This window comes from Gossypium raimondii, chromosome 8 (assembly GCF_025698545.1).
Source record: "Gossypium raimondii isolate GPD5lz chromosome 8, ASM2569854v1, whole genome shotgun sequence".
NCBI lineage: Eukaryota > Viridiplantae > Streptophyta > Magnoliopsida > Malvales > Malvaceae > Gossypium > Gossypium raimondii.
Genome location: NC_068572.1, coordinates 45,798,017 through 45,942,195, shown reverse-complemented (window position 1 = coordinate 45,942,195; position 144,179 = coordinate 45,798,017). Strand labels below are relative to the sequence as shown.

The 144,179-nt window shown below is 33.1% G+C and overlaps 9 protein-coding genes and 3 long non-coding RNA genes across 18 annotated transcripts; 7 read left to right on the top strand and 5 right to left on the bottom strand.

Annotated features, from left to right (window-relative positions):
* Positions 1 to 29,033: 29,033 nt before the first annotated feature.
* LOC105791672 (protein transport protein Sec61 subunit beta) lies at positions 29,034 to 30,618 on the bottom strand. The gene is made up of 2 exons (XM_012619860.2): positions 30,463 to 30,618; positions 29,034 to 29,384 (listed from the first exon to the last, which is right to left on the bottom strand). Exon 2 carries the CDS (start codon positions 29,380 to 29,382, stop codon positions 29,137 to 29,139), a length of 246 nt encoding a protein of 81 aa, XP_012475314.1. The 5' UTR covers positions 29,383 to 29,384; positions 30,463 to 30,618; the 3' UTR covers positions 29,034 to 29,136.
* A 1,288-nt stretch (positions 30,619 to 31,906) lies between these two features.
* LOC105793361 (F-box protein At5g07670-like) lies at positions 31,907 to 34,626 on the bottom strand. Its single transcript, XM_052635314.1, has 2 exons — positions 33,207 to 34,626; positions 31,907 to 32,584 (listed from the first exon to the last, which is right to left on the bottom strand). The coding sequence occupies exons 1-2, from the start codon at positions 34,301 to 34,303 to the stop codon at positions 32,311 to 32,313; spliced, it is 1,371 nt and encodes a 456-aa protein (XP_052491274.1). The 5' UTR covers positions 34,304 to 34,626; the 3' UTR covers positions 31,907 to 32,310.
* A 13,244-nt stretch (positions 34,627 to 47,870) lies between these two features.
* Positions 47,871 to 48,895, top strand: LOC105791670 (cyclin-U2-2). Its single transcript, XM_012619856.2, has 2 exons — positions 47,871 to 48,357; positions 48,449 to 48,895. The coding sequence occupies exons 1-2, from the start codon at positions 47,951 to 47,953 to the stop codon at positions 48,714 to 48,716; spliced, it is 675 nt and encodes a 224-aa protein (XP_012475310.1). The 5' UTR covers positions 47,871 to 47,950; the 3' UTR covers positions 48,717 to 48,895.
* Positions 48,896 to 51,712: 2,817 nt separating this feature from the next.
* LOC105791669 (uncharacterized) lies at positions 51,713 to 53,130 on the bottom strand. 2 transcript variants are annotated; one of them, XR_008198880.1, is made up of 3 exons: positions 52,931 to 53,130; positions 52,489 to 52,842; positions 51,713 to 52,253 (listed from the first exon to the last, which is right to left on the bottom strand). It is a non-coding gene; the product is annotated as an uncharacterized LOC105791669 (long non-coding RNA). The 2 variants fall into 2 exon arrangements; XR_001133055.2 differs by having other exon boundaries at positions 51,713 to 52,842.
* An 11,372-nt stretch (positions 53,131 to 64,502) lies between these two features.
* LOC105791668 (putative expansin-B2) lies at positions 64,503 to 65,912 on the top strand. The gene is made up of 4 exons (XM_012619855.2): positions 64,503 to 64,748; positions 64,846 to 64,958; positions 65,044 to 65,231; positions 65,386 to 65,912. The coding sequence occupies exons 1-4, from the start codon at positions 64,562 to 64,564 to the stop codon at positions 65,717 to 65,719; spliced, it is 822 nt and encodes a 273-aa protein (XP_012475309.1). The 5' UTR covers positions 64,503 to 64,561; the 3' UTR covers positions 65,720 to 65,912.
* Positions 65,913 to 67,921: 2,009 nt separating this feature from the next.
* LOC105793660 (tetraspanin-8) lies at positions 67,922 to 68,869 on the top strand. The gene is made up of 2 exons (XM_012622518.2): positions 67,922 to 68,446; positions 68,579 to 68,869. The coding sequence occupies exons 1-2, from the start codon at positions 67,922 to 67,924 to the stop codon at positions 68,867 to 68,869; spliced, it is 816 nt and encodes a 271-aa protein (XP_012477972.1).
* Positions 68,870 to 94,927: 26,058 nt separating this feature from the next.
* Positions 94,928 to 98,977, top strand: LOC105791667 (zinc finger protein ZAT9). Of its 4 annotated transcripts, XR_008198503.1 has the most exons (3): positions 95,150 to 96,507; positions 97,299 to 97,406; positions 97,779 to 98,149. XR_008198503.1 is itself a non-coding variant. In XM_052634346.1 (2 exons), the coding sequence occupies exon 2, from the start codon at positions 95,609 to 95,611 to the stop codon at positions 96,440 to 96,442; it is 834 nt and encodes a 277-aa protein (XP_052490306.1). In that variant the 5' UTR covers positions 94,928 to 95,121; positions 95,544 to 95,608; the 3' UTR covers positions 96,443 to 96,828. The 4 variants fall into 4 exon arrangements, 1 of the variants encoding a protein (XP_052490306.1); XM_052634346.1 differs by lacking the exons at positions 97,299 to 97,406; positions 97,779 to 98,149 and adding an exon at positions 94,928 to 95,121 and having other exon boundaries at positions 95,544 to 96,828; XR_008198505.1 differs by lacking the exons at positions 97,299 to 97,406; positions 97,779 to 98,149 and adding an exon at positions 98,801 to 98,977.
* Positions 98,978 to 108,106: 9,129 nt separating this feature from the next.
* LOC128032073 (protein MAINTENANCE OF MERISTEMS-like) lies at positions 108,107 to 110,170 on the bottom strand. Of its 2 annotated transcripts, none has more exons than XM_052620360.1 (3): positions 109,473 to 110,170; positions 109,311 to 109,395; positions 108,107 to 109,205 (listed from the first exon to the last, which is right to left on the bottom strand). In XM_052620360.1, the coding sequence occupies exon 3, from the start codon at positions 109,122 to 109,124 to the stop codon at positions 108,312 to 108,314; it is 813 nt and encodes a 270-aa protein (XP_052476320.1). In that variant the 5' UTR covers positions 109,125 to 109,205; positions 109,311 to 109,395; positions 109,473 to 110,170; the 3' UTR covers positions 108,107 to 108,311. Both variants share the same exon structure in this region, with proteins under 2 accessions (XP_052476320.1, XP_052476321.1).
* Positions 110,171 to 112,402: 2,232 nt separating this feature from the next.
* Positions 112,403 to 113,431, top strand: LOC105793659 (uncharacterized). Its single transcript, XM_012622517.2, has one exon. It carries the CDS (start codon positions 112,403 to 112,405, stop codon positions 113,429 to 113,431), a length of 1,029 nt encoding a protein of 342 aa, XP_012477971.2.
* Positions 113,432 to 115,845: 2,414 nt separating this feature from the next.
* Positions 115,846 to 117,748, bottom strand: LOC105791666 (uncharacterized). Its single transcript, XR_001133053.2, has 3 exons — positions 117,500 to 117,748; positions 116,086 to 116,157; positions 115,846 to 115,979 (listed from the first exon to the last, which is right to left on the bottom strand). It is a non-coding gene; the product is annotated as an uncharacterized LOC105791666 (long non-coding RNA).
* A 1,035-nt stretch (positions 117,749 to 118,783) lies between these two features.
* On the top strand, positions 118,784 to 121,511 carry LOC105791665 (vesicle-associated protein 1-2). Its single transcript, XM_012619852.2, has 8 exons — positions 118,784 to 119,057; positions 119,154 to 119,224; positions 119,401 to 119,482; positions 119,566 to 119,681; positions 119,765 to 119,929; positions 120,021 to 120,071; positions 120,727 to 120,804; positions 121,162 to 121,511. Exons 1-8 carry the CDS (start codon positions 119,006 to 119,008, stop codon positions 121,270 to 121,272), a joined length of 726 nt encoding a protein of 241 aa, XP_012475306.1. The 5' UTR covers positions 118,784 to 119,005; the 3' UTR covers positions 121,273 to 121,511.
* An 18,039-nt stretch (positions 121,512 to 139,550) lies between these two features.
* LOC105791664 (uncharacterized) lies at positions 139,551 to 140,851 on the top strand. 2 transcript variants are annotated; one of them, XR_008198924.1, is made up of 3 exons: positions 139,551 to 139,684; positions 139,879 to 139,978; positions 140,041 to 140,851. It is a non-coding gene; the product is annotated as an uncharacterized LOC105791664 (long non-coding RNA). The 2 variants fall into 2 exon arrangements; XR_008198923.1 differs by having other exon boundaries at positions 139,879 to 140,851.
* The last annotated feature ends 3,328 nt before the right edge of the window (positions 140,852 to 144,179 follow it).

Genomic DNA, 144,179 nt, shown 5'->3' with positions numbered 1-144,179 from the left:
TATTATTTAATATTTACAAGTCAAATATAGTATTATATTAAAATTTGATTTGATAATTTTATGTATTTGAATGAACAGTTAAGTTCAAGTGGTTTGTCCCTAAAGTCAAGTGGTTTTAGAAAACCAAGTATCGGGACCTCATTTCTATAAACTGAGATAAATATTTACGGAGTGGTTATATAGATGTATTGAAATTTGGTCCATAAATTTTAGCATTTGGATAGTTAATTAAATAAAAGGGATTAAATTGTAAAATTCATAAAACTTAATCATTATTAGTTTACTTAAGTCAAATAGCTATGAAACCATGGTTTGAGGGATTTAAATGGTATTTATCCCATAATTAAACATAGTGGACGGTTTGTGTTGCCTTTGTTATAATAATATGATAGTTTTATATTTAAATAATAAAACAAAAAAATGAAAAAAGTGTCATCATCTTCTCCTATTTTATTTTTCTTAACCGAATGTATCATTCAACAAGGGAAGCAATTTTTGTTTGATGGAAGCTTTCAGTCCTTGCATCTGTACACTCTCAAGGTCAGTTTTTGGTAATTTTTACGTTTTTGAGATAGTTGCAATTTAATCTAGCTAACCTAGGGACTAATTTGTAAAACTGTTAAATGTTTTGATTTATGAAATTGATGAATTTATGATGTTTTTGAAGTTTGATGGTAGATTCATAAGCTTGATAGTTAAATAGGACGATTTTGTAAAGTGGCTTTGGTTAATTTTAAAGTTTAAGGACTAATTTTTTAAAATAGTAAAGTTGCATTAAATTATTGTAAATAGGTGATAAATATGGTCTGTATAGGGATTATAGGAAATTTGGTTAGAATGAATTGTGATTAAATGTTGTTAATTTGAAAGTTTCGGGTTTAGGGGCTAAATTGCACAAAGGGTAAAATGTTGGGGTGTTCTAGACACCATTGCAACAAATCATTATTTGATTTCTCCCACCCACTATGCATCTTCTCCAACGCCTTCTCTTTTCAGTGGTGTCAGAAACAATAATTTCAGGATCCCGATTCCAACAAGAGAGTCCATAGATATATTTAATTAATATTTAGGAGTTAAATACAGTGTAATATTGAATTTTGATTTAATATATTTTCTTAATTGGTCAGTTAGTCGAGGTACAAGTGTTGCATACCGAAAGTCAAGTGGTTTTATAAAATAAGATTTTAGGACTCATTTTTTGTAAATCGAGCACGTGAATATTTTTAAAAATATTTACGGAGCTTCTATATAGGTGAATTGAAGTTTGGTCCAAAAATTTTGATGATTTGATAGTTAATTAAGAAAAAAGGACCAAATCGTAAAATTATAAAAATTTAATCGATATTGGTTTTTATTTGTTAAAAGGCTAAATTAATTAATGTTAAGGGTTTTAAGTTTGAAATTAATTTAAGTCATCACCATTTTTGCTCACCACTACCGAATATTAAGAACCAAAAATGCCATTGAAGGAGCTCAAGGTTCGGCCAAAGTGTTTCGTTGCATAGAGGTTTAATTGAGGCCCATTTTTTGTAATTTTTATGTTTTTGAGATCATTACAATTAGGTCCAACTAACCTGTATATCTAATTTTAAAACTATTAAAGATTTTTAAAGTTTCCATTGATGTTAATTGAAGATTTTGATTTTTTTTTATGGTAGACTTTGAAGCTTAGAAATGAAATAGGATTAATATGTTAAGTAAATTTTGTTAGTTTTGAGTTTAGGGACTAAATTATAAATATCTTGAAATTGGTATGAATTTTTCTAAAATGTGATAAATAGGAGGCTTTTATAGGCATAATTGAAGTGGTTTTTTGGAGTTCAAATTTGAAAGATGTGAAAAGTTTGGTTTTATGGACTAAATTGAATAAAATGCAAAATTTTAGAGGGCATTCGAATAATAAAATTAAAATGATATATGCTTATAATAGGATGAAATAAGATGTTTTGAATTGATGAATTGATAAATTTGATTGAATTATTGAATGGATCGAAAATTGGACCAAATTGAAGAAAAGCGGGAAAATGAAAAAAATTGTTGATCAGTCCTTAGAGAGTTGTTTTGTTGTTTTTTTATCAAGAAAGTTCTCATGGTATAATTATATTTAAATTTTTTATATTTTATTTGTGAAATTGTAATTGTTTGATAATAGTTAAATTGTGCACAAATTGGTACAACAGTAAGTTATGAATTAAAACATATAAAATGATAAGTTCATGGTTAAATCTTATAATGATGAATTGATATCTGAAATAAAAATGAACTGGTAATTGATTATAATTGATCGAATTGTGCTGGTATGGAATTGATTGATTGTTTATGGTAATGACTAAATTGAATTGATATGAGATTATTGTATATTGATTTAAATTCAAATTTTATTTTTTATTGAGGAGAATTATGTTGGTATATTTATATGTATTGATGAATTACTATTGCAAGCATATAATTGAACTGAGAAATTTGCTTATAATGGAAGTTGAAAATGGTTTCCCTATTAACTGTTCGAGCAGAGTCGAATATAGTTGGCATGTCATAGGATAGGAAGAGTTTAGGGTTACTTCGAATACAATTCAATGAGGCACTTACTGCCAAATTACTTTAGTTATACTGATGAGACACTAGGTGTCAAATTTATTAATGAGGGTTGAGCGCAAACTATTTACTTCGGGTTTATCCGATGAGGCCTTAGGTGTATTGGTTGGATCCGTGTATCTTTCCGAGTTCGAGTCAAGTTAATAGAGGAAATAAATGGTAAAAGCAGGATAAGTATAAATGAAACAATGATGATAGAGTCCTCGAAATCATGAGATTGAAAATCTGAAATGAAAAGTGTTATTTGATAATTGAGGTTGCAAATAGATATGAAATGGAAAGTAATGTGATATTTGACTTGTGAGATATAATCTGGATTGATAATTGTGATATGTTAATATAAAGTTGATTAACGAAATATATGTATGAATATTGATAGTATTGAATGATCAAACGTATCGGATATATGAGTCGGATGGCCCATATAGAAATGTGGCAAATCTATGAATTTGACGCAGAATTCGAGCAATAAAATGGAATAATAATTGTCATTATATTGAAATTGGATGTACTGTTGACAACAAAATGAAATGATACGATATAATCCTTAGATTGATTAATTAAAGCTTGTATACATTGATACATGTGTACTATTGAGACTTTTAATTGTATTTGTGAATTGAAATGTTGATGGGAATGTTGTGAATGGTATTGAGTTGTTGATTTCCATGCGATTGGTATTAAAATTATTTAAAATGTTAAATGTTCAGATTATTATACGAATTGGTTACGAAATGAACTCACCTTGTTGATATAGGGTTGCTGGATTTAGGCAAAATCATCAAGTTAAATAACTTGTTGTTTAAATTCATAAAATGAGGTAAGTTGTTATTTTGATACCTATGAACTTACTAAGCATTTAAGTTGTTATTTTGATAACTGTGAACTTACTAAGCATTTGTAATGCTTACTCCATCGATTTCCTTTTCCCTATAGATTGTCAACTAGCAAAACGTGTCAAGTGGATCGTTGAGAAGCTCGCACTATCATGATGTTGTTTTGGTAATCTTTTAATTATTTAAAGCTTGATTTTATGGCATGTATATAGGCGATCTGTTTTTGGTCTATCTTGAATGTTGGTACTTTAGTTCTTGATTGTGGTTTGAATTTTGAATGGTTATGTTTGTATAAAAGTTTATTTGGTAACTTGATATGTGTGGTATGGTTTATGTCAAGTTTGGTGTTTAAAAGGTTAATGATAATGGAAAGTTTGAATGATGTTATTCACATGATTTAGTTTGTGGTATGGAATGGCTAAGACATGATTTGTATATGACTTGAGTTAATGCTTTGTTGGTGCCAATGAAGGCATATTGTTTGTATGTTTAAATGGTTATATGAATGTATGTTTTGATTTTGAAATGTGCATATGATATGTATCTAATATTGATTTGAATGACTATGTTTGAATGTGAATGATTGAGCTATTGTGATGAGATTGCCATGGTGAATAATCATTATTTAGTAAGTTTTAACATAGGGAATAATGATGCATAATGGTTAAGTTGATTGAGAGATAAAAGGTACTTTAAGTGCATATAAAGTTTGGTATGAAATGTATGTAGCATAGTGTCATGTTTTGAATGTCAAATGAGATAATTTGAATGACATTTCAATGGTGATTTTGAGTATTAATGGCATGAAATTATGATGAAAGGAGATGGGGAATTATAAGAACTATAGTTGTGAATGCATATGATTAAGTGTTAAGTTGAATACTAACTTTGAAGTGACTGATAGGATCTGGATCTCCAACCCGAATGACCCCGACCTAGAAGAAGAATGTTCGCCCACAAGCATAGTCAGCTGAGGACCTTGCGAGAATGCTAGATGTTCGCAAAGATAGCTCGCGCGAAAAGCCCGCAAGGGAAGCTTGTGTAAGCCTCATAAGGACGAGGTCGTGAGCTATGACCGTGAAAGAGATTGTGAGCCCTACAAGGGATCCTTACTCGTGACTAGCAGGTGCGAGGTTTGTTGGGGGAGTCAGTCCCAAGATCATAAAGGACTACGTGCTCTACAGGTAAGCGTCTAATAAGCCAAATGAGGCCCCAGAGAATATTAGCACCAGGGACAAGGAATGTCTGTACCACCGGCCCAAAGGCTGAAACAAAATAGTGGGATCTATTGTGAGGTGTAATAGTAGCAGTAGGAACATATATAGATACCCCCTGTGTTTTCCTTAGTACAAGACAAGGAAATATTACTCAACAACTATATAAAGGTGTTTTTGTTTCCCCATAGTATATGTGATGAGCTGCAAAAGCTAATGAACCGATTCTGGTAGGGGTGGTGAGTGATAGGTTAAAAAGGAATTCAATAGGCTTCCTAGCATCGATTATGTGCATTGAAGAAATTTGAAGGGATGGGGTTCTGTGCTTTACACTGCTTCAATTTGGCTTTGTTGGGTAATTAAGCTGCCCGAGTTATATCATCTTGATGCTTTAGTTACTTGTTTTTATCCAAGCGTAATATCTCCACGACGGTAACTTTCTTAAAGCTAGTGAGTGTAGTAACCCATCCTTCGTGTGGCGTAGCATATTTTCGGCGAAGCAATTGATTACTAGGGGGCCAGGTGGCGTGTGGGCAATGGACAGGACATTCGCTGTGTTTCATGATCTGTAGCTTAACGATGACAATAACTTCTATGTTGACTCAATTCCATTAATGGGGATGGAGATTATGCAGGTAGTTGATTTATTCAAAGCCAATGTGCGCTCTTGGAATAGGGAGTATATTCATGATCTTTTTTCGCCTACTGATACAAAATGGGTCTTACAAAACCCAATCAACTATCATTCTCCAATCAATCAGTTGGTTTGGCACTATGACACGAGTGGCTGATACATGATTAAGTCCGACTATAGCTTGGCCTTATCTGTGTTTTCTAATGATGTGAGTGATGTTAGAATCGAAAATAATATCTTCTATAAAATTTAACAAAACATAAACTAGGATCTATCATGTCAAATTATCTAGAATAAATCAAGAATAAAACTAAATGAGGAAAAGTTCTTGAATTCATCGATTTCTTGAAATCTATGAATCTTGCGGTTTTGATCTTCCAAATTGGCACATAAGTAATCAAAAGAAGGTGGCTCTCTCTTTTCTAAAGATGGGATGTTAGAAAAGTTATCTTATATGTAATTTGGGGACCATAACCCTAATATATAACTTTTTTCAAATTAACCCTAATTTCTAATCAGCCCATCATTAATTAGAAATTAGTTACTAGAGTATCTATACATATTTGACTCATACTTTATTTAATAATTAATGCCCAATAAACCTTAACCAAATTAAATCACTTTTAATTTTGGCCCAATAAACCTTAACCAAATTAAATCACTTTTAATTTGGGCTAACCTATTATGATAGTAAATAATAACATGTAATTACCCTTATTATATATGTGATGCCCATATTTTCCAACAATCTCCCACTTGGACCACATATATTAATTACTCTATAATTACATGTCATTATATAACCTTATGAGCTCAAAACTTTACTATCATATCCAAAAAGGTATTTCAAACAATCTCGTCCATTAATTAGGTTAACATAGAACCAAGGAGACTTTCGTTGCATATACCGTAACTAAATCCATCCTTGATCACGTATATTAACACAACCAAATGATAGAGATCAAGTATGGATGTGTAGCATGGAAATTACATGCAATATGATCTAAACATGTCTATTTCCAACTGGTCCTCCTTAAACCTTACTAAGATCAAACATTACCAAAATTAGAGTGTGAATAAACCAAATAAACTTTATTTCTGCAGAAAATAAACTTAATATTTATAAACTGAAATAACTTAAAATGTGTCTATAACATAAAAGCATTAAAAATTACAAACTTCCACTAAAACCAAATATTCTCAAATGACATTACACCTATATGAGTAGTGTGCTCATGAAAAACCTTGAGTGGTAGTCCCTTAGTAAGCAAATTCGCAATCATGGAGTTTGTCCCAATATGCTTTATAATCACCTAACCACTCTGATCTTTTACTTTAACAACTAGGAACTTAAATTCTATGTGTTTTAACTTTGATGTGCTCCTGTTGTTATTGGATCAATATTCCATCAAAACTAGGAACTTAAAGTCTATCACAATTTGCACCTTAGTGACAAAATTTTGCATCAATATTCCATCAAAATCAAAGTGTGTATACTTGATGATTTCTAACTTATCAGACCTCCGATATGTAAGCATGTAATCTTTTTTCCTCTGAAGATACCTTACAACCCTCTTGGATGCTATCGAAGGGTCCAAACCAAGGTTGCTTAAATATCTGCCTAACATCCCAACAATGTTCAACCTATTCGAACGTGTACAAACCTAAACATATATTAGACTCCCCACTATTGAGACATAGAGAATCTTATGCATTTCCTTAATCTCAAAATCATTCTTAGGGTATTAGTCGAGACTTACCTTATTATTGACAGGCAGTATGTCATTAACATATAAAACCAAATACAGAACCTTACTCCCACTGAACTTGTGGTATATACAATTATCAACCAAATTCATCTCTAAACCGAATGAGATAATCATTTGGTAAAATTTGTTATACTATTGATGAGAAATCTGCTTAAGCCCATAGATGAAGTTTTTTAATTTGCAAATCATTAACTTCGCATCATCAAACACAAAGTTTTCTAGTTGCACCATATAAATGTATGATCAATGCTACCATTAAGAAACCATTAACTTAACATTCATCTAATGCAGTTTAAGGACAAAATATTCCACTAAAGCCATTATAACCCTTTCTCTAGTGGACCTTTTTAATGACATTCGTTCTTAAGATTGTTCTTCTGGAACAATTATCTCATCTTGAATAGGGAGTTGTTCAACATTGTCTTATTAAGGTTCTGATTCACTTCTTGATCAATGATAGGTATGAGAATCTAAACATCGTCAAAGTGATAGCAGGAATTGAGTTAGAATCCAATTCCTCCTTAAAAGCAATGTCTCTAACCTTATTTCTCCCTCTAAACTCAACATCCTTAAAAAAAATTGTAGTTCCCATCTCAAAAATATTTCTAATTGTGGGATCATAAAACTCATAGACCCTAGATCCCTTAAAATAACCAATAAAGTAGTTGCTTACTATTTTGGAGTCCAATTTATTTTCATGTGGCCTATAGGGTCTTACTTCAACTAGACATCCCCCAATGTGAACGTGCTTTAGACTAGGCTTTTGACTTGTCCAAAGCTCGTAAGTTGTTTTTGCAACTACTTTAGTGGGTATTCTATTTAAAATGTAAGCTACTATCTTCAGAAGCACTGGCCAAATGAGCACTTTCAGACTTACCATGTTTCAAACTTTCTTCATTTTACGCATAATAAAAAATGAGCTTATTTAGAGTCCATTTCTCCTATTAACAGATGCAACTAATTTTAAATTGGTTAAACTGTGCAGGATGCGATACCAAAACCATAAGAACAAACAGTTCCTTACAAAGCTCAATCTTAAGTGTCTTAAGTCTTAAGGCAACATGAAACACCTCCATAATGTACTCCCTCATGTTTCCCTGACCCTTATACTTCATAGACATCAAAGAAGTCAGAAGTGATGCCATCTCAACCTTATCGTTTTTAGTAAAAAAATTTCAATTTCGTCAAGGAAACACTTGGTTTAAGTAATCTTTTCAGATTCTATGCCCCTAAAGGTTTCTACAATGATATGCTTTATGATCATTAGACTCAAGCGATTTGAACGATCTCACCTCTCAAAATCCCTTTTAACATAAGGCGTACTTTCCGCAATGAGATGTGTGGGTTGCTCTTCCCTTAGTGTAAGGTCTATGTTCATACAGCCAAGCACTATAAGTAAGTGTCTTTTTCATTCACTAAAATTAGTCCCATTAAGCATGGGTATAAAATTTATAATAGCAGATATTATGGTAGCAGAAGATGAACTAGATGAATATAGAACAAAAAAAAACAAGCTCACATCAATATTCATAAGTAAACAATAAATTCAAGATAATGGGTAATCACATCTCAAGATACCAAGCACAACATTAATATCAAGTCTTTGGACAGTAATATTAACAGTAAGTGGTACTCTTGTTGTAGCAATCAAACATTGATAATAAATTATGTCCAACAATGAATTAATCTTTGGACTAACATATTGCTCACATAAAGTACCTTATAATTGTCACACATTTATCACCACAAATGTCGTTGAAATTCTACCACTATTAACTTACCTTTGGGTCAATTAATAAACACATTGGAATACCTAATTTTGCCCCGGGCCCATTAAAACCAAATGTCCAAATGCAATAGTCCATTAACAAGTTACAGTCGACCCAGAATACAAGGCCCAAAATACAAGGATAGTGGCCCAAATTACGATGGCCCAAAACAGATGAAAAACCCTAGGGTTTCTAAGCTTCAGCAGCCGCAACTCCAATCTTCCACGCTGGCTGAATCTCCACGCGATCTTTACCTGCACGACAAGGAAAGAAAACAAAATGGAAAGAAAATCAAAGATTGAGAATCAAATCCAACAGATTTACTTTCTATGCTGTTATTTTTATTATAAAAAAACCATTAAGAACATTGTAAAGGGGATCGGATTTTTTTGGAGAGATAAATAAAAAAGAACTATTATTCACAGCAAAAATCCCGAGAGTCTAATACGAAGAGCAAATCGATTTAAGGTTAATACTTGTAACTTTGATTTATTTTTCTGCTATTATATTTATTTTTTTTTAAGCGAATAAAATGAAATAAAAGGAAAGAAAAGGGAAATACCTGGTGAAGCCTACAGATCCGTGCGAAAAGGAACCAAAAAGCCCTTTAGGGGGAGGTTCCGACCACCGTTTGCGGAGGGATCACGGCGGAGGCGCGGCGATGTAGGAGCTAGGGCCGAAAACCTAGCAAAGGAATCAAGTTTTTTTCTCTTTTTTTTTCCTTTTACTAAATGTTTTTTTTGTGGAAAAGTTGGCTTAAATAGTGGTACTAAACGGTACCGTTTTGGAGAGCCCACCTGACGCCCAAAACGACGTCGTTTTGGGAGCTGACCCGAATCCGATCCATCCCGGACCCAGGGTTCGCGTTTTTTATGCGGTGGGGAAAATTGCACTTTTAGCTCCTTCGTCTTTTAATATATTTCCAATTAAGTTTTTTTTAATTTACCCTTTTAATTTATTTTAAATTACTATTTGGTCCAATTTGAACGACGCCGTTTTAAAGGAGAAGGGATAAATTTCCTTTCCAGCCCCTCTATGTAATTCGCGAGTTCAATTTAGTCCTTTGGGCTTTACTTATTTATGGATTTGCCCCAGATTTTTTTTTATTTGCAGTTCAATTTAGTCCTTTTTATGTTTTTCTTAAAATTAATTAATTTCAAATAATGCAATTTTTTTATTTATTAATTAATTATTAATATATGTACATTTATTGTTTTCTTATGTACATTTTTATTTCTTTTTCAACAAATATTTTTCACATATTTATGTATATACATATATTTATTTTTATTAATTTTGATAATGTGGGTATTATTTATTAAATTTAAATGTATATATATATTTTCAAATATTCTATTATATTTATACATATATATATGTACATATTTTTATATATTTTGAAAATACTTAAAACCTACTTATTTTAACATATATTTTATAATTTATATGTATGTATATATATGTTCATAGTTTTCTTTATTTTTCACAAATGCATTATATATTTTGTTTATATAAATTTTATAATCTAAATTTTATATATAAATTCATGTGTATTCTTCATAGTTTTAATGTATATGACATGTTCCTTTTATTTTTATGTGTTTTGTTCATTTCCTTCTTTTGTTTATCAATTTATATTTTCATTTATATTTTAAAAAATGTTTTTTGATGCTTTGCATGCTATTGATTTATTTTTTTATTTATTTGTTTGTTTTTTATATTATTTCTATGCCATTGTTGTATTTATTATTGATATTTGTTTAAGAGGCATCTATTCATACATTCAACATAACATTACGTCATCGTTTTACTCGATTTTAAAAATAGAACTTTTCAAAATAGGGATAATACTCGTATTTAGGATTTTCAAGAAAATTGAGCCCTAACGTATTGGGTTCCGATTTTTTTTGTAAAATCTAACAATTGAAGATTTCTCTTTAATCAAACAAAATAAACTTGTCATCGGGAATTCAATATGTTGTGTCCTAACGTATTGGATGTGACACGTTGATTTTCTCGAGATAAAGATTTTTTTAAAAATTAAGGAAATATTGAATGTTTGGGATTTTAAGAAATCGTGCCCTAACGTATTGGACTGCGATTTCTTCATAAATTTTAAACAATTAGATATTTTCTTAGATTTTATTACACGAGTTTTTTTTTGCTAACTCATCATGAAAAGAATAAAATGTTGTGCCCTAACGCATTGGGTGTGATATTTTTCTTTTTTTAAAATGAGAAGGTCTTAATAAATAATTTAATTTAGGATCGCATTTTTTTAAAACTCTCCACTTCAAGACATTAATTAATCAATTTGGTACCAATTTTTGGGCGTTACGAGGGTTCTAATCCTTCCTCGTACGTAACTAACTCCCGAATCTGTTTTTCTAAAACTCGTAGACCAAAGCTATTTTTTAGGTGATCCAATCACACCTTAATAAAAGATTGGTGGCGACTCCCTTTTTCATCGACACCTAATTTTTGTTTCTCAAAGTAAAAGTTGGTTTCGACAGCTTGGCGACTCCACTGGGGACTTTTTAAAAAATAAGAGAGTTGAGCCACAAAGTTGATTAATTTTTGTCTTATGGTCGAGAAAATATTTTTTTTTAGAAAATCATGAGATCCTTTTGCAGTCATTATTTTCTTACTTAATTGATCTTTGCATTATACATTACATGAGTTGAATGATTTTACACTTTTAAGTGCTAGTGAGAAACTATTCCTTCGTGAGGTTTTCACCTCCGTATAGGATAGTGGATCGCTTTCGGAATACATCGGTACCTATGCCTTCGTGAGATTATCATCTCCGTATAGTCATAGGGAAAATGTGTTCCCCTGAACCGAACTTGATCTATATGAGCCTATAATGGGTGAAGATCGATGAATCTGCTGGTTCAGGTACCTTTACTTTAGAGTCAAACCGCATATAATGAGCCTTAGGAGCTTGCCTTAGGTAGAACCACACTAAACCCTAGTAGATGTCCTAATAGACGTTTTACTCTTCCTTGATTATATGCATATATTTGATACTGACTTTTGTGTTTTATTTTGATTGCATGACATGACATGGCATTTCATTTCATCATAAAAGTCGTCAGTTCATATTCAGTTGCTAGATAGAAAGCTTGTCATTGAAAAAGGGTTTCTTGATAAAGTGGAGGACAATGCGGCTGTCCGAACTTGGTCTGAAACAATGCAGCGAGAAAAAGGCGATAGTTTGGCCGATGGATATGTATCGAAATTATGAGACTTTACGAGCATCAGTGTAACTCAAAACAATTTGCAAGAATTGAAGGAAATTTGGGACCAGTGGAACGACGAGGTTAGACAGCAATTTTATAATAATTATAGGGATTTGCCTTATTTGCTTGACGTGAAGGTAGACAAGCATTTGTTTCAAGCCCTCGCCCAGTTTTGGAATCCTGCTTACAGCTGCTTTACATTTGGGAAGGTCGATTTGGTGCGTACGATAGAGGAATATGTGGCTTTACTCCGATGTTCAAAGTTTCAAGTAGATAGGGTCTACTCGAGAGCGGTAAATATGCCAACCTTTTCAAAGAAGCTGATGAGTATAACAGGGATGAGTGAGCAGTGGGTTGCTGCACGGATTAAGCAAAATGGGGATAGTAAGTGCGTTCCTTGGAGAAGTTTGAAAGATGCAATTCTAACACACCCAAACGTGAGAAAGAGGTTAGATGTCTTTGCTTTAAGTATATACGGCTTGGTTGCCTTCCCTAAAGCATTGGGGCATGTGGATGAAGCAGTTACTGATTTATTCGACCGGCTTTATAAGAAGGTTACACCGATTCCAGCAATTTTGGCAGAAACTTTCAAGTCATTGAGTGCATGCCGAAAGACAGGTGAAGGTAGATTTATTGGATGTGAACAGCTTCTACTCGCATGGTTTCACAGTCACTTTTGGAAGGTGGATAAGGTTTCGTATCGGGTTTTCTTTGAAAATTATTCACCGCTAAAGGAGATAGTAGCTACGCCGAGGAGAGATGATATTTCGGAGGAGAAGTGGATGGCAATTCTTCAAAATCTTCAGGAGGAGGACTTTGAGTGGAGAGCTCATTGGTTGCTTCCAAATGAGATCCTGTTAGGTGTGGTAATTTTGATTGGGTTCCTTTGCTTGGTATTTGGGGAGCTGTTGGATATGCCCCATTACTGGTGCTAAGGCAATATAGGTCAAGGCAATTTATACCTGCGACCCAAGGGATAGCTGATTGTGAATTTTCGTATAAGGATTATGGTTATAGAAAGAAGATTCAAGAGATGTCTAGTGCGTGGAAACAGACTCGCCGAATGAAGAGGTTAGCTGTGGGTCCGACGACAACTCTTAAGTATCATGAATGGTGGGTTAGGAGGATTAACGATAATACACCTAAGTTAAATCAGGAAAATAGCCAGCCAATAGAGGAATCTTTACGAGTCGTCCCTTCTGAGTTGGAAATCATAAGACAAGATTTTGAGAGAAGAAATGCGGATTTAGAAAAGAAGATAGATCAAATGGAGGAGGAAAATACGAACTTGAGATTGGACATAGACGTTCAGAAGCTTGAAACTGAGAAATTAAAGAAGGAGAAAAACAAGGATGAGGAGGAGCTGGGTAGTCTGAAGACTGAATATAAGATGTTGCGTCTGTCAATGAGAACTGCCGGGCTAGGAAAAAATTCAGAACAGTGGCGAGTAGAAATTCGAGAAGAAAAGGACAAAGCCGATAGATGGGAACAGAAATTCCAAGAGATGCAGAGGCGAAACGAGGCTTTAGAAAAGAGTTTGTCAGAAAGCCAAAAGGAAAAGGGCCGTTGAAGGATAGGGTGATCTTGTTGGAAGCATGTCTTCGTCAGTATCGAAATAGAAATCTCGCAATAGAGTTGAAAGCAAGCTTGAGCAAGATTGAAGAAATGAAGAAAAGAATCGAAGAGCTGGAAACGGCGCTGCAAAATTGTGAGATCCAGATCAAGTACTTGAAACCAAATGAAAGTCGTAATAATAAACAACTCTACTACTTTCAGAGTCAAGTTAGGAGCAGATATCATCTTATGGAGGAAGCTGTGGTCCAGATTCGAGAGTTAGCTGATCATATACAGACTTTGGCAGCACAGGCTGACATGCTGAGTGTGAAGTATGAATTAGAATCGGATCGGGGGCAAGAATTAGCTTTGTTACTTAGAAAGATTAGAGTTCTGGGTACTAGGGCAAAGTCTTATTTGTAATTCACTTTATGTAAAGGAATTTAATTTCTAGTAAAGTTTTCTTAAATGGAATTGAATTAAAATTGACGCCTTTTTACATTCATTTCATGCATTGCATTGCTTCATATGCATTAAAAAATACTTCAAAAGATTCTAATTAATTTAAATCACTCTTCAGTTAATCTGGAAACCAATCAACCTACCAAACACTGCTACGGTACTCGTTCGAAAACTGAAAACATGGATCAAAGGCTAGAACAGTTCCAGAAGGAAATGTCAACAACCAATGAATGAGGAGCTTGAGAAGATTCAACAAAAAATGATTGATAAAATGATGGAATCTCAAGGGAATATTATGACTAAGTTGACTCAGTTGTTGACTGGAGGAGTTGATAAAGGAAAAAGCTCTGTGCTTAATGTTGAAGAAGGAGACAATGAGGGGCCTATCTATCCTCTAGACTTTACCCCCCAGCAAGTCGAGATATACCTGCGCAGGTCCTCTGTTACCATTAAGCCTCAGCAATTTCAGGACGACACTGCGATGCTAATGAATCTTCAGGCTGGATCAGGCTCTAACCCCAGAGCTAACCTTGTTAATCCTGCTATCCCTGACTTCGATGAGACAGCTGGGAAGGAGAAAATGAATGATGAATTGCCAAAACAGCTAGAGGAAAAGTACAAATGGCTAGAAGAGAAATTTAGAGCTATGGAATGTGCGGAGAGCTACTATGGGATAGATGCTAAAGAATTGAGCCTCGTTCCAGATTTAGTACTCCTTTACAAGTTCAAAATGCCAGAGTTTGAGAAGTACAACGGAACTAGTAGCCCCGAAGCTCATATTGTCATATTTTGCAGATGAATGACTGGTTATGTCAATAACGACCAACTCCTAATACATTACTTTCAAGATAGCCTCATAGGGGCAGCATCCAAGTGGTACAATCGATTGAACCGTACCCAGATTAATTCATGGAGAGATCTAGCACAGGCGTTTATAAAACAGTACAGCCATGTGACTGACATGGTACCTAATAGAATCACTCTGCAAAACATGGAAAAGAAACTCGGCGAAAGTTTTAGGCAATACGCACAGAGATGGAGGGAGGTTGCCGTCCAAGTTCAGTCATCTCTTCTAGAAAGAGAGATGACATTGCTTTTTGTTAACACATTGAAGGCCCCATTTATTACACATATGTTAGGAAGTGCTACTAAAAGCTTTTCTGACATAGTTATGAATGGTGAAATGATAGAAAATGCTATCGGAAGAGGGAAGATAGATGCTGGGGAAAATAGCAGAAGGTCAGCCTCGAAGAAGAAAGAAAATGAGGTCAACAACACAAGTTCATATTCAAAGACGATTACCGTGAATCAACCGGGAAAAGTGGTTGTTAACCAACAAGGATCAACAAAACGGGGATCTGACACAAGGAAAAATACGAAGAAGCTTCAATTTATGCCAATTCCAATGTCGTATAGGGAGCTATATCAAAATCTATTCAATGCACACGTGGTTTCCCCTTACCATTTGAAACCTCTGCAACCTCCATACCCCAAGTGGTACGATGCAAATGCACAATGCGATTATCACGCGGGAATCGTGGGGTATTCTATAGAACATTGTACGACGTTCAAGAAGCTGGTAGAAATACTCATAAGCATGGGTGCCGTTAAAGTAGATGATTCGCCCAATACAGAGAATCTGTTACCTAATCATAATGAAAATGGAGTGAACATGATAGGAGGGAACACGGGTAGAAAAATCAAGGAAAATATTGCAGAAGTGAAGATTCCTTTGAGATGGATCTGGAAGAAGATGGTAGAAAGAGGGCTGCTTGTTTTGGATTCAGAAAGAAGCTTTGAAGGGGTGGAAAACTACTGTGAGTTCCATCATGAGGAGGGACATGAGATTCAAGAATGCACTGAATTCAAAGCCTTGGTTCAAGGTCTGATGAATAACAAGGAAATGGAGTTTTATGAAGAAGTTAAGGAGGAGGAAAGTATCTGTACATCCGAATCCATAAAGGTTCCAAGAGTAGCGCAGCCTGTGGTCATCATCTCGCGACCAAGGAATGATGAAGTGAGAACGCCAGTAATGCCAAGGATCATAATAAAAAAACCTGCAACCTTTTCTTACCCAGATGTAGGAAGGTTCCATGGAACTACGAGTGCAATACAACTGTCCCTGAAAAGGAGACTACAAAGGACTAGAGTGTGAGTGTCGATCCAGAACCTATGAAAAGAAAGGCTGTAATAGTGGAACAAAATAGGAAAATAGCTGAGCCTATGCTATCTATCAATAAGCCGGTAGAGGAGGAAGAAGCGGTGGAATTCCTCAAATTTTTGAAGCATAGTAAGTATAATATCGTCGAACAGTTGCATAAACAACCGGCTCTCATATCTGTACTAGCCTTACTTTTGAATTCAGAAGTGCATCGAAGTGCGTTGATGAAGGTGCTGAACGAGACTTATGTGGCCAATGATATTTCAGTTGGCAAATTAGATCAGTTGGTCAATAATATCAGTGCTGATAATTTCATATTCTTCAATGATGATGAAATACCATCTGGGGGTATGGGGTCTATCAAGGCTTTGCATATCACTACACAATGCAAAGGGTATACTTTGCTAGGAGTCCTGATTGACAATGGATCAGCATTGAACGTGTTGCCATTGTCCACGCTTAACATGCTTCCCATAGACAGCTCGCACATGAAGACATGCCTAAATGTGGTGAGGGCATTTGACGGTACAGAAAGAAAGGTCATAGGAAGAATTGAGATACCCCTACTGATTGGCCCAACAGTTTACGAAGTAGATTTCATTGTGATGGACATCAAACCCTCCTACATTTTTTTATTGGGGAGGCCATGGATACATTCTGCGGGAGTTGTGCCATCATCATTACATCAGAAATTGAAGTTAGTATTAGAAGGTCGGCAAGTGACAATAAACGCCGAAGAGGATATCATATCAGCTGTATCCAATGAGGCGCCATATGTGGATACTAATGACAAGTCGGTGGAATGCTCTTTTCGATCTCTGGAGTTTGTGAATGCAACATTTGTTCCTAAGGGAAGCAAGATTCTGGTGCCTAAAATATCCAAGACTACAGAGATGGGTTTGCGATTGTTGGTAGGAAAGGGAGCTCTACCCAGAAGAGGATTAAGGAAATACCTGCAAGGGGGAATTGAGGTTCCAGTGCTGAAAGAAAAACAAGACAACTTTGGCTTAGGGTACAAGCCAGACAGAGGACAGAGAAAGAAGGAGTTGGAAAGAAGACAGGAAAGAAGAAGGGTGCGTTTAAATGAGGAGGAGATCAAATGGGAGCCAATGATAATTCCCCACATATCCAAAACCTTCGTATCTGGTGGGATCATTAATTCTGAGAGAAGGATGTCAATTGAGGAAAGCATCGAAGAGACGTTGGAAAACATGCACATCAATGCCATAAATGAGGATGCAAATGAAGGGGGAAGTTTGTTAGACATATGTTCTTATGAACCTGGGAGTGTTCTAGATAATTGGACTGCGGAAGAAATACCTGAAGTCTTTAGTCAGAGTAATATTCAAAACAAAATTGTTGTTTTAGCCTAGAAATAATAAGAACTCTTTTGTGGAAAAGGCTTATGTTCAAATATCATTATTTTAATGAAATACAACTTTTTTGAGCAAATATTCTTCTTCCCATACGAGTAAATACCCTAAATTATTCTTTCATTTATAATCATATTGCACAAATAATTGTACATAAATTCATACATTCTTTTGTAACCATATTAGGTCATTGTATATCAATAACATGAATGACACCGCTTCAAACTCAGAGTTTTCTTTTGAATGAAACATGTGTTTAGAGGGATCGTAGGACTTTGAAGGTGACATAGATGGTGGTTTATCTTTGGATTTGATGAGAATGGTAGAACAGGAAAAAAAACAAATTCTACCTCACAATGAAGCAATAGAAGTTGTGAGCTTGGAAGAAGGGAAAGAGGTGAAAATTGGAACTGAGATCTCTGCAAAGACAAGACGAGACCTCATGGAATTACTCTAAGAATTCAAAGATGTCTTTGCATGTTCATACCAGGATATACCCGGATTAAGCGCTAACATTGTGGTACTCCGCCTACCTATAAGGGAGGATTGTAGACTAGTTCAACAAAAGTTAAGAAGAATGAGGCCCGATATTGTGCTTAAAACAAAAGAGGAAGTCAAGAAGCAGTTTGATGCTGGGTTTTTACAGGAAGTCAAATATTCTGAATGGGTAGCCAACATCGTTCCTGTTCCTAAAAAATATGAAAAAGTGCGAATGTGCGTGGATTACAGAGATTTGAACAAAGAAAGCCCAAAAGATAATTTCCCATTACCACATATCGATACTTTAGTGGACAATACGGCGTGATATTCATTGTTTTCCTTCATGGATGGTTTCTCAGGATACAATCAGATAAAGATGCACCCTGAAGATATAGGAAAGACTACATTCATTACTTTGTGGGGAACATTTTGCTACAAAGTAATACCATTCGGATTAAAGAATGCGGGAGCAACATATCAGAGAACGATGGTAGCCTTGTTCCATGACATGATGCACAAAGAGATCGAGGTTTATGTTGACGATATGATTGCCAAATCCAGAACAGAGGATAAGCATGTGCAGGTCTTGAGAAAATTGTTCTTAAGACTAAGAAAGTTTCAGCTCAAACTCAATCCAACAAAATGCACTTTTGGAGCCAGGTCAGGAAAGCTGTTGGGCTTCGTAGTTAGTGAGAAAGGGATCGAGATTGACCCAGACAAGGTTAAGGCAATACGGGATTTACCGCCACCACGTACTCAGAAAGAAGTTCGAGGTTTCTTAGGAAGACTGAATTATATTGCTCGATTCATTTCACAGTTGACCGAGAAATGTGATCCCATATTTCACCTTTTGAAGAAACATAATCCCGATGTTTGGAATGAAGAATGCCAGGAAGCTTTTGAAAAGATAAAGCAATACCTATCCAATACTCCGGTGTTGTCACCACCTAGCCCAGATAGACCCTTGATTTTGTATTTAACGGTGTTCGACAATTCCATGGGATGTATGTTGGGTCAACATGATACGACTGGAAAGAAGGAAAAGGCGATATACTATCTCAGTAAGAAATTCACTGATTGTGAAATGAGATATTCGCCTATCGAAAAATTATGTTGCGCCTTGATTTGGACAACCAAGAGGTTGAGACAATACTTACTCTATCATACGACTTGGCTAATTTCAAAATTAGACCCTTTAAAGTATATGATGGATTCAACGGCATTGGATGGGAGAATGGCTAAATGGCAAATCTTGCTCTCTGAGTTTGATATCGTATATGTAAGTCAGAAGGCCATCAAGGGGAGTGCGATAGTAGATTTCTTGGCTAGCAGAGCTTTAGAAGATTATGAGCCTCTAGACTTTGATTTCCCGAATGAAGATTTGATGTATGTGGCAAATGCTGAAGAGGATCCCCAAGAAAATCATTCTTGGAGATTAAACTTTGACGGAGTATCGAATGCGTTAGGCAATAGGATTGGGGCAGTCCTGGTGTCTCCGTATGGAGATTATCATCCTTTCACCAGTAAATTGGACTTTGATTGCACTAATAATATGGCTGAGTATGAAGCTTGCATCATGGGTACCCGGGCAGCCATAAAGCGGAAAATTAAGACACTAGAAGTGTTCGAAGACTCAACATTGGTAATATACCAACTAAGAGGGGAATGGGAAACAAGAGACCCTAAGTTGATCCGTTATCGGAGATTGGTTCTAGAGTTGATTGAATAATTTGACAACATTACCTTTTATTATCTCCCACGGGAAGAAAATCAGATGGCTGATGCTCTCACTACTTTAGCCTCCATGATTAAAGTGAATAAGTTAGAAGACATGAAGCCCATTTAGATTAGTATTTATGAGATCCCAGCTCACTGCTACAGTATTGAAGAAGTGGAGAATGATAATCATCCCTGGTACCAATATATATTGCTATATGTGAAGAATCGTGAATATCTGGATCAGGCAATGGAGAATGATAAGAGGACATTGAGGAGACTAGCTATTGATTATGTCTTAGATAGAGAGATTCTATACAAAAGGGGAAAGGATCGAGTACTGTTGAGATGCGTGGATGTTGTAGAGGCTAAGGAAATTTTAGAAGAAGTCCATGAGGGTATTTGTAGAACACGCACCAATGGATTCACCATGGCTAGACAGATCATGAGATTTGGATATTACTGGTCCTCCATGGAAGGAGATTGCATCAATTATGCCAAGAAGTGCCATAAATGCCAAATTTACGGGGATAAAATGCACGCGCCTCCCTCACCTCTTTATGTTTTGACTTTTCCATGGCCTTTCTCCATGTGGGGAATGGATGTCATTGGGCCAATATCGCTAAAGGCTTCTAATGGACATCGTTTCATTTTTGTGCTTATTGACTACTTCACTAAGTGGGTAGAGGCAGCCACATATGCTAATGTCACGAAGTCATCAGTCAGTAAGTTTTTGAAGAAGGAGATCATATGTCGATATGGAATGCCTGAAAGAATCATATCTGACAATGCGCTGAATTTGAATAACAGCACAATAGCAGAAGTCTATAGCCAGTTCAAAATTAGACACCATAATTCATCACCGTATCGTCCAAAAATGAATGGTGCAGTGGAGGCGACCAACAAAAATATCAAGAAAATTGTGGCGAAAATGGCTAAAACTTACAAAGATTGGAATGAGAAGTTACCATTCGCTCTTCTTGCTTACCGAACATCTATCAAGACTTCTACTGGGGCAACACCTTTTTCTTTGGTTTATGGGATGGAAGCAGTCCTACCCATTGAAGTCAAAATTCCTTCTCTTCGGATATTAGCTGAATTAAAATTGAAGGAGGCCAAATGGATCCAATCTTGGTATGATCAGTTGAACCTGATAGAAGAAAAAAGACTAAAAGCTATTCGTCATTGTCAAATGTATCAGAAGCAAATGATGCGAGCTTATAATAAGAAGGTTCGTCCTAGAGAATTTCATGAGGGGGACTTGGTGTTGAAGAAAATTCTCCCTCTACAAAAGGATTTCAAAGGGAAATGGATGCCAAATTGGGAAGGACCTTATGTTGTAAAAAAGGGTTTTTTTGGAGGTGCTTTGATTCTGAGTGAGATGGATGGTAAAAATTTCCCGAATCCTGTAAATTTAGATTTAGTCAAGAAATATTTCACTTGAAAGAAAGGAGGAATCAAAGTGAAAACCCGTGAAGGACGCTCTGATTTTCAAAAAAAAAGGGAGAGGCCAAGGTGAAAACCCGAAAAGGGCGCCTTGATATCAAAGGGGATTTGAGTTGAAAACCCGAAAAGGGCGGCTCAAACACTGTCAGATTGGGGCATGTGGTGATCCTGCTACACCTAAGTCTACAAGAAAAGGATATACGACGTCTTAGGGCATCGACAAAGTACTGTAGGTCCCCTAAACACATGTTAAATTCAAAATGGTTCTTAGTTTGCATGGAGAAGTTCAAGCTGCGATATCCAATGCACCTAGTCTTCATATAACTTGTACCGAGTTTGTTTGTTCTTGTAAATACTTCATTCTTTGCTATTCTTGAATACTTTTTCTTTTCAAGACACTTGCTATCAATAAATTTCTTTTTTATTATTCAAGATATGACCTGAATTAATTCATCTCTTACTCGGGTTTTTTATCTTTGTGAAAGCATGTCGCATTAGAATAATGATTGATGGACTAATAAACTTTCACAAAAGAAGTTTTACATATTACTCTGGGAATTTCTAGATAATTTAGTAACCTGAAACAAGACTATTTTTTAGAATGCACCAAGTTTAAAAGTTTAAGAGCCTAAGAAGGAAAAAGTCTAAATTAAGACTACTTTTTCAGATTTGGTTGTCTAAATATCGAATGAGATGGCAAGAAGTCTTGATTGAGTAGGAAAAAGTCCCCTATGGAAAGAAAACCCTTCATTTGGGCATAAGCATTTGATAGGACACCCTGGGAATGGTGTAAAAGAGTTTCATGATCTGCATCCTTGAATTATGATAGGAGAGGATTGAGAAGAGTCATATTTCCTACCCTTGGGTCATGGTGGAAGGAAGATGGTACAAATTCTGCGTCCTAGTGGATTGAGCTTTGAAGTTCACAATAGGGGGCAATTTGATTAAGTGTTTCTTTGGAGATGTCAGCCAAGCAAAAGGCGTCAGTGATAAAACCTTAATAATTTTTTAAAAAAATGATAACTTTAGTGATAAAAATGACATTATGCATTCATTCAAATGTCATTCATACATGTCTAGTTAGGAGCATTGAATTCAATTTGATCATAACATCCTAATCACTAGGCATAATTAAGTTCATAGAATGGATTTTTACAGGTCATGTTCCCTAGAGAACAAATCGGTGGCCAATAATCCTATCTCCCTGAAGTTGCAGTGGAGCGGATTAAAACCTTGGATCTTATCTCTCTGAAGTTGCAGAGAGCAGATCGCATCTAATCTTATCTCCCTGAAGTTGCAGTGGAGCAGACTAAGTAAACAAGTCTTATCCTCCTGAAGTTGCAGTGAGGCAGACTGAAGATGGCAAATCTTATCTCCCTGAAGTTGCAATGAAGCAGATTAAAGCTGATAACCCTATTTCCCTGAAGTTGCAGTGGAGCGGATTAAAACCTTGGATCTTATCTCTCTGAAGTTGCAGAAAGCAAATCACATCCAGTCTTATCTTCCTGAAGTTGCAGTGGAGCAGACTAAGTAAACAAGTCTTATCCCCTGAAGTTGTAGTGAGGCAGACTGAAGATGACAAATCTTATCTCCCTGAAGTTGCAGTAGAGCAGATTAAAGCCGATAATTCTATCTCTCTGAAGTTGCAGTGGAGTGGATTAAAACCTTGGATCTTATCTCTCTGAAGTTGCAGAGAACAGATCGCATCTAGTCTTATCTCCCTGAAGTTGCAGTGGAGCAGACTAAGTAAACAAGTCTTATCCTCCTGAAGTTGCAGTGAGGTAGACTGGGGATGGCAGATCTTATCTCCCTGAAGTTGCAGTGGAGCAGATTAAAGCCGATAATCTTATCTCCCTGAAGTTGCAGTGGAGTAGACCCAAGAAATAGAGTAGATCGTATCAAATTCGTCTTTAAGTTGCAGCAGATCAAGTTGAAGCTATAAGTCTTATCTCTCTGAAGTTACAGTAGAGTAGATTGAAGCACTAATTCCTATACCTCTGAAGATACAATAGGAAGGAATAAGGCTACTTAAGGAAGAAGAGTACCAAAGCCCAGCACGACCGGGCAAAATTAGGCATTTTTTAAAGTCTTTGCTCCGTTCCTGTTACACGATAACGAGCAAAGAGAGGCAGCTGTAATACCTAATTTTGCCCCAGGCCTATTAAAACCAAATGTCCAAATGCAATAGTCCATTTATAAGTTTCAGTCAGCCCAGAATACAAGGCCCAAAATACAGGGATAATGGCCCAAATTACAATGGCCCAAAACAGATGAAAAACCCTAGGGTTTCTAAGCTTCAGCCGCCGCAACTCCAATCTTCCACGCAGGCCGAATCTCCACGCGATCTTCACCTGCACGACAAGGAAAGAAAACAAAATGGAAAGAAAATCAAAGATTGAGAATCAAATCCAACAGATTTACTTTCTATGCTGTTATTTTTATTATAAAAAAAACCATTAAGAATATTGTAAAGGGAATCAGATTTTTTTGGAGAGATAAATAAAAAAGAACTATTATTCACAGCAAAAATCTCGAGAGTCTAATACGAAGAGCAAATCGATTTAAGGTTAATACTTGTAACTTTGATTTATTTTTCTGCTGTTATATTTATTATTATTTTTTAAGCGAATAAAATGAAATAAAAGGAAAGAAAAGGGAAATACCTGGTGAAACCTACAGATCCGTGCAAAAAGGAACCTAAAAGCCCTTTAGGGTGAGGTTCCGACCATCGTTTGCGGAGGCGCGGTGATGTAGGAGCTAGGGCCGAAACCTTAGCAAAGGAATCAAGTTTTTTTTCTTTTTTTTTATTTTCCTTCTACTACAAATGTTTTTTTTTTTGGAAAAGTTGGCTTAAATAGTGGTACTAAACGGTACCGTTTTGGAGAGCCCACCTGACGCCCAAAACGGCGTCGTTTTGGGAGCCGACCCGAATCCGATCCGACCCGGACCCAGGGTCCGCGTGTTTTTATGCGGAAGTAAAAATTGCACTTTTAGCTCCTCCGCCTTTTAATATATTTCCAATTAAGTTTTTTTAATTTACCCTTTTAATTTATTTTAAATTACTATTTGGTCCAATTTGAACGGCGTCGTTTTAGAGGAGAAGGGATAAATTTCCTTTCCAGCCCTTCTATGTAATCGCGTGTTCAATTTAATCCTTTGGGCTTTACTTATTTATGGATTTGCCCTAGATTTTTTTTATTTACAGTTCAATTTAGTCCTTTTATGTTTTTCTTAAAATTAATTAATTTCAAATAATGTAATTTTTTATTTATTAATTAATTATTAATATATGTACATTTATTGTTTTCTTATGTACATGTTTATTTCTTTTCAACAAATATTTTTCTCATATTTATGTATATACATATATTTATTTTTATTAATTTTGATAATGTGGATATTATTTAATATATTTTACATGTATATATATTTTTTGAATATTCTATTATATTTATACATATATATATGTACATATTTTTTATATATTTTCGAAAATACTTAAATACCTACTTATTTTAACATATATTTTATAATTTATATGTATGTATATATATATGTTCATAGTTTTCTTTATTTTCACAAATGCATTATATATTTTGTTTATATAAATTTTATAATCTAAATTTTATATATAAATTCATGTGTATTCTTCATAGTTTTAATGTATATGACATGTTCCTTTTATTTTTATGTGTTTTGTTCATTTCCTTCTTTTGTTTATCAATTGATATTTTCATTTATATTTTAAAAGAATGTTTTTTAATGCTTTGCATGCTATTTATTTATTTTTATTTATTTGTTTGTTTGTTTGTTTATATTATTTCTATGCCATTGTTGTATTTATTATAGATATTTGTTTAAGAGGCATCTATTCATACATTCAACATAACATTACGTCATCTTTTTACTCGATTTTAAAAATAGAACTTTTCAAAATAAGGATAATACTCGTATTTAGGATTTTCAAGAAAATTGAGCCCTAACGTATTGGGTTCCGATTTTTTTTGTAAAATCTAACAATCGAGGATTGCTCTTTAATCAAACAAAATAAACTTGTCATCGGGAATTCAATATGTTGTGTCCTAACGTATTGGATGTGACACGTTGATTTCTCGAGATAAAGATTTTTTAAAAAAATTAAGAAAATATTGAATGTTTGGGATTTTAAGAAATCGTGCCCTAACATATTGGGCTGCGATTTCTTCATAAATTTTAAACAATTAGATATTTTCTTAGATTTTATTACACGAGTTTTTTTTTTTTGGCTAACTCGTCATGAAAAGAATAAAATGTTGTGCCCTAACGCATTGGGTGTGATATTTTTCTTTTTTCAAAATGAGAAGGTCTTAATAAATAATTTAATTTAGGATCGCATTTTTTTAAAACTCTCCACTTCAAGACATTAATTAATCAATTTGGTACCAATTTTTGGGCGTTACGAGGTTGCTAATCCTTCCTCGTACGTAACTGACTCCCGAATATGTTTTTCTAAAACTCGTAGACCAAAGCTATTTTTTAGGTGATCCAATCACACTTTAATAAAAGATTGGTGGCGACTCCCTTTTTTATCGACACCTAATTTTTGTTTCTCAAAGTAAAAGTTGGTTTCGACACACATAAATCACAAAAACATATAATCATCTTGATATTTTAAATAAACTAATATACGCAAAAGAGGTCACTTTGGCGGCATTTTGTTTCGACTAATCTATTTAAAATATTAGACATTCTTAATTAAATCCCAAAGCCAAAATCTGAATTTATTTGTTTCAAAAATTTCTCTTAATTCCATCTTTCAATCATATTTGAAGATAATAGTATATATATGTATATATATTTCCCAAAACAACATACAATATATGTTGGCAAATATAATAATAGTTGAATAAATCAAAAACAACTTCACATAAGACTTCCAATTTAAACTAAAATAATTTTTGAATAAAGGTAAGTCCTATCTCAAGATATCAGACACTCCATTAATATTTCATCTTTGGACAAAATATTAACTTGTAAGTGATATCTCAAACACTGACAATAAAAACATGTCGAACAATAAATCTTCCTTTGAGCCGATTTACTACTCACATGTAAAATCGAATAATCGTCACATATTTATTACCATAGTTGCAAATGTAATTTTGTTAATATTAACCTTCTTTTGCTCCAATCAACATTAACGTAGCTTAAGTTACATGTAAACAACCTTTTATATTTTAAAATAAAATAATTTCAATATCAAAAGTCACTTTAGCGACTTATTATTTCAATTAAGTTATTTTAAAATATGTATAAATATATCAATATTCAAACCTAAAATTTCCATAACAGTTAAAGGTCAGAACTTTTTATTGCTTTATAGTCTCTAAAATAAGGTTGTCTAGATAATGCAATAAAAGAATCGAAAACATTAATCTTTAAGTGATTTTTTTCAAAACCAAAATTTATAATCGTACCATTAAAATCAATCTCAATTCATGCAAAATAAAATCATACATTATTCCTTAAATCATTGATATGCATTACCGACTTACTTTCCAGAACTAAATATATCATTAAACTGATTAGCATGAAAACCATTTATTCCTAAATGATAAATACCAAAAGTTTTACAATAAAATCAAATGCTGCCAACGAAATTAAACACATTCAAAACTAAATAAAAAATAAAAATCTCCAACCATACTGTATATACTCAAATATATACAAGACTCACTGTGAAATAACAAAAGTAGTTTTTTTTTAGCTGTACTGAACCATGGGAAACCGCATGAGAGCAATCGAAACAGAGAAATAATGAATAATGAAAAGGCAAAAAGAGAAGAAGGCCAGGCCAAACAAAGCCAAAGCAACTTTTATGGATTGCATTCTTTTTTTCGTAAATATATATTGAATTCTACCCCAAAAATTAAAATTAAAACCCTACAATTTCAACATGAATCTTAAAACATTCGTTTATTAAACCCATAAAATTTAAATAACGAATCAACCCAAAAATAATAGAGAATCAATTTGTTTTTAATTATTCAACATGACGAGGCTCTGATATCACTTGTTAGAACCGTAAAATAATATCTGATATAAAACTTAACAAAGCATAAACTAGGATCTGTCATGTCAAATCATCTAAAATAAATCAAGAACAAAATTAGATGCGAAAGCGTACCTGCATCCATCAATTTCTTGAAATCTACGAATCTTTCGATTTTGATCTTCTAAATTAGCACATAAGTAATCAAGAGAAGGTGGCTCTCTCTTTTCTAAAGATAGAATATTAGAAAAGTTAGTTTATATGTAATTTGGAGACTATAACCCTAATATATAACTTTTGCAAATTAACCCTAATTTCTAATCAGCCTATCATTAATTAGAAATTAGTTACTAGAGTATCTATACATATTTGACCCATGCTTTATTTAATAATTAAAGCCTAATAAACCTTAACCAAATTAGATGATTTTTAATTTGAGCTAATCTATTATGATAGTAAATAATAACATGTAATTACCTTTATTATATATATATATATATGTAATGTCCATATTTTCCAACAAGTTACATCATGAACGTTGCTTGACAAAGGCTGTGGAAGTGTAAGGTCCCTCCGAAAGTAAAAGAGTTTGCTTGGCGTTGTTATCGTCGTTTTGTACCAACAAGAGCTCGACTAGTGGAGAAGGGCATTTCGGTGGCTCCTTTGTCCTCAAGTTGTGAGGGCACCGAAGACTTAGACCATGTCCTACTACTTTGCCCCAAGGCGTGAGCTGTTTGGAAAGCGGTTGGCTTGTCCCCAGGTTGTGAGTCTACTGTCGAGTTTCTCACTGGTATATTCGCCTCATCTGTGCTTGGTCACACGCAGCGATGCCTCATTCTGGTATGGTTCTTATGGGTGCATCAAAACCTGCTGGTGTGGAAGGGGCAAGACTCGTCTGCGACTAATCTGGTGCGAATGGATGATGCATTTCTGCATAATTGGTAGTAACCCACGAGTATGTTCGCTGCTGTGCAGCCGGGCATTGTTGGCTGTTTTTAGACAGGTTCGGGAGCTGCTGGCGGCGACTTGGATGAATGGTCGCCCCCCTGTGGGCTGCTACAAATGTAATGTTGATGCAGCTCATTTGGAGCAAAACGGGGCTGTTGGATTTGCAGCGGTAGTATGTGATTACAACGGCCATGTTGTGAAGTGTTTTCCCGAATTTGAGGAAGCCCTTTTAAACCCTTGTCTTGCAGAAGCATTTGCAATCCATGAGGTGCTCTCTTAGTTAAAATCTATACTGCTCGATAATGTGATATTAGAGTCGGATTGCTTGACGATAGTCAATGCGCTTTTGCGCAAGTCGAGTGATGCTTTTGAAATTGGTATACTGATTTACAATTGTTTACTATTGAAGACACAACAGTTGTTCCTTTTTTGCGTTCATTTACAGTCTTTTACATACTTATTTCTAAGGAATTATGGACAAGCATAATGAATTATCATTTGTAACAATTTCTTAATTTTATAAAATATTTCAGTTTTTTTATTTCAATTCTTAATTTTATAAGATCTTAGAAACAAATTTGATTTAAATTGAATGGAATGGAGATAAAATCACAAAAATATGGGTTCGGATACTTCTAGGAAAAAAATGAAGGCTAGTAGTCACTACAATCTCAAAAACTTCACAGAGATGATTCCAGATATTTGAGCATAAACAGTAAAACTTGATTAAAAAAAACATACCACTGCATGGACCAAGTTGAGCATAAACAAGGATCAAGTTAGACTTCACAATACACCAAACATTGGAGAAATCAAATCAAAATCCATTTATTAAGCAAAACTGAAAACTACAACATTGATCTTTGTTTGGTACTTGTTAATACAGGTATTGAGGAAAGCCCCTCCCTACTCCTTACGAACAAAATACAACTTGCCCATGACATGGAGAATGGCAACAAAAGCAATGAAACCAATGCTCATGACAAGCACCACATTTGGAGAGATCTTCAGCCCTGGGGCATCATCTGTGTAAAACTGAAGCATTGTGCCAGCAGCTCCTCCCGAGGCACCTGCACCGCTTGACGTTCTCCTCCTCCGCATGTTTGCAGCTGCTGCTGCACTTCCTCTTGGTGGTGCTGTTCCAGTTGCCATTCCTATATGACAACCAACTTCTATTTTCAATACTAGATCAAAATTTAGACAATCGGTGTTTTCAGAATCAATATATATATATATATGAATATTTATTCATTAAATTTTATTGATGGGAGCATAGTGAAGAATGACTGCCCTGCCATGCTATATACAATACATATACTATGTTCACACAAAAATGAGTTTTTGATACGCGTATGTGCATGACATGAATTTTTTTCAAAGCTCTTTTTACACCAATGTTGGAATATGTTATGGATTTTAATCTAGTAAAGTAATTAAAATGTAACATTTACATTAATTTCTCAAATCCATAGATTTGAATGGTAATGAATTTAAAATTGTTAAAATATTTTGGATTTGACAAATCCATCTAATATATATTATATTGAATTTCCTAATATGTTTTAAATTTCAACTAATTTGTTCATATATTATGCATTTTATTCTTATTAAATAATAAATGATAAATGAAATCCAAACTTCCAAACGGAGGACAAGAGAATAACAAGAAATTTTCAAGGAACAAAACAAGAATATTGCCAAAAGGCCAGAGGGGATCAGTATAGAGTATAGATAGTTTTGAGAAGTGGCAAAGATACCCAAACTTTCACAAAGCTCCACGACTATTAATCAATTAAGCTAAATAATCATAAACCATGTTCAAACTAAATCCAACAGAAGAATTGTAATCTATGATCAATTCAAAACCATCAAAACTTGAATTAAAATCTTTATGGTCTAATCCAATTGAATTATGCCAAATTAAATTGCAGAAAAAGGTAAATCATAGAAATCAATCCACCAAACTTGAATTAGACGTTTATGCATGCTCCAAATCCTATAAGAAGCATACATGAAGAATTTCCAAAAGCTAAAACTTGAAGATCTTAAGAAACAACACATAAAAAACGATGTAAAAGAATCAGATCTGAAAACCAGATCTACATGCAAGCAATCTAGTGGATCGATCTTATTGTGTATGGATGCCAGTAAGAGATAAGAACCATCGTTTTTATAAACATGCAACAATGAAAATAAAATGGAAGATGAAAGAAAGGGAGAAGAGAAACTCGCCTGAGTCGACTCGGAATTCGGATATGAGTTCGCAAGCTTTTGGACACGACTGTTTAATATCTTTTTGACTGTATACCCCCCTTTTGAACACAATTTGTGGGCTTTATGCTTCGATTTTTAGGGATATTTCCACGCACCACTTGCCAATCAATTTCGGCCACGTATACTCCTATTGAAAAACTGGCCAATGTGAAACTGTTTCCAACGCGTGTAGGCGAACTAGGCCCAACCTGTATGGGCCTGGTTGACCCAATTTATATACATTTTTCCCTTTTTGCGCCAGTAGTATTCGGTAAAAATACCATAAAAGCTTCTACATTAAGAGTTAGATTATATTTTATTCTTTTTGCTTAAAAAAAGATAAATTAATCATTATACTTTAGATTAACGAGTAAATTAGTTTTTTCTATTAAAAATTTATCCATTTTTATTATAAAAAAAACAAGCGTAACTAACAAAAAAACTAGATAATTACATATATATGCCACATGTACCTCATCCCGATATACATTAGGGACCAGTTTTAATTATAGAAATGGATGAAACTTTTAACAGAAATACTAATTTGTTCTTTGATATAACATATAGAGACTATTCTACTCATTTTTTGAGTTGAAAGAGTAAAATATAATTTAACTCATAATATAAGAATGTTGGTGATACGTTTACCTTACTATTATTTCCTTTTAACTCCAAATTCAAGGTAAAAATATGTAAATATGGTAGGTAACAAGTATAAAATTCACAAAATAAGCACAGATTTTAAGATTTGAATCCAAAATTTTAGATCCTATTTCTTAGAGATAGCAAAAATAATCCAAATCGGATCAAGGTTAGATCCGAGGGGGGATTTTTTTTTAACTAAATTTGAAGGAGTAGTAAGAAGGTTTTCCAATTAACTTTTCGTTGAAAAAGTTTTTTAGATCAAATTTTAAACCTTTAAGTAAAATTTAGGATAAATTATGATAAAATTTTGATTGGAACATTGGAACCAAAAACAATTACATGTCCCGTTGCCATCCCTACTACTTAAAAATGATTATATGGTAGAACTGCAATATTGCAATATTTTACCCATTAACTGAAGGCGTCAAAAAATTGAATCACAAATCTAATAATCAGGGCGGCAAGGATCGAATAGATTTTTTTTCATTTAGACTCTTTAAAATTTTAAATTAATAAATGTAAATTTACATTTTAATCCTCTAAAAATGATAAAATTTTGATTTAATTCTTTAAAATTATAATTTAATTTCAACCTCTAAAAGAATTTTCTAGCTTTGCCCTCCTAATACACAATACAATGATGTGTATGTGTGGCAATGATTTACTTTTGCTAATGATGTATGAATTATTAAAAATAATGTTTGATAAAGCTCCATGTGAGATGCTTAGTTTTTTTTCCCAAAATATGAATATAAAATATTTAAAAAAAACCCCGAAGGCATCTCTAACATTGATCCTAAATAAAAGATCATTTATTCCATAAATAAAGGTAATCAAATAGATCCTAATTACAGTGAGTTTGAACAAAGAGCATAAAACTGTGTAAACTACATCATTAACCCTTGTGTTTTACATCAACTAACAAGTCAGATGACTCTACTTGTTAATAAAATTAAAAAATCTAACCTCAATGAAAAATTACACGGTACAACATTCCCAGGCACCAAAAACACATTTATCAAAGTAATACTTGCTTCACCATCTACACTACTAGCATGGATGGTGATTGTAGAATCCCAAGGGTCGTGTTTCTATCGCATTTTCTTTGCAGCTACTACTACTATTTGGTTCATATGTGCATTAACTACATCAAACCTAGATGTATGGAAATAGGCAGCACAATCAATCCTTTGATCTCTTGAAGAATCTATCACCTTTCCTTCCCATTCCGGTCCCTGCAAGATTCGATGATAGCAGAGAACGAGAATCTGGTCTCCATATCAACTCTTTCAGGACAGAAAACAAGGTTGCCAGTTCAGGTGTGACTTCAGTATCCTTGATATTGTTGCACGACATCACTCTCAATCGTTGAAGCTCTTTCCATGAAAGCACTACCAACTCCAGACCTCTGATAGTTAGCAACGAGCATCCTTCGAGAGAAAGAAGCTTCACTCTCCTATAAAGTGGAGACAAGGAAAAAGAAATATAAATCTGCAGTCAGATTTCGAATGTGAGGAGCAGAAAACGGTTGCAAAATGAGATCGCATCGTGATTATCAACAAAAATCAACAGGCAGGAACAAAACTGGGATTTCAAAGCCATGCCATGGCAGATGACTGAGACATTTCAACCAATTCAGCATCAAGGGGAAGGGAATGCCTACATGGTCATTTGGAAGGAATCCAATTCTGAACCCTCCGGAAATTTAATTGCTATGTTAGTGCAGATGACTATAAGATTAAATCAACCATCAAAGACTTAAATTTTCTCGACAAATCGCAAGACTAAAAGGGTCCCTTGTTTAAAAGAAGAAACCCTTCAAAACCTCATCCACTAATTTTTACCTCTCAGCTCTGTTGACACGCTATTCTCTAATAAAATTACCAGTTTCCTACACAATAACAATGCATTATGAAACAAACAAAAGGTAGCTTATAGGAATCAATGATTGTAAACAATCTAACACAGGAAACTGTCAGCTAATTTAACTCGATCCTCCTATAGATGGATATATCACATGAAGCATAAATCCAAGTAAAAGAAACCATGCTATTGGAAATGAGAAAGGAGTCTCGTACCTACAAATACTTGCAAGGCTAAACACATCGTCCTCCAAACCCCAACAATCATGTAACACAATATCCCTAACATTCTCGCAAACCAAAAACAAAGCTTTAACACTTTGCTTGTCCCGAATTTGACAGCCCTGCAGATGCAACTCTTCAAGAGTCAAACAGGACCCCAAATGCTCATCCGCCCCTGGACTCTTATCAATACTTTTACAAGACCTAAGCCTCAGAGTCTTCAAATTCCCGCAAAACGAAAGCCCAGCTAACCACCCACCATCCATTCTATGTTCAGAAAGGGTCAATTCTTCGAGCATTTGGCAGCATTGTCCTATCGCCTTAATCCCATCATAGCTACCTTCACACCCACAAAGCTCGAGCTTAACTAACCTTCTACACCCTTGAGCCAATAACGTTAACCCAATATCTGAAATCGTTGAATTGTAGAACACACCAATGAACCCCATTAGCTTCACTACCTGTAAATTTTTAATCCCTGCAATACCTCTCAAAGCCAAATCCCCGCAGCAATGAAGCTCCAATTCTTGCAATGTAGGACACTCCTCTGCTATTCTCAACAACCCTTCTTCGCTTGCCCCGGTCGCCGCCAATCTCTGTAAATTCGGGTACTTTCCGGCTATCATTCTAAGCCCTTGGTCCACCGCATTCGATGGCAACAACGCCGTTTCTTCGAGAAATCCGTCGAGAATGAAATGAGTATCGACATGAACCGACATAGTCTTGTGGGTTACGATAATGCCAGAGCTCTTCGGCATCTGAATACACGAACGAACGAGGTCTAAATCGGTGAGATTGGGAAACCGGGTAAATACCCGACCCGAAGTAACAAAGGACCAATCTGCAACTTTAAGGGAGTACACCAATCGGCCGTGAAGGTGCAGCCAACGTTTACAGACCAAGGAATTAGAGACATGTTGAGAGATGGGAAGCTTAGAGAGTATATTGAGGAGGAGTTCGTCGGAGAGAAGGGAGGTGTAATCTGGTGCGGAAGGGTCGAAGGAAACGGAGTGAAAGGATGTTAAATCAGGCTCGGATGGTGGAGAAGTAGATGGGGCGCTGCTGAGAGGAGGGTAGAAATGAAGCTGCATCTTGTAAATAACATGCTTTAGAGTTTGGTCTCTGAACCAAATGTCTGGTAAGAAAGGTTTGAGAAACTTATGCAACTTGGCCTCCCCTGGGCATTTGGTGGTGGGGGTGGCTTTAACCTCAAGTCCTGACGGTAATAATGGCCAAAATTAGGGATAAAGCTAGGGTTAGGGTTTGTCTTGTGCGAGTTTGGTAAGTAAAATTTGGAAAATCTAACGTAAGAGCCTTCGCTGAGATGGATTAATTAATTTTTTAAATAAATTAAAAAAACACACTTAATCCTAAGCAAGATTACTTGACCCTCTCTCAAAACAGAAGAAAGAAAACTTTTTTGAGGTATTTGTTATCACAGGGATTGGCTTTGCCATAATAACTGGTGGTGTACTTTAAAAGCTTATTAGTTTTGTGGATAAGATTTTGTTTTGCCCCCAATTCAAAACCTTATGATTCAAATTAACTTTTTAAGTTTACACACTTTGTCTCTTTAATTTAGCTCTATCAGCTTAGTCCTATTTTATCAAATTTATCTTGCCAAAATTTTCACATTCTTTCAACTTTTACGCAAGATATATAAACATCGAAAACTAAATTTGTTATTATATCAATCAAAATCAGGTACAACTAATAGAAATGGTTAATATCATGATTAATTATCCTTATTTACTCAATTTGAAAATTGATAGAGATCGAAAATGTGTTTTTACCAATAATAAATAAACTCCTAGACAGAGGTAATTTTTTTTATTCAATCTCTCTCAAACTATTTACAATCCTTCCAACCCAAATCCTCTTGCATTGATAAAAATGTTTTTGTCAACCGAGTTAAAACTTAATTAAACTCTCGTCAAGTAAATTTTAAATTCTAGTTATTTATTCACCTAGCAAAATGCTAACGCATTTTTTTATTGGTATAGTAACAAATATAACCCTAAATATTTATTCATTTTATTATTTTAATTCTAATTTTAAAAATTCAACAAATTTAATTCTTAATATTTACTCATTTTATCAATATAGTCCCGATTATAAAAATTAAATAAATCAAAAATTTTAAGCATTAATAAAAATTCAAAAATATATATACTTAAAATTATTAGAAATTATAAAATATACTTAAATTTGTTAAATTTTATATATTTTCACACATTCCCTTTTTCCATTTTCCTTCTTTCTTTTTTCCATTTTCTACTTTTTGTCACGTTAATTCTTCCCTTCTTTCAAATTATTCTTCATTTAAAAAAAACTAATTAACATTAACCTCTTTTCGATTTGGAGTTAATCCAGATTTCATTTTGAGCCAAAATTTGGATAAATTCAAAGTTGTAAGATTTGGTTTCTGTCTTCATTTTAATTAATTTTTTGTTATCTCAAAAGTTAGAAGTCTGAACTCAAGCCCAAAAATAGAATCTAAGGGTGAGTTTGGATGGGCGATGCGTTTACTTGCGGTTAGTGTAAAAATGACAGTAACAGTGAGATTAGATACTGTAACAACATTGTAGCGTGAGACAAAAAGTAAGTTAAACGCATCACACCGCACCTAATCGCTCATCTAAACCCAAGTGGATGCCCCTAACTCCCCCATCAATTACCCTCCACCCTTCTTAACTCACCATCATCAACTTCCATCCAGGCACAACTCCTTTAACTTTGTAGTACCACCATCGGCTCATCCATAAACAAACCTGACAATCCCAAGACAACCCTTAAAATAGGATAGTTTAAAAATAAAAATAAAAAGAAGGAGATCATTTGGCTTGCATATGTAGTTCAAAATACAGAAAATAGTATTACGAGATTGAGAGCTTCATGGATACTTTCATTTCGAGATAGTGAAACTAATAATGGCTTCAGCTTTGGAAGCATCGTTTAATGAAGGCTTGTAGGTCCATGAGTGTTAAGACACAGAAAATGTGGTTCCATGTTCAACATCTGCATTTAACCCAATCTTGCTTATATATCTCCTGCGCTGCGATTGGTAGTTGGAATTTCCTTTTCCATTTTTACTGCAATTTATTGGACATATAAACCCAAGCAGCCACTGCTTCTGCTTTAAACGAAGGTAATACTGGCTGGGGGCAAAGCCAATTCCTCGCAATTACGTCTATGGCGTTTTGGCTGCCTTTTAAATTCGGAACCTTATGATGAGTTGTAAGTTGGAATTTTTAAAAGTTTTCAAATTGTTTTGTTAAATTGTCGATTTTGAATTTATTTCAATAAAATAGATTTTATTGTATAGTTTTTGAACTACTTTAAAAAACTTCAAAATAAAAATAGTGTGACTCCCCTCTTATAATTTTATACATGGATTATCCCAAAATTTCGAGCATAGTCCATTCATTTAACAATTAAGTTTCAAAACTTTGTTTTGGGTTTAACCCCACTATTTTAATATTAGGGTCTGTTTGATTGGCAGTAAAATGTTTTCCGTAAAATGATTTCTGGAAAGTGTTTTACTTTTCTGTAAAATGATTTACTGGAAAATATTTTCAGTGTTTGATTGAATCTGTAAAATATTTTCATTGTTTGACATATTTCTGAAAATATTTTCCGAAAAAGTTGTTTTTACATATATTAATATATATTAATAATTTTTATATTTTAAATTATTTTTACATATATTGCAATGATTTATTTATAATAATACTCAATTATTAAGCTACAATATTGATCGTTATAAATTGAAAACAACTAATATCAAATAAATTATTTGTAATTGTGTTAAAAAATAAAAACAAGGATTGAATAATTATAAATTAGCTTCAAACCACAATGAATACTAGAAATTAATAATATTATCCAAATGCATGATTAGTAGTACACCACCTATACTAAATAGATATGTGCAATATACTGAGTACCAATACATTAAGAATTAATATCAATTGAAAGCAGTTGAACAAATTTATATATATCAACTAAAAGCAAATTATTAGAAAACGAAATGGCAATATTCACATATTCTAAAGCTTCTATCAAGCTTTGGATGTGAGCTAATGGTTTCTTCAGCTGCAAAAACCCCAATCCTCCTGAGCTGAAGTTCCAAGATTTTCCTAGCTATCATGCTCTGTAGACATATATTAGCATGGTTATGGAAGTAAAGAATAGACACAGTGTGGTAAACAAGAATAACATGTAATTACATGCATGTGTGCATACACCTCTCCTTGAGTATGTATCTGTCTCAGAGAGAAAGATATATATTGCAACTTAAACAACAAAAGAGACATAGATACGAAAAGATAGTCCTCATACATCAAATTCTAAACTTAAAAGAGTCATTGATTTACAATAAACAATTTCAGATGTCAGAAACATCCATCTAGTATATATAATAATAGGTGGAATTCATCCTAGCACTTAAAATACTTCTTATGACATATCTTGTATTACTCATAGGCGTAACAACCATAGCACTCCCTGAATGAAGGTAACTCTTGAGGTTAAAACAGGGGAGTTGAAATTGCCACAGAGTAAGCATTAAGCATAAATTATTGCTACAGAAAAGAAAATGTCGCTACATGTTTACCACTATAGACAAAGCCAAAATGTGAAATATATCTCCACTATAGACAAAATGTCTGCTTCATGTTCTAAAAGCACTTATCATCATCTACAGACCTGTTTTGCCATACAACAATGTATATCAATATACAATTTGCAGGAATTAGTACAATATATGTACAATATATGAGAAAAAAATGATCGTTTAAAACGAGAAATAAGCAAACCAATCCATGATTTGCAAAAGTAAATACTAATCAGCAAAGAGCAGTTACGAACCAACTACTATTGGTGATATGATAGCCAATGCACCGGGCTTTATCATATCCCTCAAAGATGCCGATGCTACAATAGCAACACAGCGACCATAATCTGGTTCCTCCTTGTAGTCCTGCAGCCAGAATAATTGAATTCAACGTCACTTTCATTACTTCAATTGAAAAAAATGCACAACTTTAAACAAATGCACAACTTTAAACAACAACAGATAGATGAAGTTCCTACTCTTGTGTTCAATCCTACTTCATTTGTCGATACTCAGCAATTGAACAAAATAAAAAATAAAATACTAACAAATATGCAGAAACCCCTAACAATCAAAACTGAAATTAGAAAATAACTGAAATAAAAACTCAATCAAAGAAAAAAAAAGATCAAGAAAGTAGAAAACAGAAAACCCTAGAGCTTCCAATCAAGAATGTGAGTAGAAATCTACCTTCGATGAATCACGAGAAGAGGTGACGAACAAGGCTGTAATTTTTTAGCAAGCTAATTAGATTGTTTAAAATTAAGGACACGATTAAACATATTAGGGAAGAAGATCTAGAAAACCTAAGACCAAAATCTATTCATGCAGAAGCATTTTGCTTGACACCTTTGCAACAAATTAACAAGATCCTTCAATATAAAACATAGAGGAGGAAAAACAACAGAGAAAAGGAGGAAAGGCACACCCAAGAAAAAATCACGATCAACAAAAATAATAGACAGAGAAAAGGAGAACAGAACCTGTTGATAACCCAAGAAGAAGAAGCACACCGATGAGGAGGAGAGGCTGACGTTGATGGACGGAGAGCAAATGAGGAGGAAATGAAATGAGAAGGAAATGAGAGGTTGAAGCTGTGTTTTCCGGAAAATGTCTTACGGAAAAAAAAATTTGTAAGACATTTTACGCAAAGAAGGGGAGATTTTCCCGTGTTTTGAAGTTGCTTTTCCGGAAAATCAATTCCTTTGGTCAATCAAACACCGTAAAAGAGGGAAAATATTTTCCGAAAAATGAAATACTGCAATCAAACAGACCCTTAGTTTGGTCTTTAAATACACCAATCTTAATCTTAATTTTTAAGTGATTTCACTAGCTTCACTAGTTTTGAAAAAATGCATTCCAAAATTTTGGTTTTAAGGTTTAAGAAGTATTTTTTTATTTAAATATGATATTATAAAGTGAAAATATATATTTAAAAAATCTAAATTGTAAATATTATGATATTTTAGTAAGAATATAAAAATAATTTATTATAACTCATCACTAATTTTTTATATGAAATACAAATTTTAAGTATTTTTAAATTTGTATATTTTCAATATTATTAAAATATAATAATTTCAATTTTAAATAAATAATATTATATATTTGAAATAAATTCAATAGGAAAATAATTGTATACAAATATAAGTACTCCATAAAATACATTGGACTATAAATAAGAGTTAAAAATATCATTTGACTCAAAAATAGACTTCCCAAAAGCACGAAAATAATTTTGACTTCAAAATTATCTGCTTAGCATTATTTATTGCTACAAAAGTACTTTTGACAAGTAACGAGAAACAAAACCTAATTCATTATTTACACCACATCACCTTGTTGTTGAATTTTCCTAATTGTATTAAAGCAATATATTTGATATTTTTAGAGATTAATTCAAAGGATTTGAAATTTTGCTTCAGAAAAATGTAAGATCTTGACAATTATATATATATATATTAAAACTACTCTCTTTTTCTTTTGTATGTGACTGTGAAAATCAGTGAGTTTGGTTGGTGGCTCCCAGAAAATTAGAGTGGTGGTCTATTTATTTATATGGATATTATTTAATATATATTTTGTTGTAGTTCCTTTTCTACAGAAACTTTTAAAATATATAAAATAATTAAGATATAAAATATTAAAATTTGACTTAAATTATAAAATCTTATACCAAAAGATAAGGATCGATGCACTGCTGCAAGATCTGTTGCTTGAAATGAATCAAAATATTGTAAAAGTATCACAAAATTTCCTATCCTATACTTTAAATTGCATTTTAGCTTTTTTTAAAGAAAATTGACAAATTAATCCATGTACATTAGATAAGTGAGAAAAAATTCTTTCGTCAAAATTTGGTGTTTGTATATAAGGTATAATAACAAATTTAGCCTTCAACCTTTACATATTTATTCAATCTGATCCCTATTCTTTTATTGGAAGTAAATTAAAATATTTTTGAAATTAATAAGACTAAAAGATTAAAAACCTTAATAATAAATTTAAAAATCAATTTAACCCTTTTAAATTTTAAAATTATAAACAAAATTAATAAAAAATTATAAGTTATTATAAACAAAATTAATAAAAAATTATAAGTTTTTCTTCCAAATAGAGAATTGATGTGGCTGCCTACAATACCACAATAACTATTTGAAAATATGTCAAAAATTTTTTAAAAGGACATCAAATAATTAAGTTTAAACTAATAGTCTTTGCTCTTTGCAACAACATTTATGTGGAGTGTGCCTCGTATTCACCAATCAACATGTTCACTGTGACGAATGGTTTATTTTCATTTTCGGGCTTCAAAATAACTCAAAAACATAAACTCATTCTTCTTTTCATTTTTAAGTAATCCATGTAGAATTGCAAATGAACCATTTCTATTTCCATTTTGGAAACCTACATTCATTTCCAAATGATTCCATTTCCATTTCGAAAAAAACCATAACCATTCTTGAATGTTTCCCATCTCTCTATTTCCATCAATTCCATTCATTTTGATTCAAACACGCAATTTATTTCTAGTTTCAATGAGCTAGTGAATGGACCGACTGAATATATGTATTTAGGGCTCAAATAATTTATAATTAAGTTCTGGTTTGTTGCTTATTAATTATAAATTCATTTAGTCATGAAGTTATTCCACTATAGTATCGTGACTAAGCTCTTCTTAACAACATACCATTACGATAGCAACTACTCAGTGCTCATCCAATGACGTTGTCATAAGTGTGTTACCATCATAAGATATCCTTGATCTCTTTAGGATAATATCTATTTTCCCAATTTGATCCTATTTTATCTCATGGTAACCATTACATCTTCCTTCATAAAAAATCAATTACTATCGGATAGTAATTAAGTCATTCGTTACAAAGACGAAACACCCATGACCATGTTTAGTTTTCATCAACCATGTAATACCAATAAGAGGATATCATTTACCCATGTATCGGGCCATGAATTCTATTGTTTTGAATAACGCTACATACTGCAGAAGTCGTACACCAACGCACCAACTTTCAGTTTCTTATTTATTCGAACTCAAGTTTTTACTTACATCAAAGTATACAAGTCACACATATATAGTCCACCATCCACTCAGGATTTAAGTATGTCACACTATGAATGTCATAAGAGGATAGATCCATAAACGAATTCATGATCTATTCTACTTGGGTCCAGTCCGATGTACTATCAGTCTAGTTAGTCACATCTATGTCTCTATCTTATGGGAGTCATCCGCTCTGATTCCCAAGACAAAACATCTCCCTAATTGGACTTGATAGATGACATATTAGTCTTTCAATCGATTTGCTTATTTTCGATTAAAGTAAGGACATATTTAGGTTTGTCTACTAATACAAGGTATTTTTATGTATTACGATCCGACCACGTAATACCACTAAATATTAGTTAAAAAATAGACAACTAGTGAGCAACATTTGCTTCCATTTTGTTTTGCATGCAAAAACCATGTTAGGACAATATATAAAGTATTAATGCAATTCACAAATAGTTTTATAAACCAACCTGTTCGAAAAATTACAAGTGTATTTAGATGAAAATACTACACTTAAAGCACTAGATCCTATACAATCCCCAACAATTTCAACTTTAGTTCTTCCTTTGATTTTGATTGCATGACTATATCTTATTTTTGCTACATATATGAACCTACAACAACAAAATTTTACCAAATTCTACACTAAAATCATGTCATTTTAATTAATAGATTTAACAACTACAATTTATATCAAGATTGATATTTCAAAACTCGAAAAGTATAAACACAAAAAAATGTAACACCCCTAACCCATCTCCGTTGTCGGATTAGGGTCACAAGCATCACTAAGCAATCAGAACATTTGATTACTTCACAAGCAGTAGTATAAGCTAACTAATATCGTCATAATATACAAGGGCAGATCATGCCAATCTAATACTTTCATAATAGTGTCTTATATAATCGAATAGTGTATCATACTATGCAATACTAAACTTAGTCTTTCACTGTCTACACTCTTATCAATATTTACCCCCTCTTGAAAGCTAGAAGTTGGATATATAACAAGACTGTAACAGCCCGATTTTAGTTAAATCAGAACAGTAGTTTTGGAACCACAAATCCAAGGTTTAAAAATTATTTTAATATTACTTTTGGTATTTACAGCATGTGATTATATATGTGTGAAAGTTTCGTAAAGAAATTTTACTGTTTGAATGCTTAATTCGGTAAAAAGGACTAAATCGCGTAAAGAGTAAAAGTTGTGTTCTATAAGCTAAAGGTGTCTAATAGCTATAGAACATTAAAGTAAAGGTACTTAAGTGTTAAATAGGCCACTTGTGAGTTAGTGGATGATAGTGGAGTGACATTTGGTGTAATTACTAATGTTTTTAATGGTAAAATAGTAAATAAGAAAATTAATGATAAAATAAATAAAACCAAAGCTAAAATTTTGTCCATCTTTTCTTCCTTGGCCGAATATTGAAGAATAAATACACCATTGATGAACACTTAGGGTTTGACATACACATAGCTTGATTAAGGTATGGTTTGAGCTCGGTTTTTAATGATTTTTACATTTTTGAGACCGTTGCTTCGTGTTCTAGCTAGCCCATGCCCTAATTTTTGAATTGGTTGATGAATTTGTGAGTTTCCATTGATGATATCTTGATTTTTTTTGAATGTTGATGATGGAAAATGAATCATTGTTAATAGATTAATATGTTTTGTAAAGTGATTTTTGACAAAAATGTCAAATAGGGATTAAATTGTGAAATATGTAAATTGAGTGGTTGAAATGTGAAATAAATGAAAATTTTGGGCTGCTAGGGGCACTATATTAATTTGGCTAAGCTTGGGTTATATTGAATTGTGTGAATTTTGTGTATTTGTGAAATAGGGACTAAATTGAATAAATGTGAAACTTTAGGGGCTAAAGTGAAGAAATGTCCAAATAGGTATTTTTGGATGAAATTTAATGAATAGGTGATTAAATGAGTTAAATTTGAATTCATATAGATCAAGAAAGAAAGAAATTGAATTTAGATCGGGGAAAATCGAAAGTTGACGAGTAATTGATCCGATCTGTTCGTTTCCGTACGAGGTAAGTTCATAAGTAAATAAATGTTTTTTAATTAAATTGTATATGTATACATATATATTGTCAAATTTATTTGAGTATTGGATGACTAGTTTCGTGCATGAATTGATTTAATTACGAAGTCAAAAGCTCCGAATGAATCTTAGGAAATGTATAGGATACTGATGTCATGATATTAGGACTTTCGAGGTGTGATTTTATGTAAGACTATGTCTGGGACATTGGCATCGTATATGATTCGTATAAGACCCTGTCTGGGACAGTGGCATCGATATGCATTAACATGTAAGACCATATCCGGGATATGGCATTGTGCGAGCTTTATATGATTTCCGTGTGTTCTTAACAATTCCGAATGTGAATTTGAGCTAAATGGTTCAGGTATATGTGAAGTTTATATTTTCATGAAATAATAAAGTAAGTTTAGTGCTTAATGAGATATTATGAATTTATATGAGACAGTTAAATGTACATATGTTTGAGATTTATTTAAATTCGACCTAGTTGAATTGAATTATAAATATCATTGAGATGATTTATTTGCTTATGGCTTACTAAGCTTCCAAAGCTTACTTTGTGCATCCTTCCATTGTATTATAGATATATAAAACTAGCTCGAGCTCGGGGATCGTCAAAGATTATCGTCACACTATCAATAGCCATTTTGGTATTTTGAAAGCTTGACATTATGACATATGACATGTATAGACTAGGGCAAATTTTGAATTGTATATAAGTTGCCATGCGAAATGGCTTGTTCGAGATACTAATTTTTATGTATATTCGGTCATGTTATAAGCTCTTTTGGGAAGTATGTTTCGAGGTATATATGTATGATAATGTTTGGTTATAAGATTCGGCTTGAGTAATGATTTAGTTGGTGGATATGTTTTGTTATAATGTAATATGATTCGATGTATGTTAGTTGGTTCGAAATTTGAATAGTAGAATGGTTATGACTTGGTTAAATTTCAGTGTATGAATTGTATTGTGAAATTGGTTTGCACGGAAAAGAAGTATGGTTTGTATATGAGATATGATTAGTAGACATGAATTGTGATAAATGACTGTGTTAGACTGTGTTGTGTTAGATAATGCCTCGTAACCCTAATCTGGCGACGGATACGAGTTAGGGGTGTTACAAAGACTATTCCAAATATTAGCATCAGAGTATTGAACCATACTCCAACTACTACTACCTTCGATGATATTAGTAGAATACCTACTTCATCTAGCTTATATTTGCTATTTCATTCTAAATCAGAGTAAAAGTTACTCTTGTAGTCCCTAATACGAACGTACAGATCCTTAGAAAGAGCTATGAACAAACATTGACTAATTTGGAACAATTCTGAAAGTTTAGGGCAAATCTAAAAGATACCTAAAAATAAGGGACACACGGCCTTGTGTAACATCCTAGATTGTGACTTTTGAAGTTGGGACACACAGCAATGTCCCAGCCCGTGTCTCTACCCGTGTAGCTCATTAACTTGAGACACACAGTCGTGTCCTAGCCCGTATAACTCACTGACTTAGGTCACACGGCTGTGTCCCAGACTATATTTTGCTTAATCCTCAATTTAGTCCCTAAACCGAAACAAATTTTAATACCCTTATTTAACCTCAAATTTTTATACTAATTTTACTCTAAACTAAATTTATCTCCCTATTTTCAATTCTACCCTTATATTACGAAAATTTCTCAATTTAGTCTCTTTCTCAAAATCAACAATTAACTTCACTATTTAGCCCTTTTTCACTACTAACTTTAGAATCTATCAAATTAATCCCTAATACTTAAACTATTCAACAATGGCAACATTTAAAATCTTAAACAATACTAAAAATTATACCATGGGCTGGGTAGCTCTAAGTATCAAGATTTCAAAAACGTAAAAATTACAAGAAAATAAACTAAATTGATTAACCAATTGAAGTTGGAAGGTTAAAACCGCTAAGTGCTGTGCGTTTCTTTCTTTTCTTCCTTCCCAAACTATTTTTGCATGTCAAAATAAAAGAAAAGAAATGGTTTGGTGTGGTTGTTTATTACAACTACTTTTTATTATTACTATTATGATTATATGTATATTTTAAAATTAACTTAAATTATATAACATATATATAATATACACATGCATAGTTTATTAACTCATGACGGCCACTTTAAAAGAAACAAAGGTATAATTGCTATTTTAGCCCCTTTAATTTATTTCAATCTATAATTCAACTTTTAACACCTACACAATTTAGTCACCGTACTTTAATAACTCCTAATTTCATAAAAATTACTTATCCAAAATTTAATTCGTCTCTAATATAACTCCGTAAATATTTACAGGTCTGGTTTGTAGAAACGGAGTCCCAGGAATACACTCTCCTACACCTCTGACTTACAAAAAATGATAAAATTACATAACAAATAATTAAATCTCATAACTTACACATAATATGAGACTAATAGCAGAACTTGATTTAATAAGTTTAATTGCTAATAACTGAGATTTCCAGATTTGAAAAATACATGGATTAAAATTGACAAAATTGAAATAAAGTACTAAATCTTCAATTTACACATAGTATAGGGGATTAATAACAAAATTGGGCTAAACATATTCTTTCCCATCCCAGCATGGGCCTTGAATTGATGGCAAACAATTAATGCCCCCATTGGGTTGAGGTTGTATATACATAGGGGTTAAAAGTTGGCTGAAATCATTGTGGCCAGGCTATCATAGGTTTGAAAAAAAGTAAGTGTTTCTAATAAATGGTCCGTTTGTTAGCATATCGATAACCAGGGTTTAGCCTTAGAAGAAGAATTTATATTGATGTAATTCTCCTTCTAACCTTAATAAAATATCGAAGTTTAAACTATATAGATGTAATTCTCTCTCTTCAGATTTTGATGCTGTTTTTGAATGAAGAATGGGATGGGTCAGTGACTGTCCCTTCCAAGTAAATAAATTCTAAGCAGAATTTGATAAAATGCACAAGAGAAATGAACGGACTGGGGTTTATGGTACTTGGAAATTTACAGTTGACCACAAATTTTGGTAAGATATATTGTTTTTGGTGGAGCATGAGTTTGTTAATAAGTAATAACTCTGTCCAATGGTGATCAATCATAATGTTGAAATGTTTTAGGGTTTCGCCAGTTGCATAGGTACAAAACATGCTCTCTTTATATAGTACTAATGGTTATAATACTTACTTTAAGGCTATTATCGTCATTCAGATGCACTGATTTGTATGTCAAAGACATTATTATCTTAAGGGATAAGGTGAATTTAGTGTCGGTGTGGCTCAAGTAAGATGCAAATCAAGTGGAGATTCTAATCTCAGATCATGCACTAAGATTTTGATGTCATTTGGTAGAGGAGTCAAATATCTAACATAAACCAACAAGGAATTCAATAGGACACTGGAGGCTTTTGTGGATTTCAGAAGACACGAATCTCAAGGCCAGTACAAGTACATCTACAACTATAAATGCCGTCTAGTACTTCTTATGGGTCCAAACGAACCTACTCACCTCTTTCAATGCCCATCCTTCCCCTTCAACCCGCTGTCGGCGGCCTCTTTTTTTTTATTCCACCACTGGATGTATATGCTATATGGTTCCAGATTACACAAAATTGGGTTATTTTTTTAATGTGGAAAAAAGCTTAGCTGCTTTGTCTCTACTTTCAACTCCGCCTTTGCTCGGAGGAATCACTCAAATATTTAACAAAATTGTAATGATAGAAGCTTGGCTTCCACCCACCTTACAATTGAATTTTGATTATATTTAAATTTAAATTGAATCATATTATTAAACAAGTTAATTATTTCGATATTATTTTTTCCATAAAAGTTGTTATACCGCCCATAAAAGACATGTATCAAATTTATTATGATGATTTTTTTGTAAAACATTGTCCATCTAAGTTAACTTAGTTAAGACTCTTTGCTAAAAGATAAATGGGGCTCCAAGCGACCATGAAGTTAGAGTAAGACAACCTACAACACGAGCAAGGCCACACAGCACATAACATAATAGCAACTAACTTGCAATAACAATACTCATTTGGCATATGATCTTTAACCTCTATTTTATTAATACAATCATCCAATCCCTCACATGAAATGTTAAATAAAGGATAACTTATTATACACAAGATAAAAGGGTCTATCCAAGTCAACCTCTTCCTCCTGACTCCTTTTTCATTCGGCTTTCTACCCTACACGAGTGAATTACACCTTATTTTCTTTTATCTTTTTTTTACCAGTATTTGATATGAATAAAATTCGAACTTAAAACTTTATTTAATACATATTGAGGTGTTGCTTAAATTATAATACCATTTCTCTTTTACTTTATTCACTACCCCATCTTTCTTTACATTACCAACTCAACGGTGGCCCCCCTACTATAAATCCTCATTAAACATCACACAGCCTGGGTATCCCTTCATTTTCCTCCTCTTTAGATTTCACGCTTATTATTTTCGTAACATTTTGAACTCATAGAAATGACTGCATCTTCCCTTACAATCTCTCCAAGGAAGCTTCGATCCGATCTCTACTCTTACTCCTATCAGAATGATGCAAAAACCCCACTGGTGATATCAGTCCTGGCTTCTCTTATTGAGAGAACAATGGCAAGAAACGAAAGGATAGCCAAGAACTGTAAATGGGCATTAGCAAAAGATTACAACAGCAGAGTTTTCGAGTGCCAGGAGACACCGGACATGACGATTCAATCCTACCTAGAAAGAATCTTCCGATACACCAAAGCCGGACCATCCGTTTATGTGGTGGCATATGTATATATGGATCGGTTTCGCCAAGCAAATCCAGGGTTCCGGATTAATGCTAGGAACGTACATAGGCTCCTCATTACCATCATCATGGTGGCTTCCAAGTATATTGAAGACATGTGAGTATAGTTATAGTCTAGTTTCCCCCTTCCCATTATATTCAAACTATGCGTAGAGTATTAATCTAATAGTATTGGTACTGTTGGGTAGGAATTACAGAAATTCGTACTTTGCACGAGTAGGAGGGTTGACGACCAAGGAACTGAACAAGTTGGAGGTTGAATTTTTGTTCATGACGGGTTTCAAACTGCATGTAAATGTGAGAGTGTTCGAGAGCTACTGCAGTCACTTGGAGAGGGAAGTGAGCATTGGAGGAGGATACCACATTGAGAGGACACTAAGGTGTGCTGAAGATATCAAATCCAAACAAGTCGAACAAGAAAGATACAACTCCAATATTGCTCGCATTTTGTTGTAATTAATAGGGTTGCTTTTTTTTTTTCTTTCTACTTTATTATGTGTACATATTTGATGTATAAATATGTGATTGTTTTGTTTCAACTTTGAAGTTGGGGCCAGTACAGAGGAGTGATGTATAAACCATATTGTATGTCTTCTGCTTAAGAAATGGAATACAAGTAATATATTATTTGTTAATACTATTCCCATGTTTTCCATTTTTGCTCAAATAATTTACATATATTAAAAAAGAAGAAGAAGAAGAAGCTTCGGTAGTAATATCAAAATCTCAATGAACTTTGAAAAGCTTTTAATACAAAAACATGAATATAGATTTAAAGTTGTTCAAGGCTAGTTGAGCTCTCATCATCATCCGAGTTAGTTGAAACTTGTGTTCAGAACATTGATTTTATGTAACAAAGTTATTCTTTATTTAAAGCAAAAGTGAAGGCCTACATCAGTCTTTGAAATTATGCATAATCGAAAGTTTTCACCAATTATTTTCTATGCTTCAACATTATCAATTGTGGGTCAGTTTACATATAAAGAAGTGGGCGTTATTAATTCAAGGTGCCCGTCAAGTGGGGCACTGGGGAGCTAAATAATGCTATCATTAAGATGCTGCAGTAGGTGAAAAGGGTTAGTCCTCTAAGTCTAACCATGATCATGTACCAACTTGATTCCCCAAAAGAAATGATTTATTCTTAATTTTAGTTTTTATCCTTTTTGCATTCTTAAATTTTAATTTTAACCTAAAAAATAACAATTAAATGCATTTGATTATCCTCACATTATGAATGAGTTGTGAATTTAATCCATATTAATCTTGAATTTAAACTTTTCAAAATTTAAGCCGCTAATCATAACGAAAATGACTTAATTTCTCATAAGTATTATATAAAATAACAAACTAACATAAAATTACACATATAATAATATATTTTTCAGTATCAAATTTTAAAAATATTAAAATTTAAATCAAAATTAAAAATTTAAAGTTCAAAATATAAAAATATAAAATTAAATCTATGGATGGTAGGGTAGGCTAAAACAAAAAGGGTGTCATTTCCATTGGGAAAGAAACTCATCTTATTTCCTAACTAATGATATAATTATCTTATCACCCAGAGATAGAGGGAAGACGAGAATGGCAGGAGTGCACTATAGTCGAGGGTAGCTTATGAGTCGTTTCCACTACTTTCTATTAATGGTTGTTAATTTTTTTATTTCACAAAATTTAAGATTTCATCGTTAAAAAGTTAAAAAAGAAAATTAGTTTTGTTTAAAAATATAAGCTGAATTAACTAAATTATAAAAAGTTAAAATTCTAGTTAGATTATCCATGAAATTGATAAATTCAAATTGATAGAGTGAGACTAATTTGTTCTTACAACTAAGGGTATCCCTTGTCCTTAATTATAAATGATTTAGATTTTAACTGGAAATAGGTTTATATGGTATAGGCTTGTGAGAGGATGAAGGAGGAGGGAGAAAGGTTCATCAATTATTAGTTCCAATTTCATAACTTATTTATAATATGAATAATTGTACTTAATTTACAAATCCAATCTAACCGCTGAACAGCTTCACTCAAAAGGGAAGAGGAAGGTTTATTGGGCATACTTGATGTTGAAAGATGGGCTAACTGTGTGACGTTGAACAGTAATACTAATATAACCTTTTGCGCATTTGTTGGTCCATTGGCCCTTTGCTTTAAATACCAAAGTGAAAGGCTAAAAATTTATGAACCTTTGAGGCCCTAAATGGTCCTCACTAGATTATTGGGCTCCAATCTAAGGTATAAATGTGCGATTTTTGAGTTTAATGGAACAAGCCTTTGTGCTATTAAATTCCGTCTCTTCTTCATCACTGTTTTCATTCTTAGTGTTTACTTTTTCATTTTAGTTTTGTTTCTTGATTCTCATGGCTATATGGTGTTCCAAGATTTTAAGTTTTGTAAAAGAGAAAATAGTTAGTGATTTTTTTTATTTGATCCTATTCTGAATCCACTCTAAAATGGTCAACATTATATGTGATTATCAAATATTGAAAAATATTGTTGAGGGAAGACTTAACTTCTTTTAAAGAAGTTTTTAACATGTCGTCTGTTCAGAGCTGACAAACCCCTCAATTGATCACTAGATCAAGTGGTACTTTGCCTCCCCTTTAATGACCTAAATCCTATATAGGTTGGGAGATTCAAACCCTATACCATAAGCAAATGACCATCATTTCTTTTGGTTGGTCTAATCCAGCAAGGCTCTCTCGCTCTATGGCCTTACACTCCAAGTGGCCTTTTCAAGCACTTAAGATCTCGTAAAGTTGGAAAATAAATCTCGGCTCAACTCAAGGACAATATTAAGATGTCTATGGAACCGGAAAAACATCTGGGGCTGAGCTTTTCAAGCATTGAAAGATAGAATGAGAAGGAAGATAAGTGAGTGGAGTATCCGGCATCTCCTACAAGTGAGGATATTTTCATTAAATCTGTTCAAGTCATTCCTATGTATTCCATTTTATGCTTTCTATTCCCAAATTCTTTATGTGTGGAGTTAGAAAATATTATTGGTAATTTCTGGTGGTGCAAAAGTAATAATAAATGTGGAATTCATTGGTGCAATTGGAAATAGTTATATGAATTAAAAATAGTCATATTCAGTTGCCTAGCAAAGTTTAATTTGGCTTTGCTTGCTAAACAAGGTTGGCGTTTGATTAATTATCCAAATTCTTTGTTAGCGAGATCGCTAAAGGCAAAATATTTACCAAATACGAACTTTCTAAAGTCAAGTTTAGGGAATCTACCTTCTTATACCTAGAAAAGTATGTAAGCCATAAAGGGCCCTCTTGCGTTTCGGATGTGTTGGAGAATTGGTACAGGGGCAACAGTTTTGGTTAGAGATGATGCTTGGATTCCTAGGAATTCAAATTGCAAAATTCAGCAACTTACTACCAATCAATGTATACAAACTGTGGCTGATTTGATTGATCCAACTATGAGGAAATGGAGAAAAGGAATTATTCGATCTACCTTTGACGAGGCGGAGGCTCAATAAATTTTAAGTATTCCTTTGACACAGTTTCTACATGAGGATTTCTTGGCTTGGGGTGGTGAGGTGTCGATGGAGTATTCAGTGCGTAATGTGTACAAATTGTTGTTACAAGAAAATAATGTGGTAATTACAAATGGGGCTAAGTTATGGCTATCGGATCTGCCCACCAAGTTAAAGATTACAGTATGAAGAATTACAAAGAATTATATGCCTACTTTTGCTAATCTAAATTACAAAAGATTAATGGGAATACAAGAATGCCCTAGATGTGTGAACGGAATCGAAACAGTGGAACATGTGTTTCGGGATTGTCTGAAATCAAAGGAGATCTGCCAGCAGCTGGGCATTAGGTGGCCAACAATGTCATCAAATATGCACATTAAAGATTGGGTGAATCAGTTTTTCGAAAATAATTCAAAATACCTTTGTGAAATCTTTTGTTGTACTTTGCGGGCTATATGGACTAGGAGAAACCAACTATTGCATGAAGGTAAACATGGAACAACCTTTGATGCGGCAAATTTTATTAGGAATTATTTGGGAGAAATTGATGGAATCAATGAAAAATAACAGTAAAGCAAGGTGTGCAAGCACAATTGAAAGCACCAAAGGACCAATTTGTTAAAATAAATTTTGATGCAGCATTTTGTAAGCAAAATAATAAATCATGCCCTGAAATTATCATCAAAGATGCAACTGGCAGAGTACTATTTTCAAAAAGCTTACTGCATGATAACATACCTTCACCATTTGCAGCTGAGGCATTGGCATGTTTATAAGCAGTTGAGATGGGGCTGCATGTGGGACTTACTATGGTAGAGATAGAAGGGGATGCCTTATCGATGATTCAGAAGCTACAAACAAAGGGAATCTAAATGTGAGTAATAGGTGCTCACATGATAAACGCCAGGGCTATTTGTGAAATATACCAAGCGTGTGCCTTTAAACATGCACAGAGACAAGTGAATGGTGTAGCACATTTACTGGTTGTAGAAGGGTTAAAGAGAAATGCAAAATCTTATTTGATTGGTGAGGTTCTTCTTTTTGCAAAAGAGGCAGTTGACGAGGATTATCGACAGCAAGGTTAGGTTTTTCCTGTAGATAGAGAATTAACTGATTAGAAATGGAGATGGACGACAAGACTCACTTTGGGCAAGCAAAACGGAAAACATAAGAGACTCACATGTTGTTTCATGATTTTGGCATCAGTGTTGTGACCGGAGCGAAGGCAAGATAGAAAATATTGGGCCAATCTGAAGATTATTTTTCTTCTTTCAGATGAATCAATATGCACAAGAGCAGATAAGAAACAGAAAAGGAATCTGAAGGGACTTTGGTTTTTCAGATAGTTGGGGATGAGGAAACGCCTGCTTACGTTTTTTATTGGGTTGTCTGAGTTAGTGTTTTGCTTTGTCTGTGTTTGGGCTTTAAAGAATCGGGCCTTGTTTATTTTTATTTATAATCCAGCCTCCCTCAATAGAGGCTGTAAATGTTGTCCTCTTTAAAATTTGAACATTACAATTGCCCCCATGAAATGTCTAGGGCGACATACATCCTTGATGAAATAGTATACCACATGCTAAATTTAATTGAATTCCATACTATGAAAACTACCAAGTATTTTGTTAGAATTTGGTTTTTAGAGTTTACAGAAATTGAAAAAATTAGTCCAATTGAATAACATAATTACACAATGCCATTACTTGAGAATTAACAATTTAGCAATTTATATTCATAGAATTGAACAAAATCAGTAGCTCAACAATTTATATGCATCAAATTAGGAAAAAAAATTAAGGGTTGAAGCTCATATGCTTTCCATAAAAAGACAAACTTTGTAGTTGTCATCAAATATGGTGACCAAATTCTAACAAATTAAAATAAAAAGATGAACTTATCAATTTTCATTAAGTAGAAGATAGAGTTCATGTTAGACCAAGATTAATTAGAGACAACTTTTGGTGGTTCAAATTCTAGCTTATTCATCAATTTCAATCTTGATTGTTGTAGGTAAAATGACCTAATAGGGAAAATACAAGGAAATGTAGGTATCAAAAGATGTTTAGAGTGGTTTTTTGAGGGGGTTTTCATATAAAACAAATTAGAAGGTAATGGAGAGTTGCAAATGGGTGAAGAAGAGTCATTAGTGTTTAAACAATTGATATATTTAATGAATTTCCAAATTTTATGATAGCCCAAATGAGACGCAAAACTTTAGTTGAGAAAAAGAGCAAGAAAGATAGGGTAAGGGTTTGAAGAAAGATATTCTTAACATTTTGTTTTGCTTTTTATTTGTTATTAGATTCCATTGAATGATATTTATATATTTTAGTTCTTCAATAACAACACTTTCTAGATTTTATTTTTCTAGAATTTCTATATATAATATTCTTTTATATTATTTTAAGAGTATTTTTTATATAATTTCTATATTGAACCAATGCCAAATTGACAAGAAATATAAAAGCCGAGGACTACAATTATTATTATGCCAACTAAAAAAGTACCACTTCACAACTGAGTGACAAAAAGGAAAAAAACAATTCGAAAAGTTTGGTGGTAGGATTGGAACTTTTTTTTAATTATGTGACCACAATAAAATTTACCCATAATTTAATATACCCTAATTTTTTTATCTAGAATATTTCAATAATTTGGCCAAAATATTTATGAATCATGGATGTCTACTCCAATCTATTATTTCAATGTCAAATAACGTAATGGTATCCTGTTTTTGTGATTAATGTAGCAAATAATACAAATTTGTTTTCAACTAAGCATGTGCAATTCTTGAATAATTTATCATTATTGTCAAAATCCACTTGGAAAAGACTATGAATTGATATGAAGATATTGAGTATTGTGACCCACATTTGTGTGATAGAGAGAGTGTGTTAAACTACCTGAATATTTTCGGGTAATTTACCATTAAAAGTTTATTTTTTTTAAATTTATCGAAATAGCCTCGGTATTTTATTATTTATCGGAATGGGCCATTTTCCCTTAAATCGCGTCCACGTCAGCACGATGTCAGGGGACGTGCCAGGAAATCGCGGCCATGTAAGCGCGCTTTACTGACATGGCAACAATCGCGTCCTCTGAAGCGCGATTTGTGTCCACGTCAGCAAAGCGCGCTGACGTGGACGCGATTTGTCCCGCGCGTGAACAGTGCAACGGTCAATTTTTTGACCGTTGCACCCCCAACGGTCCAAAAAAAACTATAAATACCCCCACCCCTTTTTTTGTTCACAAACTAATCCTCTCTCAAATTTCCTCTCAATTTCTTCTAAATTTCCTCTAAATTTGCTCTCAAATTCCTTCAAAATTTCTCTCAAATCCATATTTATTTTCAATTTGCTCTCAAGTTCCTCTTAAATTTCTCTTAAATCCCCATTTTTAAATAATTTTAAAAAAAATTATTTTTTAAATTTTTTTAAACCCTAAAAATTTGTACGATTTCAGTAATAGCCGGAGAATTGACTCGTCTTGATAAGCACCACATATCGGAGGAACAAATGAAAATGGTAAGCGTTAAATTTAATTTTTAAATATTATTTAAGAATTTTTTATTTATGCATTTTTAGATAATTATTAATTTATTATTTGTTATAAAAGTCTGTAGATCGGATATTGGAATGCAATATCCGGAATATGCATGGTCCTCCATCATCGTTGGTAGAGAACTACCTGTAGGAAGCGGGTTTTTGGCACGTGGAGACGGTAGGCCGGGGATGCAAGGTGGACCCGAAACTAATCAGTGCGTTGATCGAGAGGTGGAGACCCGAGACGCACACATTCCATCTTCTATGTGGAGAGTGCACTATCACTTTGGAAGATGTCAGTCTGCAATTGGGATTACCGGTGGACAGGTACCCAGTCACCGGGTCTGCCCATCTAGCGATTGGCTTGCGGTGTGCTACGAGCTTTTGGGCATTATTCCGAAGAAAATGGACGGAGGTAAGATCGAGATTGGCTGGTTAAGAGATACATTCCAGGATCCGGATGAAGATTCAACCGAAATAGAAAGAATCCGATATGCTCGGGCATACATTCTTCAGTTAATTAGAGGTTATCTGATGCCCGACTTGTCAGAACCGAGTACATCTAAGATGGCTGCTGAAACTCGTTGATTTTAGAGCAGCTGGTGAATTGAGTTGGGGGTCTGCCGTCTTGGCAACGTTATATCGGGAGATGTGTGGGGCGACGTGACAGAGGAAAGCAAAAATCGGAGGTTGCCTGTCACTACTGTAGTCATAGGCACGCTTTTGCTTTCCATTTCTACTTCCTCGAGTGGACTACCCATATACATTCTCACTCATAACGAGGTAAATTTTATATTAGATTTTACAATTATTATGTAGAATTTTAAAAATAAAAGTATGCTAAAATTTTATTTAATTAGGTGGAACCATCCGACAAGTCATGCTCGATTACCTACCTCTCTTGAAGATATACGGCTTCTATTAGACCAACAGTCGGAAGCACATATAAGTATTAAATAAAATTGATATTTCCATCGTTCGCTAGTCGATTGGTATTTAGTACTTAGTATTTAGTATTTAATATTTAGTATTATGTATATAACTGATATTTTTATCATGTTCATATAGTTTCAATGGACACCATACGAGGATCCGACAATTCGAGCAGTAATTCCGGATGAGTTCTTACAAAATCCAAACGCTTGGCAAGCGAAAGTCGCGTTGATCAACTATGCGACCGTGGAGATGCAACAGTCAGACAGGGTGTTACGGCAATTTAGATGTAGACAACCGATTCCCGTGGAACCTGAGGTGTTTGACGATCACCACAAAATCGACATTCGACAATTGAATACCGATTGGCCGAGATTCTGGTTCGAGTATATCCAAATGTGGGAAGATCGGTATGACTATATACCTAGTATGGAACCGATCATCATTCCGGAGCTAGCGTACTTGCCGGAATACATGCCATGGTTTAGGATCCATGGCAAGCCGTATTTACTATCGCCAAAAGAGAGGTAGCGGCAATTACGTGCCCAAAGAGAAATACGAGGGCCTTTAAATCCAAGACGACAAGATGACGACACTGGCCCCTCAACGACGCCCAGACATTCACCCGGCCCAACGAGAGCACCGACACAGTCACCCGACCCAGCAGTTCAACCGATGATACCCACGCAACCACCTTTTCAGATGATGCCAGGTGCGTTTCCTAGCCCTTTTATGTATCCTAACCCTTATATGTTTTCTTTTTAGAGTCCTATGGCAGGTTGGAGCCAATGGGCTGGTTTAGCTCCATTTCCTGTTACTCCCGAGTGGACCGCCGATGTATAGGCCAGTGACGCACGAGGGATCGCAAGAGGGACCGTCGGAGAGCTCTTCTTTTTACCAATCCCCACCATCGTATAGGTTTCAAACACCGTCGTCATTGGTGATGCAAACACCTCCACATTCACAATTCTATCAATGTGGCTCATCGTCCCAACTCCGACAACCAGATGCCCTACTAGAAGAACCAGAATTCCCGCCGGAAGAACCACAACCGCCGCTAGAAGTTGGACAAAGAAGGAATCCAGCGCGTAACCATCGACGGCTGTCATGTGGCACTAAATTCTACGGGCACAGATATTGATTTTTGCATTTAAATTTATTTGTACAAATATTTTGAATATTTTGATATTTTTTGATGTAATAAAATAGAATTTTTTTTGAGTTATTACTTAAAAACCCTAAACCCTTAACTTATTAAAAATTTATATATTTATAATTTATAATTAAATGCATAATTTAATTGACAAAACCTTAAACCCTTAACCTAAAAACCTTAAACCCTTAACTTAAAAACCCTAACCCTTAACCCAAAAACCCTAACACTTAAATTAAAACCCATAAACCCTTAACTTAAAACCCATAAACCCTTAACCTAAAAACCCTAACCCTTAACTTTAAAACCCTAACCCTTTAACTTTAAAACCCTAACCCCTTAACTTAAAAACCTTAAACCCTTAACTTAAAAACCCTAACCCCTTAACTTTAAAACACTAAACCCTTAACTTTAAAACCCTAACCCTTAATTTTAAAACCATAAACCCTTAAATTAAAACCCCTAAACCCTTAACCTAAAAATTCTAACCCTTAACTTAAAAACCCTAACCATTGACTTTAAAATCCTAAACCCTTAAATTAAAAACCCTAACCCTTAACTTAAATATAATTTGATAATTTTACTAACATTAATACAATTATCAGTTAATAATTTTACATTCACATAATGTTAGATTTAGAAAAATGTTTTGACTGGTATCAATTAATAATTGAAAAAAATATAATTGTTTTAAAATTACATTCAACTATTGCGATTAAGGCATGACCGACTTGTATGGCTTGAATTCCTACACCATCAGCACAACTTCTGTTGACTGGCTATTTCTCGGATATCAATATTATTACGTATTCTAGTCGAGCAAGGTCGACCCTTTGGTTTGCGACGTAATTCTCTATCCAGTAACAGCTTAAAAGAAGCAAGAGATACGGGCGGCCACTTACATTCATCTGGGACCGGTGGGAAAACGTGTCTTCAGACGTTGTACATGTTTTCTAATTGTACACTTCGTCCACATAACTCATCGAATCCAGACAGAGATTCTAACAAGCTGCAATAACATGAGCGTATGGATAACGAAGTGCATCAAGCATCCCACAGTCGCAAGTCCTATTTCGCAAGTGTACACGATATTTCCCGCTAACAACACCTTGGTGTGGTTTGTCAAACTCTGACACGCGAAACCATAAGTTGTCTCGATCGTGACACACTGTGTGCATGGTGTTTGCTCGCGCATTGGCCTTGTTAATTTCTTGAACTACCTTACTGCACCATACATGTCCTCCCTGTATCTGGCCTGGATAACTTGCTACTCGCTTTGGAAATAGTGCTGCCAAACGAAAATATATCTCACACACAACCGATGTTATCGGTAGATAACGCGTTCCTTTAAGAACAAAATTTATGCATTCAGCCAAGTTTGGCATTATATGGTCATATCGTAGGCCGCCGTCGTATACTTGTGCCCACTGTTCGAAACGTATGTTACAAAGGTAGTTCGCCCCTTCTCCGTTAATTGAATGTAAAGTTGCTAACATTTCGTGAAGACTGTCTTTATTTATTTCATACCTTGCCAATATAAGTTCATAGCGAATATTACATACCACTTATACCAATAAAACTAATTCAAATTGATAAACAAAATAACACAGATATAGACTAAATACCCATGTTGGTCACTTGTCGTCGTTCGCTCTTAGATGGATATTGCTTGTAGTACCTGGAAGCAACGTGTCTTAGGCAATATCGATGGTGTGTGCCCTGCCATAAGCTTCCCTGTAGATCAAATGCAGCTAGTATACCGGTGCCCCGATCTGAAATAACACAAATATCAGGTTGGGGGCACACATGCCTCCTTAACCTAGAGAGAAAGAAATCCCAATTATTAGACGACTCCCCCGGTGTTATTGCAAATGCAATTGTAAGAATTCTCTTACCGCCATCCTGTGCCACTGCAAGCAATAGCAAATGAGTATACTTACTAAATACAAAGGTACCGTCAATTTGTACTAATGACTTGCAGTATGGAAATGCGTCTCGACATTACTTAAAGGTCCAAAATAGGCGTTTGAACACTTGGAATCCACGTAGCAATCAGCCGTTATAGTACACGCGTTTCGTTTCAAGGTCTGTAATGGCACCTGGGACGTATCTCTCTAGCACTTGACACCACTGCCATATTTCATTATATGAGGCATCCCACCCACTATGCATATTCTCCAACGCCTTTTGCTTATCTATCCAAGCCTTGCGGTAAGAGGGCGTGTACCCTATTTGGCTACGGATATTGGTAATTAACACCGGCACTGAAGTCCTGGCATCTGCTTTTACCGTGGGCAGTATCAAGCTGGTTAACATAGCTGAATCCATCTTCGGATGATCTTGTGAAACACTTATAAATTGAGTACATTAAATAATACAACATTACATAATAAAAGTATTATTCAGATACCGTCAATACTGTACCTGCAGCACATGTATGTGGACATTTGTACTTTTTAATCTCCTACAACCCTGTCTTTTTCCTTAACGAAGCGTAGATTTTCCATGAACATGTGCCATCTTGCACCGTACACTTCGCCTCAAACTTATCAGATCTGGATTTAACGACGTGGTAGTTAACGCCGTTTTTGATGCTATGTTGTTTCAAAGTACCAATAAAACTATCCTTGTTGGTAAACTGATTACCAACTTCAAATTCACCCAAATCTAGTCCTGAACTTGTACGATCACGCAACCGGTGTGGTAGATCTAGAAACTCTAACGCATTATCTGCAGGCAGATCGACATTATGCATGTGGGCTGGAGGTGAGTATACTCTGAATCATGGATTTTCTTCTTCATTTGAACTCCTTTTAACATCTTCAGATTCTGTTGGAATAGGTTTCGGTTCAGAAAATAAGCCAACTTCTACACCATCGGGCCCGGGCTCTCGAGGTGGATCCACATCAGAGTCATCTTCTAACCCACAATCATCTACAGCATACGAGGTCCCCTCATCGGTTGACGTCGTAGGGAGTACATCATCCCTTCTTCTGGGCATTTCATAACGTCCCCAATTGGATGTAGATTGCCAACCACTAGAACTTGATACCGTTCCCCAGTACGTATTTCCAGCATCAAACATCGAGCCACCGACGTACATGTCCCATCCATCGACAGAGTGTCTTGCGAGGGATGTGCATTCAACACCGCTACCAAACATGGGTTGTTCCGTGTGTTCTAACCCGCTAACCGAATGTTCGGCCAGGGGTCGTGTATACATCTCGGACACCGATCGCAAGTACATCATTTGGCGATGTAAATTGTACATATAACTCAATATAAGGTGCTCCACTAGTAAGATAAGTCTGCACCATTGCCTCCAAGCTACGAGCATCTTTTATGTCGAATGAGTCATATGTCACCAGATCAACAGAGGAACAGAATCGATACGTAATAGACAGAACTTTCATTGGCGTCGTTTCGAAAATTTTATGCCTAATTCTTTTACGAAGTTCTGTCAAATCTATGTTTTGGTTAAAAACCAGTCGCACCGTATTCTCCGATAAAACAACAACACCATTCTCGGTGTGGCAAACCTCACCATCGTAGTAAATAACAACACTAATACGTTCACTCATATTTGAAACTCTAACCTTCTTAGCCTCTCTAAATTGTTTCTGCTGTGACTTATGCAATCTCAGAACATTTTTTGCCTCATTTATAGCCTCAGCCTAAACATGCTACTGTAGCAAAAGCGCGTCCACGTGGGCTCGATTTCACAAATTCTTCTCATAAAGCATCCTGCTAGAAGCGATTTTATACTTTTTGGTCAGAAACGTCAAGTCGAAATTACTTTTCTAGGACCTACTGTAGCAAAAGCGCGTCCACGAGGGCGCGATTTCATAAATTCTTCTCAAATAGCATGCTTCTTGCAGCATTGTTTTATACTATTTGCTCAGAAACGTCAACTCAAAATTATTTTTTCAGGACCTACTGTAGCAAAAGCGCGTCCATGTGGGCGCGACTTCACAAATTCTTCTTATAAAGCATCCTGCTTGAAGCGTTTTTTAAAACTATTTACTCAAAAATGTCAACTCGAAATTATTTCTTCCAGGACCAACTGTAGCAAAAGCGCGTCCACGAGGGCGCGATTTCACAAATTCTTCTCATAAAGTATCCTGCTTGAAGCGTTTGTTAAACTATTTGCTCAGAAACGTCAAGTCGAAATTATTTTTCTAGGACCTACTGTAGCAAAAGCACGTACACGTGGGCGTGACTTCAAAAATCCTTCTGATAAATCATTCTGCTTTGATTTTATCTTAAAAACCCATAAGCACAAAACGTAATCCAATTTTGAATAAATTTTAATTAATTTAATTACGAAACCCTAAACCTTAATCCCTTATTTGTTTACTTTTTTCTCCGAAAACCCTAAAAACCCTAAGGTGGGAAACACGGCGAAATCGCGTCCAGGTCAGCGCGCTTTGCTAACGTGGACACAAATCGCGCTTCAGATGACGCGATTTGTTGCCATGTCGACAAAAGCTACCGACGTGACACGATTTCTGGCATCGCCCTCGACATCGCTACCGACGAGACGCGATTTAAGGAAAAAGGGCTCATTCCGGTAAATAATAAAATACCGGGCCAATTTCGGTAAATTTAAGAAAAAATTAACTTTTTTTGGTATTTTGCCCAATATTTTCCTTCCATAATTACCTTAATTGTCTTATACGCTATCATAACTTTGAACCTTATTTACTTTTACTTTTTACAATAATTTTTTTTTCTATAACCGCACTCATTACCAAGTACATCTTTATTAACTTGGTTTTCTATAATCTCAAATTAATTCGAAATGAAAATAATAAATTTTAGTTAAAAATAATTTGAATTATATTTTATTAAATGAATAAAATTGTAAATACTATTCTAACCCATTGATTAATAATATGATTAATTTGAAATTGTTTGGAGAAGATAAAAGTAAATAAATGAATTTTAATTCAAACTAGAATGGTTTCCAAGTATATATGTTGAGCATGAAAGTGATGGCCATGTGTATCCCTAATCGGAATTAAGGATTCACCATGTTTTATTGAAGCAAATTTCCATGTAAAACAAAGCATTGGATCACAATCACTCCTTGTCACCGTTTCTTCCTTTTCTTTTTAAATTTTAACAATCCCCAAAATCCCCGCCAAATATTACGTGCCGTCGTATTTGAATAATACAATTTCCTGGACCGTTGGATTTGGATGGTTCAACGGCAAAATTAACGAACATGTTTTTCCGTTGCCTCGCCTTTCAAAGCCGCAAATCTTGTGTGACTTGGGATTTTTAATTGGAAGTTAATTAAGTGTATTTCCTTGAATTAGGGGGGGACTCAGACTGAATTAATGTACGATAAGACGAGGGAAAACTGCACTCCCTCTATTCACATTCCAACATCTTTACACTCCTATCCAATTTGCCTCTAACTTTTTTATTTGAACCTTTCATTGCTAATTGTGGTCATATTTTTATCTTATATGAAACTATTCACATTAAAAAAAGTAAAATTTCAAAAATTATAAGAGTTTACATGAATCACTGTTTGATTAAATTGTAGATTTGTGTGTAATTTTAAACAAGAAAAACACGTCATAAAATCATATAAGAAATAAGCTCATAGTTGGCTTGAAGTGAGGTTGATTTCGAATTAAACTGAAAATTGTGAGTGCATATATTTATATGCTGCCTTTACAAGTATTAATATTTGGTGGAAGGAGAGCTAGTTAAGAATAAAAAAAATAGCAATTCAGCTGGCTAATTTCAATATTTATTTATGCTCTTTAAATTTTTTTAAATTTTTATGAATATTTCATTGAGGGCCAATTTTCTGTAAATAAAATAGTAGTGGGCAAATGGTAAAAAGGCATACGTATAAAGGACCATTTGACTTATAAAAAGGACTATAGTACAATATGAGATATAGCATTGGAGCTGCCGTCGTATTTTTACCGGAAGAAGCAATTAAACTTCTTAAACGGACCTATATATCTATTGCTAACGTGGGGCACGTGATAACCGTCCTACTGACATAACCGCTTGTGGGCGACTGGGTCCTAACTTTATTACACAAACCGTGCATAGGACACAAAAAACGTTTTGTCAATATTTATTTGCATAAGTCGTAATAAGTTTTATCTATTTCATTTAAATACAATTAGGGGTGTTCAATAGGTTAACTGACCCGAATTACGATTAATCGAATTAACTGAACCTTTTAAACTCTTAACCGACCCTGACCGAATTAATTCGGTTAATCAACCGATTAACCGAATTAATTCAATTTTATCCGAAACTTGCACACCCCTAAATACAATATAGCTATTCTTTCTACTACATAAAGTAAATATTGAATATCAAAGGGTCTAAAAACACAAAGAATACTTTAAAAATCAGATTGGGGCAGCCAAGCTCGGAAACAACGAAATCTGACTCATCTATCCATGTTGGACTCTGTTAATATGCTATATGGTGTACATCAATAAAAGCTAATGCATTAGTTACTTTTTTTTTCTACCTGGGTTGACTTGATGGTTAGAATATTTATCAGTGTTTTGCCCTTCTCTTATATTTTACCAAAAAGAAATTATTTATCGTAGAGTATACTAATAAACAAAGTATCTAACATGAGAGCTAGAAAAATTCTCAAAATAAAACAACATTATTGCTTCTGTATTACAGTGCATATGAAATATACATAAAATACAAATACATGCAAACTTCCCGACATACATCATTTTCACAATAGATCCTTTGAATTAATTAATAACTTGTGAACATAATACAAAATTCTTATCTTTTATGTTTAGTATTTATGTCACTTTTAATCTTAGTAAAAGCAATGGTGCCGCCTATCCTACCTGATGTCTTCAAAATCTTTTATATTATTTAACCAAAATTTTTATTTCTTACTAATCTTTTTATAAAAATCCCTTACAAAAAGTCTAATCAAGCAGTATAATTTATTTCTTATTTCGTATCTCAAGGATCTTCCTTTTGACTTGTCCCTGAAGAAAATAATGCTTCAATCCTCCATTGTTATTACACGTGTCATTTTCTAAGTGGTTGCATTAGAAACCATGCACTACGCTTGGCTCTATAAATTCCTAGTAGTTCTTCTGCTAGAGCCATCACCCAACTTAAAACTTCTCTGCTACCTACTAGCTAATTTCTTGGATCGAAGTTTGTGTTCATGGCTTTCACTACTCTTGGAAACATGTGCTCCCTCTTAGCTTTTGGAGTCACATTTTCAGTTTTATTTAACGGTTGCTTTGGATTCTACCCTAAGCTCCTTAATGTCTCATTGGCAGCATCTGAGTATGATTGGTCCCCAGCCGGCGCTACATGGTATGGCAGCCCCACAGGGGCTGGAAGTGATGGTAATGACTAGCATGGGCAATGATTGTCACCATTTACACTAATGTTTTTTGTTTGATTATTTCTTCAAGTTTAACCATTTTGTGTGTATGAATGTAGGTGGATCTTGTGGCTATGGAGGAAGTGTGTCGCAAGCGCCATTTTCGTCATTGGTATCGGCTGGAGGCCCTTCTCTGTACAAATCTGGCAAAGGATGCGGTGCCTGTTATGAGGTGCAGTAAGACTACTCTCTCATGCAAAGGGTTTCAATATTATCATTAATGGCAGTGTACTTAGGCATATGTACGTATATTTCAGGTAAAATGCACGAGTAATTCAGCCTGTTCGGGAAACGCTGCGACCGTAGTAATCACAGATGAATGCCCCGGCTGTGTTTCAGAGTCGGTTCATTTCGATTTAAGTGGTACTTCTTTTGGTGCCATGGCTAAGTCTGGTCAGGCTGAGAAGCTCCGTGATGCTGGGGTCTTGCAAATTCAATATAGAAAGTAAGAATTTAGTTTTAGTCCTCACCTACCTTTAATGGATAAAAAGTCTTTATAGCCTTGACGAAATGGGTTTGCAGAGTTGAAGAATTCAATCTCTCTCCTCTTTTATTTTTTTATTATAATTATTCTGTTTGTTGACGAAATGGGTTTGCAGAGTTGAATGTAACTATCCTGGAACGACCATTGCATTCCACGTCGATGCGGGTTCCAACCCTAACTATTTCGCCACCCTAATTGAATACGAAGATGGAGATGGTGACCTTGCCTCGGTTGACCTGAAACAGGCGCTTGACACTGACACCTGGCAACCCATGCAACAATCCTGGGGTGCTGTCTGGAAACTCGACGCCGGTTCCCGGTTGCGGGCTCCCTTCTCTATCAAGCTAACCTCACTCGACTCTCGCAACACCATTGTGGCCACCGGTGTGATTCCGGCGGGATGGGAGCCTGGGAAAACCTATAGATCGGTTGTTAATTTTAAAGTCTAAGTTGGTATATATAGATATAATACGTGTGTATTAATGTAGTGTTGGCGAGTTTGAAGTCAACATGTGTCATATTCTTCCAAGACTCAAGTGTTAATTGCTTGATTGCATATGTTTTTGGAAGAATTTTATTAAAACTATATAGTTCATAGCTTTAATCGTATGAGTAATTCCGTTTCTCTTTTCTTTTTCCAGATATCCGTTGTAGTAAATTTTAGTTCAGTTTGAATCAACTCCAACTGTTAAGGGAGATATAGCGAGACAATATTATGCTGCGCATTTAAGTAAAAGGTTTTAAAATACTGGATTAGACTCATTTGGATCAATTGATTATCTTGAATGGCCTACCTATCGTTGTACTACGGATTTTGGAAACTGGAAACAGGCATGCATCACGTGTTGTCTGTGAAAGTTGTTGTTAGTACGGAAAATAAAAAATATTGAAATTTCTAGGTTTGAGTCCCATTTAGTACAAGTATTTACTGATTTTGGATAAAAATCTAAAAACTGAACATAATATTTTAATTATTTCCCAATTCAATTGGTAATTAAATCATAAATTTTAACTGTACTATAAATATCCTATGACTATTACTTAAAACATTAAAGGTCATTTTTACTAAAGTACTGAATAAAAGTCCTTTTTACTTATTATTTTGTAATTTATTTGATCTTCCAACTTTACAAAAGAAAAAGTTATTTTAGTCTCTCATTTAATTCTTTCACCTCTTTTAGTTCTTGAACTTACATGTTTTATCAAATAATCCCAAAATGGATGAAAAAGTTAACGTTTGTTAACTTTGCTGACATGATATATACGTAGATTGTCACATGGATGCCATTTCAAAAATTAATTAATTTTAAAATTTAAAATATATTTAAAAAATATTTTTATACTTTTTAAATAATTTCACTGTGTCAGTAAAGTAAAAAACGTTATCTTTTTCATCAATTTTGGGGTAACTTGACCAAAAAACGCAAGTTTAAGGGTTAAAAAGGACAAAAAAATAAATGAATGGCTAAAACAAATTTTTAAAAGTTAGAGGCTCAAATAAATTAAAATATTCTTTAATAAATTCATTGTATTGTTTACATTAAATATTATAATACATTAATAATATGAAAATAAAGTACCATCCTTCCTTGAGTGTGATTAAATTAAATTAAATATATTGGTTCCAATGTAATTTCCTTTTACTCCCCATTGAGAAAAAAAGAAACACAAGTGAGGAAACATTCTTTTCAGCCTAAATCATGGTGCTACTCAAGATTTCTTTTGAGGAAAATGGACCAAATTCATCTTTAAATTAAAGGTTGTTTTATACCTTTATATATGCAATTAAAATCCAAATATATGGTTCATTTTCCTAAAACACAATTATATTATATACATCTAAATGTTAATTCTTATAAGCGATTTTCATAAGAATTAATTGCATTAAAATTATGATTCCTTAAATTTTAAAATATTTAATTATATATTATATCAATAAAATCCTTTCGTTACTAAAACCATTAATTTAGCCGTTAAATGATGTCTTAAATTAATAAAATCCTTTCGTTACTAAAACCATTAATTTAGCCGTTAAATGATGTCTTAAATTCTATGTGACATAGTTTAAAATAAAATTTTAAAAAATATATTGTAAAATGGATGTTGTAAAAATCTTGGTTTTGAGGTTTTCAAGCTTTTACAAAATTATTGTTCACTCCTTGTTTTGGTTTTATTTCATTTTTAGTTTTTAATTTTAAAAGTTATGCGACAACATACTACTTTTCTTTAAACTTTTAATTTTAAATTATGTTATATAAGATTTAACATGTAGTTTAATGATTAAAATAATGATAATTTCAATATTCTGATTGATATGACATCAATAGTTTAGGATGTAACTAAAATATTTTAAAGTTTAAAGACTAATTTAAAATAAAAATAATAATCTAAGGATGGCTAGTGCAATTAACTCTTTTCGTAAATACCGCAGGGTTGTAATTAAGGGTGAGTCTAAAAAGTTTTCACAAACTCATAATTTGTATTTAAATATCCAATTAATATCAATCTTGAGTTTGATACTCGGACAATTTTTCACTCTTACCCTAGCATATTTATATCCACCCAGAACCACTTCCTTGAAGTAGCTTGTTTCCCTTCATCTTTTCTATGATTTTCCCATCATCCAAACAGAAAAAAGACTCATCACACCCATGTCATCTTTCAGTCTTACCAACGACTCACTTCTGGGGATCCTCAACATCATAAAGTTCTTGTTCTCAATCACTATCCTCTTGGTCGGAATCTTGCTAAGCGAAAACGCAGCCTTAACGGACTGCGACCGTTTCTTCTACAAGCCGCTTATCTGGTTCGGAGTCTTTCTCCTGCTCGTCTCTTTGACAGGCTTTATCGGGGCCTGCTTCTACGGCCACTTGCCACGCATGCTCTGGGTCTACCAAGTCCTCATGTTTCTTCTCATTGTAGCCGGCATCATTTTCACTATTTTCGCTTTTGCGGTAACTAATAAAGGCGGTGGTCGGTTGTTACCCGGTGCTGGATATAAAGTGTACAGGCTGGGAGATTACTCTAACTGGCTTCAAAATCGACTTAATAACAACAGGAATTGGAATAAGATCAAGACCTGTTTGGTTGAATCCAAGGTTTGCAGTGATTTATATTCCAAGTATTGGGATGTTAGTTTCAACAAATTCCATCAAAAGCCCTTGAATCCTATTCAGGTACGATTCCTTCATATGTCATGAAACCTCTCCACTGTGCTATGAGTTCTATTATTATTATTATTATTATTATTATTATTATTATTATTATTATTATTATTATTATTATTATAACTTTTATATTAAATGCAGACTGGTTGTTGTAAGCCGCCAAACGAATGTGGGTTTACGTACGTGAATCCAGCACGTTGGGTGGAGGAGAATTGGCAAGTGTACTCTGAAAATCCTGATTGCAAGGCATGGGATAATGATCAAAATATACTATGCTACAATTGCGAATCGTGCAAGGCAGGGGTTTTAGACAACACCAAGCATTCGTGGAAGAAGGTTCAGTGGTTTTACGTCATATGCCAGATGTTGCTCATCATTATGTATGCAGTTGGTTGCTTTGCTTTCAGAAACATATTGATCGATGAGAGTTGACCATGCATGCTGATTCTCATCCATGGTTGAAGTCTTGAGCAAATGGTTTTGTTATTTTTTAGGGTTAGGGTTTAGATATGGAAAAAGAATCAGCGTTTATCATTTATGATGGTCTATTTTGTTTCTTAATTTGTTTCTTTATTGGTCCCTGTTTCACTGTTAGGGTTTCGATACTTTCTCGCATTTATTTTAGTGCACTTTTGGAGCACTTACGGCTGCAAGTTTAATCACGGTTTGGGCATCGGACGTTTAAGTATTTCTAATTATTTTTAATTTCTTCCGAAATTTAAAGGTTCTATGACATGAAGAGAATGATATATGCAGCAGAAGAAAGAGTCTGAAGTTATCTTGTATCCTTTTCTAATTATTTAATAATATCTTAATAATTTTTTTTAATTTGAACTCCAAATCCTGTACCTAAATTTCAAACTTTGGAATCTCAAACTTTAAACTAAAAGACCAATATCAGAGTTTAGGGTTCGAAGTTTTAGGTTTGGATTTTAGTTTAGGGTTTAAAGTTTGGGGTTCTAATTCTGGTGTTTGGGTTTAGAGTTCAGGGTTTTGGGTTCAAGTCCAAAAAATTACCAAAATTATGTATTGATGATGTGGAAAAAATTGCATCAAAGGAATATTGTATGAAAGAGGGGTACCGCATCATCTTGTAACCATTTTCAATTACTTAATGGCATTTCAACAATTTTTTCCATGTTATTGATACATAATTTTAGTAATTTTTTTAACTTAACCCCGAACTTTGAACTTAGAACCTAAATCTCAAACATTGAAATCCGAACCCTAAACCATAAATCAAAAGACTAAGTTTGGGATTTAGGGTTTAGGTTTAGGTTTAAAAAATTACCAAAATTATTTATCAATGACATGAAAGAATTGTTAAAATGCCATTAAATAATTAAAAAATGATATAAAATGACATGGCATCCCTATTTCATACAATCTTTTTTCATCAAGCCAACAGGGTGGAATGAAGGCTGGCATGCTAATTATCACCCAAGGTTGAAGCCTTCACCAACTTGTTTTCATTAATATTTTAGGGTTTAAATATGGAAACATAATCAGCTTTTTTTTTTGTGTTGATTTTGTTCAATAATTTGTTGCCCTTCTTTTTCTGGCTGCTTTACTTCATTAATGAAAAATTACTGAAGAATATTTCAAGAGAATAATCTATTTATAATTTTTAAGGAAATTATTTTTTAAGAAAGTTGTAAAAAAATAAAGATTTTAGTCGCACATAATTAGTTTTTAAAGATATAGAAAGATTATTATAGACCCAATCATATATGATATCATCTCTAATTTAATTTAACTTTAATTAAATTACTTAAAATAATTACAATTTTGAGAAAAAACTGCAAACATGTTAAATTAAATTAGAGATAATATCATATATGGTTGTGTCTATAATTATTTTTGTATGCCTAAATTTAGAATTATTTTAATATAAGTCACTAAAAAAAGTAAATTATTGTAACTTACATGGTAAATATTTTATTTTTACCTTCGAGAGTTTATGTTTAAGCAAATTACATACATATTTGATTAACTTGTGTTTCTGGTAAACAATGGCCCAGGCTTGGTGACTGCAACCCCTTTCTGAGGAAACATCCCTTCTCTTGAAGTTATAGGGCTATCTTGCAGAGATGTCTTATGTCTCTAGCTATTCTTACCTATGCACTTGTGCCGGTTTGAGGTATAGTTTTTGTTGAAGGTCGTTTGAGAGTATAACATCAATTTAGTAAGGTGTTTGATCTATACTATACTTTTTATTTAGTTGAAAAATTACTAAAAATCATTCTTTTTATTTAGTAAATTATATCATTATGATAGTGTTTTTGCCATTTTATAATTTTATATAAAATCAATAAAAACTCACACATAGTAGTAGACCCAGTTCAAGGGCTGAGCTAACATCTAAGCCCAAAGTCCCATCTAAAAATTAGAGGGTTTGGACAAAAATATTAAACAAAAATAAACTTAAAAAAAATAGTCTATTTAAAATATTGCTCGAACAAAAACTTAAAATTATAAGGCTTGAGCCCCCTTTCCTTTCTAAGTTTATATTATATTATATCTGTAAAAATATATACTACTATAATATAAACATTAAACAATATGTTAATTTATCTATAAAATTTTAATAAATAAAATATTAAATATTAAAATTGCAATTAAAATTAGTATACATTTTTAAAATAAATAAAATAACTAGAAATTCTATCGCACATTTATGTGTGTAGAAATCATGTATTTAGAACACGAGATATGTTTAAAATGATATACAACAAATAATAAAACGTATGGTTTGAACTTAAATAATAATAACATACTGAAACATATACAATATTAAAATGAAAAAATAAATTAAATTGTGAGTAAAATGAAATTTAAACACATAAATACATCGATTGAAAATGCTAAATGAATACAATCGTTTATCATAGTGTTTCATCGATCTAATTGAGTTGGTGTCGAGTTAATTCATGACACCAACTCAATCAACAACATTATCTATATATGCAATTTGATGGTAATAAGGTGTGCACAATCAAATTAAAATGTATAAAAAATGTAAAATTAAAGTCATGGTTAGTAGTAAAATTAAGGGTTTTCTAATGCAATTGGCATGGTTTAAATCCCACCATCTCCATATTTTTCATTGTTTTTAAATAAAAGACTAAAGTACCGTAGAACAATATAACTTATTTTATATATGAAAGGATGTTTTAAAATTTTTCTAAATTAAGTTGGTATCCAATTGATCCATGACATTAACTTAGTCAATAGTTTAAATAATAGTATAGATATGGGTAGGCTTAAATATTAGAGAGTTTGACCCAATTTTGAATCCTATATTCAATTCGGGTAGGAATTAGTCAAATGTAAAATGTGTTAATATTAATACGAAAAAACAATTATTATATAAATTTTAATTAATATAGGTGTGGTGGGTCATATAAATGATGGAATGATCGAGACCTTTTTTTTTTTCTTTCTAATTTTACAATTTCGACTTTCGCATACATTTGAGCCCACTTTTTGGAGCACTTTGTAAAAGGCTGCAAGTCTAATAGTAGCTTGGACAATAAGTATTTCGGACAGCTTCTATGAAATGAAGAGAATAATATTAGGAGCAATTTATTGCTTACCATTACCGATAAAATGTTTCAGCTGACCAAAAATTGAGGTACAAAGTTTGTAATCAAGCAAAAATAATTGCAATTCAGCTGGTGAAATACAACAGAATATGCAGAGAGAATGCGACATTATACCTCAAAATGCCATGAAAGCGTTGTTAATTACTGCTTTTCTTACGAGAGGCCAATTTAAGCCTAAATACTTTTACTACCTCGAACTGTAAATATGGATAAAATGCTTCAATGTTTCGATAGAATTGCAGCTTACTAACAATCATTTTGACTCAATTTCAGTCTAAGAACTTGAGTTAATAAAGTAAAATAAACACATGTATTTGTCTCATTTTTTTTTTCTTAGGCCAACATGATTTTCATAATCTTGACACAATTTTGGTAATTTTATGTAACTTTGGTAACATTTGATATAGCACCTGTATAGAGATATATTCAAATTAATTTATGAATTTTCCTGAATTTTGAGGTTGAAGTGTTTAACTACTTTATTTTGATTTATTTTTTTGATTATTCGTAGAATAAGCAAAAGACTCATAGAAAAAGAATCATGGAGATTTGTTATGTATTCACCTCGACCCGATTTTCTGACTGACCGACTCGGTTCCCTACAATCCGGTCAATGAAGCATAGCTTGTTAATATGTAGTTTGCTACCATACAATTCGCCTACATGGGTTTGCATCGCTATGCAGGTGAATCCCTATTCAGGAAACACGTGTTGACTTTATAGTAGGATATGTGTTGACTTGCATGGGGGCCTACCTAATTATAGTACGTCAAATCATGGAACCGTGCCATATAAATAAGAAATTGGCTTCCATGAGGAGAATACATAGAAACACTCAACAAGATTAATTTTTGACAAGTTTTTATGATTTGGATTTATTTAAAAATCTCAAATTAATCCTATTTCAATGTTTGAATTAAAGATCTTTCTAATTATTTTAGCACTTGAAACTTACAAAAGTTGGGAATATGCCCAAAATACTCTTGAAGTTTATGGCTTGCCCAAAACCTAAAATAATTTACTTTAATTCATTAAGGTTAGTTTTGTTTTTGTTTTTCCTTTCCTTTATGCAAAATTTTAACCTTTAAATAGATAATATTAGGATTAGAAATAGACCTAATGAAGTTTTAATTTTTCAAGTTTGTGAGGTCTAGTTTATTTTTATTCTTTAGCATTTACACATCTTTTGTTTTATTTACAGATATTTAGGTTTGTTGAATATAGCTATCATATTTGATAGCTAGGAATATTTATCATGCCATACAAAATTTTTAGATTTGTAATTGTTTAATTATTCTAATACTTGTGACAAGTAGCACGATTAAGTATAAGTTAGATATGCAATTTATGTTGTGTATATGAATCTAACTTGAATATGTTGGAAATGTTGAGATATTTCAAAAGAATCAAATCTCACAATCCTTAAGAAAAACCTTGAGACCATTGTTTATAAGCCATTATTTTTTATTGGGCTAGTAAGAACCAAGTTGAGAGAATGGATTCGCGCATACAAGAATTGGGCTTGAAAGGCTAGTGTAATGTAAATTGGTGGATTTCTCCTATGCATGATATGTCGTGGTGTCCAAGCTTTTTTGATTTTGGATATCTTTTTTACTAAGTTTTTAAGAGTGCAAGAAACCTAAATTACTTAACTAGTAACAACTATATTTAGCCAAGTCCAGATTCGTTGAACTATTTTTAAACTATTTTTAGCTAAGTCAAATATACTTTTTACTCAAGTTACTTTGCTATTTTGAGCCAATTGAAGTCCTATAAATATCCTAGTTCACTTTCATAATACATACATCTTAAAAACTCTATCCTTCTCCTTTTGCTAGTCATTTCCATCCTTTTGAGATTGTTGAGTATTTTTCCAATGTGAACTATTGTTGATTCCTAATCCCGTTTTGTAACGGAAAAGCTTGTTGAATCCTGAAAGGATAGGCTATAGGCAAAGTATCTTTAAGGACAATGTTTAACACGCTTCAATTTATTCAACTCATATTTTCGATTCATCAACTTGGTGTAATATTTTCCAACAATCTTAAGGATAGTTTCGTACATGGATGTTGTCCGCATTGTCGATACCCATGGTCGTTGTTGCAATTATTGTCATGGTGCTGCATATTCCATGTTTCCCATGAACATACCATGTGCCTGCTATTTGATCTACTGTTGTAGCGACCTAAAATTTGCATGGGCGCTAGTCGAGGTGATTATTGAAAATTTGAAAACAGAGTCTCAATTTTTTTTTATTTTAAAAGAGAAGTCGCCCTTTTTCTAGGTGTGATCGGACACCTGCTAATTTCTCTTTTTAGAAGAAAAATTATTTTTAAAATTTTCTAAAAAAAAGAGTCAATTTTAGGTCCACGTCAAAATCTAGAGAAAATTAGGGTTCGGGAGTTAGTTACGCACGAGGAAGGTATTAGTACCCTCGTAACGCCCAAAATTAGTATCTCGTTAAGCGCGTGTTGTCTTAATTTTCAAAAATACGAGTTCAATTTATTAGTTAATTGTGATCCGATTGAAACACAAGAATTTTGATAAAAATACATATTATTATATTATATATATTTTTAAAATGATTTGATAATTATTAAAAATTACAAAATAGAAATTTGATTTTTAAATACGAGAATTTTTTTGTTATTTTTTTGAATTTATCAATTTTTTGAAGGGCGTTTCGTATTTAATACGAACTAATGATATTCACCCAACATACGATGAAATCAATGGCTTAATGTCAAATCGATTCGTTGCCTTATGTATTAAAATTATTTAAATTAAAAATTGCAACTAAAATGTACATAATAATATTTCTAAAATTAAAAAAAAAGAAAAATATTTAAAAATGCCAATAATATTAAAAATGAGATGTCATAAAAATACATAGACTAAATTTAAAGTGGGTTGAAAATTTACCAAAAAGCCCAAAATTACGGGCTTGAAGAATGGGCCTTCTTCTTTTTTTTTCTTCTTTTCTTTTTCTCTTCTCTTCTGTTTTCCTTCTCTCGGCCCTAGCTCTCTTTTTTTCACCGCTGATGCTCCCTTGTTTCGTCCGGTGATGCGACGATGGCGGTGGCGGTGGTTCTCTCAACCTCTTCTCCTTCTCTCTTTCTTTTTCTAATTTCAGTTGCTATTTTTTTTAGTTTTTTGCTTGCTTTTTTGGTTGCTTTGTTGGCTTTTAGGTGGCGATGGTAAGGGGCTCGGAAAGGTGGAACAACAGTGGCCACAGCAGAGGTGGGGGACGGCCATGTTATTTTTTTTGTTGTTTTGGCTTCCTTTTGCTTGCTGTTTTTTTTTTGTTTTTTTCTCTTAGATTGCTTGGTTTTTTTTTTTGCTTCTTGGATCGTTTCTTTTTTTGGGGAACAAATTCCCCTTTTATGCTGATTTCTTCTTCTTTTTGCAGGGAGCAGGTAGCTAGGGAGGAGAGGGGCCATGCCTTAGGCCGGTGGCCGAAAAATCGGGGGGTAGGTGCGCAAATCGCACCCTTGTGCCAGAAAGACCAGATTGCAAAAAAATGTAATTTTAGGAAAGTTTAAAGGTTAAAATGTAATTTTAAATAGTTGGGAGTCAAAATGTAATTTATATTTTTTTTATTTTTCAAATTATTATTAATATTTAAAATTAATAAAATATAAAAACAAAAACAAAACACTAATCGGCTAAAGGCCAAACAAACCCAATTATCCAAACACAATGGGCCCAATCATTGGGCCCAGTCATTAGGCTCGTACAAGCCCAAACCTGTAATTTAAAAAAAACACGAAATTTGAACCGGACAAAATTCAGTGATTATAGCTGCCCCTCTTTGCTTATCGCTGTGAAACAGAGATAGAGTAAATACTTAAAAAGCACTGAATTTTGTTCGATTGTCAAAATTTTTATTTTTTATTTTTTTATTTGAAAAACAAAAATCTAAAATAGCTCGACGTGCGACCTGAAGCTCAACTCACCTCTCGGCTTATGAGTTGATCTTTGAAAAATAGAAATTGATAATACGTCAGCGTGCAACCTGAGGCTCAACTCACTTCTCGGATTATGAGTTGATCTTTGAAAAAAAACAGAAATTGAAAAATACCTCGGCGTGCGACTCGAGGCTCAACTCACCTCTCAGACTATGAGTTGATCTTTGAAAAAACAGAAATTAAAAAATACCTCGGCGTGCGACCCGAAGCTCAACTCACCTCTCGGATTATTAGTTGATTTTTGAAAAACAGAAATTGAAAATACCTCAGCATGTGACCCGAGGCTCAACTCACCTCTCAGATTATGAGTTGATTTTTGAAAAACAGAAATTGAAAAATACCTCAGCGTGTGACCTGAGGCTCAACTCACCTTTCAGATTATGAGTTGATTTTTGAAAAAACAGAAATTGAAAAATACCTTGTCGTGCGACCCAAAGCTCAACTCACCTCTCGGATTATGAGTTGATTTTTGAAAAATAGAAATTGAAAATACCTCAGCGTGTGACCCGAGGCTCAACTCACCTATCGAATTATAAGTTGATTTTTGAAAAATAGAAATTGAAAATATCTAAGCGTGTGACCCGAGGCTCAACTCACCTCTCGGATTATGAGTTGATCTTTAAAAAATAGAAATTGAAAATATGTCAACGTGCAACCCGAGGCTCAACTCACTTCTCGAATTATGAGTTGATCTTTGAAAAAAATAGGAATTGAAAAATACCTCAGCGTGTAACCCGAGGCTCAACTCACCTCTCGGATTATGAGTTGATTTTTGAAAAAACAAAAATTGAAAAATACCTCAGAGTGCGACCCGAAGCTCAACTCACCTCTCGGATTATGAGTTGATTTTTGAAAAACAGAAATTGAAAATACCTCAGCGTGTGAGCCGAGGCTCAACTCACATATCGGATTATGAGTTGATTTTTGAAATATAGAAATTAAAAAATACCTCGGCGTGTGACTCGAGGCTCAACTCACCTCTCGGATTATGAGTTGATTTTTGCAAAACAGAAATTAAAAATACCTCAGTGTGCAACCTGAGGTTCAACTCACCTCTCGGATTATGAGTTGATTTTTGAAAAATAGAAATTGGAAAATACCTCGGCGTGTGACCCGAGGCTCAACCCACCTCTCGGCTTATGAGTTGATTTTTAAAAAACAGAAATTGAAAAATACCTCGGCGTGTGACCCGAGGCTCAACTCACCTCTCGAATTATGAGTTAATTTTTGAAAAACATAAAAAGAAACAATTTTGAGAAAATCTGAATTTCAAAAAGATTATCAATTGAAACTCGAAAGCCTTCTTTTGCATCGATTCAGTGCAGCTGCCACCAAAATCTCTTATTCTACTAGAATACCTGTATATGTCATGTATGATGTTATTATGATATGCACGCATTTGTCCTAGATGTTTTTATGCTTACATGATCATGCCATGCACCTTGGGCTGTTTGTCATGTGCCCCCCTTTTTTATTTTCGTGAGGGCCCATATTTATTGCCTTAATCATTGACTTTCTTTTAAGTTTTGTACCCCTCCTCAAGTTTTATGAATAACCCACATTTTTCGTATATCACTCTCTTACCCCCTGTCGAACTTTGTTATTACTTTGGGGCCCTTGTACTTATCAAATTCTCATCCATGTAATGCTTAACATTCCTTTTGTTTAGAGTATGCCACTTTACCTATTTATTATTTAAATGAACCAAACATGAGATGCTTGAAAATGGCAAAGTAGGTACGAAATAAATACCTCACATTCATATTTTATTTCAAAAGAAACAAATAAAGAAAATTGACAAGGAATAGTTTAATAACGAAAGCGTCATAAAGAATGGAAAGCGAATTCAATGGCCATAAATGCTTTAGATAACCAACGCATAAACTTTTCCACGTTTCTTCATCAAGGATCTTTTCGAGCATGGTTTCTTGTGTAGAAGATTTTGAGTTTCTGAGAATGCTTCAAATATTGTAACTTGGCCATTCAACTCCCCATTCAAGTCATCTTACTCCTTAAGTCTGAATCTGCTTCATTAGAACGCCCTTTCGGGTTTTCATCCTAATCTTTTTTATTTATCGAGACGCGCTTTTCGAGTTTTTATCTTAATTTTTTATCAAGATGCCTTTTTCGGGGTTTTCATCTCGATTTTTTTAGGCATAGTATATCTTCACAGCATTTGAGTTCACTGGATTAGGTAATTATTTCCCATCCATCTCAGTGAGAATCAGAGCCCCTCCCGAGAAGGCTTTTTTTACAACGTATGGCCCTTCCCAATTTGGGGACCATTTTCCTCGAAAGTCTTTTTGTATTGGAAGGATCTTTCTTAGTACGAGCTCTCATTCATGGAATTCTCTTGGCTACACCTTTTTATCATGGGCCGTGATCATTCTTTTCTGGTACATCCGTCCATGACAAATTACCTTCAAGCGTTTTCCTTCAATAAGGTTTAGTTGATCATATCGAGCTCGAACCCATTCTGATTCTTCTAGTTTTGACTCCCTCAAGAAGCGTAGGGATGGGATCTCCACTTCAATAGGCAGAACGGCTTCCATCCTGTAGACCAGGGAGAAAGGAGTTGCTCCCGTAGATGTCCATACAGAGGTACGGTATGCAGGCAAAGCGAATGGTAGCTTCTCGTGCCAATCTTTATATGTCTTAATCATCTTCCCGATAATCCTCTTAATGTTTTTGTTAGTCGCTTCTACTGCTCCGTTCATTTTCGGGCGATAGGGTGAGGAATTATGATGCTTTATCTGAAATTGCTCACACACTTCTTTCATCATCTTGTTGTTCATGTAACAGTCCGATTTCGACCCTAATCGAACATAGAGGTTTCGAGACCACAAATTCTAGACATAAAAATATTATAATATTATTTTATGTGTTTACTATGTGTGAATTTGATTGAGTGAAATTTTCATGTTTTAATTTTGTCGTTTATGTGACCGATTAAAGAAAATGGCTTAATCGCGTAAAATAAAAATTTAGGGATTAAATCTAAAAGTACCTAATTGTTGTTGTCTTTTTAAAATGGGGGATTTATGATGCAATTAGACCAAAACATAGATAGTGGGTGGCAAAGGACTAATATAACCTTATTATATATGTTTTGTTTATTAATTATTAAAGGTTATTTTAGTAAACTAAAATAAATGATAATATATGTTAAATAAAACACAAAAAAATAAAGCCATTTTTATCATCTTCTTAGCCGAATTTGAATAAAAGAAAAAAAAGAAGAAAGCTAGCTAGGTTTGGCCATTGTTGTGCTTAAATTTAAGGTTATTTCTTTGTTCGGTTTTTGATAATTTTTACGTTTTTGAGATCGTTGCTTCGAATACCTCAAAACCCATGTATTAATTTTGTGAATTGTTGATGATTTTGAAATGTGTCATTGATGAATGTTTGAATTTTGTGATGTTAGTTGATGAATATGAAATATATGTGTTAGATTAACATGTTTTGTCTTTGAATTTTTGGTGAATTTGAGTAATTAGAGCTAAATTGTGAAAATAAAATTTTGAGGGACTAAAATATAAAATAAATGAAATGTGTGGACTTGGATGAAGACAAGGAACATTCGGCCCTAGCATGGTGTGTGCAAATTTTGTGTATTTTGTGTTTTATGCACTAGGGACTAAATTGTAAAAAGTGTAAAATGTCAGGGGCAAAATGGTAATTTTCCCATATATGTGTTTTTGGATTAAATTGAATGGAATTGTAACACCCCCTAACCCCAAACCATCACCGAAATAGGGTTACGAAGCATTACCGGACATATCTGATAATTTACAATAATTCTTAAATAAATATCAAACATATTAAGATAAAATCATAAATTCATATAAAATTACAAATTGACTTTTTTTTTTATAAAAATTTCGGTAGCATTTCTGCTTACTTTTACACTAAACCTCCTGCAAATAAAACCATAAATTTTTACAAACATAACCAATTCAGTCAATTCAACCAATTCATTTCATATTCTTATTTTCTATTCTAAATACATTCTAATCAAACTCAATTAATTCAATATTAATTTAAATTTATCAATGTACTAATTAATTTGGAATGGATAAGTTTCTTTCATTGAAATTCTCGATTTATAAAACTAACATTTTAGCTATTTATATTCAAAACATAATAACGTTTATACACATCCTATGTACATGCCACATTCTAAAAGAAAATATACATCACCAAAATTTCTTTGAAGTCAAGTCCGGTTTTGGATTTGGCTCAATACTTGACTTCTACAACTGCATGACGGAAACAACCGTCTATTTGAGTATTTTATACTCAGTGGTATTACCATAATTCAAATTATAATAACAATAAAGAATTATAATTACCAAGCATGTAGTTATCCAATTTCTTAAATATCAATTAATTCATAAACTTTCATTACTTAACAATCACAAGAAAATTTATAGTTATTCTTCAATTTCAATCACATATCACATGTAACAATTTCAATTACCCTCATATTCAATACTACAATCAATCAAATTCATTTAATTTTCTCATTTCAATTATTCACCCTATTAACAATCCGGACTTTGACGGATACAGTTCCAACCCAATCACACCAAGACGGCACATTGTGCCTAAAAGCGGTACATAGTACTGATCGATATCGACACATAAGTGCTCAAACGACACACGAGGTGCACGATACGACACACGAGGTGCACGATATCGACACATAAAGTGCCCGATCGGCAAAGCCGATAAATCCGTACTCTTCCAAATCCTATGGCATGCCAACTATATCCGACTTAGCCCGACTAGTTAATAGGGTATTTAAATTCTCAATTCTCTTCCATTTCCAATTCAAGATCACTTTTCCACTTTCTAGTCAATTAACAATTTAATACCAATACATTTTCAAATAATCACATATAATCATATTTTGATTCAATTCAATTCACTTTTCTATCAATACACAATCCACATTTTCACACATATTCATAAATTAATTCACTTTATTTAATTCATATTTTAAAATTCATTTTTCAATCAAATTTAAATCACTAATACTTTTTAATCAATATACATTTCAAATATTCACATATTTCCATCATTCAATTTAATTTGATTCAATTCAAGTCACTATTATCATTCCAATTGCTTACCTAATTTTTACTTACCATGCATTTTAATTAAAATATAACAATCAATAATAAATAAATTTGAATTATAGTAATACAAACCCGAATTTTGCTCGATTATTCCTCAATAACCTTCTCCTTTCCTTTGTGTGCCGATGCCTCGAGTTCTTTGTTAACTACGAAAATAATAATAATTTACACCATCACTTACAACATTAATTTATAATAATAATAGAATTTCTATCTAATTTATCCTTTAATTCTAATTTAATCCTAACTAAATTTATTTACTTTTCCAATTTAATTCACACTCTATTTCTATTCAAATTTCATCCAAACTAAATTTTATCTACTAATTTCTTCAGCATTTTCACTAATTTCGAATTTCCCTCAATTTAATCCCTAAAATTCAAAACTTATAGTTTAGTTCACAATTTAATCCTTCTATCAACTCTAACTAGAACTCTATCAAATAAATCATCAATTCAATCATTTATTCAACATAAACCCTAAAAAAAATCTATTAACTTTCAAATTTTCAACTTAAATCCAAGAGTATTTCACTCTAGGGTTCCAAAAAAAAAAAAAAATCAAAATGAAGAGAAAAGGACTAAATTTAGCTTACCAATTAACTTGAAGCTTAAAAATCTCAATTTCCCCTTTTCTTTTCTTTCCTTTCTTTCTTCCCCTGTTTTTCGTCTCTTTCTCTGTTTCTTTTCTAGCTATTCTGTTTCTTTTCTTCTTTGTTTCTTTCTTTTACTTTATTCCTAGTTAATAATAATAATAATAATAATAATAATAATAATAATAATAATAATAATAATAATAATATTTTAATATTATTTACTTAAATGATAAGTAAATATGTAATAATTACTAATATATGTATTTCATTTTTCCACATGTCGCACCATACATTTGTCAACTTTATTTATTTATTTAAAATATAATAATAATTTAATAATACTAATTTAATAATAATAATTTAATAACATTTTTTAACACATAAAAATCTCAGATTTTTATACTTATGCGTCTCAAATTTGGCAATTGGCATAATTATCTATTTAGTCCCTATTATTTTCTTTTAATCTATAATTAAACTTTCACTTCTATTGCAATTTAATCCCTTTTGCTAATTATTCCTAATTAAGCTAAATTCACAGCTAGTCTAGTAAATATTTCTAATAATTATTTTCAAACTCAATTTACTAAGACGGAGGCCCGATAATGTACTTTTTCGGTGCTTGTGAATTTTAGGTCATTACAGGAATTATATTTAAACTAGTTTATTTTGAATATATTTAGATCAGGAACAAAAGAAATCGGAGCTGGATCGAGGAAAAACCAAAATCGTCGATTAATCGCCCTATTTCGATTTTCACCGTCCGAGGTAAGTCTAATAGCAAATGAATGTTAATAAATTAATATATATATGTATATATATATATATTAATATATATATATATATATATATATATGTATTCTATAAGTTGAATAAAATTTTATGAATTTCATATAAGTTAGCGAATGTATGTATTGAATTTGGTAGGTTGAAATTAATTGTATGAATTATATGTATGTTAGCCAATGTATGCCTGAGTGCTATAAGTTGAAACTAATAGTATAATATATATAGATAATAACCGAATATGTGTTTGAATTATATGAGCCAAATTTAATAGTATGAATTATACATATATTATTCGAATGTATGTTTGCTACAAATATTTGAATAAAATTCGATTTTTGTTGAGATTTGATTATTGAGAAGATTTATATGAATCATAAAGAATAGTTAATTTTTCTTATAAAGAATTTTCGTATCTGTGATATTCAGGCTTAATGCCTAGCAGGCTTAATGTCGGTGAATTATTTCAGACTTTATGTCTAGCAGGTTTAATGCCGGTGAATTATTTCAGACTTTATGTCTAGCAGGCTTTATGCCGGTGAACTGAATCGGGCTTCAGGCCTAGCAGGCTACGTGCCGGCTAGAGATGTTCATGGGCCGGGCCAAGCCCAAAAAAAATTTTCGCCCGCGTCCTAAGCTCGGGACCGGCCCGGGAAAAATTCCTAATCCCGAGCCCGGCTCGTCCCGGCCTATTTTTTTAATAAACACCAAAAATTTATTTTAAAAATAAAAAAATAAAAAAATTATTTTAAAAATATTTAAATAAAATATATATTTATTATATATTCGGGCCGGGCCTGGGCCAAAAAAGTGGTGCTCGAGGCTCGGCCCATTTTCTAAACGAGCCTCATTTTTTTGCCCAAACTCATATTTCGAGTCTATATTTTTACCCGAACCCTCCCATATTTCGGACGAGCCGTCGTTGGGTCATTGCCCGACCATGAGCACCTCTAGTGCCGGTGTATCATGTCAATATATGTGCCTAGAAATTTCTATGTTAATGTGATATCAAATAGGATTGTGAAGTAAAATAACCAGGTATGTGATATTTCATATCTTATTTGAAAATTAGGTAAGTACATTGGTCGATTATATATAACAAAAAGATATTATTGTGTGTATATGTATATGGTAAGTATATTCAACCTTATGCTAATGATAGGTATAAGGTTGAAATATTATGTAATGTTAAGAAGCTAAGATTGAAATGTCTTGAAATTAATGAATGTTTTGGTAATGTTTGTATAATGCATATTCAGTTTTAAATAAAAAAAAATTATCTAAGGAATTAAATGATTCAAACATATATATGTGTTTTGCTAATGACTTACTAAGCTAAGTTAGCTTACTTTGTATTTTTTTTTTACTTGTCTTTGTTTTATAGATTTTTGGAGGTCGTTACGTGCTCGGGGATCGTCAGCAAAGCCTATCACACTATCGACTGTTTTATTCAATATATTACTAAGTTAAATTTTGAGCTTATGGAATGTATAGCCTAGATGAAATATTTGATTTTGGGACTTGAATATACATAGCCATGCGAAAATGGCTTGTATTTGATCATTAGTGATTAGTTCGATTTTATGGGCTCTTGATTAGGTGCTTAATGTGTTTGATTATATCATTTCAGCTATGGTCTATTTATATGTAGTATACGGTAGTTATGTTTCATTGATAATATGGTGAATAGATTATATGTATATGTATATATATAATATGGTGGTAAGTATTGATTTGGTAATTAATTGAGTTTGATGATTATAATTTGTAAGTATAAGTTAAATTGATTCGGTTTGTATTGATAATGTATTTGGGTATATCTTGGTTATATATTTTCGGTTTGGTTTAAAATGGTTGTTTATGATCATTTTGTTTAAGATGAATTCATGTGATTTTTAATGGATGCTTGATATGTCTAATTGTTATGCTTGAATTTGATTACGTTGGAACATGATTGAGCTTGCATTGAATGAGATATTAAAGTTACAAGTATGTGACATAAATGGTTTAAACTAGGTATTAAAATTTTGAGACATAAGTTGAATAAAATATGATATTTATCTATGTGATTTGGCAATAAGATTATTAATGGATAATTCGATCATATGTATTTAAACAAGTATAATAAATATTGTATGTGTATTGATTTTCAATAGTCAATTGGGTTGGTTTGATGTTAGACTTAATTTGGACATATAATTAATCGATGAAATAATAATAGCTTGGCCACATCAATTCGAATTTAGTAGAGAAAATTTATTATGCCTAGTATGCATTATTTGCATAATGTGAATTCATTTTGTAGTATATAAGTTTGGTTTTGGTTAATTTATAGTTTAAATATATTTTAATCGTCGCTTAATTGTAGATGGATATTAAGTATATGGTATAGTATATATATATTTTGGTGATGTTTCATATATGATATTCGTCATAATTTATAAGGTACAAGCATGTTTGACATATGTATTTAAACATACAAAATTAAGCTAATTCACATTGGTGGGGTGATATATATATAAATAAATATACATAAGTGATATGCATGATATGCTTGGATTTAATAAATAAGTATAGGTTATAATTTATAAATTGTAATATGCTTGCAAAGGTTGATTACTACTTATATTTGGTTTGCTATTTAAGTAAAAGCACGTGGCATATTCGGTAAGTATGAAACTATGAAATTAGGTTTTATATCCGAATTGAAATGATATAAAATGACAAGCATAAATTTTTAGTTTATAATATAATATTAGTATACTATGTAATGAATGGTTCATATATTTAACTGAACATGTAAATTATGTTTATAATTGTAGTGAAATGAAGTCTTTTGGAAATGACTAAACCGTGTATATGATTATGCAAATTTTGGAAATGGAAAATATGCATGCTTATGCGTATGTTTAAAAAAAACTTGAAATAGGCGTTAAGTCTGGTAATCTCTCGTAACCCCAATCCGGCGACGGACACGGGTTAGGGGTGTTACAGTTCAAATTCAAAGCATTATCTGAAATGATTCTCTCGGGCAAACCATATCGACATATAATCTCCTTTTTTAGGAATCTACAGACTGCGATCTTTGTCACGTTGGCAAACGAAGCGGCTTCTACCCATTTTGTGAAGTAATCTATAACCATAAAGATGAATTGGCGTCCATTAAAAGCCTTCGGGGAAATTGACCCTATAACATCCATGCCCCACATAGAAAAAGGCCACAGAGAAGTTATGACATGGGGGCGAAGGAGCTACATAAATTTTATCGCCATAAATTTGACACTTGTGACACTTTCGTGGGTAATTAATGCAATCCCTTTCCATCGTTAGCCAATGATAACCAAGTCTCATAATCTGCCTAGCCATAGTGAAACTATTGACATGCATTCCACAAATTCCTTCATGGACATCTTCAAGTATTCTTCTGGCTTCAACAGCGTCCATGCATCTTAGGAGCATTTGATCTTTTCTTCTTTTGTATAGGATATCCCCATCAAGAACAAATCCAATCGCCATTCTCCTGATCGTTCTTTTGTCATTCTCGTTTGCTTGCTCGGGATACCTTTGATTCTTGATATACTCCAAGATATCATGGAACCATGGTCGTCCATTTGACTCCTTCTCAATGCTAAAACAATATGTGGGAACCTCATATATGCACATTTGGAGAGGCATTATTTCAGTTTCTCTATTTGCTTTGAACATTGAAGCCAAGGTGGATAGGGCATCAGCCAATTGGTTTTCTTCTCGTGGGAAGTAGTTAAAAGTCACTTCTTTGAATTCTTTGACCAATTCTGCAACGAGATCGCGATACTTGACTAATTTTGAATCCCTCACTTTTCAATCTCCACGAATTTGATAAATCACTAATATTGAGTCCCCATACACCTCTAAAATTTCAATTTTCTGTTCGATAGCTACACGAACTCCCATGATGCAAGCTTCATATTCCGCTATATTATTGGTACAGAAGAAATTCAATCTGCCAGTGAGCGGATAATAGTTTCCTTCTGGTGACACTAAGACTGCTCCTATCCCGTGCCCCAATGCATTAGATGAACTATCAAAGCTCATCTTCCATGATTGATCTTTTGATGATTCAGCTTCCTTTTCAGAAATGCACATCATGTCTTCATCCAGAAAATCAAATCTCAAATACTCGTATTCTTCCATTGCTCGACTTGCCAAGAAGTCAGCTATCGCTTCCTTTTATCAACTTTTGGCTCACATACGTGATGTCATACTCAGACAATAGGATCTGCCATCGTGCCATTCTTCCTGAGAGTGCGGGTGATTCCATCATGTACTTTAATGGATCCAGCTTTGAAATTAACCATGTCGTATGATACAACATATATTGTCTGAGCCTTCGAACTACCCAGACCAATACACAACAAAATTTTTCAATTAACAGGTACTTTGCCTCATACTCTGTGAACTTTTTGCTGAGGTAGTAAATCGCATTTTCTCTTTTCCCCGACTCATCATGTTTCACTAGTACGCAACCCATTGAGTTTTCGAACACGATCAGATACAATATTAACGATTTTCTAGAGGTCGGCGGTACTAGCACCGAAGGATTATATAAATACTATTTTATCTTGTCGAAGGCCACTTGGCACTTCTCATTCCATTCTCCCAGATTATGTTTTCGAAGCAGTCGAAAAATTGGATCACACTGGTTGGTAAGTTGAGCAATGAATCAAGCGATGTAATTCAACCGTCCTAAAAATCCTCTAACTTCTTTTTGTGTGCGTGGAGGTGACAATTCTTGTATGGCTTTTATCTTATCTGGATCAACGTCAATACCTTTCTCGCTGACAATGAAACCTAACAATTTCCCCGAGGTATCCCCAAACGTACACTTGGTTGGGTTAAGCTTCAACTAGAACTTTCTTAATCTTTCGAACGGCTTCTTGAGATTCCCAACATGCTTTTTTTCTTCCCATGATTTAGCAATCATATCATCGACATAAACTTATATTTCTTTGTGCGTTATGTCATGGAACAACATCACCACGACTCTCTGATATGTTGCCCCAGCATTCTTTAATCTAAATGGCATCACCTTATAGCAGAACGTTCTCCACATTGTTACGAATGTAACCTGAAAAACCGTCCATGAAAGAGAATAATGAATGTTTTGTCGTATTATCCACCAACGTATCGATGTGTGGCGAAGGAAAATTATCCTTAGGGCTTGCTCGATTCAGATTGAGATAATCTACCCACATTCGCACATTGCCGTCTTTCTTCGGTACTGGGACTATGTTAGCTACCCATTTTAGATATTTAGAGACTTATAGAAAGCTAGTATCAAATTGTTTCTTGACTTCTTCTTTTATCTTTAACAACATTTCATGTCTCATCATTCTTAACTTCTGCTGAACGGGTTTGCATTTTGGTTTTAGTGGGAGCCTATAGACCACCACATCCTCGTTCAACCCTGGCATATCCTGATAAGACCAAGCAAATACATCTTTGTACTCACGGAGCAAGACGATCATATTTCGTTTGGTGTTCTCTAAAATGGAAGTCCCAATCTTCACTTCTTGTTTCTTTTCTTCATTTCCCAAACTTACTATCTCAACAGGTTCTTGATGGGGTAGAATCTGTTTCTCTTCTTGTTCTACCATTCTCAGTAAGCCAGTAGATGAGACACAATATTCAACATTTTTCTCAGCTACGATTTCTCCTAAACAAATAGCCTTCTCGAAATCGATTTCAGGATTTATAACGGGATTGTTCATGCCATTATTATCTGAGCACCTGAAAGGTGAATGGAAAAGAAAACTATAGAGGAGCATCAAACTATTAGAATCAACAAACATAATGTTATGGAATGATATGAGATGAGAAAAGGGAATAATTATGAAGCTAATGGAAATGAAAAGACCATGAAAAAATGCATCTTTATTAATGTTCATTGAAATGATAAAGAGCAAACTTAAGCTCTTACAAAAGGAATCCCACTATTTAGGGGCACAAAAAAATAGAGAATTATTATTGGGTATTACTCTAGAGAGGACTTAGAAACTACAAGGAGGCCCACAGCGATCTAATTGTTCAAAACATATCCTGGGGGACAAGGGCGTATCATTAAAACATCCTCAATTGCATCACCCTCGTTGTCAACAACATTTATGCTGATGTTCTCTGGCAATGTAAGTTTGTGGTGATTTAATCAAAATTTGCTCTCTTTCTTTAATTCTCTGGTGGTCGAATTCTTCATGTATACTTTTTGTCTGTTAGGTATAGATCGGGAAGAAAGCGAGGCAAGTTTGAATCGTGGCACGTTTCGTGTTGTCAATAGTGCTTCAGTTTAGCAAATTCAGGTGTGGGACTTAATCTTTTGTGAACTGTATGCATGGGCACTAACCATATGCTATGTGATTTTATGATTTGCGAATCCTCTGCGAACCTTTTTTCTTATAGGAATATGAATGCAAATCCTTTACGAACGCCTCTGCAAACCTCTTGTCTTATGTGATATGTTTGTAACCTCTGCGAACCTCTTATGTTTTGTGAATTTGTTTGCAACCATGTATATGTCTATGTGTGAACTTCTAAATTAGTGTTTAGTGAACTGTGTGTGCTTTACTGCTAGAATTGTGTTCTGTGAACTGTATACATGTGTACTTATTTATAGTGGTGATACTCTACCCCGAAACCCTTGTTCTTTTTGTGTCTCCCCTTCTATTCATTTACAACTCATTTCTTGATTTTCTTTCTTCCTTTTGCTGATTTTATTCCTCCATTGTTGAATGTTTTGGCTACTCAAGGATCTCATTGTTGCATTATTTTCTAAAATTGACTAACCAATTGAACTTGAAACTTTGAAACCCACTATTTAGGTACACAAAAAAAATGGAGAATTATCATTGGGTATTACTCTGGAGAGGACTTAGAAACTACAAGGAGGCCCAAAGCGGTCTAATTGTTCAAAACATATCCTGGGGGACAAGGGCGTCTCATTAAAACATCCTCAATTGCATCACCCTCGTTGTCAACAACATTTATGCTGATGTTCTCTGGCAGTGTAAGTTTGTGGTGATTTAATCAAATTTTGCTCTCCTTCTTTAATTATCTGGTGGTCGAATTCTTCATGTATACTTTTTGTCTGCAATGTATAGATTGGGAAGAAAGCGAGGCAAGTTTGAATCGTGGCACGTTTCGTGTTGTCAATAGTGCTTCAGTTTAGCAAATTCAGGTGTGGGACTTAATCTTTTGTGAACTGTATGCATGGGCACTAACTATATGCTATGTGATTTTGTGATTTGTGAATCCTCTGCGAACCTTTTTTCTTATACGAATATGAACGCGAATTCTTTACGAACGCCTCTGCAAACCTCTATTTCTTTTTCTTTTATTTCTTTGTTTTATTATTATATAATATAATATATATATAGTATATGTACTTAAACATTAAGATATAATATTATAATATTATAATATATATTTTAACTTTAAATTTTTTAATAATAAACACTTATGCCGCCTCATTTATGAGCAATGACATAATTGCTTCTTTCTTTAATCTATAATTCAACTTTAACCCTGTATGCAATTTAGTCCTTATACCTAGTTACTTTTAATTCAAGCAAATTCACTTAATCGAAACCTAATTAACTACACAACTAACTATAAATATTTACGAGTTTGATTTACGGGAATGGAGTCCCGGGAATGCACTTTTTTTTAATTTGATCATTTTTAATTAATTAACCATCGAAACGTTAAAATTTATTAACGAAACTTTAATACTAACTTAATGACACTCCGTAAATATTTATAAAAATATTTACGACTCAGTTTATAAAAACAAGGTCCTGATACCTTATTTTGTAAAACCACTTGAACTTAATAAATCACTTATATAACATAAATTATCAAATTAAAAACCTTCTTAAAAATCACATTTGACTCGTAAATATTAAATAATAATATTTACGAACTTAATCGTCGGATTTGGTGGCCCCGAAACCACTGTTTTTGGCACCACTGAAAAACGGGCTATTAAAAGAATTCACTTAATCGCCGACTCCTTTGGATTGGATCCTCGGAGTACTCCTATACCCTATTGTACAAATTATATTACAATTGACTTGTCACGCTTGCAGAAATCACACGTAATTATTTGGGTTTGATTGTTGTTTTAGTGTTGATTCTCACTCAATCACGGTGCTCGTGCGTTGAGGGTTGGCGAGGCAGTCACTATTGCTGTTGTCTTTGTACTTGTATAATGCTACTGATATTCTTGTTATTTGAAGTTCTCATGCATCAATAACATGTATAATAAAAAGGGTGAGATCTAAATATTTTCAAAAGGCTAAAGTTGATTTAATTTTGAAAAAAATGCATATTGATCACATGTAAAGTATGTTATTTATGTAATTAATTATTTGAATGAAGCATGAGTAATAGTGAATTTATTTATACTTATTAGAAAATTAGTAAGTGTTTAATAAAGCGAAATTCTTTAGTAATAATGTGAATTCATACTAGAAATATGAATACACTCCACTACATAAAGTTAAAATTACTAATAAAGTATAGAATTGTTGTTTACGTTATAAATTATATAAAATTTATATTATCTCACATATTAAGGCATCAATCCTACTCCTTTTACAATAATTTTTAAAAAAATATCAATGCACTTTATATAAAGTTAAAATGTAAATAATTTTACATTACAAATTCACTTTTATTGAAGTGAATACGACAGAAATTATTTCTTTAAAATTTGCTATATATTTTCTCCTTTTACCTGCTTATGATTCATAATATAGAAAAAACCATAGTGAGACAGTTGATAAAAAAACAAAGAGATGTCAACAACCAACGAACTAACACCTTTCTGTAAGCAAATGGAGATGATAAAAAAAGAAGAAGAAGAAGCTAAATCTAGTGATAATTGTAACATCCCTTAGCTCGCCGAGAGACATGACGTATAACATTGCGACAGCGATAAAGTCCTTCGAGGCGATACTTCAAGAGACGTAAAAAGGTTTAAGACCATAGCTCAGTTATGACAACCAATACAAAGTCTCTTGAGACACTAAACACGGAGTAATTTGTCAAGGCAACTAAACACGAGATTATACATGAGAAGTCTGCAAGAGAGACGCCAAGGTTTAAAGTAGAGTTTGCGGTGTGACTAGTGCGATAAGTCACAAGAATGAATGAGTTGAGTGCATCTGAGGAATATAGACTATCTGATAATGACGACTTTGCCAAAGGCGATGATGAGTGGAACCAAAGAAATGTCTCAACCCAACTAGGATGAAAGGGGGAAGAGACTCTCTAGGTAGGAAGGTAAACGTAATATATAACAAAAAGAGTCCTCCAGCGAAGCCGCAGACAACACTTCGTTTAAGCAATTATGGAATAGGCTATAATGGGAACAGTCCTAAAATGTAAGTCAGCAAAAAGGCAGCCGAAAGATCTGTAGACAGATGATATTCTTTACGAGAGGAAATGGCAACTCAAATTTGATTGCTCAATAAAACCCACAAGAGAATAGTGATAAGCAGAGGCCGACAGGATTGTGAAACATGGTAAATGTCTTGTCGATCTACCAAGGGTAGAAATCTTCACGAATATTCGAGCAAGGAATGACATGGTGGGTATTATACTGTTGGGCTTTAGTTCCCCAAAGAAGAGAGGGTATTGTATTTTGGTAAGACCGTAGTTATGATAATTACTTGAGTAGACACCAAACACCGCCAGCCAGAAGTAATGAACTTGAGTATCAGGAATGAGGAACAACGATGGATGGGGAGAGATAAGGTGTACTATGAATAAGGTGTCGTTTCTTGTAGTTTGAGTTACTTTCGTCAACCTTATGTCATTGAAGTAAGAGGGTATGAAGACTCCATGAGTTGGTGAGCTAATTTTTGTGCAACCACACCCTTACTCCAAGACATTACTTTTAGGCTTCAACTTGTTATGAAAGAAATTGGAGTACTTATTGTCTAATACATACAATCAAGAGGAACAAATTATGATAATGTATCCTTGAAGATTTGGTAGAAGATATGCATTAGTATGGAGAACACTTATAGCATTAAAATTCATAAAAGAATAAAAATAAAGTAAAATAGAAAAGAATTAAGGATGAAAATCAATCAAAGCAAGAAATAAAAAATAATTTTTAAAATTTAAAATAATAAAATATGATTCTATCTATTTTATTTTATTTTATTTTCAATCATTCTAACTAGGTTTTAGTTTTTCAATTCAGTTTATATTATTAGAACCGTTTCCTAACTCAATCGGTTACATCATAAGTCCGGTTCTATTGTATAGTAGTATATTAAAATATTTAAACTAATTTTATAAAAATTAAAATATATAGTTTTTGTACTTTGTAAATTTCAATTTGAGTCTTTATTTTATTTTTGAGGATTCAGTAATTTAACTTTTCATATTTCAAAATTCAATCCCAACTATTAAAACTATTAAAATTATTTTATTAAATACAAATTCATTACAACATCTAGTTACTGGGTCTTACATAACCAGATAAGTACCATCCAGATATAGTTTTAAGAATGAACATGTGACAAAAATGATTTAAGGATTACTACACAAATGCTAAGGAGAAATAAGAAAAATACTACAAAAGGTATTGATTTTCTGAAGGTCACTATTTGATCCCTGCCAACACTTAACCCCCAATAAAATATTTTGCTTGAATCTGGTAGGATGTTTTTTACTAAGGAAAAAAACTTTAAAGACCAATCTAAAATTTGGGGTATAGTTGAAGGATTAATAAAACCTTTTTGTGTGTGTTTTGATGATCGTAAATATTGCAATAAATTATTGTAAAGAAGCATGAGTTATAAAAATTCGATTGAAATTGAGTCACACCTTTTGGGTGTGTAAATGGAGCTTGGAAATTGCCCCAACTGTGGCACTTGGCCCGTGGATTGAGACATAAACCGTCGACAAATGCGCCCATTCTTGAGAACTAGCGAACCCTATTTCTTAAACTAGTTATAAAATCCATGTCCATTCTGTGAGCACAGTAAATTCCCAGCGCCAAGTAAAAACATAACTCACGAGTAACACCATCATATCATCATTCTGAAATTCTTAATTTTATTTCATGTGACCATAAAATAATACCCTTCCCCAGTCATCATTTAGGAAGTAGGGAGGAAACTTCCCCATATCAGGGAATGCGTCCAATTCTTCTTCTTATTTAAATGTTTCCCTCAAGAAGCCAGCCCTTTACGAAAAAAATTTATTCATCACTAATGAAATCCAATAATACGCTCCATCCCTTTACGATTTGTACGAAAATGCATGGAAGTTACTCATATGGCTTGTATCTGTAGGTAAAAAAGAACAGTTGAACTGCCCTAAGTTAGAAAAAGAATGAAGGGCCAAATTAATTATCACAGGTGTCTTGTTTTTCTCCATCTAAACCCAACCAACAAAGATTTGAATGATTGGCGGATGGGGTGTTTCTTTCACTGTTAGGGACGTTATCAGCATATTTTTCGTGCAGTTTGCTGAGTTCTGAATGATAAATTTACTGTCGTTGCCCATCTTTGAGCCTTAAAATAGATTTAGGTTCATTTTATGTCATTAAATTAAATTATGACATTTTTAAAAATAAATTCAACTACTTTAAACAACCTCTATCTCTTTTTAACAGAACTATCTAACGCCTAAATTACAAAGGTTTAATTGCAGTTGTGGAGTCCAAACTATAAAATTATAGTAATATTTTAAGCCTAAATATGCATCTATTCAGTCAATTTCAGTGATTTATCCGACTCGAACATGATCCTAGTAAGTATGAGACAGCAAATGGTCGATGAATGCGCTGTCTAGAAGTAGAACAGATGTACCCAAGCTATATAATAGAGCTAATTGTACAAAGGATGAAGCGACCGCTAGTGAAAGAAGAGTAACTTAAAAGCTCACAACACTGCAAGTAGTGTCATTCAGCACTGTAATTATAAAATAATGTGTAGTTTGTCGACATGAATGAATGGGGAAAGCAGCCAATAGGAGTAGCAGTAGGATAGGGACTGAGTCTTCCCAAACCCGGCATTTACCCCCCATGGAAAACTCCTTCCTCAATGGGAGGTTGGTTAGTTAGTTTCTTACCCATTTCCCCACTCTTCCATTCCCACAAAAAAGTCCAAAATTGAAGTAAAGTATTTTTTGGTTTTAAGATTTTTTATATTTAATAGTCACATTAAATATTGATTAAATTCAATGTCAAGTTGAGTCAAAAAACACAAACTCTTTCAATATTATCTTTTCCCAAATTGATAAACTAAAGAAAAAGTTAAACCCCAAGCAAAGTTTTAAGTTGTTAATTTTATTTGACTTGTGTTTTACAATCTTTATATGTGGTGGAAATAACCAAAAAGTGCAATATGCGGCTTCAGCAGTAGCAGGCATGCCAAAGCTACCAACGCTGACAGTGCAGTGTTAGTAGAGCCGGAAACCTTGCCTTGTGGGTTTCATATTCTGCTTTATTGATCCATCAAACCCAGCAGAGCAGTTCTATTCGGCTTCGTACAACTAATTGCAAATTGCATTATGTGGCCACCGGTCTATCCTGGTAATCTCATTTATTTTATTTCTTAAAATACCTTTTTCTTTTTACATTGGTAAGAAAAGGCAAGGTCAGGAAGTGTCGATTAAGAAACGGGCAACGTTTCGCATGTTACATGTCCCTCTTTCTCCCTTCCTGCATACGCTTTTATTGAATCTTTATTTATTGGCCGATTAAATCAAACAGAATGCGAAAATACTTGTGTTGAAATTTTCAATTGACACTCTCTGCTCGCTACCTTCATAAAAAATAAAATCTTTATTTATTCATATTTTTTTCTTGTTAAGAGAGTAAATTACACTTTTAATCAAAACAAGAAGTCCCATTTTTTTGAAAATTTTGTTGTATATATATATATCCTGGAGTGGCTTCTCACCTAATTTATTTCTTCTTCCCACTCCCTTTCTATGCTTCTTTAAAATCCACAGCCTTACAAACATAAACATCTACTTCTGATCTGTTTATTGAACCCTGCTTCTGCGTGTTTTTGGCAATGGAGAAAGTCAAGTGTAAGCAGCTCTGCTTGAAAAGCTTTGCAAATGGAGAAACTCAATTGAGGTCTAACATGTTGAATCTTCCAATTCCTCCCAACGTTGAACAAGAATCTGCTTCACCTTCATATTCATCGTCTTCCTCGGAAGAAAAAGGGCAGTTTTATGGTCTTAGAGAGAACCCAAAGAGAAGCATTCGCTTTGTAGATCCTGAATTCGTTGATGCAGACTCAGTTGTTGTTCAAAGCAAAGAAAGTGAGACCGAGTCGTCCAAGTACCCAACTCAGAAACGATCCAGACGGACTTGGGATGAACCTGAACAGGCGACTTCCCTCTCTGACACTACAACTGAAGAAGATATCGCTTTCTGTCTTATGATGCTTTCAAGGGGCCAACGGAAAAGCAAAGTAGCTCAACATGATGATATTGATGAAGAAGAAGAAGAAACAGATGAATCTGCAGAGTTTAATAGAACAACTCGAGGGAAATACAAATGTGAAACGTGCAACAAAGTTTTCAACTCGTACCAAGCACTGGGTGGACACAGAGCGAGTCACAAAAAGATCAAAACTTTCGAAACAGAGTTAGCACCAGAAAATGTGGGTACTACTTGTTCAATGACAGAAAAGAAAACACATGAATGTCCTGTTTGTTTTAAAGTCTTCTCGTCTGGACAAGCTCTTGGCGGGCATAAAAGGTCTCATGTAGCAGCAGCAACAGCACAAACCTATGTTAAAAGTTCCAACAAGTTGGTAGTTAATTTTATAGATCTTAATCTTCCTGCTCCAGTGGATGATGATGATGATGATGATGATGGGTTCCTAATGCTTAAATAGTCAACAACATATAAAGTGACGGACAAATTTTCTTTTCGTGGTTTACAACAATGTTTGATCCAAAGGTAAAATAGTTTTGTTTGATTTTACCTGTTTCTGGGATCTTAGATTTTTCTTTTTTTGCCTGGTTTTTACAGTAAAATTTAGGATGTAAGGGGTTGTCTTGTATGTTTTTCATAGATCGTTCTACTCTGTTCTAACTTCTAACTGTAATAGTTTTTTTTTTCTCTATGCGGAAAAATCAGTGATAGGAAAAGTTAAAATTGAAGAAGCAGAAGCCCCTGTTTTTACTTAGAGAAGAACGTGTCCGGTTTAACTTGGCTAAAGCAAGTATCCTAAATTTTCAGTCACCCTCATTAAATACGTAATAAATTTAAATAACTTCATACTTTTCTAAATTAACATTGTCTATTGTTTGCCATAAAAAAAAAAAACAATGTCTATTTTTGGGTTAATGCAGGATAAGTTGTTGTATATTTTAGGTAAGTTGGGTATAACAGTTTGTCTATTTTAATTTGGTATTTTTTAGTTGTTATATTTTTATTTTAATGTAGTCATTGGATTCATTAAATTAGATATTTTGATATTTGTGTAATATTATTAAAATTTAAAATTTTAAAAATATAGGGATTAAAAAGAATTAAATTCACTATTTAACAAATAGCAACATTTGACTTAAAAGGATTTAATTGTTACCTTTTAAATCAAGACTAAAATTTTAAATTTAAAAATACTGACCTGATTAAAATAAAGGGTTCAAATTCATTGAAATACATTACATTTATATATATATATAAAAGTGTTTAGGTAATTTTTTCTAAAAGAAGAAAGTTTAATAGTTGTTTATTCCATGTAGGCTAGGCAAGGCGGCTGCCCATGCCTCCAAACTCTAAGTAAAATCACAGCCACGATGATTAGGACTGCTTTATCGACCATTATTAAGTGATAACATAAACAAATAAAGGTAACTCTTTTGTAATTACTCCACCATTAATGAGATTTTAGAGAGTTAGGACGATCATGACAATGTGGTGTCTTTGAAGCAAAGAGGGTTTTAATTTTGAAACTTCCACTTAATGACTGCCTTACTTCGGTGGACCTTTTTTTTTTTTTTTTGGGGGGAACGATTGGTCCCTATTTTTCCTAAGGTTTTGACAACTATCCATGCTAAAGACATTAATGATGATGATGAAAGGTAGAGAGAAAAAGAGTTAAGTGACAAGTGTCAAAAGTAACATATGTTAATCTTGTTCTTAATGCGTTTTTGGGTGATTAATCAATGCAAAATGGTAAATTTTATGCTCCTAATTCTTTACATTCATGTTTCTATACTTAGGAGAGTATTTGTGAGCAAAACAAGAGAAAATCGGACAATTAGAACAGATTTCAAGAGCCACACGGGCATACACACGGCCATGTGCCAGACCGCGTGTATTTCGCGATTCGAACTACAAATAAACACAATTTTTAGATTTTTCGGGCATTTTAAGACCTATATATACCAAATATAAAAAGAGAAGAGAGAGCCGTAAGAGGAGATTGAAGAAAACAACTCGGAAAACACCATTGAAGTCGACTCTAAAGCAGATTTCTATCAAGATTGAATATCTCCTTTTAATTTGTTTAAATTTTATTATGAGTTTCTTTATTTCTTGTAGTTATACTGACTTTGAAATGTTTTTATTCGCGATTATGAACTAATTTTTTAAATTCCTAGGGGAGATGTTTTGATTTCTGTTTTACGCAATAAATACTTGAATCTTGTTCTTAGTTATGTGTGCTTAATTCTTGATTTAATATTTCCGGATTATTAATTCATGTTTGATGTGCTTAATTCAGAGGAGGAATAAACCCTGTTTTAGAGTAGATCTACCATAATTGAATGAAGTTACATGCATTCCTAGAAATAGGACGGCATAAATCTATTGGATTGGAGTCAAATCTAATAGGAGAATTCATAAATCGAGTTAATGCGATAATAGGGGTTTTAATTAGAAAGAAATTTCAATTAATCAACCTAGAGTCAGTTGCTTTTAGTCTTGAAGAGAGATATTAGCATAATTTAGAGATTTCTACGAATCAATATATTAAGTGAATAAATTGTTTAATTCAGATTGATAATGATAGATGCAGTCTAGGTGAATTCTTTCCTGGGTATTGTTTCGCTTATTGGCTATTATTCGATTATTTTCCTGATTTGTTCTTTGCTGAGTTCTTAGTTAATTAATTTAGTTAATTTTAGTTTAATTCAATCACTTCAAATTGTCGGTAAATAATAGAAAGACAGTAATTACTAGTACTTTTAGTCCTCGTGGGAACAATATCTCTGCTCACCGTAGCTATATCATTTATCGACAGGTACACTTGCCTTTGTCATATTTTTAGTTGGTTTCGTGGACATCACTAAGCATGATCAACGGCAAGCTAAAAGGTAGTTGGGTTTGTGAGATTCATTGCCATTTGGTAGTCTAATTAATTAACACCCCAACTGGTGGGGGTTGAAAGTTTGAATTAAAAGAGGGCTTAGATGTGTTAGATATAATGGTAAAGCGTATTATATTCCTACAAGAAAATACTGATTCAAAATTTGAAGATAATATTTTTAAAAAGAGACAATCACGATCTTCAAAAGAATTAATTTTTATAAATTATAAAACTGTAACGACCCGATAGTCAGGGGTGTCGAAAAGTACATTCTCGGGATTCCGTTTACGAAGCTAGTTGTGTAGTTAATTAGGTTTCGGTTAAGTGAATTTGATTGAATTAAGAGTAATTAGGTATAAGGACTAAATTGCATATAGAGTGAAAGTTGAATTATAGATTAAAGAATAATTAAAGGGACTAAAGAAGCAATTTACCCATTGTTCTTTAAGTGGGACAATTAGTGATATATATATTATATGTAAATTTAATTTATATATATTATATTATAATAAGAAATCTTAATTGTGAAGTATATATATATATATATATATATATATATATATATATATTATATTTATAATAAAAAAACATTAGAAAGAAAAGAAAGAAAGAAAGAGAAAGAAGAAATAGACGCACGACCTTAGGGACTTCAAAGTTTACAAGTTCAATTGATTAGGCAATTTAGTCCCCTTTTCTTGTAAATAGTATGTTTTTGAAATCCTGTAAAAGGATCCATAAAAAATAACATTCGTTGAGTATCATTATGAGGAGTGCGTTCAACTACATTTTACAAAGAAAGTGTGTAATGGGATTTGAATTATGGGGCGAAGTCAGTGGCGCCAATTGGGCGAAATGTATAAAAGGTGGTTAAGGATAAAGATTGACACATGATTATCCGCCAACCAGGAATCAGAAAAAGTATTCGCCAAGGTCTAAGAAAGGACCCAAACCCTTGAGTCGAAATATTCTACGACCCCGTAAAAAAGTAATAATGAGTGAGACACACTAAGTTCCTTTGAACTTATATGCATCTTTTGGTATACATGTCTTTTGGTGGATCGATGGCAATATTATGCATACAGAGAGACATTTAAAGAAATATGTTTTTCAAATGACAAGTAGTAATATACGCTACGAATATGTCTATTTTATCAAACAATTTGTTGTAAGGTTTTATTTTACCTTTGAAAGTTTGTGACAAACAATAAATCTATTATTCAAACCTATCGTCTTAGAAAGGATTTTATAAAGATAAGAGGTACATTGAATATGACTTTCGTGAATTGTATAGTTTTGTTAAGTATGTAGGTATTGTGTTACATGTAATATGAGAATTAGTTGACCTAAACTAGTCATAATACATTAACACTATAAATATTAGCTCATGAAAACAGATTAATGGGGTTGTTTTTAGTTTATTCTTAGTTCTTTTAATAGATTGTTAGGGTTTTAGAATTGATTTAGAGATTTCTTTCGGTTGTTACAAGACTTCGCTCTTTTCAATTAAAGCTTTTTTTTAGTTTATCTGTTTACTTTATTTTTCGTTATAATTTTCGCCAAAGCAACAATTAGTTAATTGTTCGTCGGTTCAAGCAACTGATCATCCAATTAATATTCTCGAATTTTTGAGCAATGCTTTCCCTTCTATTTTATTTTACATTTTTTTAAATGTTCTATAACTAGGTAGGAATGTTGCATCTAGAGTGATCGACAACTAAACCCTAGGAAGGTTAATTGGCCGAAGTGGGAGCAGTTAGCTCGGATTTAGGGTTTCTAAATTGGTTAGTTGATTTAGGTTGAATGTGATCAAACCTTGGAATTGACGAATCTAAGAAGTAATTTAGGTTGATGAGACCGAAAGGGCATTCTACTTAACACCAGTTCAACCTAGCCTGGTTTAATTTATCGGGTTGAAAGATAAGTGAGTTAAGTCAATCAATTGACTTAGTCATAGGCCAAAATGTATCAATTAGGTTAATTGTTAGCTAATTATTAAAACCCCTTGAATCTAAGTTAATCACCCTTTTGTCTGCTTAATCTAATTGTTAATTTGGTGTTTTTGTCTTTTATGCACTTTAGTTCTTTTATGCAAATTCTCTATTTTAGTTTTAGTCGTAATATGATAAGTAAATTAGTATATATTTAGACCTAGTTTAACATGTTTTTCCATATTGTTAATTTAGTTTAAACAAACTTCCATCGGGTACGATTCTGCAACATGTGGATGGTATTTGACCATTTGTCAAATAATTTTTTGCAGCCATGGGGTTTGAAGGTCTTAATATTATAAAAGATTGAAGAATTGGTTGATGGGGGTTAAGAGTTGATGGTTCAAGTATCTTAGATCCCATTGTTGTAGTTTCTTATAAGCAACCAAATTTGTTGCAGATTTGGGGAGGGGGGTTTCACAATTCCAAATTTGAGGGTTTTTTTTTTTAGATATTCTAATTGGTTTTGGGATTAAAGGAGTGATGTTTTCCTTTCTTTCTTTTTAATATCCATTTTAAGTATTCATTTAATTATTTTATTTGTTTGCATGTTTGTTTGTCATCTTGAATCAATGCATTACTGGGTTATTGATAAACATTCTTCAACTTTCTTCAAATTTATTTACAAAATCTCATAAATTCTTTAACCATTCTCTCATCCTCCCACTTATTGGTTTAGAATTTTAAAACTAAAGAAAATAAAGATTTAAAAAAAGTATTTTGTTTAGTTCTAGAGGAAGAAAAGAAAAGAAAAGAAAATAGAAACAAATTAGTAGAGAATAAGAAAATCGAAAAAAAAAAGAATCAAAGAGTAACACGAAAAATTGAAGAAAATGTTAAAATATATTATTTATAAAGAAAGGTTAATTTCAAATATGGAAATAAATTTTAAAATGTGTTTTTAAATTAAATAATTTTACTTAGTTTATTTTTAAAAATATATTTTTATGAATTTAAAAAATATATAATTTTGAAAGAATTTATAAAAAAATTATATTTTAATTTTTATAAATTTTATGGTGGTTTAAAAGTGTTTAGATATTTTAACCTAAAAATTGAATTTCTTAAAAATATTATCAAATTAGACTATTTTTCAAAAAAAATTACGGGATTTAAGCTGATTTTACGAAAATGTTGGAAGCCCTTTTTGCCCCAATATCTTTTTATTTATTATTATTTTTGATGCCGTCTCTTGTAAAAATAAAATTTATAAAATATATCTTTATATAGACCTCAAGTCTAATTTATTTTGTTTTCTTAAAATGTGGGATATTGTTTACTCTTTTAACTCATTAAATAACATTAAAGGCCACACTTAATTTTTAAAAATTAAAGCCAAAACTTTGTACAACATTAAACTCTTACAAAATATATTTTGTTATCTTTAAATGCTATTCTTTTTTGAGATTGTTCAGATTATAATTTGAGAGTGGTCATTAGACAACTAATTATTATCTTTAAATTATTTTTGGATAATTCGGGTAAATAATTCATGTTATTTATTTTATAATTTTTTATTTTCTTTCACATTTTATCATGAAAATTTTATACATTCGTATCATATTTGTGTTATTTTTGTTTTATAATCATGTATTAATATATTTAAAAATATTACTTACACTTGTAAATTTTTTATCTTTTTCTAAAATAAGAAAAAATAAAAATATTCTAATAATAATTTTTTTGTAAATATGTAAATTATTTAAGTAATTTTCTTGATTGATTTAGTCTCAACTTGATATTAAATTTACATTATTCTTTTATTTTAATTTTTATAGGAAGAGAGGTAGAGTTGTTTATGTTTGAATCTAAAATTACTTGTTAATAGAAAACTAAATAATAATACAAAATATTTGTCAACTAATTATTTATTGACCAATGTACTTTTTACTTTTAGAAATATAGAGAAATGTAAAAATCAACGTATCGGGTTAATATAATAATATCTATAATTATTGACAAAATAATGTTTATATTTAACATATTCAAAAATAAAAACTAAAATATGGGTCACTGTATTATCTCTATTAATTTTTATACTTTAATATCTATATATAAAATATTATGTGTTACTGTGTAAGCTTGTCTCTCTTTTTTTATTGGATTTTTTACAACGATAATATTTGTATAAAATTTATAATGTTTTATTTTATTAGAGTTTAATGTTATGTAAAGTTTTGTCTTTAATTTTAAAAATTAAGTGTTACCTTTTATCTTATGTTATTAGTTAAAAGGCGAAGCAATCTCACGTTATTAATTTTAGTAGGTGGAAGGGATTAACCACATTTTTTCAGAAATTCACTAAAAAAAATAAGAATTTGGACATTTTGATTTTTTGTAAAATAAAAAAGAAAATTGAAAAATTTATCGGGCATTTTACCAAAAAAAGCCATTTTTTTAAAAAAATTACCGAAATGGGCCCATTATTTAATTGTTTACCGGAATGATCCATTTTCTGGCAAATTGCGTCCACGTCAGCGCGATGTCAAGGGACGTGCCAGGAAATTGCGTCCACGTCAGCAACTCGCGCTGACGTGGACGCGATTTCCTGAGCCACATAGTGCGTTCCGGGGGACGCGATTTTGCCGTTTTTCCCACGTTAGGTTTTTTCGGCTTTTAGGGCTTAGGGTTCAGGCTTTTTAGGGTTTTTAGGTCTTGAAAGAAATAATTTTGAGTTGACGTTTCTGATCAAATAGTATAAAATCGCTTCTAGCAGGATGCTATTTGAGAAGAATTTGTAAAATCGCGCCCTCGTGAACGCGCTTTTGCTACAGTCGGTCATGGAAGAAATAAATTTTTTTTAACGTTTCTGAGCAAATAGTATAAAATCGCTTCTAGCAGGATGTTATTTGAGAAGAATTTGTGAAAATCACTCCCAAATGGACGCGCTTTTGTTACAGTAGCATGTTTGGGCTGAGGCTATAAATTAGGCAGAAAATGTTTTCAAAATGCATAAGTCACAGCAGAAATAATTTAGAGAGGCTAAGAAGGTTAGAGTTTCAAATATGAGTAAACGTATTAGTGCTGTTATTTACTACGATGGTGAGGTTTGCCACACCGAGAATGGTGTTGTTTTTTTGTCGGAGAATACGGTGCATCGGTTTTAACGAACATAGATTTGACTGAACTTCGTAAAAGAATTAGGTGTAAAATTTTTGGAACGACGCCAATGAAAGTTCTGTCTATCACGTATCGATTTTGTTCTTCTGTTGATCCGGTGACATATGATTCGTTCGACATAAAAGGTGCTTGTAGCTTGGAGGCAATGGTGTAGACCCATCTTGCTAGTAGAGCACCTTATATTGAGTTATATGTACAATTTACATCGCCAACTGATGTACTTACGGCCGGTATTCAAGATGTATACACGACCCCTGACTGACACTCGGTTAGCGGGTTACAAAATACAGAACAGCCTATGTTCGGTAGCGATATCGAATGCACATCCCCTGCAAGACACTCTATCGGTGCATGGGACATGTACGTCGGTGACTCGACGTTTGATGCTGGAAATACGTACTGGGGAACGACATCAAGTTCTAGTGGGTGGCAATCTACATCCAATTGGGGACGTTATCAAATGCCCAGAAGAAGGGATGACGTACTCCCTACGACGTCAACCAGTGAGGGGACCTCGTATGCTGTAGATGATTGTGGGTTAGAAGATGACTCCGATGTGGATCCACCTCGAGAGCCCGGGTCGGATGGTGCAGAAGTTGGCTTATTTTCTGAACCGGAGCCTATTCCAACAGAACCTGAAGATGCTAAAAGGAGTTCAGATGAAGAAGAAAATCCACGATTCAGAGCATACTCACCTCCAGCCCACATGCATAATATCGATCTGCCCGCAGATGATGCGTTCGAGTTTCCAGATCTACCACACCTGTTGCGTGATCGTACAAGTTCGGGGATAGATTCTGGTGAATTTGAAATTGGTAATCAGTTTATCAACAATGATAGTTTTATTGGTGCTTTGAAACAACATAGCATCAAAAATGGCATTAACTACCACGTCATTAAATCCAAATCTGATAAGTTTGAGGCGAAGTGTGCGGTATAAGACGGGACATGTTCATGGAAAATCTACGCCTCGTTAAGGAAAAGGACAGGGTTGTGGGAGATTAAAAAGTACAAAGGTCCACATACATGTGCTGCAGGTATAGTATTGACGGTTTCTGAATAATACTTTTATTATGCAATGTTGCATTATTTAATGTACTCGGTTTATAGGTGTTTCACAAGATCATCCCAAGATGGATTCAGCTATGTTAGCTAGCTTGATACTGCCCACGGTAAAAGTAGATCTCAGGACTTCAGTACCGGTGTTAATTGTCAATATTCGTAGCTAAATGGGGTACACGCCCTCTTACCGCAAGGCTTGGATAGCTAAGCAAAAGGCGTTGGAGAAGATGCATAGTGGGTGGGACACCTCATATAATGAAATATGGTAGTAGTGTCAAGTGCTAGAGAGATACGTCCCAGGTGTCATCACAGACATTGAAACGGAACATGCGTACTACAACGGCCGATTGCTACGTGGATGCCAAGTGTTCAAACGCCTGTTTTGGACCTTTAAGCAATGCCGAGACGCATTTCCATACTGCAAGCCGTTGGTACAAATTGACGGTACCTTTATGTTCGATAGGTATACTCATCGGCTATTGCTTGTAGTGGCACAGGATGGCGGTGGGAGAATTCTTCCAATTGCATTTGCAATAACATCGGGGGAGTCGTCTGATGACTGAGATTTCTTTCGCTCTAGGTTAAGGAGGCATGTGTGCCCCCAACCTAATATCTGTGTTATTTCAGATTGGGCCGCCGGTATACTAGCTGCATTTGATCGACAGAGAAGCTTATGGCAGCGCACACACCATAGATATTGCCTAAGACACGTTGCTTCGAACTACTACAGGCAATATCCATCTAAGAGCGAACGACGACAAGTGACCAACATGGGTATTTAGTCTATATCTGTATTATTTGGTTTGTCAATTTGAATTAGTTTGTCAATTTTACGTTCAATTAACGGAGAAGGGGCGGACTACCTTTGTAACATACGTTTCGAATAGTGGGCACAATCATACGACGGCGGCCTACGATATGGTCATATGACGTCGAACCTGGCTGAATGCATCAATTCTATTATTAAAGGAACGCGCCATCTACCGATAACATCGGTTGTGTGAGAGACATATTTTCATTTGGCGGCACTATTTCCAAAGCGAGTAGCAAGTTATGCAGGCCAGATGCAGGGAGGACATGTATGGTGCAATAAGGTAGTTCAAGAAATTAACAAGGCTAAGGCGAGGGCAAACACCATGCACATAGTGTGTCACGATCGAGACAATTTATGGTTTCGCGTGATAGAGTTTGCAGACTGCACCAAGGTGTTATTGGCGGGCAATATCGTGTACATTTACAAAATAAGACTTGTGACTATGGGATGTTTGATGCACTTCGTTATCCATACGCGCATGTTATTGCAGCTTGTCAGAATCTCCGTCTGGATCCGATGAGTTATGTGGACGAAGTGTATAAATTAGAAAACATGTACAACGTCTGGAGACACGTTTTCCCACCGGTCCCAGATGAACGTAAGTGGCCGCCCGTATCTCTTGCTCCTTTTAAGCTGTTACCGGATAGAGATTTACGTCGCAAACCAAAGGGTCAACCTTGCTCGACTAGAATACGTAACAATATGGATATCCGAGAAACAGCCAGTCAAACGAAGTTGTGCGGATAGTGTAGGAATCCAGGCCATACAAGTCGATCATGCCCTAATCGCAATAGGTGAATGTAATTGTAAAAAAAATTAAGTTTGTGAAATTATTAATTGATAAATTGTATTAATGGTTAGTAAAATTATCAAATTATATAAAATTATTAATTGTTAGTACCAGGAAAAAACATTTTTCCAAATCTAACATTATGTGAAAGTAAAATTATTAATTTAGTTTAGGGTTTTTAATTTAATTAGGTTAGGGTTTTTAAGTTAAGGGGTTAGGGTTTTTAAGTTTAGGGTTTACGGTTTTAATTTAATTAGGTTAGGGTTTTTAAGTTTAGGGTTTAGGGTTTTAATTAAATTAGGTTAGAGTTTTTAATTTAATTAGGTTAGGGTTTTTAATTAAATTAGGTTAGGTTTTTAAGTTTAGGGTTTAGGGTTTTAATTAAATTAAGTTAGAGTTTTTAATTTAATTAGGTTAGGGTTTTAAAGTTTAGGGTTTAGGGTTTTAATTAAATTAGCTTAGGGTTTTTAAGTTTAAGGTTTAGTGTTTTTAATTAAATTAGGTTAGGGTTTTAATTTAATTAGGTTATGGTTTTAAAGTTTAGGGTTTAGGGCTTTTAATTAAATTAGGTTAGGGTTTTTAAGTTTAGGGTTTAGGGTTTTAATTAAATTATGTTAGAGTTTTTAATTTAATTAGGTTATGGTTTTAAAGTTTAGGGTTTAGGGGCTTTAACTAAATTAGGTTAGGGTTTTTAAGTTTAGGGTTTAGTGTTTTTAATTAAATTAGGTTAGGGTTTTTAGGTTAATTAGGTTAGGGTTTTAAGTTTAGGGTTTAGTGTTTTAATTAAATTAGGTTGGGGTTTTTAATTTAATTAGGTTAGGTTTTTAAGTTTAGGGTTTGGGGTTTTAATTAAATTAGGTTAGGGTTTTTAATTTAATTAGGTTAGGGTTTTTAAGTTGAGGGGGTTAGGGTTTTTAAGTTTAGGGTTTAGGGTTTTTAATTTAATTAGGTTAGGATTTTTAATTTAATTAGGTTAGGGTTTTAAGTTAATTAGGTTAGGGTTTTTAAGTTTAGGTTTTAGGGTTTTTAATTAAATTGTGTTAGGGTTTTTAATTTAATTAGGTTAGGGTTTTTAAGTTACGAGGGTTAGTGTTTTTAAGTTTAGGGTTTAGGGTTTTAATTTAATTAGGTTAGGGTTTTTAAGTTTAGGGTTTAAAATTTTAATTAAATTAGGTTAGGGTTTTTAAGTTAAGGGGTTAGGGTTTTTAAGTTTAGGGTTTATGGTTTTAATTTAATTAGGTTAGGGTTTTTAATTTAATTAGGTTAGGGTTTTTAAGTTTAGGGTTTAGGGTTTTTAATTAAATTAGATTAGGGTTTTTAAGTTTAGGGTTTAGGGTTTTTAATTAAATTAGGTTAATGTTTTTAATTTAATTAGGTTAGGGTTTTTAATTTAAGGGTATTAATGGTTAGTAGAATTCTCAAATAATATCAAAAATTTTTATTTTATTACATTAAATAAACTTCTATTTTATTACATCAAATAATATCAAAATATTCAAAATATTTGTACAAATAAATTTAAATACGGCAATCAATGTCTATGCCCGGGGGATTCAGTGCCACATGGCGGCCGTCGACGGTTACGCGTTGGATTCCTCCTTTCTCTAGCTTCCGACGCGGTTGTTGTTCCTTCGGTGGGGATTCTGGTTCTTCCGGTACGGCATTTGGTTGTCAGACTTGGGACGATGATCCACCTTCAAAGAATAGTGTATGTGGAGGTGTTGGCATCACGAATGACGACGGTGTTTGAAACCCATACGTTGGTGGGGATTGGTAAAAATGAGAGCTCCCCGACAGCCCCTCTTGCAATCCCTCGTGCGCCGCTGGCCTATACATCGGCGGTCCACTCGGCATAACAGGAAATGGAGCTGAACCGGGTATTTGACTCCAACCTGCCATAGGACTCGGAAAATGGTACATATAAGGGTTAGGATACATATAAGGGCTAGGAAACGCACCTGGCATCATCTGAAAAGGCGGATGCGTAGGTATTATCGGTTGAACTGCTGCGTCGGGTGACTGTGTCGGTGCTCTCGTTGGGCCTGGTAATTTCATGGCCGCTGATGATGAGCCGGGTGAATGTCTGGGCCTCGTTGAGGGGCTGCCTTTGTCGTCTTGTCGTCTTGGATTTAGAGGCCCGCGCATTTCCCTTTCGACACGTATTTGCCGCTGCCTCTTCTCTGGCGTCAGTAAATATGGCTTGCCATGGATCCTAAACCATGGCATGTATTCTGGAACGCACGCTAACTCCGGAACGATGATTGGTTCCCGAATAGGTATATATTCATATCGATCTTCCCACATTTCCATGTACTCAGACCAGTATCTCGTCCAATCCGTATTCAATTGCCGAAGGTCGACTTTGTGTTGATCGTCAAACACCTCAGGATCCACGAGAATTGGTTGTCTACATCCAAACTGTTGGAGCACTCTGTCTGTCTGGTGCGGCTCCACGGTTGCGTAGTTGATCAACACGACTTTCATGTGCCAAGCTTGTGGATTTTGTAAGAACTCTTCCGGGATTACTGCCCGAATTGCCGGATCCTCGTATGGTGTTCATTGAAACTATATGAACATGATAGAAATATTAGTTATATACATAATACTAAATACTAAATATCAATCGACTAGCGAATGTATATAGAAATATCTATTTTATTTAAAACTTACTTGTGCTTCCGACCGTTGGTCCAATAGAAGCTGTATATCTTCAAGAGAGGACGGTAATCGAGCATGACTTGCCGGATGGTTCCACCTAATTAAATAAATTTTTAGCATACTTTTATTTTTAAAAATCTACATAATAATTGTAAAATCTAATATAAAATTTACCTCGTTATGAGTGGGAATGTATATAAGTGGTCCACTCGAGGACGTAGAAATGGAAAGCGAAACCGTGCCCACGACTGCAGTAGTGACAGGCAACCTCTGATTTTTGCTCTCCTCGGTCGCGTAGCCCCGCACATCTCTCGATATAACGTTGCTAAGACGGCAGACCCCCAATTCAATTCACCGACTGCTCTAAACTCAACGAGTTTCAGCAGCCATCTTAGATGTACGCGGCTCCGTGACGTGTCGAGCATCAGATAACCTCCAATTAATTGAAGAATGTATGCCCGAGCATATCGGATTCTTTCAATTTCGGTTGAATCTTCATCCGGATCAGGGAATGTGTCACGTAACCAGCCCATCTCGATCTTACCTCCCTCCATTTTCTCTGGAATAGCGCCCAAAAGCTCGTAGCACACCGCCTCCAATCGCTAAATTAGGTAGACCCGGTGACTGGGCTCCCGTCCACCGACAATCCCAATTGCAGACTGACATCTTCTAGAGTGATAGTGCACTCTCCACATGGAAGATGGAACGTGTGCGTCTTGGGTCTCCACTTCTCGATCAACGCACTGATTAGTTTCGAGTCCACCTTGCATCCTCGGCTTACCGTCGCCACGTGTCAAAAACCCGCTTCCCGCAGGTAGTTCCCTACCAACGGTGATGGAGGAGCATGCATATTCCGGATATTGCATTCTAATACCCGATCTACAGACTTTTATAACAAATAAAAAATTAATAATTATCTAAAAATGCATAAATAAAAAATTCTTAAATAATATTTAAAAATTAAATTTAATACTTACTATTTTCATTTGTTCCACCGATATGTGATGCTTATCAAGACGAGTCAATTCTCCGGCCATTGCTGAAATCGTACAAATTTTTACGGTTTAAAAAAATTATTTAAAAAAAGGGAGTTAAGAGAAACTTAAGAGGAACTTAAGAGAAACTTAAGAGAATTTTTGAAGGAAATTGAGAGGAAATTTGAGAGAGAATTAGTTTGTGAAAAAAAAAAGGGTGGGGGTATTTATAGTTTTTTTTACCGTTAGGGGGGCAGCATCAAATTTTGATTGTTGAGACCTTTATTCACTTGTGTGGTCAAATCGCGCCACGCCAAGAACTCGTCTCGACGTGGACGCAATTTCCTGGCGCATCCCTTGACATCGCTCTGACGTGGACGCGATTTGCCGGAAAATAGACATTCCGGTAAATAATTAAATAATGAGCCTATTTCGGTAATTTTAAAAAAAATGACTTTTTTTGGTAAAATGCCCAATTTTATCATAAAGGCCTCATCTAGTTGGTCAAAGTTCAGCAACCAATCATGTGGCAGCTTTTGATTGATTGACATGCCATGTGCACAATTATAATCAAGTACCAGAATAGATAACGAAAACAAAAGTAAGGAAAAACGAACAAAATAAAAATTTATAGAGTGCAGAAGTATTATTTTGCCAGTATCCATCCCTTAATTCTCATTGCCCATTGCCGGCTTATGAGTTGAAGGTCAACAATGCTGATCTTTTATCACTGCTCCTTCTTTTCTTCAAAGTTGTAACAAACGCTACATCATCATCAAAAACCCACTAAAGAACTTAAAGCTTAGCTTAAGGATAAGTTGTTGTGTTGGATCATGGAGTAAGCTCTATTTTTATCATCTACGCTTATGGATCGCTTACAAATATGGTTTTGGAGTCACAATTATTTATAGTACCACAAACATTTAAATCAATGGCCTTAAGCTACCGCAGGTTGAGTCTCACATCTGATCTCCATCCTTTTTTAACCATTGGAGATGCTGAATTTGACCCTGGCATTCCCTTCTATTTAGTCATTTGAATTCACTTACCCACGAAATCCATTAACCCTGCATCAAGCAAATGCACTTACCGGGTGTTGGAAGCCTGTGACAACTACATAGTAACTATGTTGCTGTACGTCTAGCTAGAAGAGGCTCTACAGACTACAGTCTTGGTCTTGGTCTCGGGCTCTGAGGCTCTTAGCTGCTGCTAATTTCAATGTTAAAGCTTCATTGTTGTTTATGTTGCTGCTTAGCATCAGTTGCCCTTAGAAACATCATTAGGCTTTGATTATGCAGACATCCTTGAAAGTATCTTCAACCAAAATGGGAAGTAATTTGAGGAATAGTAACTACCTTCAAGCATAAAAAAATCTAATTACCGTAAAAATTATAACTATACTCAATCATTTAAATTCACACGATAATTAAAACAAATATATATTGTTCTTAACTGAATCCGAATAATTTGGAAAGACACAAATTCCATTCCCAGGGGATCAGTCAATTAGATAAAAAGAAACTCTAAAGTTGCTATCTTTCTTTCTTGGCTAGGGAAAAAAATGAACCTTTCCTTACTCTTGTTTCTTAAAATTGTAAATAGGAAAGGGGAGTGAAGCTTCCATTAGAGGCAAGTTTACAAGAATTATTTTTGTGGGATTTATAGGATTAACCCCATCTCAATCGTCCATGACAAATGTGGAAGAATATCACAAGCAGATAAGGGAAACAATTCTCGATTCATTTTCTATTCAACCAGGTAGATCTTACATTTCTACAAATTATTTACTTTCTTTTCTTCTGCTGCTAAAAAGGTATTTTAATGTAATTTATTTTATTGAATTGTGTCAATAATTTGTAAAATCCTCTTCCTTTTCTTGGTTAGTGTCTGATGCAATTGTGGTTGTTTCATTTGGAGATATGGGTACTTTTTGGGTTTAATTCTTTAATATTTAAAAAATAAAAAACTCTACGTTGGTATTTTCGTGAAATTCTTAACATCTGATCTAAATTAATGAAAAATGAAAGAATTTATTTCCCAAGTATTTCAAGTTTTTTGTATATGTTTCAGAGAAATGCAAACCCTATAATCTTAAGAAGGCTGTCGAAGATGAACCATAGCATCGCATATATGAAGCAAGGAATGGCTTCTTTAGCTCAAGCTCCTCCTACAATGTCCATTGCTCGAACTCCACAGGTTCGTTCCATCAGCTTACAATTGTTAAAATCCTCAAAGGTGCCACATTTACTCGCCATCCATCGCATCCACATCAGACGATACCCTTCTATTTGTTGCACAAAGTTACCTCCATGGGAACATTCACCACTCACATCGGCTCACACTGACAAATCTGGTAATAACTTCTTGGAAAACCCATCTGAATTGTTTGAAACCCTTCGTTCTGGGAATAGGGCTGAGGATCCAACAACTAAAGCTGATCATCTCACAGCTAGGACCGATCAGGCAGTGGCAGCAGCACAGGCTCGATATCTTAAGTTGCCGATGTGGGTGTTTGGCCCTTGTCTTCTTCTCATTACAGGCATGGTTCCCACCCTATGGTTGCCAATATCCACTATATTCATTGGCCCAAATGTGGTCAGCCTTTTTTCCTTGATTGGACTCGATTGCATCTTCCATCTGGGTGCAACCCTTTTTCTCCTCATGGCTGATTACTGTGCCAAGACAATGAACCTGAGACAAGTCTCCAAGTCCCAGTCTCCTTCCAATTACCATTTATGTAACCTAGGTGCAACTTTGGCTGGATTTTTGATCCCTCTGATGTTACTTCTTGCTTCCCAAAGGGGTTTCATGCAACCTCACCTGCCTTTCCTCCCATTTGCAGTTCTATTGGGTCCCTACACGCTGCTTTTGTCGGTTCAGGTTCTAACTGAGATGTTGACCTGGCATTGGAAGTCACCGGTTTGGTTGGTGACTCCGGTTGTGTACGAGGGCTACCGTGTGTTGCAACTGATGAGGGGATTGAAACTCGGGGCAGAAATCGATGCACCAGCATGGGTGATGCACTCAATCAGAGGCCTGGTCTGTTGGTGGATACTGGTTCTTGGTATGCAACTCATGAGGGTTGCTTGGTTTGTTGGTTTTACTGCTCGAGCTAGTCAACAACAGGTTTCTTCTTCTGCTTCTGATGCTCAACACTAAATACCCCCCACCAGTAAAATGATAAAAACAAAATTTTGGGTTTTGATAGTATACGAATCAAATAAGACGTATGTACATGTTTATCATACATTCCTTACTAAAACTAGTGAACATACTTGTAAGAAATGTTATTTACATTGAATACATTATTATAGGAAATGTTAGTATTTGTTTCATAAGTCTGATTCGACATAAACTTCCCGTAGATGTGTGAATAGGGTTTGATATAAGCTTGCCAGCAATTTGTATATCACACGTCAGATGGAGTTCAAAAATTGAAACTTATTATGTTTAATCAGTGATTGTTTTTCAAATATATATTTTACTAATTTCTCTAAAATATTTAAATAATAATTAGAAATTTTATGCACACAATTATAATACTCGTGATTTATTTTATTAAAATCGTATCACGAAATAATGAAAAGTATGCTTTATTTTTAATTATATAATAAATAATCAAAATATGATTTAGAACTAAAAAAATTAGATTAAATTGTGAGTAAAATGAAATTTAAACAAAAAACACATCGATGAATAATAATAAATGAATACAATTGTTTATCGTTGTTAAACAATTGTTTTTCTTTATCAATCCTGAGTTGGTGCCACGCTCATTTGTGATACTAATTCAATCAACAACATTATTCATACTAGAAATTCTGTCACACTCGTATGCGTGTGAAAACTACACATTATTATTACTCAGGGCACGTTTGGTTCGCTGTATTGAAATAGAGGCGTAATAGCAAATCAATTGTTTGGTTGAATGTAATGAAATAGAAGCGTAAGTTGAATGGAGTGGAGGTATAATAGCATAATGGAAAAAACTAAAATGACTAGAATACCCTTAGCATAAATTTGTTTAGGTAAATGATTATTGTTATTGTTATTAAATTTTAATAAGATTATTAATATCAATAACAAATAATTTAATCATATTTTAACATAATTATTATTAAATATATTATAATTAAAATATATAATTTAATAAAATTCTTAATAATCAATATTCTTATATGAATTTATATACTCATTTCCTTTTATATATTAATATACCACATTAACCGGTTTATATTTATATCAATGGCACAATAAATTTGGGAGAAGATTTCTGAGGACTGCTTTTGTTTGCAAATAACATCATTCATTCTGTGGGGAAAAAATTATGAAAAATTATGAATGAGCCTACTTATTAATTACCTTTTTTATTTTGTACTGAAGTAGTTGCCACTGGTTCAAAAGTCGATATATATGTAATATTATTAAAATAATATTTTTTTATTTTAATTATTTAAAATATTTTTAATTAATGTGGTGTATATGAATATACACATTTAATTATTTTATTTTAATAAAATTTTTCTAATTTATTCATTCAATTTTAATCACCTTACAATTTATTCATTGTATTATATCTCTTGATCCAATTTTAATATATTGAATATTTGTTTTTAATCAAGTTCTTTACTTGATTATATCTAATGTTCCAATTTTAAAAAATTCGATTAAAATTTTCGAACCACATCAACTTAAGAAATTCGATCCCAAATTCAAATTAAATATACCAATAAAAATCAAATTACTACATCACCACTTGCAAAATATAACTCTCCAAACATTACTATGGAGTAAACCCAAAAAAAAACAGAACATATATATGTCTTACAATTTTTCTTTAGTTTAGAAGGTTTGATAAGTTACCAAACCTCTTGAATTGCAACTACAGCTTCAGCTTGCCAACGATTTATGTCTGGAGCAAATCGGTAGCTAACAGTCCAATACCTACAAAATTCCACATAGAACATCAATTTACTGGAACAACAGTGGTCAGAATAATAATATATGACTTATGTAACTATTACACAAGTAATGGTACTATGACTTGAGAACAATTCAGGGACAACAATAGTGGTCAGAATAATGCATATATTGACAACGGTACTATGACTTGAGAACAATTCAGGGACAACATGAAATTGGAAAAAGATCATCAATACAAACTACTACAGCAGAAATAAAATTTTTATTGTAATTCCACCCAAAGTATATGGACGACATCCCATTGCCTCAGCACTAACATAGCAGATTATATTTCTTAATTGAACAATTGGGCAATAAACTGATTTAAACAACAAAGTTGAGTTAGTAAAGGAAGATATGGCAGCTATTAAAAAAACATATCTTACATCTAGATCATACTTTTTAAAACAATCTTCACATAGTGCCCTATCATATGTGCTCTTTGTTTTATTTATTTTCCACATTAGCATGTTGCATCAAAGCTAGACATTGACAACAAACTATGACCAAATCACAATACAAAATTAATACTTAAGCTTGAATACCTTTGCAAACCACATAAATAAATGAAATGAACGAAAAAGGACAGATACGAGGCATTATTTACAATCAAAATAAAGAAAGGTAGCATCAATCTCAACCCTAAGAAAGAAAGTATTTCTGCACACAAATAAATTTATATAGCAAGATTCTAAGATACTCACTTCCTTAAGCATTCATCATAAAAGCCATACACTTGAGTAATCTGCGTTTAAAACATGAAATCATTAACAAGACATGAAACAATAAAGACGATATAACTGGCAATGAAAAATGGAAAACATAAATGACGCACAAATAACATAGCATACCTGACGGCTCTCATGATTTCCCCTGAGAATTGTTATCCGTTGAGGGTAACGCACTTTGAGGGCTACCAAGAGCTAATCAAGAATCATCACAAGCAAATTAAGAGTTGCAACTATAAGAAAACACAATTAATTTAAATCAGTTAAGGTCATTGAAAAATCATTCATAGAATGAACAACAATATTTATAGCATTATTCCTGAGACTCCACCTCATCTAGACTACTTATGACAACAGGAAAGAAAAAAGAATCGATTATACATTATAATCCCTTTGTTGTAGTGATCAACCCACAAGTATGGTAGGATATGAAACCCAAACAGCAGATAGAACTCCAACAGAAAAAATACAAATTTAAAATTTAAAGATGAAATTATTAAGAGGGGCAGTCATATGGTCCTTAGACCATAAAACAAACACGAAAAATACCCCTCCAAAAAAATTCTAACAAAAAGAAGTAGAAAAAAACAATAAAAGAATGTAAAATTAAATAGATAATCAATCTCTGCAAGTAGCAAAACACTAATTTCATAGAACAAACAGAGAGCAATTTACACAATATAAATGGACTTAAGCGTGTTTGGCCAATGAGACAACTTTAGAAACAACATAAGTCATCCTTGAACAACATAAATTAGGACATACAATGCTGCAAACAACCTCAGCACCCTTTGCAAACCTACCGAAGCTTTTAAGCAATGGTAATATCCAATGGCAATATCCTTGAACAACATAAATTCGTCTTCTTTCGTCTGAACTTTTAAGGGCTTAAAAAGCCAAAACTTAACTACTAGACTCTACTTTTTAAGCAATGGTAATATCCAAAGGATCCCTTTTACACCGAAGAATGTAGCTTCAGTCCACATTGCATCCGACGATTAGTTTCTACATCTAAACCTTTTATGGACTCATCAAAATGCAATGTCAAAATTAAAGTATTTTTCTTTTCAGTTTGCAATTGAAGAATAAAAAGTGTCAGTTTCTTGATTTTTACTTTAGGTGGAAAAGTATTACACATACGAATCTTCTGCTAAACCACAGTACAGCCAAACAATCAAATCGACAATTTAGCAAATTACAGGAATCAACAACAAAATAGAAAAAGAAAACTTCAAATTTAACATGATGTGATAAAAATCGAAATACCCAAATCCAGTTTCTCAATTTAATTTCAAACAGAAACCCCTACTATGTAAGATTAAGCAAATGGAAATTAGCAATTTAGCATAATCATACCACTCAGACGCAAGTTCATTTTTTGGACAACTGATTCATACATGATAATAACTTGTATGTGAACATTAGCAGTCTAACGTATGCATTCATGATAATATGAAGGTCAAGAAGCAAATTATTAGAGAGACAGAGAGAGCAAATCTGCAAAAATAAAATAATAATAAGGTTGTATCTTCCTTACCGGTTCCAATGGACAGAACACAGTTTCACCGATGGAGAGGAACGGAAAACGTGAGATGGAGGCTGCTTTTTGATCGGTGTTCGAAGTCCAGTTGTGACGCCAAAGAGAGGTAAAACAGAAAGGTAGAAGCGTGAATCGGTGGAGACAGAAAGGTAAGACAGAAAGGTGAGGAGAGTGGAGAAGAAAGGTAGAAGGAAAAAACAGAAGACGGTGTATTTTGGGTAAGACAGAAGCGTGAATCGAGAGGGTAAAACAAAACTCAATCAGGACCTAAACTGAGCACAAGGAAGGGATTAGAAATCGATGGATTTTGGGGATTAGATCAGTAATGTAATAGACCCGTATTAGGCTAATACACTCAACCAAACAATGTATTGAGTGGGGCTCGCGATTAGGGGTGTAATGGCTATGCCAATACACCCAACCAAACATGGTGTCAGTGTATAATTTAGTATATATTGTTACAACATAAATTACTAAATCATATTTCTTAATCAAATTTAAATAAGTTTAGAACAAGAAGTAATTATTTGCTTAAACTAATTTAATTTGTTGGGTTAATTTTTCAACTTTTTCTACAACAACTACGAACTTTGTTCGAGCAAATGAATAAAACAATTTCATATTTTTAACATGCAATTTTTTTCCTTGAAATTTAACTCTAAAAGTCCTCTCCATGTCATTTTCATTTTATAAGAAAATTCTGAAAATCGGACATGACTATACAAATAAGAAAAACACTTCTAATGACATTCATTTTACATGAAGACTCTGCCATTTAATCTGGAAAAGACGAGATGAAATAAAAAAAAAGTTTCAAATTGAAAGGTTATCACGAAATTCTGAAATTTTTTCAATTCGAGGATCATAATTCTTTTTATCAAATGACCCTAAATAAACCTAAATTTAAAAATCCTAACACTGCTGACATGGCACACCTATAGGGTACCAGTAGGAAATTCAATGTATTCCCAAAGAGTATAACTTATTGATAGTCCAGCCAAAACCATTCATACTAAGACCCCGTTCTCCTCTGCTTTTCAAACGGACTTTTGTAATAAAAAAATCCTTTTTCTCTTAAAAGTAAAGAAGAGCTCCCATCGTTTGCTCACAATTTTCACCATTTAAAAAGTACTTTTTAGCTGATGGAGAAGTTAAAATAAGAGACTAGGCTTAACCCTTTTTGGGTCTACTTTATTTACTTTGTATCTTTCCTTCTTTCGAGTCCACATTATAATCAATATAACGAAAAGACAATTATCACCCTAAATGGAACCGCATGATATTGTAAAATATGGAACCGGGAGTCAAAGTCGAAAGTTTTAAGACTGCCAAACATCGCTGTCCTCCCACGTTCTTGCCTTTAAGGTCTCTCTCAAACACTAGTTCCCATTCGTCTCTTTCCTCCGTCGCCGGAGGACTAGAAAGCCCACCGCCACTCTCAAGGGCCGCCGGAAGCGGCCTATATTTAATATCTCCAACTAACGTCTCCGCGATCCACTCACGATGAGCACCGGCGAACTTCTCAGCATCGACCCTCAAGAGCTCCAATTTCCCTGTAAACATCTTCCAATGACTTTCCCTTTCCAAACATTTCCATTTCTGCGTTGTCAACTGTTTCCAATTCTAACATTTGTTGCTTATCCTGAATTAGTTGAACTGAGAAAGCAGATCTCCTGTTCTCTAAACTTGTCCAACAAGACCCACAGTTATGTAGCTTTTAAGGTAATTATGGTAAAATAAAGACACAAAGTATATTATAAACAAATAAAAAAACCTTCTTCCTTATCTGGGATTTTGTTGTAACCTAAGAATACTTAGATTCTTGATCTTCTATGTAATACTTAGATTCTTGATCTTCTACGTAATCTTTTTGTGTGTATGTGTTGTGGCTTTCGCAGGTCAAAACGACAAATCCAGAGAAGTACTGTGTAAGGCCCAACACTGGAGTTGTTCTGCCTGCCTCTACGGGCAACGTTATTGGTCTCTCTCTCTCTGCCACAGAATTTGAGTTTAACTATCATTATTTTAGTTAATTATGTGTAATGTTTAATTTACGGAAGCAGTTACAATGCAAGCACAAAAGGAAGCACCTCCCGATATGCAATGCAAGGATAAATTTTTACTTCAGAGTGTGGTTGCTAGTCCCGGAACCGCAGCAAAGGATATAACTCCTGAGATGGTATTTGCTATGATATACTCTTTTGTATCAGATTTGAGAATTGGGTTTTGTGTTTTCTAATTGTTGGCTTTCGAATGTGTTAGTTTAATAAGGAATCTGGGAACCGTGTTGAGGAGTGCAAGTTGAGGGTTGTTTATCTTGCACCTCCTCAGCCTCCTTCCCCTGTTCAAGAAGGATCCGAGGAAGGCTCTTCATCTACGGCTTCAGTCTCAGACAACGGTAGCTTGAACGCTTCAGAATTTACATCTGTGAGTATTCATCGGGTTTTAGTGTTTTTCAGTCTGCTCCTTAACCAATGTTAATGAGTTTTGTTGTGGTTATATATTATTGTGCCTGCAGGTGCCAAGGGCTCATGTCAAGCAGCATCAACCTCAACACAACTCATCGGATGTAACTTCTCTTTCTCTTTCACTCTTGTTGGTACTGTTAGCTTTGCCATTGGAATCTTATCGGCTGTTGAAAGGAATATTTAACAATTTCTATATAAACCAGTGAAGTAAAGTGAATTCATATGATTGCGGTTTCGTTTCGTAATTAGCATAATCTAGGAAATGGTATATTAATTTTCAAATTATAAAGTTGAAGAATACACTTGATGATACTGGTAATCATACTTGCACGATGCATCTTGAGGTGGAAATTTTCTTGACTCGTTTTTTCCTTCTATTTTCCCCCTAAATCACTTGTCATCAAACATGGTTCATTTAACATCACTTGTCATAGAGTTAAAGAATGTTTCTCAGCATACCCCTGTGTTGGGGTAATGGACTCTGATGTTGGGGGTACGCTAGCTTGTACATACCCGTGTTTGCCAATAAGTTTAGTAAAAACTTGTAGAAGAATTTTGTTCATTTTGAGTAAGATTACTGGGTTTGCCTTTCAAAAAATTGAACCTTTGGTGTTAACTTCTCAAATGCACTTGATGCGGCTCTATCACCTCGGTAGCTAATTCTGGCAATGTTCCTTTGTCACTGAAGCTATTCATTTTAAGTAGACTGATGCTTTGTTATGGCATTTTTATTCTGAAAAGTAGTCTTAATTACAGGCAAGGTCTCGCATTTCCAAGCTAGCCGAGGAAAAAAACGCTGCCATTCAGCAAAATAAAAGCCTTCAGCAAGAACTGGTAACTTACTCCTAATTTCCTAAGAGTTTCTTGCTGGGCACTTTGGAATATTTATTAAATATCTGTTGTCCTGAACAAAATAACTGGTACCCGCAAGGTTAAGGCATTGAGGACCAATTGCTAATATGTCAGATATAATAGTGCATCATCAATCATCCATGGTCACTGTCCAGCTATCAATAACTTAAAACTGTCTTCACGTTGAAATGGAGCATGAAAATCAGTCCCGAAAATGGGATTTAAAAAATTAGAACAACAGTAGAGAGAAACTGCTGCCGACAATTCTATCGATACAAGACCGACAGTGTTTATGTTAGTAGCTTAATTGCAGCCTCAATTTGAAATTTTAATTTGCAGGAACTCTTAAGACGCAAAGCCAGAAAAGGTCACACTGGTATTCCACTCATGTATGTAATACTTGTTGGCTTAATTGGCGTCATTTTGGGATACCTCTTGAAAAGAACATGAAGGTGGAAATTACCATTTTCTTTTCCGCCGGAAAAATGAAATGTAGGAGACTTTGAAGAAACAAATATTTGACCCATTGATTAAGTTGTAGCTCTTATTGAATGTATCACTTCACTACTGGTCTGTTTGTATGCTAGAAAACCATGTCCAATATGACAGGTAGAAGCAACTGTTGTTCATTGTATTAACTGGAATTAACTGGAAAGGAATTAACTGGAATTCACAATTGTGGCCAATAACTTGTTTAAGAACAATTCTGCAACTGCCATTTTACCCTTCAATTGTAGTGGACCGATTCAGGCTGAGTCGGCCTCAATTTGTCTTTTATACGTAAAAAATTGGTAAAAGATCTGTCTGGTTCTCAATTTGTCGAGCAATTTAATTCCTAAATGGTTTTTTTTATTAATTATACATATTTTTATTGATATAATAATCATTTACCCTACAATATTTATACAAAATATATAAACATCGAGGGCTAAATTTATTACTATACCAATTAAAGTTATGTACAATTGACGAAAAATATTAACAGTGTAATTAATTGTCTTGATTACTTATTTTTAATTTAACTGTGATTAAATTGTTCCAATCGCTTTTAAAGGTAATAGAGGTATTTTACCTAAAACTAATAGAAATTGGGTTAAAATCGCCATAGGTCTCTATACTCTTTACAAATTTAAAATTTAGTTTTTGTACTTTTTATTTTTAGGAATTTAATTCATCTACTTATCGATTCCAAAATTCAAGTTCATTATGTCATTTTTTAGTTACATTGTCACCAAGTGAGTATTTTTTATTTGAAAATGTCACACCAATAAATTTAACAAAAATTTAACAAAGATTAACAATTGGAGTTGAATTTTAAAATCTAAAAGAAGAGCGACTAAATCCTTAGACATAAAAGTACAAAGAGTAAATTTCAAATTTGTGAAGACTATAAACACCTAGACATATTTTAACCTAGAAATTAATGTGTAAACAAGGTAATGATATTAAGACGAGGATAAAACAATAGTTAGTCCATGAACTTGGTAGTATTTTTCCAATTTGGTCTTTGAACTTTTTACTCATATTAGTCTCAGAATTTAATAACTTTTTTTTTAATATGGTTATTGAAACTTAAATTTCTTTTAAGGTGTGATTATATGATATTTTTTATTTTAAATTTAGAGGTTATGAGATGCATATATGATGAAATTGAAGCCCACACCTTACCTCTAAGGTGTTAGTTAAAGGAGGGACTTCAAGCATGAGTGCCTACTTTTTAGTTTTGGTATAAAAAAAGGCAGAAACTCATGCAATGAAGGCGTTGTTTCTAAGCAGAATAACAAAGAAGGCAAAACCAAAAAGTGAGGACCAAAGAGAGAAGATATGGTGGGCAAGGGCAAGCATCTACTAAAGTTGAGTGAAATTTATCTCATAAATAAAATATCAATCCTTAATTCTTTTAATACGGGACCCATTTGTTTTCCGAAAAGAAGGGGATCAGATGAACCAGAAACTGCAATGGTTATTGAATTACAGAATTAGGGTCTAGTTAGTGACCCACCCAGACCCAGTCTTGTTTTTGAACTTGGAAGAAGACAAAAGCTGGCAATTCTCTCACTATCTTTCTTCTTCAAACAATAACAACTGAATCCCCAGATCTGTACTCCTAGGAGCTTCCTTCTTCAACACAAAACTGCTTACTTCGATTTCTTAATGAAAAAGTTGTTCTTCATTACACTTTCTTAGCAAAAAAATAAACACTATGTTCAATAAAAGGGTTTTTTTTCTTCTTCCTTCTAAATACTTTCTAATTCAATTAAAAAGTCGATTTTTTTACTTTTATTTCAATTTTCAAACATCTTTTAACTTTAACAATAATACTAAATTAGCTTAAGAAGATGCTTTTAGAGAGTGCATTCAATAACTCCTTTTCACCTTACATCAATGAAAAATATTATAGAACAAATTTATGAAATTATTATAGGTATAACCGTACAGTTACGGTTAACGAATCGAATGAGGAGATGAAATCTTTTTGCCATGGTGTCAGATGAGATTATGATGATGATCAATGGTGTAGCGTCAGTCTCTGTTAGGAGTATAAGGAAGGCCTTAGCCATTTGTTAGTCTGTTATACTCAAGTTGTTATGCAGTTGATGAATTGTTAGCAGCAGTTAACTCATACAACACTTATATAAATACTTGTAATTGTACCTATTCAAATAATAATCAATTCAATTCCTCAGTTCAATTTTTGAATTACTTTTCAGTATTACTAGATATTTTAGCATGGTATCAGTCGCCTAATCTTTGGAGAACTGCCATATTGTGCTCTCATGGCTACCACCGTTTCCACCGATTCAACCACTACTCCTCCATGCTGCTCGAAGTTCACCAACACTCAGTTGATTAAGTCTTTTCCTCGCCACGACACTGTGAAGCTCAATGATAACAATTTCGTGCAGTGGCGACAGCACATTCGTTTAATTACAGACGGTTATAATTTGACTGGGTTTCTAGACGGCACGTTACCTGCTCCGCCGAGGTTCATGTAGTCACCGGATGGTTCTTTGATGGCAAATTCAGAAGCCTCGTCTTACGTTCAATAGGATAAGTTACTTACCTCTTGGCTTCTTTCTACTATTGGCTCATCTATTTTGTCTAGTTTCACAGATGCGAAGATGGCGAATGACGTCTGGACCACCGCTACTCGCCTTTTTGCCACCGTTTCTGGTGCGAAGCTCTCTCGAATCCATCATGATCTTCTCTCGATCAAGAAAGGTGCGATGTCGATCAAGGAGTACATTGTGAAGATCCAGAACACATGCGCCTGATAGATGCAGACGGATCTCGGATTTCTGAAACGAAAAAGGTCGATATTGTGCTTGTCGGACTGCCATCGGAGTTTGACGCAGTGCTCACTCTTGCGTCCTTTTCATCTGAACCTCTACCATTACAACGTCTAGTTGATGTCTTATTGGAGTTTGAGAGTAGGCAGATCCATGCAATTCAGGAGGCACCGTTACATGCACACTCGGTGGAGGCCACCTCGTCACCAATGGTGGTCGATTTCTCGCGCGACGATCGTCCGCCTGCTAGTCGTGGGAGAGGCTTTAGATCCCGAGTTCAGTGCCAAATATGTGGCCAATTTAGACACTTGGATCAACGGTGTTACTACCGTTTTAACCGTGATTATGGTGGTCCAGCGTTGGGGGCAAAAGCTTCATCTTCATCTGGTTTTGTTGACCATGGTTCAAGTGTGTCGTATGCTGCTATGTCTGCTCCGATGACAATTCTCCGTGCTGGTCTTCCGTCAATGGCGCCTCAGTCGAACTTTTCCAGTGGATGGTAGAGTGTAACACCCCTAACCCGTATCCGTTGCCGAATTAGGGTTATGAGGCATTATCAAACATAGCACAGATCAAACAGACATTTATTTAAATTCAAGCACTAAGCAAAGTCGTATATATATGTATATGGATCACATAATCTGTAACACCCCTAACCCGTATCCGTCGCCGAATTAGGGTTACGAGGCATTACCAAACAAACACAACCATTTTTAAAAGCAAACTGATCACAAACATGGAAATTAAACCATTTTCGCATGGCTATTTATATTTTACAATCCAAATCTAACCAAAATCATACTCAAACCTATACATGCCATAAGATCGAGTTCAAATTTTTAACAAAATACCAAAAGAAGTCAATAGTGTGATAGACTATGCTGATGATCCCCGAGCTCGTAACGCGTCTCCAAAATCTATAAAACAAATGGACAAAAACAATCAAAGTAAGCTTTTTTAAGTTTATAGCATATTTAAAATACATATAAACTAACACATGTATAATCATTATATGCTTAAAATCAAGTTACATACATAATCATTAATTGCATATGAAATTTCCAAATATACTTATCATTTGCATTTCATTGAATGCATGTCTATGATCTTTCAAATACATATGTCAAAAGCTTATATTTTTACTTATCAACTACATGAATCAAATGCACATTTATACTTCTAATCCACATGTGCCGATTGCATACCTGTATATTCAACAATTTTCATATCAACCAATATATGTGCCTATTCACTAAACTCATAGATCGAAACATTTATAAGCTCATCGAATACGTATAAATAAATATTCATATACTTATTCATTATATATAATCCAAAATCATTTATATATATATATATATATATATATCAAATGCCTGTAATCACTTAAATTAACGTATTCACCCGCACTTAGCCTGCTAGGAATATAGCCTGATTCAGATCACCGGCACATAGCCTGCTAGGTTTATAACCTGGTTCATATCACCGGCACATAGCCTGCTAGGTTTATAACCTGGTTCAGATCACCGGCACTTAGCCTGCTAGACTTAAAGTCCGAATTAATTCACTGGCATTAAGCCTGCTAGGCGCTTAGCCTGAAAATTTTAATTTCACAGATACAAAGATGATTTCTCGTATATTTCTTAATAGCAACACACGTTCATAACTGTAACAACCCGGTTTTGACCCTAATCGGAATAGTGGTTTCGGGACCACAAATCTGAACTAGAAAAAAAATAAAATATTTTAAATATTATTTTGTGTGTTTATTATGTGTGAATTTAATTGTGTGAAATTTTCGTGTTTTAATTTTGTCATTTGAGTGTCCGATTAAATAAAAGGATTAAATCGCTTAAAATAAAAATTTAGGGGTTAAATCTAAAAGTACCTAATTGTTGTTGTCTTTTTAAAATGGGGGATTAATGATGCAATTAGACTAAAACATAGATAGTGGGTGGCTAAGTACTAAAATAACCTTATTATATATGTTTTGTTTATTTATTTTTAAAGGTTAAATTAGTGAATTAATAAATAATGTATAGTATAATGAAATAAAACATAAAATAAGCCATTGTCATCATCTTTTTACACCGAAACTAAAGAAAGAAAAAAGAGAAGAAAGCTTGGCTAGGTTTCGGCACTTGTTCATCTTGATTAAGGTTAGTTTTTGTTTCGATTTTTAATAATTTTTACGTTTTTGAGATTGTTGCTTCGTGTTCTTCAAAACCCATGTCTTAATTTTGTGAATTGATGAATATTTTGAGTTATGCCATTGATGAATATTTGTGTTTTGTGATGTTTGATGATGAATAATGGAAGATATGTCTTAGATTAACATGTTTTGTATTGGTATTTTTGATGAATTTGAGTATTTAAGGCTAAATTGTGAAAATAAATTTTTGAGGGACTAAAATGTGAAAAAAATGCAATGTGTGGACTTATATGAGAACCATGAATATTCGGCCCTTGTGTGGTATGGGCAAATTTTGTGTATTTTGTGTTTTGTGCAAAAAGGACTAAATTGCAAAAGTGCAAAATGTTAGGGGTAAAATGGTAATTTTCCCATTTATGTATTGTTGGACTAAATTGAATGTTTTGATGAATAAAAAGGTTAAATTTGATTATGTTTAGATCAAGGAACGAAGAAAACGAATTTGGATCGGGGAAAGTCGAAAGTAATCGAATAGTCGATCGTGTTTGCTGATATCCGAGGTAAGTCTATTAGCTATTAAATGTTATTAAATTAGTATATATGTATGTATATGTATTTTATTTTTGCTGAACGATAATTTAAAGTATATTTATTTAATATTGTATAAATGATTTATATACAAGTATTTCTAATGCTTGAACAAATAAGTTTATACTTATATAAATATTTGCAAATGGTTAAGGTATGAAAGGTATATAAGTATATAAATATATATATATATGTTTTTGAACATGGTTGAAGTATGAGGGTTTCATATGTATATACAATATTCACGTATGTATATACATGTATGAATTATTGATTAAATCAAAGGTATAGATACCATAAATATATATACAAAAGGTTCGAATGAATTTATATGTATATACATGGTAAACTTTTGGATTTGATATATGATATGTATGTTTTAAAAGTATATGATAAATTGAATAAGCATGTATATACATTTTCATATTAAATTTAAGTATGAAATTATATACGTATAGGTTAGGTTCGAATATGTATATATATGTACATGTATAAGTTATTATATTGAAATTAGATATGAAGTTATATATATGAGTATGAGGTTCGATTATGTATGAATATATATATATATATAAGTATAGGTTTTGAGTTAAAAAAATTAAGAGTCATGAATAATGATATACGAAAATGTATGAGGTTGAAATAGTTGTATGTGTATGTATAAATTCTTGAAATGAATTTAATGCATGAACTATGTATTATTGAATGAGTGTGGTTTGAATGAGTATAAACGTATGTACGATTATATGTATTGAACTAAAAGTATGGATTGTAAGTACAGATTGTAACCGGGCTATGGTTTGCCAATTTCTTGAAAGTGTGGTTATAGCTATATGAATTATGTATATATGTTTAAAACATGTGTAACGCCAGTAAGAGTTATATTAGAAATTATTCTCGTATTTGTGATATTCGTGTTCGTACCTAGCGTGCTTAATGCGGTGAAGTAATTCAGACTTTACGTCTAGCAGGCTTAATGCCGGTGATACATTTCAGACTATATGTCTAGCAGGCTAAGTGCCGGTGTACTAAATCAGGCTTTGAGCCTAGCAGGCTAAATGTCGGTGAATCTGTTTAAAATTGTGTGAGAATATGCAATGGATATATCTATGATTTTTGATTATATGAAATCGATGAATACATATGTACATTAGATATATGTGGTTGTTAAACATATATATGTTGAGCTTATGTGTTTGATAATTAATCATGTATGCATTTGATATATATATATATATATATATACATGTACTCATTATATATATATATATATATTGAATGTATGTGTTAGCTATGTATTCGGTATAAATTCATAATGAGTATATTTATATACAAACAAATATAAAATGTGATTGATGTATATATATGTGTTAGATTCAATTGATTTAGAGCTTACCATGAGATGAGTGTACATATACAATCGGTTTGATATGTGTATAATATGTATATATGCTCGATTGTATACATTCAATTGTAATGTTGTTTTGTATAATATATATATTAAATTGAATTCATCCGACAGGTATACATATCTGACTATAAATGAAATGGTCTGAGTACAATAATGTATGAATGTTAGTTGGTCGTGTTAGTTGAAATTTCAGTAAAATAGATTAAAAGGTTATGTTATTTATTTATTTATATATATATTTGATATCGCTGTAGACTTACTAAGCTATAAAAGCTTACTTCGTTTGGTTTTATTCATTTGTTTTATAGATTTTGGAGACGCGTTACGAGCTCGGGGATCGTCAGCAAAGTTCATCACTCTATCTACTATTTCGGTACTTAAATATTTGAACTCAACTTATGGCATGTATAGGCTGGACGAGGTTTTGAATGTTACATTATAAATTCTGTATATGAAATTAATAGTCATGCGAAAATGACTTATTTCCTATGATTGAATTTGGTTTCGTTGCATTTGTTAAAAAAAAAAAAGAAAAAAATAATAATAACAAACAAAAAGTTGTATTTGTTCGGTAATGCCTCGTAACCCTAATTCGGTGACGGAGACGGGTTAGGGGTGTTACAATAACATTTATGTATAATTCACAACCTCAACTTTATCCCAAGAAAATTGGTAATCCATGTTCGAATCATACAAGCATTTATAATTTATACTTTTAATCCAACTCAAGTATTTGTATCTATTCGAGCCACACACATGCATATGTAAAGTCCATACTTTACATTTATTTCAAAAACTTATATATATACACATAACTATATATTTGAACCTCACACATATGCATATATGTAATATTCATACTTAATTAATTTCAATTCATATACTTTTAATTATAGCTCATCAAATATACAATAGATGTACATATATATATATACATATTTGAACTTCATTTATGCATATATATATAACACTCATACTTAAAATTCATTACAAGAACATATACATATATGTGAACATGCTCATTCAAATATAGCATATACATATAAATTACAACTCACATATACATATCTATTGAAACTACACATACAATCATGGGTTACATATCTTTAATAAAATCCAAGAGTTTATACATGTATATACCTATATATATATGTTCGAACCTAATATATATATATATATATATTATACATACCTTTGATTAAAATCAAGAATTTATACATATACAACATTCATACTTTAACTAAATTCAATAACTTTTATATATATGTATATATATTCGAGCATTATATACATATATATATACTTACTCATACCTTTATCTAAATTCAAGACTTGTTCATGTATTTACATATTTATATTCAATTTAACATATGCATATATAACTTTCTTACCTAAATTCAATACAAAAGATTTACATATATATATTTATGTATATGCTTATTCGAATATCAACTATACTTATACACATTTCTTACCTTCATTTCAACCCATAAATCTATACAAGATTATACTTGTATATTTGAACATGCTATATATATATAAATATCATCCATACTTCAAATTTTATTCAATCAATATACTTTAAATTATAGCTAAAAATAAAATACAATTAGTATGCATGTATAAATATTAACTTAATAACTCTTAGTTGCTAATAGACTTACCTCGGACGATGGAAAATCGAAGTCGGACGATTATTCGACTAATTTGGCTTTTCCCCGATCTAACTCTGATTTCTTTGGTTCTCGATCTAAATATATTCAAAATAAGATAATTTATTTATTAACACATTCAATTTAGTCCAAAAACACATAATTTGGCAAATTACTATTTTGCCCCTAATATTTACACTTTTTGCAATTTACTCCCTATTGCATAAAACACAATTTACACAAAATTTGCCCATACCACACAAGGGCCGAATATTCATGGTTCTCATACAAGTCCACACATTGCATTTATTTCACATTTTAGTCCCCCAAAAATTTAATTTCTCAATTTAGCCCTATTTACTCAATTTCACTAAAAATTCCAATACAAAACATATCAATCTATCACATATATTTCATTTTTCATCATCAACTATCACAAAGTCTAAGCATTCATCAATGGCACATTTCAAAATCATCAACAATTCACAAAATTAAAACATGGGTTTTGAAGAACACAAAGCAACGATCTCAAAACGTAAAATTATTAAAACCGAACAAAGAACTAACCTCAATCAAGCTTTTATATGACCGAATGTAGCTAGGTTTTCTTTCTTTTTTCTTTTGTTTACTTTCGGCTAATGAAGATGATAACCTTTAATTTTTTTCTTTGTTTTGTTTTTAATTAACATATATTAGTTTGTTTTATTTATTTACCTTATTAACCTTTAATAAACTATTTATATTTCATATAACATAAGGATATAATTGTCCATAGCCACCCACTATCATTTCAAATGGTCTAATTGACATTTAAGACCCCCATTTTGAAAAGACAACAACAATTAGGTATTTTTAGATTTAACCCCTAAATTTTTATTTTACATAATTAAACCCTTTTATCAAATTGAACATTCAAACGATTAAATTTCCACACGAATTTTTCACACCTATAACTTAACATATAATAGACACTAAAAATAATATTAAAATATTTTTCTAATTCGGATTTGTGGTCCCGAAACCACTATTCCAATTAGGGTCAAAACCGGGTTGTTACATAATCAATTTAACGATGTGCAATGAAACATATTACAAGTGCTTAAGGCATAAAGATGTTCGAACCACATGATTTAACATTAATGGCATCTATTTACTTAAAACGCATCCCAGCATATAACATTATATAGTATATATATATATATGAAACATAAATCAAAACATATATACATATATATCATAAATTGAATATCGATTATTTTACTTCAATACTTAGCATATTAACCAACCGAACCATCTTATACCATTAAATAATTTAATATAAATTCAAGCATAGTAATATTTCATCATAGCCGAACCTATATAGTCATCATACAATCTAATACATCATAAACTCATTGTTTACCATTCATTAATCAAGTATATAAGCAACTTTGGTGCAACTCATAAGACCTAATAAACATATTTTATTTCAGAACGAATAATCAAAACAAACTATCATTCCATCTATAGTATAATTAACATTTCACCTAAATTTATTAACATATAAGTAAATCTAATTATCATGCCAACATGTATTTATTCGACCAACTCATTACAATTATCATTATGACATATGCGTATATGAAAATACATATATAATTTCAACTAACCTATCATGACCAACATTTATGTATATCATCTATTCTTTCCACACCAATTCTTAATACAAGACATACATATCCATCAATTCAATATCATAGCACAACCGAAACTCATCCCTTAACCAATTTACAAAGATAAACACCACTTCAAATTAAGTTTAGATCATGATCAAATATACATTATGTTCTTTCATACTCTTTAGTCAATTGTTTAGTAAAACTTACAAGCATTTTTACTATGTTTTAAACTTACTAATACAAACTAATTCATGAATTATTCATGATGTAACCAATCAAGACATAAAATCAAGTTACCAATCATACTAATTATCATTTATACAAATAGACTTATACCATGGTCGAATCATTGCAACCAAACACATTGAACATTCAACCTAGAATATATAAAACTAAGTTTAAACATAATGATCAAGCCATTTTTAATTAAACCGAATTTAAGCATGGGAATTAGACCATTAAAGCATATTCGTTAATACCAAACTCAAAACAAAAAGAGATAAGCCATTTTCGCACGGCTTTTAATTACACATACACATTGATTTCAAAATCACCATTTTTAACTAAGCTATACATGCCATATATTTGAAAATAATTTAGCAAAATACCAAAAGGAGACACCGATAGTGTGATGAACTTAGCTGACGATACCCGAACACGTAGCGGTCTCCAAAAATCTATACATCGAAACAATAATCCAACACATTGTAAGCTAATTTAGCTTAGTAAGTTACAAGCAAATAACTCTACAATTTAACTTGATATCTAGAATAATATTTAACCAATTCATACTTCTAAATCATCTTACCTTTAACTTCCCATAGCATAATATAATTATTCACGTCATACTATGATTTAACAAAAATCAATATAAATACTCAACTATAAGCATTTCTTCAAATTTAAGTACAAGGCCAAGTACCTTATACATTTTATTATCATAAAATATAATGAATCATCTTAAATAAATATGACTCAATTATAATCACCACCTAGGTTTGATACATACAAAATTAATCTTGAATACCATCAAAATAATTATTACTCACTTTGTTACTCATGATTTCTCGATAAGTCAAATACTCGATATTAATAATCTTTCGAAAATATTTAATAAGTATGCACACTTAGTGCTTAATAATCACACTCGCACAGTTAGTGCTTTACCATTATACTCGCACACTTAGTGCATTTCAATTAAACTCGCACAATTAGTGTTAATCTCATTATCGTTTATTTTTATACTCGCACACTCAGTGTTGGGGGTCAACAACTCAATACGTCATATTTCAAAAATCGTATCACTACATATATATCAATTCAATTCAGCATAATTACGTAGATGTTAAGATAATTTAAAATGACACAAATATGTATGCTTAATAACTTACCTCGGATGTCGTCGACAAATAGATCGGCTACTCAACTACCTTTGATTTCCCCCGATCTAAATCCGATTTCTTGGTTTCTTGATCTAAACATATTCAAATAAATCTCATTTAAACATATTTTCATTCAATTTAGTCTAAGAACACATAAATGGGCAAATTACATTTTTACCCCTAATATTTCACATTTTCACAATTTAGTCCTTTTTGCTCAAAACACAAAATACACAAAATACATAAAATTTGACTACACTCCTTAAGGGTCGAATATTCCTAGTATCCATACAAACCCACACATTTCATTTATTTCACATTTTAGCCCCTAAAAAAATTATTTTTACAACTTAACCCTAATTACTCAAATTCATCAACAATTCAAAGACAAAACATGCTAATCTAACACATATATTTCATATTTCCTCAACTAACATCATAAAACTCAAACATTCATCAATGGCACATTTCAAAATTATCATCAATTCACAAAATTTAAACATGGGTTTTAAAGAACACAAAGCAACGATCTCAAAAACGTAAAAATTATCAAAAACCGAACAAAAGACTAACCTCAATCTAGTTCAACAATGGCCGAACCCTAGCCAAGCTTTTATCTTTTATTCTTTCTCTAGTTTTGAAAGTGAAGAAAGATGATATGATAATGGCCTTGTTATTATCACTATTATTATTATAACATATATTATAATATTATCATTTTTTTTATTTTTAATGTATAAAAACCATATATTAAAACAATATGACGTCCACTACTTATAGTATTGGCTAAATTTCAACATAAGGCCTCCAAATTATAAAGACAAAAATAATTAGGCACTTTCTTATTTAACCATCAAATTTTCATTTTACGCGATTAAGCCCTTTTTATTAAATCGACACCCAAACAACAAAATTAATTTACGAAACTTTCACACATTTAAATTCACACATCATAAACACACAAAATAATATTAAAATATTTTTTAGACTCGGATTTGTGGTCTCGAAACCACTATTCCGATTAGGGTCAAAATTGAGCTGTTACATAAAGTGGTTCTTTCTCTGCTGCGGCTCTCTCTTTTTTGCAAACTAGGGTTCCTCAACCTTTTGTGCCTTATGAGGATAGGGTCGATTATGCGCTTGGGCCATCTGTTGGGCCTGGTGCTAGACCGCATAGAACTTCAGCTGGGCATAGCGCTAGACCATATAGGTCATCAGTTGGGCTTTGTCCTTCTTTTAGTCCTTATCATTAGGTTGGACCAAATTTAGCAGGCCATCAGTTTATCCCAACTTCAGTAGGCCCTGATCTTAATAGCCATTTCAATAATGTTGGACCGTCTAACATGTTCACCCTACACCAGCCGGTTTAGAACTGTGTTCAATTTACGGAGACTATTGGTCATGGTCTAGGTTTTCAACCTGTCGGTAGTGATGAGTCTGGGCCAGATTATGGGTCCCACGTTTCATGGAGCATAAAACCACGTACTCGTATTTTTCCTGCTTCGGTGCCGCCGTGTGTTGGGTTGCCCCGTGTTCCCAACTTTCACACGTTTGATGTCTCGAATTCCAATGGATCCAATGTTAATGCAACTAATTTTGGGTCTAATTTTGATAATGATTCCTATATTCCTATGCTTGTAGGGATATCATCTTGGTATCCAGATTCAGGGGCTATGCATCACGTCTGTCGATAGGCTTCTGCTCTGAATGAATCAACACCGTACTCAGGTATATCTCATCTTCTCATGGGTGATGGGACTCCCACCAAAATTTCAAGTATCGGTAATTCTATTTTGCCCACGAAGAATAAATTAGTTCACTTGTCTAATGGTTTATGTGTGCCGACTATACGAAATAATCTTCTGTCTGTTTCCCAGTTTGCTATTGAAAATAACATATTTTTTCAATTTCATCTGTCTTACTGTGTTATTAAGGACATCAAGACTCAAGAAATTTTACTACGGGGCCACATTCGTGATAGTCTATGCCAATTCTCCCCGATTACTTCTGTTCACACTACAATGGCTTCTCCTACCTCAGATATTGAGCTTATGTCTTCTTTTAACAACTGTAATACCTTTACTTTGTGGCACCAAGACTTGGTCACCCATCTTCTCCTATGATTAAATCTGTTTTAGATAAATATCAGATCGTATTAAATAACTCTAGTCTTACCAATGCTTGTATTGCCTACCAGAAAGGGAAATTTCATAAATTGCCCTTCTCTCACTCTACTACTAAATATAATAAACTGTTTGTTTTGGTTATCTCTGATTTATGGGGACCTACGTCTGTTGCTTCTGGTACTCACTGGTATTATGTGTCGTTTATTGACATGTGCACTTACTATACTTGGCTCTATCTTATTTAGCGTAAGTTTCAAGCTGTGGATTGCTTTATTCAGTTTTAGCGGTTGGTTAAAAATCAATTTAAGTGAGATATTAAACAGTTTCAGAGTGATTGGGGCAGAGAGTTTCATGCGTTCAAATCTATCTTGATAGAATATAGAGTCATTCATCGACTTTCCTGTCCGCATACATTCGAACAGAATGGTGTGGTAGAACATAAACATGAACACATTGTTGATATGGGACCTACCTTGTTAGCTCAGGCAAATCTTCCTATGAGTTTTTAGGGCTACACATTTTGTTGTACAGTTCATCTTATTAATCGCCTTCCCACATCTGTTCTGAAGTGGTAGTCTCCTTTTTCAGTTCTCCATGGCAAAGATCCCACGTATGATCATTTATGAGTATTTAGATACTACTGCATTCCATATTTGTGGCCTTTTCAGTCTCATAAGCTAGATTTTTGGTCTCAGCCATGCACCTTTTTGGGGTATAGCTCTCAACATAAGGGGTATCAATGTCTTATTCCAGATGGAAAGGTTATTTTATCTCACCACGTTGTGTTTGATGAAAATCATTTCCTGTTTCCTAAGTCTGTCACTGACTCCTCATTGTCAAGTTCATGTGTCTCTACTTATGTGCCTATTGTTGATAGTCGATCCACTGAATCTTCACAACCTTATCAGTTTCACCACTTGTTTTGGCTTCGTCTTCAACCCCGTCTATTGCAGTTCCCTCTCTAGTTGACTCAGGATCTTTACCTCTGAGCACCGCTCTTCAGCCATCCTCTGTCTTCTCTGATCTTCTGCCTATTCCTCAGCGCCTGAGCAACACATGTTCCATGGTTACTCGTTTCAAAGTTGGGATTTTCAAACCAAAAGCATCCACTGTTGAAGCTTCTACTTATGAACCCTACAAAATTGATGAGGCGTTTGCTAGTGAGGAATGGCGTCAGGCCGCTCAAGCTGAATATGATGCTCTTCTTCAAAATTCTACTTGGGAACTCGTTCCCTTACCACCTGATAGGAAGATTAGTGGTTGTAAGTGGCTATTTAAGGTTAAGAAAAATCCTAACAAGACTGTTGCTCGTCGTAAGGCCAGGTTAGTAGCAAAAGGTTATTCCCAGGTTCTCGGATGTGATTTCAAAGAGACTTTCAACCTTGTGGTCAAACCTGCCACTATTCAAACCATATTTTCTGTTGTTGTCTCTAAAGGCTGGCAACTTTGTCAAGTTGATGTTAATAATGTCTTTTTAAATGGAAATCTCACTGATGAGGTGTTTAAGTAGCAGCCTACAGGATATGTTCAATATGGTCCCCATAGTGAGCACTTGGTGTGTCGTCTGACTAAAGCTTTATATGGTCTACGTCAAGCTCCTCGTGCATGGTTCGATAAACTGAAATGTTTCCTTCTCTCTACTGGGTTTGTCTTATCTAAATCTGATGCCTCTTTATTTGTTCGTGTTACATCTTCCTCCACTTTGTCTGTCTTGGTTTATGTGGATGGTATTATTGTTACTGGAAGTCTGTCAGATAGCATTGATGGTTTTGTTCAACAATTACATAGTGAATTTTCGCTTAAGGACATGAGTGATCTCCATTACTTTCTCGAAATTGAAGTTACACAATCCTCCATTAGATGTCTCCATTTATGTCAGCGTAAGTACATTCGAGAAATCCTTGACAGAAGTGGCTTAGTTAATGCAAAAAGTGTTCACACACCTATGATCAATTCTTCAATATTATCAAAGGATAAAGGAGATCGTCTAAGTGATCCCACTGAATATAGGAGTCTTGCCGGTGCTTTACAATATATAGTCTTAACTTGACCTGATATTGCCTACGCCATGAATCGAGTTTGTCAATTTATGCATACTCCAACTACTGTGCATCTGGTTGCATTAAAATGACTTTTACGTTATTTACATGGCACTATTGATTTTGGGCTAGTTTTTCGTCCCTCTAATAGATTGTCCGTAGTGGGATATGTCGATGCCAACTGGGGGTTAGATTTTGACGATCGTCGGTCAATGACAGGGTATTGTGTGTATTTTAGATATACACAAGTCTTGTGGTCATCCAAAAAGCAACAAGTAATGTCTCGATCTACAGCTAAGGCTGAGTATCGGAGTTTTTCTGCCGCCACCAATGATGTTACTTGGTTAATCTCATTGTTACAAGAACTACATTTGTGTTCTGCTGACCTATCCGCCATTTGGTGTGACAATTCGAGTGTCGCCGCTGTTGCAGCTAATCTTATTCTTCACTCTAAATTCAAACATGTTGAGCTCGATCTCTTCTTTGTTCGCGAAAAAGTTGCAAATGGATCACTTGTTGTTGGTGAAGTTCCGGCTTGTGATCAGGTGGTTGACATCCTCACCAAACCCCTATCTGCTTCGTCCTTTGTGCGTTTTCGCAATTATCTTCAGATTTTACCTGTAGAGAAGTTGGGAGAATGTTAGGAGTATAAGGAAGGCCTTAGCCATTTGTTAATCTGTTAGTTTGTTATACTCAAGTTGTTATGCAGTTGATGAATTGTTAGTAGGAGTTAACTCATACAACAGTTATATAAATAATTGTAATTGTACATATTAAAATAATAATCAATTCAATTCATCAGTTCAATTTCTGAATTACTTTTCAGTATTACTAGATATTTTAGCAGTCTCTCACCACTTTGAGGTAATTTGGGGCAATAATGTTTTCAAAGTTTCCCATTTTTCATTGAAAATAATTTCGTGAATGATTTACTTTTTCGTAAAATTAATATTTCTTGATATTTGGATGAATTTGTATAAAATATTTTTATTGTTTGACAAATTAACAAGCATACATTTTAAATTTTCTTATCTTTTATTATTTAATTGAGTTTATTTTATGTCTATAAATTTATATTTTACGTTGTTCTTTATAAAACAAACACGACATGAATATATTTGTTATAAAATATTATAATGCAATTTTCTTATAAAAGAAAATTGAAATTTATTTTATAATAAGAAAATATTTTATAACAATCAATGTCTTATATAAACTTAATAATAAATAATACTTAATTAAAACTTAATTTAAATTACATATATGAGAATACATATTAATACATTAGAGTTGTAAGGATAAATGAAGCTAAGCATTATTTAAACACTCATCTTTATATAATTAAAATATTCATATTTTTATACTAGATTTAAATATGTCATAAGTTATTGTACTCTTCAGTAAATTTGAAATTTAGTCCATGTACTTTTTATTTTTGGGTTAGTCCTACTTTTTAGATATCAAAATTTAGGTTAGGTTGTTAATATTATTAAAAGTAGTTTGTTAAATTCATGTTAATTATAATGTCATTTTTAGTTACATGAATACCAAATATTTTTATTTAAAATGTGACATCAATAAAGTTGACAAAAAAATTAACAATGTTAACAATTGGACTTGATTTTCAAATCAAAAGTAGAGGAATAAATTCTTGAAAATAAAAATATGACACTAAATTCCAAATATGTGAAAAGTACATAGACCTATGACATATTTTAATTTTATACTACAAAACATTTATTCTTAATATATTTATAATTGTAATAAATATTTATTATTAAAATATTAATATTGAAATATTAAATAATTTATTAAAATAATAAATTATATTAATAATTCATTATATGTTTAGATATAGATAATTAACTATGTATGTTTAATATTGAAAATGATAATATTTTATTAATTTTAAATATTTTAAAATAAAATAAAATTTATTATTAATATAATAATACTAAAATTGAAAGTTAATTTTATATAAAAATAAAATAGCTTATAGAAGAGCTTTTTCGGAGAATAATTAGAAGAAAAAGGTTTATTTTCCTTTACCTGTAACTCATTTTTCCATTGATCATACTATTTTTATGAAACAAACATAAAAAAATTATAGGAAATATTTTTCAAAAATCATTTTCAGAGATTCAATCGATGCATATAAAAGTTTTAAAAATTTGAAAATTCAACTCAATAAATACCGAATCAAATTTAAACTTTTCAAGTTAAACTTATATATGTTGTAAGAACGAGTGTTTATAAAAGTCTTGTTGATACCTTCAAATTAAATGTTAAGAAAAACATTATTGAAGAGAAAAGTTACCAATCGAAAAATAATCTTTCATCGCTGCTGATGTCAAGTTCTTTTCTTTATAAGTAAGTGACCCATTTAGTAAGTTGCCTCTAGATTTCCTATTCCATTTAACTTTCAATAAGTTTATCATCCTTCCATTTTTGATCTTTCATCACTAAAGGGGGCTGCTGATGTCAAGTTCTTTTCTCTTTGCTCAAGATGCAACCCAAACATTAAAGAAAATAAAACTAGACGAAGCTACTAACGCAAAGCTAGTGTAAGACGAGCGTTTCTTCATAACAAAAACTTTCTTCTTTCAAAACATGTTTATAACTATTCTAGTATAGTTTTTAAACTAAATTTTATTTTTATTAGATTTTATAATTTTTTATATTAATTCTATTCTATTTTATTTTTCATTATTATTAGATCTAGTTTAAATTGATTTGAGCTTTTCTGGGTTCGTTGTAGGTCTGAAATGAAGATTGGAGGAGTGAGGCAATGAAGAAAAATTGACAACAAGCTGTTTAGTCCATGCTGCGTTAAAAGACTAGGAACCAGGTTATTCCAGGTAGCCATTTAACGAATTTTTTCTCTAATAGTTTACACGAATGAATTCTTTCTAATGTGCAGGACAATACAAAGATTCATGGGGAGCTAATTCGCGTACCTTTTTGGATTACTTGCTTGGCGCAGTTGGAAGAACTGTAATCTCTTTATTTTTCAAGAAAGAACTTGGAGCTCGAGTGAAATAGCTAAGCCAAACAATATTTTTCGGCCTTTAGTGATGAACCGAATGGATACTACGAACTTTCTTTTGGAGAACAGACAATTGAGAATTGGGTTCTTATCAATACCGATGGTGATTCAAGGAATGCAACTTCTGGGGGAGTAGTGTGCGATGAGAATGGGGATTGGGTCTTTAGGTATAACTGATATATAAGAAAGTGTTCGGTTTTTTATGCAAAACTTTGGGGCATTTTGGAAGGTCTCAAGCTTATTCAACGTAAACATCATGACGAGGTGATAATTCAATCAAATAGCTTGGAAGTTGTTAAAAGCCATTCAAGGAAGCATTTCCAATGCATGCATTTTGTCTCAAAAAGACAAGTGGCTCTTGCGATACATTACTAGGGAGTATAATTAGGTTGCAGATTGTTTAGCCAAACTAGCTTTGGCCAAAATACAAGATTTGCAGGTGTTTGATTTCCCTCCAAGGACGATTCTAGCATTTCTTGAAACAGACAAGGGAAAATGTGTTTTTCCACCAACTCTTTTTGCCTTTAGCTTAATAAATATTTATTACTTGATTTAATTTTAGTACTATGAATTAAACAAAGGTAAATAGTTTATACTTAACTGGCTAAGGGAACGATTTGATTTTATTACTTTATTAATCAGCCCTCCACATTTTAATTCCGGACCAACATGAGAGTATACCATATCGAAAAATTAATTTTATAAACCAGGTCTCTATCACCATTCATGATTTCTATTCACTAATTATATATATGATATGGGAAAAAGATAATATAAATATTTTTAATTGATAGCAACATAGATGTTTGTGGTTGGTGATAAAGTCTTTCATCATGTTATTTGGTGCTTGAGCTAATGAGCAAAATTCTAGAAGAGAAATGCAGAATAGTTACGGGCAGCCTGTTATTATGGTTGCCAACTTTGAGTGCCCAAAGAAACTTGGTTACATTATTGTGGGATAGGCATCAATTAGAAAAAGTTGAAAGGTGTTGGTGCCAGAAAATTCCCTGTTTTCCTTTACACCTGACCTACCAACCATTTGGGATTTGTTGTTCATCCCAGAATAGATTGATGGTGAAAGATCTGAAATGAACGGTTGCCATTGCTGCCAGCAATTACAAATAATATTAATAAATTCTATTGATCATCCCCCATGCGTTTTTCTTTCTCTTCTAATTTAATAATGCATTTTTAGTTCTTTTTCTTCATATATTCCACATCCTTTCTAAGTTTGATGAAAAACTCAATAGTGAAATACGTAAAAGTTGAACTACAAACCAAGTATTATTAGATTTGGGAAGTGATCTACTTATACCGATATATCTTTTAGAATGATTAATATTTCAATGATCCAATCGTCATATTTTATATTTTATTGTCGATTTTAAAATAAATTAAAATTTTATAATTATTTGTTTTATATAAAACTTTTAACTGTTTAATAAATATTAATGTATATATATAATATTTTAAATCAATATGTTAGAGATATTAGCCAATTTCAAAAACTTACATGAATGAAAATTACAATTATATCAATAAATTCAACAATTGGATCTTTAAAAATTATTTTAGTTTTACATCATTGTAGTGGATCTCTCCCATTAAATCTATATCAATAATACATTTTTTTTTCATTTAAATAAAATTATTTTCGTTATTTATACACCTCCTATTTTTACTCTTGTATATTCTAGTGTTATTTGAACCAGGTTAGGAGATTGGTTTGAAAAGTAGTTTTGAACCAGTTAAATTAGGAACCAGTACGAACCGGTTGAACTGACTAAAAAATTAATTGAATTGACAGTTGAACTACGATTTTTGAATTTTTAATTATTTTTTAATTAAACCGATTGGACCGACAATCCGATAATTTGATCAATTTGACCACCTATCCGATTATATTATGTTATTTAACTGTTTTCAATTTAAAAATATAGATTTTATAATAATTTTTTTAATTATGGAGTGAGTGTACATAATATTATTTTAAAGAAAAGATAAAATGGAGAAAATATATAATAGTTGTCCAACTGTATTAAACAATGTCAATTATATATGCCATATCACATGTTTTAAAAATAAATCAAATCAAATTATTTGATTAAACTATTAAAATAATTTACTTTGAGATTGAAAATATATATTTATAAGAGTAAAGTCACAAAATGATAAATTGAGAAAAAAACGTAAGACGCTTACATTTGAAAAAAAATATATTTAAAAATTTATATGTAAATAACTGGTTTTCATAATAATTATATAAAAACTTAAGTACTAAAAAGCTTTTAAAAATTTATTGAATCTTTCGTTGAAAAGTGCAATTATTTGAGTTGATGGGTGTTAAATCAACCAAAAATAAATGCCTATGACTAAATCGAAATAAATTAAATTTGTAGTATAGAAAGTAGGGTCGATCCCACAAAGATGGAATGATTAATTTTACAATTTCTTATGACCAATATTAGACAAATCTACGAAATTAAAGAAGAGGAAATTAAATCTAAATCTAAAATAAATAATAGAATTTAAATGAAAATGAAATAAATATAAGTAAAACAAGATTAAATCTAAATAAAACAAATAAATGAAAACTCTAGGCTCAGGCATAATTCTGACTCCAGCTCCAAACTTATCCTAAACAATGAATTTTCTCATCCAATTGATAAGTCGGTTATAGAGATTGAGGAACAGCCTTAAACCTCCTAATTCTTCTGTAGTAATAAATTAACTGTAGGAATAGTTCGACAACTAACTCGTAACAGTCCGATTTTGACCCTAATCGGAATAGTGATTTTGGGACCACAAATTCTAGTCCGAAAAATATTTTAATATTATTTTCAGTATTTATTATATGTGAATTTGATTGTGTGAAATTTTCGTGTTTTAATTTTTTTCATTTGAGTCACCGATTAAAGAAAATGGCTTAATCGCGTAAAATGAAAATTTAGGGGTTAAATTTAAAGTACCTAATTGTTGTTGTCTTTATAAAGTGGAGAATTTATAATGCAATAAGGCCAATATATATACAGTGGGCGGCAAAGGACTAATATGTCCTTATTATATATGTTTTGTTTATTAGGTTAAATTATTAAACTAAAAATATATGATAATATATGTTAAATAAAACAAAAAAAAAAATAAAGCCATTATCATCTTCTTCTTAGCCGAATGTAAACAAAAGAAAAAGAAGAAAACTTAGCTAGGTTCGGCCATTGTTGAGCTTGATTTAAGGTTAGTTCTTTGTTCGGTTTTTTATAATTTTTACGTTTTTGATATCGTTGCTTCGAATACTTTAAAACCCATGTCTTAATTTTGTGAATTGTTGATGATTTTGAAATGTGCCATTGATGAATGTTTGAGCTTTATGATGTTAGTTGATAAAATATGAAATATATATGTTAGATTAACATGTTTTGTCTTTGAATTTTTGGTGAATTTGAGTAATTAGGGCTAAATTGTGAAAATAAATTTTTGAGGGACTAAAATGTGAAATAAATGAAATGTGTGGACTTGTATGAAGACAAGGAACATTTGGCCCCAGCATGATGTGTGCAAATTTTGTGTATTTTGTGTTTTATGCAATAGGGACTAAATTGTAAAAAGTGTGAAATATTAGGGGTAAAATAGTAATTTGTCCATTTATGTGTTTTTTGATAAAATTGAATGAATTGATGAATAAAAGGGTTAAATTTGAATATGTTTAGATCGAGAACCGAAGAAAACGAAATTAGATCGGGGGAAGTCGAAAATAGTCGATTAGTCGATTACATCCGTAGATATCCGAGGTAAGTCTTTAAGCTAATAAATATCGTTAAATTAGAATTTATATGAATTCTATATGCTGAATTTAATTGTAGGGATTTACATATGTTAGCCGAAAGTGAAATGTGTTGTGAAAATTTGAGCAAAAGTTCGATTTTATGGAGATATTATGTTTCAAATTCCTATATAGATATAAATTATGTGTAAGATCGATTTCATATTAGTGATAATCGGGCTTTCTTCCTAGC

Coding starts and splice junctions, on each gene's coding strand:
- LOC105791672 (XM_012619860.2), bottom strand. CDS start 29,382: ATGGCAACTGGAACAGCACCACCAAGAGGAAGTGCAGCAGCAGCTGCA.
- LOC105793361 (XM_052635314.1), bottom strand. CDS start 34,303: ATGCAGCTTCATTTCTACCCTCCTCTCAGCAGCGCCCCATCTACTTCT. Junction 32,585..33,206: donor AGCCTTGCAAGTATTTGTAG/GTACGAGACTCC, acceptor TCCACTTTATAG/GAGAGTGAAGCTTCTTTCTC.
- LOC105791670 (XM_012619856.2), top strand. CDS start 47,951: ATGACTGCATCTTCCCTTACAATCTCTCCAAGGAAGCTTCGATCCGAT. Junction 48,358..48,448: donor TCCAAGTATATTGAAGACAT/GTGAGTATAGTT, acceptor ACTGTTGGGTAG/GAATTACAGAAATTCGTACT.
- LOC105791668 (XM_012619855.2), top strand. CDS start 64,562: ATGGCTTTCACTACTCTTGGAAACATGTGCTCCCTCTTAGCTTTTGGA. Junction 64,749..64,845: donor CACAGGGGCTGGAAGTGATG/GTAATGACTAGC, acceptor GTATGAATGTAG/GTGGATCTTGTGGCTATGGA. Junction 65,232..65,385: donor TTGCAAATTCAATATAGAAA/GTAAGAATTTAG, acceptor ATGGGTTTGCAG/AGTTGAATGTAACTATCCTG.
- LOC105793660 (XM_012622518.2), top strand. CDS start 67,922: ATGTCATCTTTCAGTCTTACCAACGACTCACTTCTGGGGATCCTCAAC. Junction 68,447..68,578: donor AGCCCTTGAATCCTATTCAG/GTACGATTCCTT, acceptor TATTAAATGCAG/ACTGGTTGTTGTAAGCCGCC.
- LOC105791667 (XM_052634346.1), top strand. CDS start 95,609: ATGGAGAAAGTCAAGTGTAAGCAGCTCTGCTTGAAAAGCTTTGCAAAT.
- LOC128032073 (XM_052620360.1), bottom strand. CDS start 109,124: ATGAAAGTCGTGTTGATCAACTACGCAACCGTGGAGCCGCACCAGACA.
- LOC105793659 (XM_012622517.2), top strand. CDS start 112,403: ATGAAGCAAGGAATGGCTTCTTTAGCTCAAGCTCCTCCTACAATGTCC.
- LOC105791665 (XM_012619852.2), top strand. CDS start 119,006: ATGAGCACCGGCGAACTTCTCAGCATCGACCCTCAAGAGCTCCAATTT. Junction 119,483..119,565: donor CTCTACGGGCAACGTTATTG/GTCTCTCTCTCT, acceptor TTACGGAAGCAG/TTACAATGCAAGCACAAAAG. Junction 120,072..120,726: donor CTCAACACAACTCATCGGAT/GTAACTTCTCTT, acceptor TCTTAATTACAG/GCAAGGTCTCGCATTTCCAA.